We start from the raw sequence: 102,771 nt of genomic DNA on the forward strand, positions 1-102,771 counted from the left end.
GTTCGTTCGTTCGTTCGTCCGTCCGTCCGCCTGCTGGCTGTCCATCGCCGTCGTCGCAACCGCTGCCGCCGCCGCCGCCGCCGCCGCCGCCGCCGCCTGCTGTTCGTCCGTCTGTTCGCCGCCGACGCCGCCGCCGCCGCCGCCTGCTGTTCGTCCGTCTGTTCGCCGCCGACGCCGACGCCGACGCCGCCTGCTGTTCGCCGCTGCCCATCGCCGACGCCGACGCCGACGCCGACGCCGCCTGCTGCACGTCCGTCTGTCCGTCGCCGTTCGTCTGCAATGAGTACTCCCACCTCCACCGTCATCTACACCTCCCCCTCCCCCTCTCCCACAGTCACTTCCTGGAGTGCCGCCTCTGGCCTCCCTCCTTCCACCTCCCCTTCCCTTCCTCCACTTACCCACCCCCCTATCTCCTCCCCTGCTGTATACCCACACCTCTACACCCTTCCTCCAGCCTCCACACCCTCAACAGCTCCCACTACTACCCCCGCCCTCACGTACGCCTCTGTTGCCGCCTCTGCTGCCGCCCCTCAGGTGGTTGGCTTCCCCTCTCTCACCGACCCCGTCGCTTCGTCTTCTGCATCTCCCGCACGCATCACGTTGCGCCGAGCCACCATCGCCACCACTGAACCAGCTGCTTCTCCCGGTGCCTCCACTACGCCACAGGGATCTGCCACCCGCCACCTCCCTCTCCTCCCCGTCCCTCTCCCCTCCTCCCAGCCTCCAGTCTCCAAAAAACCCCAAAAGCGCGTCCTTACCGACTCTGCTCCCGCCACTTCCCACAAAAAATCAACGCCACCTCCCCCTCCCCCTGCCGTCACCATGGACACCACCCCTCCTCCTGCCACCCCTACCTTGGCCCCCACCCTCCACACCTTTGTCCTGTCCACTCCCGATCCTAAGTTCCTCGACGCTCGTACCCTCACCAAGGAAATACGGAAGTACTTACCTGGTGCTCCCATCTCCCAACTCATTCCCCGCAGGGACTCAGTCCTTATCAAGTCCCCGTCCCCATCATTTCACACAGACCTCCTGCGAAAACTCCCACGAGTTATGTTTGGCCCCCACGCTTCTCTGACACCCTTCCTTTCCGCTTCCACTCCTCGTCAGCCCCAGCCTCCCCATCGCCCCCCCACCTACACCGCTGTGATCACCAAGCTCAGCCCGGTGATCACAGAGGATGAAGTGTTGGTAGAACTGAACTCCCACCCAGACTTGGAAATCCGCTCTGCTCGCCGTATCCACAATGCCTCTGGTCCCACCTACCTCATGCGGGTATTCTCAGAGTCCGCCCCGTCCATAGACCATCTCCTCACCCAGGGTGCCCTGATATACCACCGTCGCCACCCTGTTGAATCCTCCAAATCCCCTCCCCAATCCTACCGTTGCCAACGGTGCCTGATGTACAATGACCACCTGACTCCCAACTGCAAAAACCCCCCCACCTGTCCCCATTGCAAGGCCTCCCACTTTCTCAAGAACTGCCCCAACCTCGCTGCTCCTCCTTCCTGTAATACCTGCAATGGCCCCCATCCCACATACTCCCACAAATGTAAAGCTAAACCCCCTCCAGCCACCCCTGAACTTACAGTCCCAGTTCGTCCCGTCGATCCTCCTGTCCATCCTAACAATTCCCTCCGTCCACCCCCCACGGCCGAGGACATCATCCGGTTCACTACCGTTGTACTCCAAAACATTCACCCTTTTCAGCGCCCGCACACCTTCCAACAAATATCCCTTGCTGCTCGCTCTGTTTTCCACCTGAACACCTTCGCCACTTACTCCCACAACCAAGCCCACTTCACCTTCACCCGCCTCGACACCCTAGTTTAAGTCTCTTCCCTTCCCTCTCTTCCCCCCCTCCTTCCCGTCATGGCGTGGCACGAGTCTCGCATCCTCTTCCAGAACATTCGCTCCTTCCGCTCCAACAAATACCTCCTCATGCACACCCTCTCCCACCACCAGGTCGACACCTTCCTCTTGAACGAAACCTTTCTCCAGCCCCACCATTCTATCCGCTCCTCCCCCTATATCCTCCACCGCACTGATGCTCCTGGTCCTCGTGCACAGGGTGGAGTCGCGATTGGCCACCTTAAGCATATCCCCGTCCGGCCACAACCTCTCCTCAATGACCCCACTGAACACCTTATCCTTAGCGTCTTCTTCCCCTCCCTCACCATTACCTGTGCCACCATCTATGTCCGCTCCACTGCTCCTCTTCCTTATGACTTCATCTCACACGTTGACCACACCTTCTCCACCTACGTGATTGCCGCCGACCTCAACGTCCATAGCCGCACTCCTGCTGCCCTTCGGCGGTGGCATCAGTTCCTCTCCACAATCCAGGGTGACCTTGTTCCCATTCCCCAGCACACCCGACCCGAAAGTAACACCACCCCCGATGTTGTCATTGCCTCCGCCAACCTCCTTGGGCGTATCACTGTCGCCGTCCTTGACCCCACAGGTAGCGATCACCTCCCTGTCCTTCTCACCATAACGTCTGCAAACCGCCCCCCTCCAGCTCCGCAACCTGCACCCCCTCCCAAGGTCGTCCATGACTATCGCCGTGCCAACTGGGATGCCTACCGGGACTCCATCTTCACCCAGGTCGAGAGCCACCCTCTTACCTATCGCCATCCTGACGACATCATCCGCGCCTCGTCCTTCCTTCAGACGGTAATTACTGACGCCGTGGAGGCCCATGTTCCTACTAAAACCATCCACCCACACCGTCCCACTCTCCCTCCGCGGGCTGTCCTCCTCCTCCGTGAATCCCGCCGCCTCTATCGCTCCTTCCTCCGCACTCGTGACAGGGATACACTCCAACGCCACCGGCAACTACAGCGACACGTACGGAACCTTATTACAGCAACGAAGCGCCGGGACTGGCGCCAGACCTGCACACGACTCAATGCCACCCTCCCTATCAACTCCTCCAAGTACTGGTCTGCCTTCCATCGTCTTACTGGTTCCCTTTCCGCTCCCCACTACCCCCTTCTCCATAACGATCGCCCCCTTCCAGACAACCTCAGTAAGGCCAACCACTTTGCTTCCCACCTTTCCGAGGTCTTCTCCATCCCCGATGATCCCCACTTTGATTATTCTCTTTTCCCCACCGTCCTGGAACGTGCTGATACCTCAGTCGCTCCACTTGCTCCTAGTCTCCAGTACTTGGGGCAGTTGCCCCCCTCCGACGTCAACACTCCCATCACAGCACAAGACATTAAACTTCTCCTCCAGTCCAAACGCAACACGGCCCCTGGTCACGACTGTGTCACCTACCGTCACCTTCGAGAAAGCCCCTATTCCTTCCTAACTGTCCTCGCCCATCTCTATAATGTCATCCTCTCTACTGGCTTCTACCCTGACCTGTGGAAGACCTCCCGCGTCCTCCTCTTCCTCAAACCCAACAAACCCCCTTCTGCCGCCTCTTCCTATCGTCCCATCTGCCTCACCTCCGTCTTCAGTAAGGTCCTTGAATCCATCCTCTCCCACCGTATCCATCGGCACCTTGCTCAACACCACCTCCTCCCCCTTACCCAGTGTGGCTTCCGACCCTCCTTCTCTGCTGACGACCAACTCCTCAACCTTGTTCACCTTCTGTCCCTCCAGCTCAACTCCCGTCGCTCCGCCATTTTTGTTTCCCTTGACCTCCAAAATGCCTATGACCATGTATGGCATCCCGGTCTCCTCTTTAAACTCCAAACCTACACCCTGCCTATCAATTTTGTCCGTCTGGTCGCTTCCTTCCTCTCGCACCGTCCTTCCTATGTCACCCTCCACAACACCAACTCCCGTCTCTTTTATCCCACGGCTGGCGTCCCCCAGGGTTCTGTCCTCTCCCCTCTCCTTTATCTCTTGTATACAGCTGATATGCCCAAGCCACCCCCACCAGTTCACCTTCTCCAATATGCTGATGACACCGCCTTCCTGGCTCTCTATCCTACCCTTCAACGGTCTCAACGTACCCTCCAAACCCACCTTAACCAGTTCACCACTTGGTGTAACCAGTGGCTCCTCCGTCTGAACCCCTCCAAAACCCAGGCAATCATCATAGGCCGTACCACTCGCTCCTTTCGCCTCCAAGATTTCTACCTCACCCTTTATGGTCGTCCTATCCAACTCACCCCCACCCTGAAATACCTTGGCCTCACCCTTGACCGACACCTCACCTGGACCCCTCATCTCCTGACCATCCAGCAGAAAGCCCATTCCCGCCTCCGCCTGCTGAAACTCCTGTCCGGCCGGACATGGGGATTGCATCCTTCTACCATCCTCCACACCTACAAATCCCTTATCCGTCCTATCCTCTGTTATGCCAGCGTCGCCTGGATCTCCGCCCCCACCCGCTTTTACAAGGCTCTCCAAATCCTTGAACGCCATGCGCTCCGCCTTGCCTTCCGTATCCGCCTTCCTTCCCCCACACGGCTCCTGTATGAACTGATCCCCTTCCCCCACCTCCTCTTGTTCCTCCAACATCTCCGCATCCTTTACATTGTTCGCAGGGTTGATCCCCCCCACCCTCTGGTTTCCTCCTTCCTCTCCACCCCTCGCCCGTTGCCGCGCCTCTATCGCTGTATCCCTCCCTCTCTCCACCTCCACACCCTCCATCTCCTTCATCAGGGCAATTTCCAACGCCTCCCCCTCCCGGATGACGAACTTCGCCGTGACATATACCCTTCCTTCCAACTATAACCCGGCCTTGTTCCCCCCCCCCCTCCCCAGGGCCCCCTTCTCCTCTTTCCTCCTTCTCCCAGAGCGGATTCTCCTCCATCCCCCCCTCCCCTGAGACCCTGCACCCCATACTTGCCTCTCTCCTTCCCACATCCCTCCCTACCTGGCCCTCTTCCGAGCGACCCCCATTCCCCTCCCCCATCTCTTCCCCTCCCTCCCTTCTTCAGGTCTCCCTCATCTCCTTGAACCTGGCAGATCCTCTGTATTGATCATCATCAGTGTGCCACGTCAGTGTTGTGTTTCGTGCTATTTCTCGTGTGCGTCCAGAGGTGTGATTTTAATTGTGTACTGCCTTGAGGTTCGCCGTCAGTGTGCTATGCCATCCGTCAACACCTTCATGCTCCAGTCATACTGTGCCTTGTGTTCTTTTAATCGTCGCAGAGTGTGGCTTTTTGTGTGTGCTACTTTTAAACAGTTTTTTTTTATCTCCATTTTACAGTCACCCCGTTTTTTTGTATATTGCCTTCCATGATGTTCTCCCTTTTGTATATCTATGTTCGCCTTCTTCTCTCCTTTGCTGTTTTTAAATGTCTTCTATTGTTTTGTTCTATGTCTTTCGGCTGAAGAGCAGCGCATATGCTGCTGCCAGCCCGCCCCGATGGGGAATTGAAATACAATAAAGAAAAAAAAAAAAAAAAAAAAATTTACCCATGGCACTTTTGTTGCCTATGCCTACAGTCACTTTCAGAACTCAAGTTAATAATCAAATTAATTGTTTTAATAACATTGAACCTTGAATTGCTGGTGTACTCACGTACCACCACAGTAAAATAAAACCAGTGAATGGTTGAGTGAGTATGAATGAGAACAGTGGCGTATTTAAGTTTACAAAAATAGTGACAAGTTTTATTAATCCTTTTATAGCTACAATAAACTGATAAATCTTACACAAAAAATAATAAACACAAATCAGAAAAGGAATGGTGTTTGATTGGCAAAGCATTCATTGGGGGTGGAAGCTATACAAATTTTCACCTGAATTAATCCCTTTTATAACGCAATCTGACTTTGTTTAGATGAATCCACCGTGAGGCCCAACTCTATTCAAATGGAATCAACTACGTCCAAGTACACCAAAAGCTATGGTTCAGTGGAGAACTGGGAGCTGTGAATCTCATTTAACAAACCTATGCCAGTGTAGTAGTATTTTACTCTTTCACCCTGATTCCTGCGGTGGCAGAAAACGGCGAGCTGTGGGCGAGGAGCGACGCGCTGCGGCAGCTGTATGTTCTGACACGTCCACGAAAATTTGCAAACCACGCGGCCTTATCAGAGCCATGAATTCCCAGCATATTACAATGTGAGGTGCACCTTTTCGCTGGTCTGTCCAAGCCAATATGACTCATAGGCACAATGGAGCGCGCTGAAATTGTCAAACATCAAAAACAGCCGACTCTTGACGAATAAACTCACCCTCGTGACTCACAGTATGCCCCAGATGATATGCATTTCCACTGTCGGTACAGTTGGAAACTGCTACTGGCTCTTAGTCCACCGCAAGATACAGACCACAAGTCTCGCCCACTAATGACCGGGAGACGAAGAAGGCAAAGAATCACAACCACTTTCCACCAAGCCTCGGTATAGCAGTCGAATTAGCAGAAACGAAACAACCTCCACATCGCACAAACCAAACAAACTGTCCTCTATTCATTGGATTTCCTTTATTGACTGTTTTGTTGGCCTGAATTTTAGACTAGGGATGTGTTGTTTTCATGGTAAGCATGGTCGTGTTTTTGGCAAAAAATATATAAACATCTACGTAGACAGTCCCTCATTTCAGTGAGATCTAATCTTTCCGGGCCGACCATTTTCCATTTCTGAAAAAAGGCTGTTAAGCTTCCCAGGCTGTCGTGTGCATGAAATATATATTTTTTTGCTGCTTGTTAAAAAAGACCTGCAGACTTCGTGGCGTCAGGGGAGTTACAGCTTGCCTTCACTAAACACATGGACCAACTGCTCTGTCCATGTTGTCCCAGTTTCAAACATGAGAATGCATGATTTGAATCATCTACCCACTGTTTGCACAAAACCTAAGTTTACAGCCATCTCTCTTAAATGATTTCCTCCACCCATTTTCTGCCAACTGGCCACCTTCATGACTGACTGCCACATGACCCAAGTAAAATGTTTTTATGGTCCGGTGCCCTCCTGCTCCGACCATAAGTGGAAAAAGAGGAGCGCTACAGCCAGAAGTCCCTCCGCAGGTATGATCCACCGAGTGCTGCTTCCCAGAATCACTCGCATAGCCAAATCGCTGCTCTAGGCATTTATGCCCCACAGTCCATCTCTCTCCCTGTTCTCCGTCGCCTCCACTACAGCTCCTCGGGTGCAACGTGCTACACATGCAGTTATATGAATATTTTTCCCACAATTTCCTAAGGCAAAAGTTTCATAAACTACACATACCAAATGTAGTACTGGGGAACACCAAGATGATGACCTAAAATATGAATATTAATCTGACTGCCAGTGTTGTTAAAGTGAGGGAGTGGCGTGTCACCTCTCATTGTCCGCTCCTGTAGACCTTGTCTCCTCTGCAGAAAGTACAGGCTCTGTCATCACCTGTCCACTTGACTCTGAGTGGCGTTTCAGTGGAAGAGCAAGGCGTCCTGTACAGTGTGGATGGCGACTAGGCAGGACTCAGGGTGTTGTACCGATCCCCCTGACCAACAAGTCTGAGGTGCTCTCTTTCACTGAAACTGAAGCTGAGCCACTGGATTCACTTCACCTGTTTAGGGGAAACCTATTTTGTCTGGTATCAAGAGGATCTATTAATTATCAAGTATTTCAAACATATGGCGAATTATGGCTCCACAGGAGAGGAAAGGACGCCAGGTGCACTCGGTGTGTGTGCCTGGGGACCTCATTCAATATCTTGAAGAGTATATTCTGGCAGCCACTGAGGGAAGAATGTGCAACCAAATGCAGATTGTGGCACACATTGGAACGTAAGGTGTCTGTCGTCTGGGCTCTGAGGTCTTACTTGGGTCACTCCAGCGACTGGTAGAGAAGGTTGAAAAGACCAGCATTGCACAGGGAGTTTCAACAATGCTCACAATTTGCAGCATTGTCCCCAGAACTGATTTTGGCTCTTTGGTTCTGAGTCGAGTTGAAAGACTGAACCAGAGACTTTGAAGGTTCTGTGACAACTAGGCTGCAACGTCTTGTATTTGTGGCTTATGATTGAGCACTGTAGGGTCGCCCTAAATAGGTCAGATGTGCACTACACATCAGAGGCTGCTACTCAGGTAGCTGACTGTGTGTAGGGCACACACAAATGCTGTTTAAATCAGGCGACTATCCATACAGTCAGATAATGATGGCTCTAGGAAGCGCAGAAGTATCAGTGTAAGATCGACATAAATGCCTCTCACAGGTGAGAGCATTAAAATCCTAATGGTTAACTACTGAAGCATTCACAAAAAAATGTCAGAGTTTGAACTTCTCCTGAAAAGCAGTGAAACTCACATAATACTAGGTACAAAAACCTCGTTGAAACCAGAAACTGAAAATCTGAGTGTGAATCGAAAGGATGGGCAAATGGGAAATGGAGGTGGCGTATTTGTCGCAGTAGACAAGAAACTCAAATCCAGCAAGATAGAAATTGAAGCTTCATGTGAAACTCTTTGGGCAGGCTCATCCCATGAGGCAACCGAAAACCTTAGAGGAAACCTCAGTACACTTTCTACGTAAGTTCCTCAGTGATACAGCAATCATTGGTGGAGACTCTAATCATCCAATAGTCAATTGGGAAAATTACAATTCCGTTAGTGGTGCAGACGATAAGACATTTTGCATGACATTACCAAATGTTTTCTCTGAAAACTACCTTGAACAGATAGTTCAGAACTGCACTCATGATAGAAATGTACTGGATCTAACGGCAACAAATAGACCTGACCTCTTTACAGATGTCCACATCGAAACTTATATCAGTTACCATGACACAATTGTGACAACAATGATTGCCAAAGCAGGAAGGACAACTAAAACAGGCAGTAAGATATGTATCTTCATTAAACTAAATCAAAACTCAGTAGTTTCATATCTTGGAACTTGAAACTTTTAGCACAGGACAGGAGCATGTAGCGGAACTATGGCTCCAGTTTAAAACAATAGTTGACCATGGACTGGATAGATACATCTGGACACCTGGCTGAAGATGACTTACGAGTTTGTGGCGCCCTCCATCGGTAATGCTGGAATTCAATATGGTGTTGGCCACTCTTAGCCTTGATGACAGCTTCCACTCTCACAGGCATACGTTCAGTCAGGTACTGGAAGGTTTCTTGGGGAATGGTAGCCCATTCTTTACAGAGTGCTGCACTGAGGAGAGGTATCGATGTCGGTCAGTGAGGCCTGGCATGAAGTCGGTGTTCCAAAACATCCCAAAGATGTTCTATAGGATTCTGGTCAGGACTCTGTGCAGGCCAGTCCGTTACAGGGATGTTATTGTCGTGTAACCACTCCACCACAGTCCGTGCATTATGAACAGGCGCAGGATCATGTTGAAAGATGAAGTTGCTATCCCCGAATTGCTCTTCAACAGCGGGAAGCAAGAAGGTGCTTCAAACATCAGTGTAAGCCTGTGCTGTGATACTGCAACACAAAACAACAAGGGGTGCAAGCCCCCTCCGTGAAATCACAACCACATCTTAACACCATCACCTCCGAATTTTACTGTCTACACACACTGGCAAATGATGTTCACCGGGCATTTGCCATACCCACACCCTGCCACAGGATCGCCACATTGTGTACTGTGATATGTCACTCCACACAATGTTTTTCCACTCTTCAATCGTCCAATGTTTACTCTCCTTACACCAAGCGAGGCGTCATTTGGCACTTACCGGCGTGATATGTGGCTTATGAAGAGCCACTCGACCATGATATCCTAGTTATTTCAACTCCTGCCCAATTGTCATAATACTTGCAGTGGGTGCTGAAGCAGTTTGTAATTCCTGTGTGATGGTCTGGATAGATGTCTGCCTATTAGACATTACAGCCCTCTTCAACTGTCTCTGCCAGTCAACATAAGAGGTCGGCCTGAATATCACATCAGAAACAGTGGACCTAGGGATGTTTAGGAGTGTGGAAGTCTCGTGTACAGACATATGACGCAAGTGACATGCGACCATCTGGCCATGTTCGATGTCCGTGAGTTCCACAGAGCGCCCCATTCTGCTCTTTCACGATGTCTAATGACTACTGAGATCACTGATATGGGGTACCTGGCAGTAGGTGGCAGCACAATGCACCTAACATGAAAAACGTATGCTTTGAAAATGAAGTAACCCAATCTGGCCCTGGCATACCATTCTTAAATTTGGGGACACTTCTGCCTGTTTTCAATAAGAAATATTTGGCACAGAATCTTAAGTCTGTTTTAGTCACAGGAAATCCAGATTATGCAACTTTCAAGATATGGTTCTTGAAACCCCTACTTCTCCTCTTGAGTAAACACCCTTGGCCCTCCAATAACAGAGCTTCGTACACCCTTTAATTTATTTATAATGGTACTGCGAGGTGTTCCATATTTCTTTGCACCTGCACGATGTGTGAGGCGCTTGCATTTGATGTCTTCCAGGCATTTTTGTAACGTTTCAGGTGAATAGTCCACATATGAACGAGATCCAAGCTCACGTTTGTGTTTTCTGGGCATTGTGAACTGAAAGGTGAAAAATGTAACACATATAAGACATTTCAGGTTCAGAAAGTCAGTTAGTCAGTTAAATTTTATTTTACTCACTTAAATTTTATTTTACTCATGTCAAATGTCAACTATTTGATATTAATGCAATCAATGGGGTGACATTGTTCCAGGACCAAAGTCACCCCTCTCTAACCTCAAAGTTACCTCTTTGACATACATCTCAATTATTCGAAGAATGTGAGCTCTCAGCATTAAAATGCAAACTGGAACTTTATAAGCACAATATTAAGCACCAAATGCTTGGTTACCAGGTGTTTTGTCCGTTGTTTTGTGGGTTACAGATATGAAAGTTCCCAGACGACTTTTTCGCTACAAAATTATCCATCCAAAACAAATTAGTGCCGCCTGTAGTGGAATTTTCCTGAATTTCAAACTCTGGTCCCTATGCTGACAACATGCATTCTACAACACGTGCCAACTATGAAAATCATAATTTCCCCACTAGTTGTGTCAGGGAAGCAATTTATAACAAACTACCCACATTGGAACAATGTTACCCTGTAGGACCAATCTCACCCCAGTTTACGGTATTTCGAAAAATATTGTACTGATTTTTAGTTAATACAGCATCCAAAGTGACTAATTCCTAACAAAAGTTAGCTGAATGAGAAAACTGTGATCTGTCTGCGGCAGATGTGGCCAGCAGCACAATGGGAAGTGCACCGCTGCTCAGAAGTGAAGATCTGAGTTAAAATTTCAGCTGAGCATCAATTTTCACTTTCACTAGGACGTAAATATTAAACATTTTTAACACCTAAGTACTTATTATTTAAAAACAAACTTAACTGAGGCCAAAAGTTTTATTTTTGGAAGGAAACATTTAAGGTTTTTTTTAACATAGATTACCTCCCAACAACCCCAATAAATTTATTAATTTAATTTTAATGAAAGACTTTTAACTCTGTTGGAAAATTTATAAGTATACTTTTTAGACTTTTTTGACAGATTGAAGATCTCAGTCTTCCTGCAGTCATATTTTTGTACCCTGGAATATTTGTTCTTCTTCTGCTTAGTGCTGTTGGCTGCCCAGGAATGTATTTTACAGTATTTTTCCTTTTCTATTATGCAACAAAAAATGCAGATATCACAAAATATGAGATTATATTCTCCTTACAGAACAGATTCATAAGAAATTATGTATTACCTGCTCCAAAATTTGAACAGTGAGAGGCAAATGCAGTCAGCGCTTTAATTTTTTCGTAGTTTCTCATACATTTTTTCCAGTCCATTGGCCATTTCTTCTGGTGATTTGTCTGCTAAATCTTTGAGTATTCCATGAATTTTTGACACTAATTCCTCTGTCCTTTTGAATGAACAATCTGAAGTGAGAGGTAACTCTTTCACTCTTTCTTCCGTTTCCAGTACTGTTGAAATACATGTTCTGTCATTTTTGAAAGCATTCAGTTCTGTGGAAACGCTAGTTGTTCCACACCAAAGTTCCAGCAGTCCTGCAGGAGGTTCTTCATTTGTGGTTATTAGATGATAGAATCTTCATAGCCTGTTGGGTCAATAGCCTCAATGTGTTTTTCTGAAGGAAAAAGAATACTTGCCCAAACCATGTGCTTACATATTTTTCCTGTGTTTCCTTCTAAACATATGCCAATCAGGACATCTATGTTAACAAAATATTGGTGATTGTTTTGACTCTCACTTGCTACAAGGAAAACATTTTTCTCTATCATCTTAATTTTGTTTAGCACACCCTATGTAGCTGCTTTACTGGCCTGTTGGAAACACTGTGCCTTTGCCTATTTTTGGCTGCATCAAGCGGTCTTCTCACAAAATATAACTTAAATTTTGTTGTTGTGGACTCAAACATCTGGGCAACATTAAAGGATGCACTCTGTCATATACTATGTCTTTTATAATTTTAATTAGTGCCTCAGAAAAATTGCTTGTGTGGTTGCCTTGCATAAGTAGGCCATTGCAATAGGACAACACCCACAGTTTCCGCCTTCTCAATAATTAATTTTTTAAGTACTGCGAGTACTAAGTACTTTTTGACAGCCACCTCCAAACAGTTTGGAGCACGTGGAAGGTGCACAGCAGAACTTCAGATGAAGGAAAGGAACTGAGAATAGCAGATTGTTTTGCTTGTGAATCATCAGTTAAGAAAATGTTTGGACTGTAGATATGTCCACAAAACAGATTTTCACCTATAGTCTTCTTCAGAAGCTGAAAACCAATTTCTACAATACCACAAATTTCAGACAAAGTGATTAGTGTCCCAAGTGGTAGGCCTCCACAATCACTGTGTGTGAGAATCACAAATAGTCTACTGACAGTTTGATCGACAGCACCAGTAGGGTCCATAAATGCTACTTGTGGTATGACTTTTGTATATATTTATGTACACATATTGCCAGGGGCGAGAAAATGCTGAAAAAGAATATTAAATAATCAAAATTTTCTTAATAAACTCTAATCACTATTGAAAAACAACATACGAAAAATGTTTCTTGCCGTACTACATAGTAATTGCCCTCACTGGCGAACATTTTAGCAAACACACTTCCAATTTTAACACTATAATCATATATTTTTTTTGGAAAAATGGTTCTTCTTCTTCACTGTTAAAATCTACTGTGCCTTAGTCTTTCTTAAAAACACTTCGGTACAAATGATAACTATAATTATAGTCTGAGCATCTGCAAGTACTAAAGAATAACTTGGCTCATTCATCTGAATTTCGATTTTGATAGCCTCGAAAGCAGCAGCTGGTGAATAGCCTTTTTTGAATAGACTAATCAACTTATCCGTCACGCCACTTGCTGATTTTCTTAAGAGTAAGAATGTAGCACTTCCTAAACTGTGGTTATGATTTAATGTTAAATTTATTTTACACAGCATTCCAGGCAAGAAATCACCTTTCCATTTACATTTCCTTCTATATCTTTTCTTCATAGCGTGTATAGTAACTGCCAGCTTTGAACGACAGTTTGTATTTTTGGTTACCTTACGTACAGCTGGATCATGTATGTGTTCACAGTTAGTGTTGCGCTGACAACGCAGACGCTGGTCAAAAATTATTTTCTGTTCTGATGCAAGATCAGTTGATCTAATGCTGTACGTACTTTTCGAGAAGGACTGAAACTCAAGTACCCATTGCTTAAAATCATTCTCATTTTCAGCGGCTACCAGGAAATTTACTTCCTCCAGTTTCCTGTCAGTTTCACTTCACATCAGACAATAATGTTTTCTATGGCATCAAAATTTTCTGTTGAAACGCAACACAGAAGTGTAATAACGAAGCAAAACTAACAGAAAACACTTTCAAGAATTCCAGTCTTTTCCTCGTGCGTAAAGTTCTCTTCAAAACTTATCATGTTAGGCTCTCCGCGATCCATCATAACTCACGAACATTCAACCGAAAAAACGCGGTAGACTTCAGTTGAAACTTCGGGGCTGAGAGGCCGTGGTTGATGTATAAAATTTCCTCCTAACGTTTCGTCTCCATCTGCGGGAGACATCTTCTGAGGTCTTCCGGCTACTGCCCTTAAATATATATATAAGCTACCGTGCTGGCACCATTCAGCTACCGGGGGCAGACACTTACTAGATATGTTACAAAGAGTAAAGATAACACATACCTCAAATAAGTCTGAACTTTTACTAAAACAATTATCTGAACCAAAACACATCAAGATATGATCCCTCAGCGTAGCATATTAGGGCTATTACTGTTCGTACGTCATTAACTTTTACTGTAGTGATAGTAATGGAAAGAAATTGTCTTTGCTGACGACAGAAATTTTAAAGTACTGGGAAAACAAACAAGAGAGCTCCTTGCAGGTAAAAATACAAAGTGAAATCCTCAATGAAGTTAACAACTGCTCGGTACACAATACAGTGACACAGCACAAAAAGAAAACTAATGTTATGAATTAAAGTTCGTAGAGTGACAACGCCTGTTAAATTAAATGTAGATGGAACCTCCACAGAATGCCTAACAAACCAAAATTTCTGGGAATAAATATTGATTCTCGGTTGAAACGATATGAACCCACCAAGATACTTGCAGACATAATGTCATCAGCATGTTATAATTTTAGAGTCTTCTAGTCAGTGTGTCACAGCCAGAGTCTTCCCGTTACATACTATTCATCTGTACAGTCAGTTCACAGCTACGGGATTCTTTTGTGGAGAACAAATATACAGAGTGTGAACACAGCTGTAAAATTACAGAAAACAGCCACAAAAATAGAAGATGACTCCTGCAGATGGAGACGAAACGTTAGGTGGAAGTGTTATACATCGACCACGGCCTCTTAGCAAGGAAGTTTCAACTGAAGACAACACCGGCCGTGAAAGCCTACATTGTATGACTAAACGCGGTAGAATTTCAAGGCAAGCGCGCTACTCGCCTCACGCGATTGGCTGCGTCATTCTGGCCTGTCATTGGTTGAGCGTGTGTTCTGGAAATGAGGGATGCTCAACTACCGGACCTACCGATAGATGGCTCTACCAGCTGATTACTATCTTCTGTATTGCCCGCCATATTTGAATTTGCCAAGAAGTTTCTCTCGGTCTGTACGGTGTATAAGGAATTAAGGATTATCGAAATGGTGATTTCTTGTTCCGCTTTCAATTGTGCGAAGCGATGGAGTAAGGAAAGTGACTTACCACTTCACAGGTGATAAGACTGCTGATACAATACGACAACAATACAGACTTAGTGCGTTTGCTAATTCGATGTTTTTGAACAGGTTTCCTCTAAAGCACCCAGAGCTGCTAAAGAAGTGGATTACTTCCGTGAAGCGGAAAGATTTTAAACCTACGTCTTGCAGTTTTCTTTGCGAAAACCTTTTCCCACAAGATGATTACGGAGTGATCCCTGGAACGTGGAAGAAACGTCTCAGATCCGAAGCAGTGCCATCAATTTTTGACTTTCCGACACATTTGATGCCACCAAATAAGCAGCCACGACGACATTTTAGGATTTTGAGTGACAACGATGCTTCTCCATTTGAGGTAGCTAATTAATTTCCTTGCTATGTGTGTGGTTTTGACTTTTGTGAATTTATTTCGTACGGACACAAATGGGCTACATAGGTCTAAGCAATGTTGTAATACAGTTCCATATTTTTGTTTTTAGCGTTCTGTCCTGGAATCCGTGCTTGATTTGCCCTCTGCAGAAGCAACTGATTGCTTGTTGTCAATGAGAATTCTTCCGTGGAAAGCATGTCCCATTTATCCAATGCAGAAGCTACGAATTGTGTCGAAATCGTTAGTATAAGGATGTTTTCACACCCCCAAAGTTTTCTTATAATATTTTTTCATCAAGCCTTGAGTTATTTCAATCATATATAACGAAATTATTTCTTTATTTCAGAGTGCAGTTGGTTCTCAAGTAATTGATTGTGGTATACAGCCGAAAGTAGAAATGGAAGACAAGCGACCGAAACTTGCAATTTTTTCTCAGACATTGTGCACGAATTAAAACGTAAACTGAAGTGTGTCCGTGAAAAACTTCGAAGAAGAGAGAAGAAAGTGTTTTCCATGGATGACATCATAAGTTCATTGAAGGAGAAGGGGCATCTTCCTGAATAGTTGCATAACTTCCTCAATCATCAGAAAGGAACACAAGTGGAACTAGTGTGCAATTTAGTGGACAACTCTCTCTCGTCAAAGGGTAATAGATACACAACAAATGTGAAAATGTTTGCGATGACTGTGTACTTTTATTCACCAGCAGCATATGAATACCTGCAAAAATTAATGCCTCTGACCCATAAATCATTGATTCCCAAAAGGGGGGCAAGTGTCGACTGTGAAACTGGCTTCTTAAAAGATGTTTTTAAGTACATTGATTCGAACCCAATTGTAAGGGACCGGTTCAGCGATTCATGTCTAATTGTAGACAGTGTGGCACTTAGGAAGCAAGTAGTTTGGGACCAAGGAACTAAGCAATACACAGGTTTTTTAGAGTTTGGTGGGGAAGTGCCTCAGTCAAAAGAAGTAATAGAGGCATCTGAGGCTCTGGTTTTCATGCTTGTCTCTATTAAAGGCAAATTTATATGCCCGATTGCATATTTCTTTATCAACGGTGTACAGGCAAATAATCAGGCCACACTGATAAAATCCCCTTTAGAGAGGCTGCATAGTTCTGGCATTAGGGTTTGGTGTGTTACATGTGATGGCTGCAAGGTAAATATAAGCACTTTACGTACACTTGGCTGTACTTTAAATTTTTCCAAGGGTGATTTTAAGAGCTACAATGTTTATTGTATCTTGGGCATGTCATATGATTAAGTTTGCCAGAAATGCTCTAGCAGAAGTATCTGCTATTGAGTCTCCAACTGGCATTATTAGATGGCATTTCGTTGAGCAATTGAACAAGGTACATCATCTCCAACTGGCGCTATTAGATGGCATTTCGTTGAGCAATTGAACAAGGTACAACAAGAAGAAAGTATGACATTTGCCAACAAACTATCAGGACAACATATAAGTTATGTAAATAGAAAAATGAATGTTTCATTAGCTCCACAGACTTTCTAGTGTGGCAGATAGTATAGAGTGTTTGTGGAGGGTTGGTGATCCAAATATTAAAGGAAGTGAAGCAACAGTAGAATTTTTGTATAATATTGATAGGATTATTGATATTCTGAACTCCAGAAATCCATTAGGTAAAGGGTATAAGAGCCCCCTGAGACTTGACAACAAATCTTATTGGCTTGGCATTAAAAAAAAAAAAAAATTAAAAAAAAATGGTTCAAATGGCTCTGAGCACTATGGAACTTAACAATTATGGTCATCAGTCCTCTAGAACTTAGAACTACTTAAACTTAACTAACCTAAGGACATCACACAACACCCAGTCAACACGTTGGTATTTTCAGACACACTGAAAATTATATCAAAAGCTTAAAAATCATTGGTGTTCCATTGCTGCTCCATGCAAGAAATATTTTTGCTTTTGGGATAATTTTCAATGTGCAATCAGTAAGGCACATAGCTCTGACAAGTATGCTTCGTGTTGAATCTCCTTTGAAGTATTTGCTAACATATAAACTGTCACAAGACCACATAGAGCTTTTTTTTCCCTGCATTCGGTCCAGATGTGGTTGGAACAACAATCCAAATGCATACCAGCTCAAATGTGCCATGAGAAAGTTGCTCTTGGCTAACAGTGTCACTGCAATGAATGGGAATTGCTCAAATTTTAAAGTGTGTTGTTTGCCACCTGTTTATGATTTTCATGCAAGAAAGCATGTAGTAGAAAGTGATGAAAGTGCTGCAGAAAATGAAGTAGAGTGGTGTGCACTTCTTGATGATAAGATTAAGTTCTCATTTCACAAGTAAAACATATTCAATTATATTGCAGGGTATGTGTCATTGCGCCTTTCAAGGCAGATCACATGCAAAGGCTGTCTTCACATACTGAAGCCACCAGTAGTTAAATCTGCATTAGAATGTGATTCTCTCTATGCTTTTCCCAATATGGCCAATAAAAATGCATTTGTAAATTTTGTTAAAACGGGGAAAACTGGTTAAAACAAGTGACTGCGTGTACTCTGTTGTAGAATACTCAGAAACTGTTTCAGATGTTTGTGACTGCTGGGGATATGTGACAAACATATACAGGCCAAGATTTTGCATTGCGTTAAAAATAAATTTGTAGATTACCCATTTCCTGCCCTTGGTCATGATTACAGTTATGAAATTAGGATTGAGGACTTATATCAGACTCAACTTGTTTGTAAGATTGCATCCCTATACTCCTGCATACGCTTAAAAACATGTGGAAAAAAAGCCTGCTGAGAAAATTTTAAACAACAAATCAAGTATAAGGCAGAAGTTAAATAAACTCATATTGTTTAATCATGTATAGTGCTCAAATTGGAAAAATTATGTAATGGGACATTCCATGCAGATGGGTGCGACATTTTGACAGATTTTTTTAAAACTATTTTGTCCATAGATTTGTTGTTGTGTAATGATGAACTTCAAAAGATGAATCACATTGAAGTAAAATTAAGTCTTTACATCCTGTGTAGATATTGTAACAAAATTATAATTGTTTATTATACAAGCTTAGTTTAAGGTGTTACAAAATATGCACTTGCATTAAAAATGGGTGATTTTTGTGAAATTAATGAAAAAAATGTGCTGAGACTTATTTGAGAGATGGCTTTCAGTGTGAGAAAATATGTCCCTCAATAACTATGTTAACTTGGATTTTTCACTTTAAGAAAACAGTTTAATCACAGGATGGGTGTGATCTAATGAAGTATGCAGTGGCCCTATGTTTCAAACAGTAATGTTTGTGGATACTCTGCAACATAAGAGCAATAAAATTGTTACTCTGTTAATTCTTGTTTTAATACTTCCTATAATGAACACAATGTTCCAGTTGATCATAAGCATTCTTATTACTTTATAACCATTCTAGAATAAGGGGACCTGAGACAGGCAAAACCTAATTTTCTGAATTTTGTCCTTATTTTGTTAGGATGTCTTTCTATTATATTTTCCTGTGTAAAAGGGGTGGGGGGGGGGGGGGGGGGAAGAGAATGCAAATAATCATATAGAATTATCTTTCTAGCATTACAAAGTACAGAATACAGGGATTACAGGTACACGTGGAAATCTAGGAAATTTCAGTATTCATGTTACATGCCTAATTTTCATCAACATTTACCTTAATTATACGGTTACACTTTTTGCTGATTTGAACTGTGTACTACATGTTAAAAAGATTTTGTTTGGTCATAGTAATAAAAGCATTTCATTTTGTTAGTTCTTATGTCGCATACGGAACTGAAATTATCGAGTTATGATGACAAAGGAAGGAAATAACATTAAGGAATCTTACTTCACAGAAATTATGTAACAAGGGTTACACTTTTTGCTAGTTAACTTTAACATAAACCATTTAGTTTTCCATTAAGAGTGAAAGCAGTTGCACGAGTCACATAAATAACAAAGTTTCCCATAGGGAACTAAAGTATTTTACGTTTGAGTTATTGCAGACCCAAAGTATTGTGATCTTCATATTTCTATTTAAAAAAGTTTGTAACTCAAATTCACAGACATTTTGGAATCTGTACATACATGTGTGTAGCAAGGTACTTTTCATGTGCCATGTGGAACCTTTAATTTTCTGGCTTAAATATAATTTATTTCATGAATTACCTTTAATACCAGCACTGTCTGAATGCATTATTTACCATTTAGAAGAAGAAATATTAGTGTACAGAATAACAAACCTCATGAAAAATGCGAGAGATTGTTCTGTACAGAACTTGGAATGGCTCTTAATCAATAGCAGGTAAAAAAGAAGGCTTCTATTAAATGTTCAAAGAAACCAGTCAGTACCTCTTAATTCGCCATAGAGGTGATACAGTAATAAAACAATTTACTTTTTTCAGAATTTCTGCTAAGTATTAAAAGTGTGAAGACGTATTCAATTAGTATTTGCTTTACCAATAACCTGTAGTACAAGCACACGTATAAGCAGATAATTATGGGAGTCAAGAGTTATGTTAAAATTAAAGATACTGACTATTATTACTTGCTCACAAAGCACTGTAGTTGCTGTACAATTTATGCTGTATGTGGTGTACCCAATGTGATTCCTGGAGGACATAATATTCTGTTATCCTATGGGAGTGCACTGGTACCACACCTACTGAAAGTACGTTTTGTTATGGAATAGTTGTATCAGGTGTCTGTACCAGAAAACAAATCTCCACTGTGACACCCTCATGTTCTTGGTATGCTATTAGCTATTATTACAGGAATACTCTTCACATGGAGGAGGAAGCATAGTGAGATTTTCTTTTTCATCATTTCCAACATTGTACACAACTTTCTTGCACTTTTATGTTATCACATTTTTCCCTTGATAATCAAAAAGAGAGAGGGGGGAAAAAAATTTAAGCGAGCTTTCATAGCTGAGAACTCTAACTTGCGTCATTTGTTATTTTCAAAATGTTACTCTCTTTCCCAATACTGTCCTATTTCTTCAAACCAATTTTGAATTTCTCAGATTATTACATATTATTTACTGTACATTGTCCACCAATACTTCTGTTGTTACCAGATAGTTTGTAATGTGGCACTACCTTTGTGCCACTGGTATTGGCTAGTGTACTTTTGCAGATAAGAAAATCGACTGGACTAGATTGTCCTGTCAGTATAGGACAAATTCAGACAATATGGAACTTTTTACAATAAATTTGCAATATAATGTCACCCTTGTCTCACACAGATGGTAGCAGCCATTGGGGTGCCTGTCTGGCCAGCTTCTGCAGCTTTCACTATCAGGTTTGTTTTTTGCTTGGGCCGTATACTGACAACCACTCATTCCAGTGATTGACACCATGTCAAAGACTGGAACCAAGATTCACAGAAATAGAATTCTGTGGTTGTAAGTCAAAGTGTAATTAATTCTGCTCACTGACATGTTTTGAATTCAATTTTAAAATTGTTTGGGTGTCAGACTGGAAAATTACAGTTTTAAGACACGCCAACCTTAAAATTAACAGCTGTGATCAAGGTTATTTTCAACAACTTCTTTCACTTCCTACATCATCATGGATCAGTCCAATACAAGTCATGCATTTAAGAGGAGCCTTAATGTTGGGCTTTGTTTTTATCTCATTTAAATGTATTTCTTGTCTCGTATCAAAGACTGAAGCACTGTTAAATACTGGTGCTTCTACCATATCACTCAGTTTAAATACACCGTGTCATGTACAGGCGTTAATAAAATCATGGCATTTAAATTACTGATCAAAGGGAGAGCCAAATTCGTAAGTGCATGTTGCAATTACAGTGTCAGCATATATGCAGATCGGCAATGCATCACTTCAGATAAAGAAAAATAACAATTTTTTCTGTTTATACGTGAGTAATACTTTAACAGTTCACTTGTAATTTCCGTTGTCAGTAAAGATACCCCTCAGCAAACGATGTCAACTTTTTTTCAAGAGATGTCTTCACTGTTGTCCACACTTGATTTTCCGAATTATACCAGTAGTTAAAAGTTTCGGCAAGTAAGGTAATTTGTTGACCTCCATTGAATCTTAAACAGTGTTTTAAAACGGGCAAATAAGTAAAGCACTCATAAAATAGTAAACAATTTATAGGTCAGCTTGTCATACTTTCAAAACACACTCGAATTTAGGAATTTCATAGCAGAACTGTCACTGTTTTTTCTCGCTAGATTAGAAATACTTCATTATGTTGATGTGTAGATATCTAGAACATCCAATATAAAATACTTATGAGGGCGCAGAACGAAAAACATTTTCATCCGTGTTTTGACACTTCGTTTGTTTGCCAAATTCAGATATGGCGGACACTCAATTAGTCAATTATATAACGTCTTGCCGGCACGCGCTAGAGCCATCTATCGGTAGGTCCGGTAGTTGAGCATCCCTCATTTCGCTAGCTTTAGACGCCTGTTTACATTCGGCGCGAGGGGCAAATTTTATAAGAAGTGACTAATGAAGTCCAGTGTGAAGTACATACAGACGGTGGCGAGCAAAGATTTTGGAACCTAAGCTTTCCTTAAAAATATATAACAACAGTTCCGTATTTTGTCGCTGTCGATATTTGAAGAACGTAAGAGAAATTTATTTCAAATGAGTAGCCTACCTGATTATTTCTAGACGTGTTTAGAGTCAAGTAAGATCGCGACGTGTGAACAGAAGATACGTACTAATAATGTATTATGGGAACAGTTAAAACTACTTGTGGATAAATACTGGTTTAATTTGAACGAAATTAAATCACTGCGGTAAAAGAATGTATTTTCTGTGACTGGACGAAATGCCAACATATATGGTATTGTCTAAATTTATTGCGCGTGTAGAATAGTCGTTTGCCTTATACTATTGCATCGTATCGTAACTATTTTCTCAGTACGGCAATTTTGAGTTTTGTTCATTTATGTGATTGTAGTGCATACCTATTTTCGTATCTACGTACGTCCAAACTCGACAGAATCAGGCTGTGGCATTACATTCTTGCCTTATTTATATCACAGTCTGTTTGGTTTACAGTGGAATCGGGAAAAACGAAGTTTCCTGAAGAAGTGCTGAGAGATGGCTAGATTCTGAAGGATCATAAATATCAATTGATTCTAGTCGGCTTTGGCGGCTCCAGCTCCAGAGAGCTGTACTCCATTGATTTTCCATACTAGTATGCTTTTGCAGCCAATCACTTCATTTGACTGTTTGATGTTGTATATATGATCCGGACGTTCCCACTTCCGTCATCTTGAGTAACCTGTGAAAATAATTTTCATTACCTTATTCATTGGGATTCTTGACTTTGTTGCTGGCCTGGCCTTGTTTGAGAAAGTTCTTATTGATACCGGTATTAATTTTGGTTTCTTATATTTCATTACTCCTGTGGAGAAATCTTGTGTTGAATAGCGTTCTCACACACATTTGGTGAAAGTCGTCCATAACTATCTTGAAACCATTTATCACTCTTGTAAATCAACTGCTTTGACAGTTTTTCCTTTTCTTTTAGTGCTTCCTTCATCATTCAATTCCAACATTGGTATGGCACTGTGGGACACAGAAGCCATCTGGCAATAAAGCAATTTCAGATGTATTCTCAAACAGTGTCTGAAAAAACTGACCTGTAATGGATTGGTAATCACATTTTCACCCACTGGCTTAATAGAGGGGGGACTAAACTATAGCTAGACTTTTTTGTGTCCATTTTATTCACTTCGGATTGTGATGCAATTTCATGAAAGATCCACATTATATATTATAGTGACGAGAAGTGTGCTTTTGTTAGAAGCAAGCATGTCATAAGAACTGTCTCTACTTTAATTTCTTTTAACAGCATGCAACCTGTAAAAATATCATAATAAATGTATGGCAGGAGTGATTCTGGAAGCTCTCTGAAGAAATCTTTCAGAATATTTGCGACATCTCACATACCGAGTTTCCCGCCACTGTTGAGATGTCTTTATCTGACTTTGTCAGGCATTTGAAACTTGCTTTGTGATGGAGCCTTTCCGTGCCACAATTCTCTTCACTACATTTACATGTCAACAATGAAATAGGAACTTCAGTGCCACGCCCAGAATCCAAAGTTATTTACTGACACTGCAACTGAAGAAAGGCCTTTAGGAGAGCCTGCTGTCATTACTTCTTGTTGACTGAGAGTACAGTGCTTGTTGTCACTGAATTTCTTAAGCCTGTGATATACGCCTATCACCTTCAGTGCTTGCAAGATTACATGCTTCAGTGCCTCCTTGCATTCCTGAGTGGAAATATGCATAATGGGTACAAACTAACTCCATACCTTAAATGAAGGAAGACAGGAAACTTTATTGAGAGTGCATAAACTTTGCTAGATGTAACAGCATGGTAAGAAAATTCCAACACAGTCCTCATGATGAAATATTACTGCTAAACAAAAAGTACACCACAACTAACAAAAATTTTAATTTTTTATGTTGTAGATCATAAAGGTAGCTATTGTAAAGCTCAAAAGTTGTACTGTTCTGTTGATCTATCATGACAATCATATTGGGAAGAGCATGTGTATAATACCATCTATAATTCTTCATATTGATTTTCATGCTGTTAGCCACTTTCTACATAACATATGAGAAGTGGAAGGTGTGATCATAACTGTAACATAAATGAAAAGGAGGGGGCAGGACATACAACCAGGCAAATGCAGAGTCAGTGGATGTCATAAATACTTCGATGGACTCCACAACCTAGGGAAAGCTGGGTAGATGACATTATATGCAGGAACAAATTGTATTAGTATAGCTACAGGCTGTAATGAATGGGGAAATCAAGACCACCTTGTCTGTCAACGGATATGAAAGAGTTGATGGTTTTGTGGAGTGTGTCCATGTTAATAAATGGGCTTGATTGGAAATACTTGATTTAGCTGTAACATTGTGTTGTATGCATGTTATTCTTACTCTTTTAGTTCCAGAGGCAGTCCCAGCATACAAAGAAGTTAATTACAAGCAGTTTAGCTCCTCAGGAATGACAGCACACACATACAAAACTATACAATGTGAATCAAACTTTCGAAGTTTGTTAATGAGTACCACCTTAGTATTTTGGTGTGAGGGATCCATGGTCTCTGGCAGCTTGTTAAAAAGCTATTGCATTTTGTTTGGTTTCTTGTCTCCACTTAGCTTTGTATTTGTTTTGCATTGTAAATAGTGCACAACAATGCAGATGTCAATATGTGCTGCCTCTCTTGTTTCCATTCACTCATGGCATTTACTAATAACAGTAATGTGCATTTTACTCTTCACCTTGAAGCTTGCATTCAGTACTGCTCAGTTCTGTCTTGGGTTTTTTGTTGTTGTTTTTTTTTTACATTATTAATTGCTGTTTAGCTGAAGAAAATAATTTCTGAAAAATTATATTATTTTGCCTCAAGACAGTGTAATTTTCAGCATCTGCAGAAACTAAAGAGGATGAATTCTTTTTGAGCGGGCTTTAAGACGAGGATGCAGTCTCTCACCTCTGCTGTCTTTCCTGTTTGTTGACACAATAAAGGCAGTTTAGGATAGACCCACTAAATCATTAAAGGAAATTCACATGCTGCTTAATATAGTTTAGAGTTAATAGTGAAGAAAATAAAAATAATGAAAACAAGTGCAGTAATCTGCCAAACATTAAAACTGGAGAAACTCATAGTAAGATATCACAGGATAGTTGAATCATGGAAGTTGTAAGCAACAGATTTGCATATATGAAGAAATCTTTCTTCCAAAAATGAATTATATTTGTGCATGAACTGATAAATGAGTTACCAATGCTGTGTGCTTAGAACACCGGGCAGTACTAAAGTTAAAGGATACTGGCTGTAGCCATGTCTAGTATACCTTTATAATTCATGGGAGGTCTTTATTCACAAGTGTTATACTTATCAGCATTCGAAAAGTTATGTTTGCAACTACGAATTACAGATAAAACTGAGCATTTTTAATTGCTGTCCACTTTGCTTATATGGTGAAAATTGAATCTGTGGCACAGGGCTGGAGTCACATTTGTAAGGAGTCTGATGGAGCCACTCTGTTTATGGCTGCATAGTTCTCCGAAGTCTCTTCTGATAAATGAAGGGTTCATGATGCCATCATCCATTTATTTTCAAACTGGGAAAGGAATTTAAAAATATCTGTTGAATATGTTTTAGTGCATAATCATTATTTTGTAACGTTTCATAGCTGTTACATGCAAATATAGAAGCTGTAGAAACTGTTAAATAGATAATACAGGTTCAGTATGTTGTGAATAGTGATTTCCTATCTTTAATGTCACAACATGCCAGTTGTTGCCAAAGAGTAGAAAATATCACATTAAATATCTCTCTGACAGCATGTATGATCAGGTACTCTCTTAAAAATTTATTGCTCATGCCCCTCCTCCCACCAGTAGTTCCCCATTCTGTGTTCTGCAGCTTTTATGATTGTATTGATGTAGCAGTTGTGCAAAACGTATTGAAATAATCTTTACGAGGTTATTTTATATAAGCTATAAATCAGAACATATTAATTTCACAGAAAATATTCTTGGTGTTGCCATTAAGAGTTAAAACCTCACCAGCAAGTGCAACAATTTAAAAAATAGTGGAGTATTCTGTATTATAAGGAATTTTTTGCAAAAAATGGCAAAATTAAATGGGAAAAAACCATAAAGCTACAAGAAAAGAGAAATAAAATTTTGTTAATTACCCATCTGTTATAGAAAGATAGTGATAGTAGATAAGATAAAGCAGATTCATATGAGGAAATTTCTGATTTGTATCCCTTTGTGATAAGAAACCAGAACCCGAATCAAATAATTCTATATTAACAAAAGATTTGCACTACCAGCCATTAAAATTGCTACACCGAGAAGAAATGCAGATGATAAACGGGTCTTCATTGAACAAATATATTATACTAGAACTGACATGTGATTACATTTTCACACGTTTCATAGCTGTTACATGCAAATATAGAAGCTGTAGAAACTGTTAAATAGATAATACAGGTTCAGTATGTTGTGAATAGTGATTTCCTATCTTTAATGTCACAACATGCCAGTTGTTGCCAAAGAGTAGAAAATATCACATTAAATATCTCTCTGACAGCAGGTATGATCAGGTACTCTCTTAAAAATTTATTGCTCATGCCCCTCCTCCCACCAGTAGTTCCCCATTCTGTGTTCTGCAGCTTTTATGATTGTATGTGATGTAGCAGTTGTGCAAAACGTATTGAAATAATCTTTACGAGGTTATTTTATATAAGCTATAAATCAGAACATATTAATTTCACAGAAAATATTCTTGGTGTTGCCATTAAGAGTTAAAACCTCACCAGCAAGTGCAACAATTTAAAAAATAGTGGAGTATTCTGTATTATAAGGAATTTTTTGCAAAAAAATGGCAAAATTAAATGGGAAAAAACCATAAAGCTACAAGAAAAGAGAAATAAAATTTTGTTAATTACCCATCTGTTATAGAAAGATAGTGATAGTAGATAAGATAAAGCAGATTCATATGAGGAAATTTCTGATTTGTATCCCTTTGTGATAAGAAACCAGAACCCGAATCAAATAATTCTATATTAACAAAAGATTTGCACTACCAGCCATTAAAATTGCTACACCGAGAAGAAATGCAGATGATAAACGGGTCTTCATTGAACAAATATATTATACTAGAACTGACATGTGATTACATTTTCACACAATTTAGGTGCAAGGATCCTGAGAAATCGGTACCCAGAACAACCACCTCTGGCCTTGATACGCCTGGGCATTGTATCAGAGCTTGGATGGCGTGTATAGGTACAGCTGCCCAAGCAGCTTCAACACGATACCGCAGTTCATCAAGAGTAGTGACTGGCATATTGTAACGAGCCAGTTGCACATCCACCATTGACCAGACATTTTCAGTTGGTGAGAGATCTGGAGAATGTGCTGGCCAAGGCAGCAGTCGAACATTTTCTGTATCCAGAAAGGCCTGTACAGGACCTGCATCATGCGGTCGTGCATTATCCTGCTGAAATGTAGGGTTTCGCAGGGATCGAATGAAGGGTAGAGCCACGGGTTGTAACACATCTGAAATGTAACGTTCACTGTTCAAAGTGCCGTCATTGCGAACAAGATGTGACAGAGACTTGTAACCAATGGCACCCCATACCATCACGCCGGGTGATTCGCCAGTATGGTGATGACGAATACACGCTTCCAATGTGCATTCACCGCGATGTCGCCAAACACGGATGCAACCATCATGATGCTGTAAACAGAACCTGGATTCATCTGAAAAAATGACGTTTTGCCATTCGTGCACCCAGGCTCGTCGTTGAGTACACAATCGCAGGCACTCCTGTCTGTGATGCAGCTCGAGGGTAACTGCAGCCATGGTCTCTGAGCTGATAGTCCATGCTGCTGCAAGTGTCGACGAACTGTTCGTGCTGATGGTTGTTGTCTTGCAAATGTCCCCATCTGTTGACTCAGGGATCAAGACATGGCTGCACGATCTGTTACAGCCATGCGGATAAGATGCCTGTCATCTAGACTGCTAGTGATAGGAGGCCGTTGGGATCCGGCACGGCATTCCGTGTTACCCTCCTGAACCCACCGGTTCCATATTCTGCTAACAGTCATTGTATCTTGACCAACGTGAGCAGCAATGTCGCGATACGATAAACTGCAAACGCGGTAGACTACAATCCGACCTTTATCGAAGTCGGAAACATGATGGTACGCATTTCTCCTCTTTACACGAGGCATCACAACAACGTTTCACCAGGCAACGCTGGTCAACTGCTGTTTGTGTATGAGAAATCGGTTGGTAACTTTCCTCATGTCAGCACGTTGTAGGTGTCGCCACTGGCGCCAAACTTGTGAATGCTCTGAAAAGCTAATCATTTTCATATCACAGCTTCTTCTTCCTGTCAGTTAAATTTTGTGTCTGTAGCACGTCATCTTCGTAGTGTAGCAATTTTTTATGGCCAGTAGTGTACATCCACCTCTGATGTCATTCATACCTATGAGAAAGTAAATTCAACCTACAAACAGATGGATGTGGCTAAAAACCCTAATGAAATTCTGGATGTTCATCTGTAAGTATCATAGTTATTTATGTATAGAGTAAAAAATTATTTACAGCAAAAAGAGTAATGGTTTTCACTGAAATTGAAAAAGATTGATAGGGCAAGAACAAAAAAACTCAGTTATCAAAACAAAAACAAAATTTCATCCTTCATCAAATAATTGTACTTTGAAAGGGTGATGAAGAACTTACTTTTAAAAAGTTTGTTACAGAATACTTTCTGCTTCCATGTTGGAAGGCTTAAAGTGATGCTGGGTAACGCATTTGGCATCACACAAAACTTCCAGGTTCTTAGGCCAAGGTAGATTATAAAACTTTCTTCTAATGTTTCATCTCTGAGTGCGGGAGACATCTTCCGAAGTAAAATGGCTAATCGCAACCAGAACTTGAGGGAGTGCTATGATTATATAGGCAGTGTAGTGGGCACAGCAGTCAATCATATGACGCCGGCTACGAGATCATCGCTGGTATTGCCAATATTCTCAATTGAAAGAAATCGATCATCATTCTTGTGTTGCAAAGTTGACATCCAAATTCTGTATGATCTAACACCTTCCTCTTGTCTGTTAAAATTATTGTGTGTGTATAGATTTCAATAGCCTCTCTGTACACATGCGCATGATAATGCAGTGTTTTTGAAATGACCTTCATCTCAGTGAATTTTATTTTCGTAATAACCATCTTTGTAAAGATGTTCCTCTACAGCAGATTTGTGCGTATCTCCTAGGCGACAGTGCCTCTTGTGTTCAGCATGATGGGTGTTAACATTTACTTTTGTGGTACCAGTATACACCATTCCACAACTACAGTGAATTTATATACACCCGGTGTAGCCAAAGGATGTCTTCTATGTTTTGCTGATCCTAAATATTCCTCTATATTCCTGGTGCGTCTGGAGTAGTTTCTACACTGTACTTGCTCAACACTTTCCTAATGCAACCTGTAATCATACTGATGAATGGAAGGCTAGCTTTCCCCTTGATTGGCCGCTGTTCCTCGTCAGTCCTGATTCTCTCCCTAGGGCGAAGGGCTGTGTATATCTCCTTGTTGGACTAACCATTCTTCTTGAATGTCGACCGTTGATGTTCAAGCTCATCTTTAATGTAAGTCAGTTCAGAAATTTTGTGCGCCATATCTACCAATGTTTTAATCACTCCTCTTTTCTGTCTGGTGTGGTGGTTAGAATCTTTATGCAGGTACCGGTCAATATGCATGGCTTTTCTGTATACTTTATGGACCAATGTCCTGTCCCCTCACATGATAGCAGACACATCCAAGAAATTCAGCTGGCTGTTATTCTCCATCTCCGTAGTAAATTGTATTTTTGGATTGATACTGTTGAGATGTACCAGGAAGGCATCCAATTCCTCTGTACCATTTGCGCATACTACAAAAGTATCATCAACATAGTGGTATCACCTGGCTGGTCTTTTTCTGGCAGTCTGCACTGCCTCTTGTTCAAAGTTCTCCATAAACAAATTGGCAGCAGCTGAACTGAGAGGGCTGCCCAACGCCGTCAATCTGTTCATAAAAATCATTGTTGTATTGAAAATAGATTGTGGTGAGGCAGTGTCTGAATAATTCCAGAACATCTGTTGGAAAAATATCACTATACATGATATTAAAAACTGCAGTCTCAGGCAACTGAAACCACACTGCGAGCAGCAGCACCAGTGCATGATGGGAGTGGCAACTGAGTTTTTTTACTTCTCTCCTTTTCCACTACTTTCCCCTACCCACCTCTCCTCTGCCTCCATCTAAACTGCCGCACTTCAATGCCTGCCACCCCCACCATACTATCCCTCCCCACCCCAGCCTCCTTACCCCACCCAGTTGTCACTCCCATCATGTACTGGTACTGCTGCTTGCAGTGTGATTTCAGTTGCATGAGACTGCAGTGTGCACATGCATGCGTCTGTTGTTGATGAAGGCCTTAATGGCCGAAAGCTGTAATTGTGAGAGTCTTTTTGCTGTGCCTAACTGCAACTCAGCATCTCCGCTGTAAGGTAACAACTTTCCTTCTCATAATATTGTTACATTCCATGATGCATTTTCCATTGTTTGATTTCAGCTGTACATGAGACAGCTTTGTTCACTGGAATCGTGGTAAATGACAACACATCAAAACTTAAAAGGATATCGCCATGGCTCACATGAATTTCTTTTAATTTGTCAATGAAATGATATGAATTTTTAATGTGACTATCAGTTCCACCACCATAAGGCTGCAGCAGTGGGGCAAGGTGTCCAGCTAATTTGTGGGTGGGAGACCCTACAGGGCTCACAATAGCCTCATAGGAATCTGTGGTTTGTGCATCTTGGGTAGCCCATAGAGCGTGGGCAGGTATGCTTCCGTTTTGCGGAGTAACTTCTTATCAGAGGAGAGTGAAAATGCTTTCATCAGTTGATTAGTGATTCTTAAAATATTTGTAGAGTGAAAATGCTTTCATCAGTTGATTAGTGATTCTTAAAATATTTGTAGTTAGATTGAATTGAAGTCTTTCATAGTTAGCGGGATCCAAAATGTTATCTTTTTGCGATAGTCATCATTCCTCATCAGGATCATGGCATTACCCTTGTCTGCAGTAAGAACAATAATGTTTTTATCTGCATTGATACCTCTCGGTGCCTTCTTTTGTGCCTGCAACACATTACTGTTAGGTGGCTTACTTGTACATAAAATTCGAGCTGTTACCGTCCTAATTATATCAGCCAACTGCTGTGGAATCTGAAAGATCCCCTGCCTCAGTATTTGCTGTAATATCTTCCATGGACACTTTTGAAGGTATCACAGCTAAATTGCTTCCTTTGGTTGAAATTTCAGCTTCAGTCAAAACTTTATCAGACAGGTTGATAATAGTTTGAGAATTATCCTCAATCGAAGCTAGTGGCATGTTCTTCTGTAGACTAGCGAACTACTTTTTGTGTCTGTTAACTGATCTCTCATAGCATTGCTCATTCCGTAGGGCTGTAAATACAGTGAGCCTGTGCCAAACGAACATCCTCTTCACCTTCAGAAATTTCAGAACAGTCGCAGAGTCCCTGCAGCATAACAGGAGGGTGAACATTCTTAGCTGTTGTGCTTTCTTCTTGTGCATTCTCTCAAATTGTCAAACTGATATTGACATGTCCTCCCCGTAGAGGTGTTTGATCATACAGTGTAAGCTTTCGCAGCTTGTACTGACATAACTTAAAACTTCCAGGCCATTAGGCTGTTTGGTCAATGTATAAAACTTTCTCCTAACATTTCCTCTCCGATTGCAGGAGACGTCTTCAGAGGTAAAATGGCTAACTGCTACCAGATTGATTGATTGATTGATTGATTTTAACAGGAGAGCTAAAACAGCTTAGGTCTGACCTGCCACTGCCCGCACTGAAACTAGATTTATTGTGCGGTAATCACTCCCTGTATATCTAGTAAAGCCAACCAATGCCCTTAAATAGTGCAAGGTGTCCCTCTACCAGTTTTTTGTTAGACACAATTTCTTCAGGTCTAGTTGTCCCGAAGATTCTGTATCTTTTACTCTCCACTGTTATGCATTCAAAGATTAGGTGTGATGCAGATTCTTCACCCTCATCACAGATCCTACATTTAGGTTCCTCTTCCATTATATCCATTGTGTGTAGGTGTTTTTTGAAGTTCCCCCGTGGCCAGTCATCAGTCCAGTCATGAGTTTGATCTCTCTCTTTTCTGTTCAATCCCAGGAGTACATTAAAACATGGCTTGGGCATCATTACCTTACCATGTTCTTGTTTATGGACCGTGGTCCAATATCCTGCGTGCTGTTTCCTAATCCAGTTCCGTAGTTCTAATTTGATCGTAGCCTTGGTGATTGTCAAGACAGGTTCAGGTCCAGTAAATGGAGTTGTAGCCCCATCCTAGCCAATCTATCGGCTTGTTCATTGCCACAGATCCCTGAGTGGCCAGGGACCCACACTAGGTACACCCTACTGCTTCCCCCTAGCTCCACCAGAGCCCTGTGGCAATCTGCAACAATCTTAAATCTTGTTGCAGGAGCTGTCTGAATAGATGTAGATGCTACAGTCATTGTAGCACCTACTCATATTCTCCTGATTGCAGTAACTTCGGCTTGGAATACAGAGTCCAGTTTCCCTAGAGAGATGCTGCTCTCCAGTCTTGGCTGAACCCTGTACAACCCTGCCCCAACACCTTGATCTGTTTTCGACCCATCGGTGAACCAAACAATGTCCCCCGTATAGTGTTGAACTGTTTACTCCCACTGCTCTCTACTTCCAATTATTATGTTGTAAGGCTTGTCGAAGCAGTTGGGAGTTATATAGTCGTTGGGCATTTCCCCAGCCATACCTATATTTACCTCACTCACTATGTTAGTGTGTGATTCTGGATATCCGAATGAGACCCAGTTTTTGCCAGTTTTAAGTCTGTATGCCCCAGCTGCTGCCTCCATCTTAATCCAAAGGTGAAGTGGAGGCATATCCAGCATTCTTTCTGTTATATAACTTTCTGTTACAATTATTATGTGTTTATAGATCTCAATAGTCTCTCTATACGTACACACATGATAATGTGGTGTTTTCGATACACCATTCATTTTGGTGAATTTTATATCATGTATCATCTTTATAAAGATCTTCCGCTATGGCAGATTTATCTGTGTGTTCTCAGTGGCAATTCCTGTTGTGTTCAATGAGACAGGTGTTAACACTTCTGTATGTGATATCAGTATAAACCCGTCCACTAGTACAAGGACTTTTATATACACCCGGTGTAGCCAAAGGACGTCGTATATCTACCTTCCTGGTGGGTCTGAAGTAGTTTCCACACTGAACTTGCTCAACACTTCCGCAATGCGATATGTAATTGTACTGATGAATGAAAGGAAAACCTTCCCTTTGGGCAGCTGTTGTTCATCAGTTCTCATTGTCTCCCTAAGGTGAAGTGCTGTGTGTACCTCCTTGTTAGAATAACCATTCTACTTGAATGGTGATCGTAGATTTTCAAGCTCATCTTTTAAGTGAGTCTGTTCACAAATTTGCCTTCGTCACCAGCAAGAGTTTACCTATCAATCACTCACCAGAGTGGCACAGGCAACAGACAGCAGATATGCTACCTTCTACGTCACCTGCTAGAGTTGCCTTCCAATCAGCCACCAGGATAGCACAGGCAATAGTGTACTGTACAGCCACACCACCATAACTCCTTCAAACTGTCCAATGACATCTCAGATATGTGTCATTGCTAGGTGCCAGATAACCAAAAATGACAGTATAGAAAGGAAGATATTCACCAGTATAGAACAGTGAGCCAACCTGAAGAGGACCACAACAAGTCGGTTGAAATGTTGGCAATTTAGCTGTTTTAGTAGTTTACGGTGACACAGTCAATACCCAAAAATTATTTTATCCAAAATGAATCTGGCCATGGAAGTCCATGAACCTATAATACTATGCATTTGTTTTTCCATTTTCATTTTACTTGTGTAAATTCAGCACTATAGCAGCTAACACACATTATGTCATTATAATATATAACTTTTATAGGAGTTATTACTATACTATTGCCTGGTTTGTCTTTTGTACCAGGTCGTCATAATGCGAGGTATAAACTGTAACAGTGCCATCATGTTGCCTGTCTTCATTTATGACTAGTTTATCAGGTTTGTGTGTCAAGGAAATTATGACAAATTCGCTGTACCTATTTCCAAGGTTTCCAACATTCTTATGAAATACTTTTTGGTTAGGTTTTGTCATTGGTTCACAGCAGACTGCAAATTTCTTAACATTCACTATTTATTTAGATTTTGTAGCTTATTTGATTCATGTTACTCCGCACACTGCATATATTAATCCTATTTATCAGGAAGCTGTCTCTTACCAACACCTGTGATTAGTTTTCTGGTGATATTTTTCTCATTTTTGTGGAGGTGCAACTAATGAATTGTATGGAATTCTTTCTATAAACTCTTAATTTGATGAGTCATACATTATGAAATAATTTACATATGATTTTAAATAGGTTTTCCTTTTTAGCCCTTCCATAATTACATTATACTGCAGTATCTATATGTCACACGTAATATTTAGAACATGCCTGGCCAAACAGCATTCTGCAAGCAAGTGTGCTCCAGCTGCACTCTTGTTTAGTGCTCTGGTACAATGGTAAGTGGGATAAGTGGGAAGAGGAAAAGAAGGCTGCAGCTGTTCGCATAGCAGTCGCCTTGTCAGACATCAAGCAGTTTGCTGAGAATACTACTTGTGTTAAATTAGATTTATGCTCTGCTTTAGGAATACTATAGCATCTGTGCACTTGTAAAAAAATATATAATATGCTTAATATGCCATGACACTATTATGAGCTAGAAAAGCACTTATTGGAACCTGATTACAACACCGGCCACAAAGACGATTTGCATTTGTGTTCTGATGAATGACACTAATACTGACTTAACTGAAGGTGGCCATTAAAAAGAAAAAAACTGAGTTAAGGGTGACAAAAGCTTTTATGGTTGACATCACCAATTATTTGAATTCATTATATGTTTTAATTGAAGGGAAGAATCATTTGAGAACGAACGTAGCCGATAAGATTGGTGCCATCAAACAAAAATTAATTGTATGTAAAATTATGTAAGGAAAATTAGAGGAAAAATCTTGTAAATATCTTAGGGAGTGTCATGAACAACATATTAAAAATCTTGAGTGGTGGACTGTGAAGATTGGGGTGGAGGGCATATAAAGGTCAACTTTTACATTTTTTCTTGAATAACTCTAAAACCATGGCTTCTAGTGAAAATGTTTCCCAGTACTAAATTAAACTATATTGCATTTCTAACAAAAATTGACCTGTTATTTTTTCTCCTGGACTAACAGTTTCCATGTTACAGTGGATGAAAATATTGTACATTATCAAAAAATAGTGTTTAATGATATAAAATTAATGTTTACTGTTAAATGAAGTGGTTGAAGAACAAATATTAAATGTGTGTACCATGTCTAAGTGCAGTCTAGCATTATTAAAGAATAAATTATGTTCAGGGGGTGTAACTGGGTGGAGAGTAGAAGCATGAAAGAAGAAGGTAGGTCATATTGTGGCCATGCACTTCTCCTTCATAGGTCTGCAGATGAAAGAGGGGGCTGTGATTCCACACTTTATCTGCCCCACAAAGTGAAAAGAAGCAACTACAGGGTTTTTCACAAAGTTGTGCCAATCATGCGCAGCGCATCTGGCAATCAAATGCACAGACGTGCCTGGGAGTGTTTACTTTCCACAAAGTGCATTGACACCACATGGAATACAGGTATGAGTTATAATATGAGGCATATTCAGAAAGTAAGTGTACAGTGACCATAAGAGGCTGTGTGTGTGTTTTTTTAGTGTTGGCAATACTGAGGGGCAGAGGGAGATCTCCTGACCAGAGCAGGCATAGCAGGAACACAGTAGTATGTAAATTAACTTTGTAGTGTCCGGATGCATGAAAGATGTCAGTAAAAAAGCCCACCAAATGCGAACCATATGCTGTGATTCACTTCCTGCTCACAGATGGGATAACACCAGCCAACATTTTTTTGCATGTCAAAATGGTTTACAATGAAGGTGTTATGAACAGAAAAAGTGTGTTTTAAGTGGTGGAGGGAGTTTAGTGGAGGTAGAACAAATGTTCATGATGAACAGAGAAGTGGAAGATCTTCCATTTTGACTGATAGTTAATGCAAAAAATTGAGGAAACTATTTGTGCAGACTGCAGCTGACAGTGGATAAAATATCTGGAATGTTTCCACAACTTTCAAGAACTCTATTATAGGAGACACTCGCAGTGAACTCGGATACAGGAAACTGTGCACAAGATGACTCCCTAAACAGCTGACAGAATGGTGCAAGAAAGTTCAGGTCATTAGCACCTGCGACTTTCTTGAGGGACTTGAACTGGAAGATGAGGATTTTCAGAGCCCAATTGTGACTAGAGATGAAACATAGGTTGCTCATTACACATTTGAGACAAAAAGACAGCCATCACAATCATGCAACATCAATTACTCATTTGCCAAAGAATTCAAAACCACAATTTCGGGCAAAAAATCATGGCCTCAGGGTCTTGGAGACATAAAGGCATCAATTTGGTCAAATTTTCGCCTCAGTGGGATACCATCAATGCACAACAGTTCTGTGAGAACCTAACGAAACTCAAAAGGAGCATCCAAAGCAAAAGGAGTGTAATGCTAATAAAGAGTGTTCTTGTTGCACGGCGACACCCACCCTCACACAGTCTTGGCCACCAGGGCACTCTGGGACTCGTTTGGTGGGAATATTTTGAATTTCCCTCTCCCCCCTCCCTATTTTCCCCTGATTTGGCATCTTTAGGGTATCATGTTTTCACCTACCTTAAGACACAAATGAGTGAAATTAAATTTTCAACTGATGAACAGACGTAGAAAGTTTTTGAAGTGGGGGAAGGGGCTGGCAGGGGAGTTGGAGGACGGCATAGAGAAGCTTGTGCCATGGCTCACAATATGCATTGATTGGGATGGGGATTATGTGGAAAAATAGCCAATAAATGTGTTAACAAACATCATCTTGTAATTATTTTTATTTTTCCAATACACTTTTTCTAAAATTTCTAAACATGCCTCATAATACTAATGCAAGAAAGGCATATGGACTGAATCTATTTAAATCTCTGCACATTCTTGTACTCAGCTAGAGGGGAAATTGATTTTTAGTTGTCTGCTATGGTAGCTGTAGCATTCTTACAGGAAAGGCAACTTACCCTACAACGAACACTGCTTCCTCTTCGTTTTGCAGACTGACTATTTCTGTAGCATTTCCTGTTCAGTTCTCTTATGTGAATAGACAGAATAACTTAAACGTTTTGTCTTATAGGTGATGGTCCTCTCTCGGGTTTGACCTCCATATTTCCAAATTCTTCCGAAGAGCGAGCCAATTGGGGAAGGGCGCCGTACATGGTGCATTGTGTTCATCGTGCATTGAGGACTTTAGCCAGCTTTCTCGACACGTCGTCGCATTGCCATCTCTTGAGCGAGAATACATTCCCGGGTGTGATTTCCACCGTGTGCTGTACAGTGTTGCTTTTTGCAAAGACGACGACCATGGACTTCCTTGCACCTAATATCCAGCACGGTAGCCAATCTGTCGTGGTGGGGCCTCTATGTACCCTGTTGGTTGTAGCCCCCTGACAATACAGGGATTGCTCTGCTGATGCCTGTGCCGTTAACTCTATGCCAAGGAGTAGATGCTTATCTCCTTGGGGCATCGGGACTCCTGGCAATGGCCGTCCTGCCAGATGGCCCTTGCTGTGGCTAGGTAGTGCCTCTTGGGGAGGGGCCTTGGCTGAAGTGGGTGGCATCAGGGTGGATGACCCGCAATGAAGTGTGGTACATCATCTCTTGCTGGTGGCCAGCCGCCAGCAGTCTCTAAGTGTTCTTGGGCTCAATTCAACGCTCAGAAATATGATCCCAAATCATTCCCCTCCCTGGCCACACCGTGGAAGTAGCATAAGATTCAGGATGGCAGTGACACTTATTTGCCCTGGTTCCTAGTTTGTACGAGAGCTGATGGAGAGTCTTTCATGTCAACAAAACCTCAATTCTTTGTAGAGCATTTAGAGGACAAGTTTGGGGAGGTGGAGGGCTTGTCCAAAATGCGCTGTGGGTCAGTATTGATATAAACGGCATCCTCTGCCCAGTCACGAAGGTTACTTGCTTGGGATAAGTTAGGGGATGTTTCAGTTACTATCACACCCCATAAGAGTTTAAATAAGGTCCAGGATATTATTTTCTATAGGGACCTTCTTTTGCAGTCTGATGACGAGTTGCGCTCTAATTTAGAGCGTTGAGGTGTTCATTTTGCCGGCACGTTCATCGGGGCCCGAAGGATAACCAGATTTCTACTGGTGCCTTCATCTTGGCCTTCAAGGGTGATACATTACCAGAGAAGGTCAAGGTGATGGTATACTGCTATGATGTGAAGCCCTATATCCCTCCCCCAATATGGTGCTTTAAGTTCTGGAAGTTCTTCCATATGTCTTCCTGCTGTACTTCCAGCCTCACATGTCGAGATTGTGGACACCCATCACATCCCAATACTCCATGTACCCTGCCTCCCACCTGTGTCAACTGCGGACAGCATCATTCATCTTGCTCACCAGACTGCAGGATCTTACAGAAAGAGCAGAAAATCATGAAATAAAAGACCCTGGACCGACTGGCCTATACCGAGGCTAAGAGGAAATGTGAATGACTCCATCCTGTGCGAATGACTTCCTCATATGCCGCCGCTACAACAACTGTAATAGCCCCATCAGTTCAGCGAATTCCAGTCGGCTCACCGAGCCATACAACTCCACATGCCCAAGGGGGACCACTACCCACCCTGTTGCTCCTGCACCACCTACCTCAGGAGCAACACGCCCCCCACCCATCGGGGACGTCCGTCCCTGCTTCTAAGCTAGAGAAGCGTCCAACTTCTTTGGCTCCTCTCACTTGCAAGGGGTCCCTTGGGTGCCTCCCTTCCCAAGTTTCCACAAGTAGGAAGGATGATGCCCAGCAGTAGCATAAGTGCCCACAAGCAGAGCTAGTCGTAGGGCTTTGCAATCCTTCTCCGTCCTGAAGACTGAATCGGTGAAGCCCTCCCAGCCAGTGAAACCCAAGGAGCAGCAAGAAAAGTCCAAGACCACCACCTCTAAGATGAAGGAACTAGCGGTGGCACCCACCCCACTGCAACCTACAAGCTCTGCGTCTGAGGGCGAGGTAGAGATTCTGGTATCCGCTGAGGACGTAGATCTCACCAGACTCTCAGACACATTGGATGTCACTCGCACAGGTACTCAATCAGTGGCAGCAGGTGACCCAGCAGCATAATCTGCCTCCTCAGTCCCTTCACGCCTTTCTCGGCCATGGACAATGTCATCCTCCAGTGGAACTGCAGCAGTTTTTTCCACGATATTGCTGAGCTCCAACAACTTCTCAGCCTTCACCCTTCGCCCTGCATTGCTCTTCAGGAAACTTGGTTTCCGGCAATGTGAACCCCCACTCTCTGTAGCTATCGGGGTAATTATAGGAACCGGGCAGCGTATGAGAGGGTATCTGGTCGTGTCTGCATCTACGTCCTTCACTCCATTTACAGCAAGTCTGTCCCTCCAGAAACACTTTTAGAGGCTGTCGCTGTTTGGGTGTGGACGCCTCAGGCTGTTACTGTCTGCAGTCTCTATCTTCCACCAGATGGTGATGTCCCGCAGCATGTTGTGGGTGCACTGATGGCCCAATTGCTGCCACCTTTTCTGTTACTGGGCGACTTCAGCGCCCATAACCCTCTGCGCCTCCTAGACCTTTTCAATCGTATCTGGGTTGAGGGTGAGTTCCCGTCACAATGGCGGGAAAGCGTCATAATCCCCGTGTTGAAACCTGGCAAGATCCCATTGGAGATGGACAGCTGCCACCCCATTAGCCTCACCAACGTTCTTTGCAAGTTGCTCGAACGCATGGTGATTGCCCGCTGTCAGCATCTGGTTGCCGTCTTTTTTGACATGCGGAAGGCATACGATACAACATGGCGACATCACATCCTCTCTGCGCTTCATGGTTGGGGTCTTCAGGGTCTGCTCCAGATTTTCATACAAAATTTTCTGTCGCTTCATTCCTTCCGTGTGCAAGTTGTGGCCTCCCATAGCTCCTCCCGAGTTCAGGAGAAGGGGTACCGCAAGGATCTGTCTTAAGTGTGTACCTCTTTTTGATTGCAATTAATGGGCTCGCTGCAGTGATGGGAATGTCTGTCTCATCCTCCTTGTATGCTGACAACTTCTGTCTTTACTATAACTCCACTAGCATTGCAGCTGCTGAACGGCAATGCAGGGTGCTATCCGAAAGGCGCAGTCTTGGGCTGTAGCACATGGCTTCCAGTTTTCGGCTGCCAAGACCTGCATTATGCATTTCTGCCAGTGACGCACTGTTCACCCTGAGCCACAGCTTTATCATGATGATGAACCTCTTGCTGTGGTGGAGATGCATTGGTTTTCGATACCCAGTTGACTTGGCTACCTCATATTCAGCAGCTTAAACAAACATGCTGGCGGCATCTTAACGCTCTTTGTTGCTTGAGTCACACCAGCTGGGGTGCCGATCGGTCTACCCTTCTCTTAATTCAGTCCCGTCTAGATTATGGCTTACGGTTCAGCATCCCCTTCTGCATTGTGGTTGCTGGACTCCATCCTTCACAGCGGGATCCGGGACCCGACTCGCCACTGGAGCTTTCTGGACAAGCCTTGTCAACAGCATACTTGTGGAAGCTGGTGTCTCTCCATTGTGGTTCCGGCACCAACGATTACTGGCCGTTAATACTACACACATTTGTAGCTTCCCGGGCATCCCAATTATCATCTCCTGTTCCCTCAGTCAGTTGTAAATCTTCTGAAATGGCAGTCCCGGTCAGGGTGTACGATTGCGGTTCGCATCAGAGCTCTTCTCTCAGGGCTTGAGGTGTTCCGTCTTCCACCTCTTTTCCAGGCCCCTCTGCATATACCCTCCTGAGGCCCTCTGCCGCTGCTTTCATTCAATCCTTGCCACATTTCAAAGCTCTGATGTTGTCTGTACTGACAGTTTGATGGCTGCTGGTCGTGTCGGTTATGCTCTTACTCTAGTGGATCATTATGAACAACACTCATTGCCAGGTGGCTGCAGTGTTCTCACTGACGAGCTGGTTGCCATCTCTCACACCCTAGAGTATATCCGCTCCTGCTCAGGTGAGTCCTTTGTTATCTGTAGTGACTCCCTGAGCGGTTTACGAGCTATCGACCAGTGTTTCCCTCGCCCTCGTCTGGTGATGGCTATCCAGTAATCCCTCCATACTCTTGCCCGTTGTGGCCGCTCTGTGGTCTTTGTGTGGACCCCAGGTCATGTCGGCATCCCTGGAAATGAATGTGTTGACATGCTGGTCAAACAGGCTGTCGGTGCACCAGCCTTGGAAAGAGGCCTTTCGGAAAGTGACCTCAGGTCAGTTTTGCAGCAGAAGGTACTTCGCACCTGGGGTGAAGAATGGCACACCCTTCCTTCACCCAACAAACTTTGGGCCTTCAAGGTGGCTACCAGTGCGTGGCTCTCCTCCTTGCAGGTTTCTCGCAAGGACTCTGTTGTCCTCTGCCAGCTACTTGTTGGTCACACCTGGATAATACACAGCTATTTATTGCGCCGTGAGGACCCACCTTTATGTAGCTGCGGGTCAGCTTTGAGAGTGGTCCACATCTGGTTGGACTGCCCACTTTTAACTTCGCTCAGGCAGACGTTTGCACTGCCTGATAGACTTCCTGCACTTTTATCAGATGACGTTGCAATGGCAGATTTAGTGAGTTTTATTCATGCAGGGGGTTTTTATCGCTTGATCAAAGTGTTAGTCCTCTTTTTTTTGTGTTGAGTCTGGCCTTTGGCCTATGATTTTAGACTGGAGTTTTCAGTGTGTTTCTTGGTGGTTGGCTTTTTCTTTTTTGTTTGTATGGTCGGCCAACCACTGTCACACTCGGTGTGATTTTAATTCCTTTTGTCTGGTCTCTGTCTGTGTCTTTCTTGTCCTGTGTTGTCTCTTGTATCTCCATTGTTTGTTGTTTTTATTCCTTGTGGGGGTTTCAAGTTCATGGAAAAAGGGACTGATGGCCCTAGTAGTCTGGTCCCTTCAATCCCACAAACCAACCAACCAATTTGCAGCTGCTAGATGAGATTTTATATAAAATATGTTCCTATAAACAATAGCTGAGAAGTATATAATTTGTCATGTTGACGGTGACCTTCGCAGTGTTAGTGGGGAAGGGATTGTACTCATAAATGTGGCACCTTGCTGCTGTCTGTGGTTGACAGCATATTGTTAAGCCAGATCATTTTGCTATCACTTGGTGATGAATTAATGATCAACCATAAAGATACTGCACTTCCGTCACTATTAATTGTGTTACTGGTAAAATGGATAAATCTCTTCCATTCAGGAATCTCAGCAGCTTGTAGAGTGGGCTGCGCTGAGGGGAGCCACTTTCCACTAAGCTCAGGCAATCACCCCTGCCTGGCCTGTACCGGGGGGTACATGCGAAACCTACCTGTTGACCTAGGGCTTCAAGCTATTGCAGTCAGCATTTTTCTTCTTCACTTCACCTTTTCCCTTTGTACTGTTTACACTCTGTCATTCAGTGTCACCAGGGCATACTTCCCCCAGCTTACTAGTTTCTGCTGCTCGGTGACTTTAATACGCACCACCCCTTTTGGGGCTCACCCATAACCTGTCCAAGAGGTGCTCTCTTGGCTAACTTTCTCAAACAACTTAACTTCTTCTGCCTTAACACAGGAACACCCACATTCCTTTCAGACCCCACGCACACCTATTCCCATCTGGACCTATCCTGCTGCACTGTTCAGCTTGTCCATCGTCTCAAGTAGTCTCTTCTCTCTGACACATACTCGAGCAACCATTTGTGCAAGCAAATGGCAGCTTTCTAAGGCTGACTGGAGGCTTTACTCCTCCCTGGTGACCCTCAATGAACATCATTTCTGCAGTTGTGATGACCAGGTAGAATATTGTACAAACATTATCCTTACCGCCATCGAACGTGTGCTGCCTATGAGCGCACAACAGGGAAGGGTTTGAGACCTGAAGCAGCAGAAAGTCACTTTTGTTCTACTGTACTGCAAGTTCTGCGGTTAGGTTATAGTGTTCGTAGATAGTTACAGTCTGATGGTGGCCGTTTATGTGGCTAGACAGCTGGTTAGTTGTCATCCACAGATAGAACACTGAATAATAATTGCAACACAACTGTTTTATAGAATGGCTACTCTTGCATGTGGCTATGTCTTTTTAGGAGAGCAAATGCTTCTTAGTTGACTGAAGTCAGAGTGATGGACGTGTTTAGCTGGAATAAGCACAAATAAAATTAAGCTGTTATAAACGCAATGTTCAGATTAAGTTTCAAGAAGTAGGTTAACTTTTGTTGATGCAGACCTTGAACTGTTTGAACTCTGAAGGTTATCCTTTATGAAATCTAAGGAGTATAATGAACGTGGAATGTATAAAACAGACATTGTAGTTGGATCATCAATAGGAGACTGACCATTGTGGTATTATTTGTTCTGATATGGACACCATTAAAAAAACAAATCCTATGTCTGGTGAGCGAGGTTTAGCAATTAACATTGTTATTCACATGGAACTAACAGTAATGGAAAAAGGTGTGTTCAAATAATTTTTGTATATTTAGCTTTGGGAGCCTTTGTGTCTGAATGATTATGCAGATTTTGCAAAGAGGTAGACAAGACTTTGCAGACTCACATATTGTAAAATCAGGAATGGAGTTCCAATATGAATTAAGGTAGATTGCTACTCACTGCACAGAGGAGAGACTGAGCAGCAGAAGGGGCACAGTTTTTGTCCCTTTAGCACTTGGCACTATGTTCGTCACTGTTGATGCCACACCCTTCTACACCAACTGCCCGTGTCACACTACTTCAACATCCTTAAAGCTTAGAGCCTGGCTGCCACTAAACGCTGTATTTAGCAATGTCCAAATGACTCCAGACCTGCAACCTGCCTACCTTTTACCCAAAATTCCCCTCCCTTGGTGAAATGTCTGGATCTTTTGGGAATGTGTTCTGCATTTTCAGTAGCCTGACATCAGAATAGTCTCTCCACTGTTTTTTGTATCTTTTCCCTTTCTTTCTTCCCCTTCTCCTATCCTTCCTCCACTTTGGCGTTTGAGGTTCCTTTTTTTCTTCTTCCTTCTTGTGCGTTCTTGAAGGCTGGCCCACTCGTACCCCATGTTACAGGCCAGGACCAGGGAGCGGTGATTGCCTGAGCTGCTGCCTTCCCATACTGCCAGTTGGTCTCTCTGTCAGATGTTCTTTTTTCACATGTTTGATAGTGGTGCTTCTGTTGAAGATCAAAGCAGGCTATGAAGTTATCACAGTCCAAATGTACTTTCCGAACCTGATGAGCTGCTACTAGTGTTGTCATTAGAACCGCACTTGGATGTCTTGTTGATACCTGGCCAGATGTGTCACCCGTCTTAGGGATGCTCACAAGGACGAATGCCCACCTCCTCCTCCCTGCTGTATCAATTGCAATTATGACCATGCAGCCTCCTCCTGAGATTCTAATGTTTCTCGATGTGCAGGTCATCCGGAAGACCCGGGTGAAGGAATAACTGCCTTACTGGGTCACTTGCAAGTTATTGGGTAGTCAGAAACCCTGCATTCTATCATCCGGCACTTACAGTATTATTCTTGCTTCATCTCCCTCCACACACAACATGGCCACGCAGATACGACTTCAATTTCAGCACAGCACGCGGCCAAGGCTGCGGTCCTCCAGCCTCGGACAGCTTCTTGTTGTGTCCCTTCGGCAGATTGTAGCAGGGTCATTTGTCGGCGCATTTTATCGCTGTGGCATGCCGATTGGGCTGCACTTACGGACAACAAGCTTCGGGCCTTGAAACCTCTTCCCGCGGCTTGGACGTCCTCCTCGCGCCCTTCTCGGCGGGAGGAGGTAGTTTTGGCCCGGTTACGAATTGGACACTGCCGGTTCAGCCATCGCCATCTGCTGACGGCTGCGCCGGTGCCGTTCTGCCCATGTGGGCAATTGCTGACGGTCCGCCACATTTTAACGTCCTGTCCGGATTTTAACACACTGCGTCTTGATCTTGGCCTGCCATGTACTCTAGATGCCATTTTAGCGGATGACCCACGAGCAGCTGCTCCCATTCTTCATTTTATCAACTTGACAACCCTCTCTAAGGACATTTGATTATGCTGTTTTTTTTTTTTTTTTTAATCCTATGCCTGTCAGTCTGTCTTTTATCGTGTTTTCCGTTTCGTTGCTGTTTTAAACTTGTGACTCGCGTTGCATTCCTAACATAGTCTGGGCGCTAATGACCGTTGAAGTTGTGCGCCCTAAAACCACAAAAAAAGAAAAAAAAGCAATTTCAGCACCACAGTTGCAAAATCACCGAGTGTCACGGTAGCATCCCCATCTCTTCCTCCAGCTGTGCAACAAGCCACCAAACTTTTGCCTCATGGGGCGAAACCGGCTATATAACAGGTAGGCTGGAAAGGACAGAAGGAATACTCAGACAAAGACTTCTTATGTCCCTCCAGCCAAGAAACATCTGAGTATTCCTCTGCCAACTGGAAAGGCTCCTAGAAATCAAACAAAGCCGAAATATCTTTTCCTTTGCCAACTCAGAGATCCTCTTCAATAGTGGTGCCACATGATACTCTCACCCAGCTGACCTCCATGTTGCTGGTATGCACAACCATTTTTCTGCCCTGGACTCCACAGTGACAGAAGCAGAGTGCTGGCACCTCTATAGACATCAGGGAGCAGAATCCTCCAGCCTCTGCACCCTGTAGCAGTGAGTCTTCGAAGGTTGGCACTTTGCAGCCACCAATGTGACACCTCTCAACTTTTTCCCCCTCCTATTTCCTCGTCATGACTGTCCTCCAATGTAACATTCATGACATTAGATCAAACAAAGAGGACTTATGGCTATTCTTGCAATGTCCACTTGTTCTCTGCCTCCAGGAAACAAAATTGCATCATCCTCATGACTGTTTTGAGTTCTCACATTTCTTTCTGGTCTGCTTTGACCTTGCTCCCGATGATGGCATTCCACCTCATGGGGTAGTCATGCTGCTCATCCAGGATGACATTCATAGTCAAACCGTCTTCCTGACTACCGGCTTCAAGCTATTGCAGTCTGCATTTTTATTCCTCACTTCACATCTTCCCTTTGTACTATTTACATCCCTCCGTCATTCAGTGTCACCAGATCAGACTTCCCCCAGCTTACTGGGCAACTCCCTCACACATTTCTGCTGCTTGGCGACTTTAATATGCACCACCCCTTTTGGGGCTCGCCCAGAACATGTCTGAGAGGTGCTCTCTTGGCTAACTTCCTCAATCAACTTAACTTCCTCTGCCTTAACACAGGAGCGCCCACATTCCTTTGACCCCACGCACACCTATTCCCATTTGGACCTATCCTGCTGCACTGTTCAGCTTGTCCATCGTCTCAAGTGGTCTCTTCTCTCTGACACATATTCGAGCAACCATATCTTGTGCGCTATCCATTTGCGCAAGCAAATGGCAGCTTTCTAAAGCCGACTAGAGGCTTTACTCCTCCCTGGTGATCCTCAATGAACATCATTTCCTTAGTTGTGATGACCAAGTAGAATATTGTACAAACATTATCCTTACTGCCATCGAACGTTCGTTCCTCTCACTTCCTCTTTACCGCGCTGTGTGTCATTCCCTTCGTGGACTGAGGCATGCTGCAATGTGATTCACACCCAGGGACATGCTCCCTGCATTTTTAGCTGTCATATTCTTCAGGACGGCAAAAAAACTAGCTGGATTTCGTTTACTAGTTATTTTAACAGTTCCACTCCCTCTTCAGTCATGTGGGCCAACCTCTGATGTCTCTCTGGTACCAAGGTCCATTCCCTAATTTCTCGCCTGACCGTAGCAGATGATGGCGTAGTAGACCCTACTGCTATCTCCAACATCTTGGGCTGCTATTTTGCATCGATTTCAAGCTCCACCCTCTATCAGGCCTTCCTCCATCTGAAACGAGTGGAGGAGGCTCATACGATACCTTCTCTTTCCAGAATTTTGAATGTTACAATGCCACCTTTACTATGAGGGAGCGAGATGATGCTGTCACTTCATCCCGATCCTCTGCCCCTGGGCTGGATAACGTTCACATTCAGATATTGCAGAACCTATCTGTTGTGGGCAAGTACTTTCTCCTTCATAAGTACAATCACATCTGGGCAGAGGGCACATTTCCCAGATGCTGGTGTGAAGCCACTATCATACACAGACCTAAGCCTGGTAAGGACAAACACATTCCTTCTAGTTATCACCCCGTATATCTCACCAGTTGCGTTTGGAAGGTGATGGAACATATGATTCATGCCCAGATGATATGGTGGCTAGGGTCTCACAATTTACTAACCACTGCATAGTGTTGATTTCGAGCATGCCATTCTGCAGTTGACCACCTCGTCTTTTTGTCAAGTCATGTCATGAATGATTTCCTGTGTAAAACCCAGACTGTGCCCGTGTTTTTTTGATTTGGAGATGTTACAACACCTGCTGGAGGACTGGCATCCTCTGTACTCTATACACGTGGGCCATCTATTGCAGTTATCCACAGGCTTGTCTCATCATCACTCATAGAGCATTGCAATTTCGTATGGATACATAAACAAGTGTGTAAGTGATTTAAAGTTGCAAGTATCTGTGACAGGTAATAAGGCCTCTAGAGAGCATTAGCATTTTTTGTGTTTACAGTCGTTACCAGGGTTTCATGTGATGCCTAGTGTCAGTGGAGAGTGTCATTTTGTTTCTCATTACAAACAAAAAGTTATTTATAAAGTGGAATTTTACATGCCCATTCAGCAGAGCTGTCCCAACTTAATCTGGGGTGATATTTGTTTAATTGACGTGTATTAACAGGGACAGTAAAAGACAAAGAATAACAGTACTCCAGCAGGGACAGCACTACCCTGGCCTGCACTGAGTACTACTACCATGTGGAAATACTGCTCCGTCACTGCTGGAATACTGGTTATTCTTCTTTTACTGTCCCTGTTAGTACATATTGATAAAACTAAAAACACATTAATTTGGGTCCATTCTACCAACTGGAAACGTAAAACTCCAATTCAAAATTCATTATGTCTGTAATGGGAAACAAAGTGACATTTTGTCAGTGCTGGGTGCCATATGAAGGAAATGTTGAGCAGGACTTGTTTGAGCCAACTCCAGCTACACATTGCAAAAATAAGATTGCTAATTTCTTCCAAAACACTGGAGAAAATGTACCTGATGATCCATGGGGGAGAGACGCAGTGTAAGTGGTGTGAACAGCGTCAGACATTGAGTGAGCGCAGAGGACACAGACATAACGAATATTTGTGTACGACTATATCAGCAGCATCTTACAGTGACTGAAAGGGGACTCTTTGTGGGTCTCTATTTGGCCGGCTGTTCAAATCTTGCAGTATTCACATTTGTGGAACATTTAAATGTCACACTCGCCCGATGTTGGGCTGCATCAGAATGTGAAGGAAGGCATGCTTGTTGTCAAGGTTCTGGTTGACCATGTTTGACTTTCACAAGGGAGGATCCCTGTATTGTGCGCTAAGCACATTGTAACATCTTCATGTCTGCAGCTGCAGCTCAAGAACAAGGAATGATGTTGCTGTCCCATGCATAGGCTGCTATTAATACAACACAAATGGTTGTGTTTGGAGTGGTGCCATGACCAGTTAGCATGGACTGCTGATGAATGGTGTTGCATCGTGTTCGGCAATGAACCAGTTTTACACCACCTTGGATGACCGTCGTCAGTGAGTATGATGATGACGTGAGGAGAGGTCCTGTTCTTCCGTTGTTTTGCAGAGGCACAGCAGTGCTACTTCTGGTGTTCTTGTGTGGAAAGCCATCGGTTATGACCTCAGCTCGAGGCTGGTAGTGCTTGAAAGAACTCTGACTGCAAATTGGTGTCAGACATCATGTGTCCTTATGTGTTACCTCTCGTTTGACAGTATTATGAGGCCATTTTTAACATAACAATGCTTGGCCACACATGGCACATGTCTCTATGAATTCTTGATGTGATTGTGAGATATTCCTGTGGCCTGCAAGATCCCCTAAGCTGTCCCTGATAGAACATGTGTGGAACGAGGTCAGGTGTCAACCCGATCCCAGTGCCGGTATCCTGAATATCGTGGGCCATTTACAACAGCTATGGGACAGCTTGTCTTAGGAGAGGTTACAATGGCTTTGACACCCTTCCCACTTGCGTCAGTGGTTGCACCTAGGCCAGATGGGGTGGAACATCTTACTGATAAATGGGATGATACTGCCAATTTCCTTGTTAGTTTGACTCGATATTGTAATCACTGAAAACGCATCCTGTACCTTCTCAACTTGTGAAACTTCATTTAGTTTCCTCCCCCCCCTCATCCTCCGCCCCCTCATCCTCCCCCCCTCATCCTCCCCCCCCTCATGCCCCCCCCCCCCTCATCCTCCCCCCCCCTCACCTCTTCATCCTGTTCTGGCTGCTTCACTTTTTTGTTAGACAGTATAATTTACGAGTAAAGGTAATAATTTACTGAATAGTAGAATCATTGTGTTACTGACAGGCATATAAATAAGCTTGCTGAATAATTCCATGAGCTGTACTGTGTGTGTGTGTGTGTGTGTGTGTGTGTGTGTGTGTGTGTGTGTGTGTGTTCATTCCTCTGATACTGCATGCAAAAAATTAATTTTTATAAAATAATGATATTCTATTTATTGTGATGCATTTATCTCTTGTTGAATAGTTTCTCAAAGAAGTACAGCATATTTTTTAATCCAAGCAAAATTTACAAAATATGTTTCCAGCTGATGCAGAATGATAGGTGCCAGTATGAATGTATCCACTGTGGAAACCAAATACAGGACCTTTTCAAGAAGTACAGTGCTACTGTACTGAAGCTGACAGAATGTGTGAGTAACTAATTGATTAATGACATAATAATACTAATTAATTATTATATATATAATGTAAATATAATTATAATAATAAATGGTAATAATATTAATAATTATAACAATGATAACTATTTTCCTACATGAACATAAACAAGAAAAATTACTCACACCTTCATCTCACTATTGATAGAGACACAAAACATTTAGTGAAGGGGATTGACAAATGTATGAGGTTGAGTGAATGACACAGCGGAAGAAAATTTTAGAAGAGGAATGTATGTTTCCAGGACAGAATTATTGTAAAGCTCTTCACACTGGGTGGTATTGTAAGAGAAGAGTGTAAGAAATATTTGTCATGATCCCACTTATTGTATAGTTTCCTTGACTGCTTATGTATCAGGTTTTCAAACAGATCTTTTGTAAACAGACTTAGATACTTAAAAGGAATGGTCCGATAAGACATGTCAAAACCTGTGCTGAATTTTTTTACGCATGAAGAAGACAATGAAAGAAATAGTCAAAATTTTAGCTGCTAAGATGCATTGCAAGTGTTAAAAAAAAGATGACGTGCCAAATTCGTAGCGCACTAGGCAGCGGTAGAAATGTTACACCTCTACTGGCACTGTAACAACTGCACATGCACAACTAGGTGCGCGCGCGCGCACACGCGCGCACACACACGCGCGCCCACACACGCGCGCCCACACACGCGCGCCCTCACACGCGCGCCCTCATACACGCGCGCCCACACACACGCGCGCCCACACACGCGCGCCCACACACACGCACGCACGCACACACACACACACACACACACACACACACACAGAGAGAGAGAGAGAGAGAGAGAGAGAGAGAGAGAGAGAGAGAGAGAGAGAGAGAGAGAGAGGGGGGGGGGGGGGGGGGATGCGAGATCAGCGGTACATTTGTAAACAGGAAACACGACACAACCAGATCGTAATTTGTAAAGGACGTTTCAGGTTACCGTTTGTTGATATTTTCTCTGACACTACAGTACACGGTTATTACTCTCTTGAATTTACCACTCAAGTAACATCTATTACAAATTATTGGTTGCTTTACATGATGTAAGAAATATGCGCCAAATGGAAACCCAAAACCATCTAAATGACAAACTGTCCGAAAGATTTAGAACTGTTCGTGAGAGGCTACGCACCATTACCCATGGAGATCTATGAGACATGGCCCTCCGAATTGCGTCTGACATGAACATTGTTAATTTCCAGGCTTCGTCGACCTGGCTATGCAGGTTCAAGAAATCATACAGAATAGGAAGTTGCAAAATTACCAGGTTTACATCATGTAAACGTGTAGAGCAGCTGCCAGTGATGGACAGTGCTATAGAGAAATTCATAGCTGATGTAAAGATGAAACTTGCTGTTACCCCGCAACAGCTGTTTATAAAGCTGATCAGTCCGCTTCCAGGAAAGAACTGCATGCACACCACGCTTTATCATTTTGCGGTAAAAGAAAGATGGAGTCAGTTGCCCAATAAATGAATGCGATGACACATTCATATATGATAATACCAGTGATAAGTGTGAGTGGTTTACTGCTTCACACTACTAGGACCAAAAATAAAAAATGGACTGTTTAGTTGCAAAAATCTTGTAATTGACATAGCAAAATCTGGAAAAATGGGAAAGAATAATTTTCAACATTTCATTTGAAATGTATTCCTACCAGCTGCAGAAATTAATTTATTGCTTTTGTTGGATTCATGGTCTCTCTTTTAGCATAGGATGACGAAAAATCTGTAGACGTAATGTGGATTCTGTCTGGAACTGCTAGTGCGATTCAACCTCTCGATAAATAATTTTTTCGACAGTGGAAAGCATTTTTCAGGAAATTATCAGACAACATAATTACCAATACCTCACTCTCATTTCAGGTTTATCAGCGGAACAGTATTCTTAAGTTCCAGTCAGTGTGCATTACCAGATTTCTTCGCCACCATTTATGAATTTGATCAAGTATGCCTGGTATCCTGTGCAATATGCAGAACAATGGGCAGGACTATTCCTGACTCAATCCAGTTTTGGCTAAATAAAGCTAGTGGTTACTGCGAAGTGCCTGGCTGCATCGATTTTTCCTTTGACCGGTTTGCCTGGTGCAAGAAAATTGTTTGTTTTTGTCATTCAATAGACACTTCACATTTTTGTGATGACTGCGGGGAAAGAGCTGTTTCACTGATAGCCAAATGCACAACATTCAAACATTATTATAAGGAATGGCCTACAGGAATTGATATAAAATGTAGTACTGCAAGACATATTTCATTTCAACAAATTACAAATTCTCATTGATGGAAGTCATTTGTGACATCAGACACTGCCATGATTTTATTTTCTCTGCTAGCCATTTTTATCAGAATTTCTTGTGTAAGAATTTAACTGTCAATATGAAGTTATTCATAAAAAATGTTTGTGTAGTTTAAGCCAAGTTTTCACTGGAGCAGACAAACTAACAAACACGAACATAAGAGAATTCTGTCTGGTGTACGCGGCAGGCCTCTTGCAGGTCTTTCAACTGGATGCCACTGCAGCTAATTACATGTCCCCAACCTTCTCCAGTTACCTAATTGGAAAATGAAGACCAGTAGTTTAATTAGTTAATTTATTTATTTATTTATTTATTGTTCCGTGGGACCAAATTAAGGAGAAGTCTCCATGGTCATGGAACGAGTCAATACATGAAATTATAACATGATATTAGAAACAGATAAAATGAAATATAAAAAAAACATATTCAGGTGACAAGTTGTAAGTTTAAATAAAGAAAACCAACAATGTAACACTGGAATTTGCTTAATTTTTTAGCTCTTCCAGGAGCTCCTCGACAGAATAGGAGTGAGCCATGAGGAAACTCTTCAGTTTGGACTTAAAAGAGTTTGGGCTACTGCTAAGATTTTTGAGTTCTTGTGGTAGCTTATTGAAAATGAATGCAGCAGAATACTGCACTCCTTTCTGCACAAGTGTCAAGGAAGTGCATTCCACATGCAGATTGGATTTCTGCCTAGTATTAACTGAGCAAAAGCTGCTAACTCTTGGGAATAGGCTAATATTGCTAACAACAAACGACATTAAAGAAAATATATACTGTGAGGGCAATGTCAGAATTCCCAGACTATTGAATAGGGGTCGACAAGACGTTCTCGAACTTACACCACATATAGCTCGAACAGCCCGTTTCTGAGCCAAAAATACCCTTTTTGAATCAGAAGAATTACTCCAAAAAATAATACCATACGGCATAAACGTATGAAAATATGCGAAGTAGACTACTTTCGTGTTGAAGTGTCACTTATTTCAGATACTGTTCTAATGGTAAATAAAGCAGCATTTAGTTTTTGAACAAGATCCTGGACATGGGTTTTCCACAACAGCTTACTATCTATTCGAACGTCTAGGAACTTGAACTGTTCCGTCTTGCTTATAATATGCCCATTCTGTCTGATCAAAATATCGGTTCTTGTTGAATTGTGAGTTAGAAACTGTAAAAACTGAGTCTTACTGTGATTTAGCATCAAATTATTTTCTGCACGCCACGAACTTATTTCATGAACTACATTATTTGATACTGTTTCAATATTATACACAAGATCCTTCACTACCAAGCTGGTGTCATCAGCAAACAGAAATATTTTTGAATCACCTGTAATACTAGAAGGCATATCATTTATATAAATAAGAAACAGCAGTGGCCCCAGCACCGACCCTTGGGGAACGCCCCACTTAACAGTGCCCCATTGGGACTGAACATCACTACCACTCTCAATATTGTAGAGAATTACCTTCTGCTTTCTGTTCTTAAAGTAAGAGGCGAACCAATTGTAAGCTACTCCCCTTACTCCATAATGGTCCAACTTCTGCAGTAATATTTTGTGGTCAACACAGCCAAAAGCCTTCGTTAAATCAAAGTAAACACCTAGCGTTCGCAACCTTTTATTTAATCCGTCCAAAACCTCACAGAGAAAAGAGAATATAGCATTTTCAGTTGTTAAACCATTTGTAAAACCAAACTGAACATTTGACAGCAAATTATGTGATTTTAAATGCTCCAGTAACCTTGTATATACAACCTTCTCGATAACTTTAGCAAACACCGATGGCACAGAAATAGGTCTAAAATTGTCAACATTATCAATATCTCCCTTTTTATAAAGTGGCTTCACTACCGAGTACTTTAATCAGTCAGGAAACCGACCACTCCTAAAGGAAAAATTACAGATATGGCTAAGTACTGGGCTAACATACATAGAACAATACTTCAGTATTCTGCTAAATACCCCGTCATATCCATGAGAGTTCTTGGTCTTTAGTTATTTAATTATTAACTCAATCTCCCTCTTGTCAGTATCATGGAGAAGCATTTCAGGCTCGGAACACTTTTTTCTAAGAGCGCTATATGCTTCCCTGTTGGGACTAGGTTTCTACACTCCTGGAAATTGAAATAAGAACACCGTGAATTCATTGTCCCAGGAAGGGGAAACTTTATTGACACATTCCTGGGGTCAGATACATCACATGATCACACTGACAGAACCACAGGCACATAGACACAGGCAACAGAGCATGCACAATGTCGGCACTAGTACAGTGTATATCCACCTTTCGCAGCAATGCAGGCTGCTATTCTCCCATGGAGACGATCGTAGAGATGCTGGATGTAGTCCTGTGGAACGGCTTGCCATGCCATTTCCACCTGGCGCCTCAGTTGGACCAGCGTTCGTGCTGGACGTGCAGACCGCGTGAGACGACGCTTCATCCAGTCCCAAACATGCTCAATGGGGGACAGATCCGGAGATCTTGCTGGCCAGGGTAGTTGACTTACACCTTCTAGAGCACGTTGGGTGGCACGGGATACATGCGGACGTGCATTGTCCTGTTGGAACAGCAAGTTCCCTTGCCGGTCTAGGAATGGTAGAACGATGGGTTCGATGACGGTTTGGATGTACCGTGCACTATTCGGTGTCCCCTCGACGATCACCAGTGGTGTACGGCCAGTGTAGGAGATCGCTCCCCACACCATGATGCCGGGTGTTGGCCCTGTGTGCCTCGGTCGTATGCAGTCCTGATTGTGGCGCTCACCTGCACGGCGCCAAACACGCATACGACCATCATTGGCACCAAGGCAGAAGCGACTCTCATCGCTGAAGACGACACGTCTCCATTCGTCCCTCCATTCACGCCCGTTGCGACACCACTGGAGGCGGGCTGCACGATGTTGGGGCGTGAGCGGAAGACGGCCTAACGGTGTGCGGGACCGTAGCCCAGCTTCATGGAGACGGTTGCGAATGGTCCTCGCCGATACCCCAAGGGCAACAGTGTCCCTAATTTGCTGGGAAGTGGCGGTGCGGTCCCCTACGGCACTGCGTAGGATCCTACGGTCTTGGCGTGCATCCGTGCGTCGCTGCGGTCCGGTCCCAGGTCGACGGGCACGTGCACCTTCCGCCGACCACTGGCGACAACATCGATGTACTGTGGAGACCTCACGCCCCACGTGTTGAGCAACTCGGCGGTACGTCCACCCGGCCTCCCGCATGCCCACTATACGCCCTCGCTCAAAGTCCGTCAACTGCACATACGGTTCACGTCCACGCTGTCGCGGCATGCTACCAATGTTAAAGACTGCGATGGAGCTCCGTATGCCATGGCAAACTGGCTGACACTGACGGCGGCGGTGCACAAATGCTGCGCAGCTAGCGCCATTCGACGGCCAACACCGCGGTTCCTGGTGTGTCCACTGTGCCGTGCGTGTGATCATTGCTTGTACAGCCCTCTCGCAGTGTCCGGAGCAAGTATGGTGGGTCTGACACACCGGTGTCAATGTGTTCTTTTTTCCATTTCCAGGAGTGTATTTAGTTCACCTGCTAAATTCAGAAAGTGATTATTAAATACTGTACATATATGCGACTTATCAGAACACGGACCTTCTCACTACGCACTGATTCTATATCCTCGACCTGTCTCTGGAGACCAGCCACTTCCTTTACGACTGACCATATGGTTTTAATTTTATCCTGAGACTTAGCTATTCTGTCTGCATACACACATACTTTTTGCCTTCCTAATAAAATTTTTACGCACCTTTTTGTAATGTGCTGCTGCATTTAGATTTTGACTGTTTCTAACGTTTTGATATAATTGCCACTTCGTTCTACAAGATATTCTTATCCCTCTAGTCAGCCACCCAGGCTGCCTGTTTGTGCTAGTACCCTGTTTTGAACCTTCAAAGAGCACGAAGAAAGTCTTGAGAAAATCGTTATATTTATCGTCTACTGTATCAGCGCTATAAACATCTTGCCACTCCTGTTCCTTGATAAGGTTTACAAAGGTCTCTACAGCAACTGGATCAGCTTTCCTAAACAGCTGATGACTATATTTAACACGTGTTGCAGCACAAAAATCTTTTAGAGTTAAAATTTGTGCATCATGATCTGAAAGGCCATTCACCTTTGTGCTAACAGAATGCCCTTCTAGTAATGAGGAATGAACAAAAATGTTGTCTATGGTTGTTCTACTGTTCCCTTGCACTCTCGTTGGAAAGAATACGGTTTGCATAAGATTATATGAAGTAAGGTGGTCTACCAGCATCCTCTTCCTTGCACAATCACCTATACAATTAATATTGAAGTCACCACATATAACTAACTTTTTGTATTTCCTATAAAGTGAACCAAGAACCTCCTCTAGCTTTAGCAAAAATGTTGTGAAATCGAAGTCTGGGGTTCTATAAATAACAACTGTTAGAAGTTTAGCTCCATTAAATTTAACCACACCTGCACAACATTCAAACACTTTTTCGGTGCAGTACTTTGAAACATCAATTGACTCAAATGGGATGCCGTTTTTCACATACATGGCTACTCCCCCACACCGCAAAGAGCTCCTTGAAAAGCTGCCAGCCAACCTGTATCCTGTAAAGGAAGCCTCTGAATTATCTCCTTATTTAAGAAGTGTTCAGATATACCAATAATTTCTGAGTCAACATCTATGAGCAGTTCACTAACTTTATCTCTAATACCTTGTATATTTTGATGAAATATACTAATTCCCTCATTACTCGGATACCTTTGTCAAAAGTGGTTCCTTTATTAGAGAGATTTCCCTTAAGCAGGAATACCTATCAGCTGACTTCAATCTAAAAAAGGTGCAGCTCTAACACCCACTACTGCAGGAATTTTCCCATGAGTGATCCCACCAACCCCACCTATGATGTCACCTATAAGCTTTGCTAACCTCCCCTTCCCATACCTGTTGAGGTGCAGGCCATGTCTAGTGAAACCCGTCCTGCTGATAGACTCCACTGACACCAGTGAAATGTGACCCATGCTTTCTGTCATCAGCGCACTCCCAAGTCTCATGTTATTACGCCTGACGGCTGTATTAAGATGAGGCCGATCTTGGTGCTGAAACAGCATGCATATTCGTGTTGCCAGTCTGAGTGGCTATCTTTTCCAGGTCACCATCTATGTCATACTCCCCATCCCTATCAATACTATTACCAGCCCCACCCACAATCACTACCTGATCCTCTTTAGTAAAATCCCTACATAACCCCCCTATGTTAAGTCACCTGAGCCAATCCTGCATTAGGCTTCACAATGCTGGTGACCTGGTACTCACTCCCCAGCACTTCCTGCAACTGCTGGCCTACACCTCTGCCATGAGAACTACCTAACAGCAAAACCTTCTTCTTCCTCTTCGACTTTGCAACTGTTCTAGCCACCGTAACTACAGCTACTAGAGATTCCTCTCCACTAGACTCTAACAGTTGGTCATATCTATTGTAAACACCAATAGTAAAACTATCTGAAAATCTTCTTCTCCTAGCAGATCTCTTGCCAACAGCCAGCTCCCGTTCCCCAACCCCCTTCTCCCTCCTTATCCTATCTAGCTCTTCCTGTGCATTTTTCAACTGCACCTGAAGGGCACAGATCTTACACTCCTGCTCCTGTATCAACTTACTCTTGCTACATAACCTGCAGTTCCAGGAGAGGATCTCACCAGAACGCCCACTGGCTTCCCCACTGCATTCCCTCCAGTGAAAATACTTCAAACAAGTCTCACACTGCAATGCACTACTCACGAACCTACGGCAAAGCCCACACTTCTCACTCATGGTAAAATTTTACTTTTTCTAAGTTCCGCTACTACAATAAGATGATGATAAAAACCTGACTACAATAATCACAAACTTACTCTACAAGGGAAGTAACTACTATTATTAACAGAATTAATCAACAACAAATGTGAATATAACAAAATACTAATACAGAAAGAGAATCAAACGTCTAATGACACAGTAACGAAGCTGAAAACAGTTCCCAAAATGTTCTTCTAAAATTATTTCACCAGAAAACACAAAAAACACCGGTTGAAGACTACTAAAGTTCCTAAATAAACCGCTATACACAAACCATTAGTTAGTACTTAGCTTTCGACGCGCCGCGACAGCTGCAACTGGTCAGCACGGAATGTAAACACAGGTAAGAGGTTACGTTGCTCAATATGAAACACTCATAAATATCAGGTCACAACACAAGAAAGGCAGAGGTGAATGAAGAAACCACTAATAAGTCACTTATATAGTAAATATTATCACAAAAACTGTTAAAATATGTATCTGAAACCTAAAAAAATATATAAAAACTTAGAGAGCGATCTCACACCAGTCACTCGCTTATGACGTCACACCAAAGAAGTGTGGAAGAACCACATGTCTTTCGTGGCCTCTCCAACATCTGTGAGAAGTGATTGGTGGAAAAGTTGTGGTCTGAACAGGATTTGATCCCACGGTCTCTGGATCGTGAAGCTACCATTTTGCCACTACACATTACACACATAGTGGAAACGCTAGCTATGTCACCTTTTGAGATGATGCTCCACGTCGGTAGTTAGTGTTCTGTTCATAAATTTACCCTCAATGGTAATGAGAAGCTGAGGAAAAATGGCAGCCAGCATACAAGGAAAATTTTGGGCCAGTGAGAGATAGAGATGCAGTTCCATGTAAAGTATACAATCTCCACGCATGTCATGCTTCCGTACAAATTGAGACACTTAAATTCTTTCTTCCCTGTCCCATTTTGCATACTCCATCGAGAACAGTGCACTCACCATGTGAAATAATCCTCACTCAATAGCAAAGTTTCACATTGTGGCTCTAACAAGATATAGTTGTATCCTGTATGCCGAATATTAGCTCCAAAAACTAACAACATGGTGTTCATAGGTAATGTTCGCTACCACATGTCCTCTCCCATTCCTCTGGTATAAATGGTTCTACCCATACACAAGTTAATGGTAGTGAATTTTCTGCAGATGCTCATTCGCATGTGTTTGCTTCCATTCGCTCCATTGTATACCAGGCTTTAGGTGCTTAAAATTGTTGTCTTTGAACTCCGGATAATTCCACTACACAACACTGCGCGAGTGATTCGCTGAGTCACACACTAGGTGTTTGGGGGTGTACATCCCGCTGTTATAAGCTGTTCTTTGTGAGGCAAAAATGTGTAACTTCCACATTTCTTACAAAATACTTGCAGTGCCTCTTAGCAGCTAAAATTTTGGTCGTGTATTTCTTTCGTTGTCTTCTTCCTGTGTAAAAAATTTCAGGGTAGGCATCGATGTGTCTTATTGGACCATTCCCTTGTTGGTGCGAATCTACACAAACAGGGGAAACAAATTAAGTAGACAGCTGCAGACTAATATCATTGTTAAATGTATTTTTGACAATTTTTTTAAAGATAATTTGCAACATAGTGGCATTTCGGCCGTTAACCATTTGACATCCACAGATTTCTCCATGTTACTGTGGGGTTCAGCTGCATGCATTGTCATTTACACAGTTTTCATTAGGACATCAGCTTCATATTTTCTTAAGGCTAGAAATTCAATAAGTAACTTCCTTGTCCTGCCCATCTTCATTTCATTGTCATTACAGTAACAATTACACCTTCCACATGAAGTCTGTACCAAGAGGCCTCCATGATATCACATGGCAAGTTATTTGTGTGAACACCAGTACCATAACTTACACTGCCGCTGGATGATAAGCCATTTACCTGCACAGTGCTGTTTGTATCAAACTTCTCAGCCTTGCAACTGATCTTGAAAGTATTACTTCTTTGTTGTTTAAATTTGGTGGGTACCATCCAAGATCCTGAATGTGATGTGTGTTGAGGCTTATTGACATAATCTACATGCACTTACTACATTCTCTAAGATGCTTAAAGCAGAAGGCACACAGCTCATTCAGTAGGGAGACCAGATACTTTTGTGCACATGCTGTAGATTAATTATGGATTCAAAACTGTCTATGGAAATACAATTTTCATTCTCCTTCTTCCACTACCACATGCCATTTGTTGGAACCCCATTACAAGAATTAATCTCAGCTTCACACTCACAACAATCACTTTCTACAATTAATGTTACATTCAAGTTTAGAACCACTACTAAGCTCTGTACTTGTTTCTGTAGATGCATTGTTCTTTTCCAAAGTATGCATTCAGGCAGTTCATTCTCATTGGTGCCAGAATTTGAAGTAAACACAAAATACAAGTAAAATGACAACCTGTGCTATCGCGGAAAGTTTGGTCACAGAGCACTGAAGAGGTATCACTCATTCCTTTACCAATTTTGAGTGAGGATTTTATTTTAAAGGTAAAAACTTCAGCCTGTTCTATTGATATTAACGTGTCTGCTGACATTTTTTCTTCTTAATGTAAAAGATTCCCCTCATGGTTGTATCCATCTAACTCAGTTTTAGCAATTTTGGAAAGAATAGATTGCTACTCACCTTGAAGATGATCTGTTGAGTGGCAGATAAGCACAACACAAAGACTAGTACACATTGAGCTTTTGGCCAAAGCTCTCCTCAGGAAAGAAAAAAAGCAAGCAAGCACACCTCTTACACACCCAGGACTGCTATCTCTGACTACTCAGGCCAGATTTGGTGAGTAGCAATCTCTCCTTTCCATAATTTTTAATATTCCAACTCAGACTTTCCATTGTTTGAATCAATTTTGTCGTCTCTGATGACACTGACCCATATTTTTTGGTACTTTCATGGACATCTCATTGGCATAATTCTTCTTCTTCTTCTTCTTCTTCTTCTTCTTCTGTGGCTGTTACTCCCACAAAAATTTCCTCATATAGGTATTTTTTTTTGTCACTCAGTGATTCTTCAGAGTTACTTCTAAGTAAGATTGTAAGAAACATTGGTAATTTAATCAGCTTTTGGCTGTTTCTTTTCCTTATTCCAGAATCTTGGGAATGCATTTCTGAACTGCTTGAAAAAATGTTATCAGAAACACATTGCCAAATGACTTGAACAATTAATACTAACATATATGAAAATAAGTATCTACCAGAATCATGTTTCACAATGTGTTAAGTTGCTTCTTTCTTATTCAAATAATGTATTTTCCATAACAGTTATTTGTCAATGACCTCTACTGAGGCATTCTGTGTACACTGTTCAACCAACTCAACAATTTCAGAAATTCATATTTACAGCTCTGTCTATCCTGTACTTCTTGATTCTTACCATGTAGTTTCGTTATTTCTCTTTTTCTTGCTGTGACAATTTTCTCACAAATTGTTTGTCGCAGAATTGTGCGTATGCAACATTCTTCACACTTTTACAACTTTACATTCTTCCTCCATCTCATCCTCAAATTATTGGATTTTATATAGTGTTTCCATATCTCACTTGGTAATAACATTTGAATCATAAATAATATTATGGAATTTTTGTGTCTGGTCCTGTATCTTCCATTTCAGTTCATAAAAGTCCTCTAGCCTCATCTAAACTTTGTTCATATGCTAAATTGTATATCACTGTGATTTGTATAGTTTGTCTTTAAATTCTTGCACACATGGCATCGAGAATTGGAATATATATATATGTGTGTGTGTGTGTGTGTGTGTGTGTTTGTGTGTGTTTGGCTTCATGTCTGTTGCGAGTCAGATAACACATTCAGTATGTTGCATTATTCCTATATGGTTTTCTACCGCTAACCCTGTATTTACCTGGCCATAAGTCCTGTTATTCCTGCCACGAGAGTTCACAAATCCCCAAAATATTTGCCTTGAGTTTATCTATTTTCCTTTTTAACCCCTTAACATAAAATCCTAAATTATTTTGTTTTTACTATTTTGACAGAAACTTAAAATCCTGAATATACATAGACAAATTAAGAGCAGACTTTTGGGGAAAAAAATCTCGCTTATATCAATTTCATCATCAATATTTATGTGTTCTGCAACTACCTAGAGTGTGTACAGTCCTGCATTTGTGGCCTGGCTGTCATGTTTTGTTTGATGTGGTTTCTACTAGTCTTCTTTACTGGTGCAGATTTAGATAGTTGGCAACAAATTGTGTGCTTTCAGTGTGTTCTGTATTGTTGTTTAGGCAGTGCTTTCCAAAAAGGATGGCTATAGTGATCCTGAGTTTGGCATTGAATTTAGCATCTCAGAAACTGAAGAACAACAGTAAGGACTGAAAGTTATGGCAGTTTGTCAATTGACTGACAAGTGCTTGCCAGAGATAATTTTGTCCACTGTGCTTCATCCAGCTTTTCCAAGATTTCTGTTGCAGGAAACCATTGAGAAATACATGGTTCAACTTCATAGAACCCAGAAACTTAAGAGGCTTCAAGCTTCGGGATATTTCTCTCAAAGTCTAGTTTACGAGTATACTTAGGAATTTATTAATGGTGATCTTTAAAAATTTATAGGTCATTACTTCAAGATTCAAAAGCTACAAAAGCTATATTTCTATGTCTGTATGTAATGTCATTCAGTACAGGTTGTTTTTCATTAATAAAAAATATTTTTCAAACTTAATTTGGAAATAAAAATGCAGTGTGTTAAGATGTTAAATTTTCTAGCCTACCTACCCGATTAATGGGAATAAATTTCCACACTCAGATCCAGACCCGTACAATGCCATTTTTGTTTCTTCTGAAAATATCCTCCTGAGTAGTCACCACCTAGACTCCCAAAAGGGAGGCCATTTCACCTCCGCAATATTTTACTCAAGAGGATACCATCGTCATCCATATTAAGCAGTTGCATGCCCTTGGGAAAAATAACAGCTATAGTTTCCTGTTGCTTTCAGCTGATCGCAGTACCAGCATAGCAAGGCTTTGTTGTCTTATGTTACAAGATCAAATCTCTATCACCCAGAATATTGTCCCTGCAACTACTGACAAGGCCACTTTTCTTCAGGAACCAAAAGTTAGTCTGGCCCCTCCACAGGCTGCAGTCACAGTGGCATCCGTATCGGTGGAATCTGACGATGACCAAATCAGTACACCGATATGTGTGCAGTCACACTATAGCCGATCTCAACATCTGAATAAACAGACAACAATCAGTGAAATACAAATTGGTTTGTTTTCTTTGGTCAAATTGACAGACATTCTCACACACAAAATGTTGAATGTGAGAAGCTGATAAATTTAGTCCAAGAAAGAGTTATTTCATGGCATTCTGATGATGAAAATATCATCAGGATATATGAGGGTTGGAACTTAAGTAGTGCAACTATTTATTGACAACCGATACAAAAGAGTTACATGTTTGCACCTGTTACTTTCTTTCAAAATTAGTCACCAGCATTGTTTAGAACCCGTTGCCAGTGATGTGGAAGACGTAGTATACCGTTAATAGAACTTGTTCTGTTGATGTTGCAAATGAAACGGTCTAAAGTTATGGTGATTCTCGTGTAGCACTGTGATGGTGTTATCGTAACACATTACGTTCCTTCACAGCATACTGTCAGTCCACAGTATTACTGTTTTTTTGGAACATCACCTGCGACCACCTTTTCGAAAGAAGTGGAGACACTTTCTGCGCAACCCACCCATCATTTTGCATGACAATGTGCAGGTGCATATGGCGCAAGCTGTGGCTGCTCTCTCCGATCAGTAGGACTGGGAAGTACTGCACCACCCAGCATATTCTCCAGACGTGAGTCCTAGTTTACTCTATGGACTAAAAGCACAGGTTTATTGGAAATTACAAGTAGGCAAAATCTTATTGGAAACTTTATGTGGGGATTATAACCTCAAAAAAATTTGTTAGAGTGAGAGGAGTGGCATATCTTAGGCTTATAGTTTCTGTAGTGGGTCTTTTTTGAGTTGTATGTTGGCATTAGGTGTCTACAAATAATTATTACTGCTTACTGGGATTTTTGTGCCAGTAGTGTGATGATTCTGTTATATGAAGTGTTTTGCAAATGTGGTGTATAGTATGTATTTGCACTTTTCATTGCCTTAGGTGTTCAGAGTGTCTTATGCTAAATTTTATGATTATCTTTCACAAGTATGCTGAATGACAGTAATTGAAGGTTAATTGACATACGCCTGCACAGCTTTAAATAAATACAGTGAAACAGTGGGTTTTTGTAATCTTGCTTTTAAGGGTCACCACGAATCATGCCAAGTATGTAACAAAATGTTTCTCCCGTCTTCTTATATATTCCTTGAACTTGTATGATTATTTCAATAGCTGAAGGAGATTTGCTACATAGATAAAACAGATTCTAACTGAACCTAGCCTCCTTCACCCTGCAAAAAACTGATGAGGGGGATCGGACACACTGTGACCAAGCTGTCAGCTGACGGTACCAGGCAACCTATGGTGATGGCGTCTAACAACTTGTCGGTGCATCTGTGAATGCAGCCTTACAGTACAGTTATCTGTATCATTGTGGCGTGGAACCAACCCCACCATGGAATGATCCATGGTTCATGGGTAGCCATGAAAAACAGGAGAAATGAGTTAAACTTAGTTTCAAGATATGTGGTTTATTTATTATTTTAACATAGTCTATCTTTATTCCAGCAAAATTGCAAGAACGTTGCTGACAAGTATATTGAATATGACCCTGTAATTGTTATGATTGACCTGGTTCTGCTGAATGAGCAAGCTTACCGACACATCTTGTGGAATACTGGCTTTGAGGTACTTATATTTATACTATTTCACATATTCTTTTTGACTGTAACTTGTCACTGTATTTAATATAACAAATATAATTGCAGACTATTGATAGCCAAGACAGTGAAGTAGTATGATGAAGATAGAGAAAAATGTTTATAATAGTATGGCAGAAGTGAAATTGAGATTTATGTATTAATATATTTAAAGAGAATTAATGTCACGTTATTCACAAACCTTCGCATTGCATACTGCATTACCACACACATCTCTTAATGTTTAAACGTTTCCAACCGATCTAAAACAAAAATATTAATAAAACTCTGCCAGGGCACTCTCTCTCTCTCTCTCTCTCTCTCTCTCTCTCTCTCTCTCTCTCTCTCTCTCTCTCGCACACACACACTAGGGTAAAACTTGAACATGTGCAGTTTTATTTTTAACAGTGAAACAGATTCAGTGGCGTGATGTTAACTATAACCCATATTTATCCAGATTTTCTTCATATGCTGTTTGAAGATTGAGAGTATGGAGACAAACTCAAATCTGAACTTTGTTTCATGAAATCTAGGAAATGACTGAAGTTGTGATGTGGTTTTATTATACTCTCACCTGGTTCACACTGATACAACAATTATTGTATATCTGAAGCTCGGAGAGAGGAGAAGTAACAGTTTTGTTGCAAAGACCTCACCATAAATCAGTTTTTCTTTACATAATTACATAGATTGAAAGGAATGGGAAGAAACCCTAACAAAGGGTACAAAGGGATGTACCCTATGGCATACACTTCATGACGGGTTGCAAAGTATAAATATTGATGTAGATATAAGTCAGGGTCTTCATTCATCCAGTATTTAATCAAAATTTTTCTGGTGTTTTAAAAATGTTTATCCTCTATATCTTGTTCTTAGATGTTTCTCCTGCATTGTAAACAGCATCCAAATAATACAGTTTTTCCCAATAATAATACAATTTTAATTTATGCAGTAAAAAAATCTAATGCTGATGTCCCCCTTGTTTAAATTACCATTTCATTCCACATGAATTCTTCTACCAAATAGCCCCATTCCTCCCACAGAATAGGCTGCAGATTTATTTTTAGAATCTGTGGGTTGACATTAAATAAGTTAATTTTTGCCCATTAATTTATTATGTATTTTCATATCCATACACTGTCTTGTGTTGTATGTAGGGCTAAAATGATTCTCCTCGAATAATTTTTGTGCACTATGTAGGAACATTATAATTTCATTAATGTATGTGAGAAAACCACGAGGATTTATATTTTTTGAAGTAATGGCCCACAACATTCTTTTTTCTGTGCAATACACATTTATCTGACATTTCTTCTGCAGTTTCAGTAATCAAGATGTGCCATTTGAACTTCCCCAGAAAATAATACCATTCCTAATGCCAGATTCAGACTAACTGTGGTATGCTACTTTTTGTGTTCTCATATCAGTAGAATTTTCTAGTATTTGCATTGCAAATGCAGATAGTCCAAAGAATTTGATCATGTCAACTTCTCTCATAAGTTGATTGTTACATTGTATTTCAAGCTCCACACTTCTGGAATATTTGATTTTCATAATATTTAATTTCAAACAGTTTCAGTGGAACCTATTTCCTAGTGTATCACGTGTAATCACACTAGAGTTTGAAATTTGTTTCTTTATCATCTTCGATCAAAACAGGAGTACCCTCCGCAGGCACTACTAGTGGAGAATTTATATTTGAGTAAATTATTTACACAGAGCAGGAAAACAATTGATCCTAAAATGGAGCCGTGGGACATTTTCATTGATACTGTGACAAAGGCTTCTGTAAGACAGCAGAGACATACAACTTTTCCCCAGAAAATAATACCATTCCTAATGCCAGATTCAGACTAACTGTGGTATGCTACTTTTTGTGTTCTCATATCAGTAGAATTTTCTAGTATTTGCATTGCAAATGCAGATAGTCCAAAGAATTTGATCATGTCAACTTCTCTCATAAGTTGATTGTTACATTGTATTTCAAGCTCCACACTTTTGGAATATTTGATTTTCATAATATTTAATTTCAAACAGTTTCAGTGGAACCTATTTCCTAGTGTATCACGTGCAATCACACTAGAGTTTGAAATTTGTTTCTTTATTATCTTCGATCAAAACAGGAGTACCCTCTGCAGGCACTACTAGTGGAGAATTTATATTTGAGTAAGTTATTTACACAGAGCAGGAACACAATTGATCCTAAAATGGAGCCGTGGGACATTTTCATTGATACTGTGACAAAGGCTTCTGTAAGACAGCAGAGACATACAACTTTACACTCCTCTGATCTAATATTTTGCTTATCTTTTCACCCCTAAAACTATTCACTGCATCTAGAGTCTTTTCTCCTTGTTGGTATCTAAATTGGTTACTTGCAATCCTGTAATATAATTTTTTTTACAATAAAATTTAGAGTGTGAATTGTTGCAACATTCTCTGACACTTGTGACACAACTGGAAGAATAGAAATAGAGTGATAGATTTTGAAGTCTTCCCTGAACTCATTCTTGAAACAAGATCTGACCACCTTGGTGTACTTAAACACTTCAGGAAAGCATCCCTGTTCAGAATGTTGGTTGATTGAGTTAGTGGAGTTGCCATTATGTGATACACTGCTTTAATTACTTTAGTGGATATCCCTTCCCACCAAACAGAGTTTTTGTTTTGTTGTGATAATATAACATTTTCCACATTTTTTATATCCATCCTCAGTTTTTTGGTGAAGTCCAAAGGGATTTACTTTAACATCTGTCATAGCCACATTTATAAAGAGTTCATTTAAACTTTTTGATGTTTGAGCTGGGTTAACAATAAGGCTATCATCGCCTTTCATGACTAATCACTCTAATTTGACAATGGACTACATTGCCTTTGTCTTACTTTTGTGTTGTAAAATGCAATTTTTTATCATTTGTTTAGCTCCTGCCACAGATTATTATTATTATTATTATTATTATTATTATTTTATTATTATTATTATTATTGAGATATAGCTTGATAATGTCAAACATACTCAGTACAATGCCTATTTTTATTGTACTTCTTCCTGTCACTAGAAATTTTTGTACTTTGCGTTATACATTTAAGTTTACCACTAATTTTGTTATACATGGCTCTAAATGAAAAGGTTTCATTGAAGATTTTGAAGTACCTACTTAAAAATTTGTCGAAGTTACTATTTGAAATACAGCTGTCAAAAGGCCATTCACACTCATGTAATTTATCAACCAAACAGGGTTGTATTTCTTTTATTGAAGTGTCTTTTGGCACAGTTTTGTTACATGAAATTTCTCTGTCAATTGTTGGTAGTTCAATGAATAATGCAGAGTGGTCCGAGATTCCTAAATTTAAGAAAAGCTTGTAAAAATCTTCAAACACATAATTTGTAAAAATTTTGTCAATACAGGTCACATTTGCTCTAGTGGTTTGTGTAAAGTTTACTTTGAAGCCAAAGTTTTTATAGTCGATGAATCTGTATGAATCATTGCTTCCAACTGTAATATTAATATTGAAGTCAGCAGTTGATCTTTTCCTGTTTTCTTTATAAAAAATTTCAGGCACGCCGTGAAATTTGACCAGAAAAGCTTCAATTATAAGCTTCTCTGGTAATCTGTAAATAGAGATTTCTAACACTATATGTAGGTCCCTTAACACAGCATCTCTGTTACACACTCTTCATTCAAAGAATGAAAATTGTTTCTTAGTTTATATTTATATCAGAGTGAATAAGTATGCATGCAACTTCTTTGAGAATTTTAATAATATCATCTGTAAGCCATTGCTCATTGAGACAAGTAACTTTGATATTTTTACATTCAGAAAGAATAATTTGTAATAAATCAATTTGACTTTTGTATGTAAAGACATCAGTTAGACCATTAATATTTCAGCCTATAATATATGAACATTCTTTCTTTTCTATAGTTTCCAGTGTTCTACATCTACATCGATACTCTGCAAATCACACTTAAGTGCCTAGCTTCACAATAATTCTCTATTATTCCACTCTCAAACGGTGCATGGAAAAAACGAACACTTATATCTTTTTGTGCAAGCTCTGATTTCCCTTATTTTATTATGATAATTGTTTCTCCCTATGTATGTTGGCATCAACAAAATATTTTCGAATTTGTAGGAGAAGGCTGCTGATTGAAATTTTGGGAGAAGGTCCCGCCACAGCAAGAAACACCTTTGTTTTAATGATTTTCATCCCAAATCCTGTTTCATGTCCCTGACACGCTCTCTCTCCCTTGTTTCTCAATAATACAAAATGTACTACTCTTCTTTGAATTAAGCGATGTACTCTGTTGATCCTATATGGTAAGGATCCCACACCGCACAGCAGTATCCCTAAAAGAGGGTGGACAAGTGTAGTGCGGGCAGTCTCTTTAGATCTGTTGCATCTGTTAAGTGTTCTGCCAATAAAACAGTCTTTGGTTTGTTTTCCACACGTCTTCTATGGGTTCTTTCCAAATTAAGTTGTTCTTAATTGTAATTCCTAGACATATAGTTGAATTTACGACCTTTAGATTAGACTGATTTATCATGTAACCAAAGTTTAATGGATTCCTTTTAGCACCCATATGGATGACCTTACACTTTCCATCATTTAGGGTCAATTGCCAATTTTCTCACCATTCAGATATCTTACGTAAATCGTTTTGCAATTTGTTTTAACCTTCTGATGGGTTTACTAGATGATAAATGACAGCATCATCTGTAAACAACCTAAGACAGCTGCTCAGATTGTCTCCTAAATCATTTGTATAAATAAGGAACAGCAGAGGGCCTATAACACTACGTTTGAGAATGCCAGAAATCACTTTTTGTTTACTCGATGACTTTCCATCAGTTACTATGAACTGTGACCCCTCTGATGGGAAATCATGAATCCAGTTACATAATTGAGCTGATATTCCATAAGCACGCAGTTTCACTACAAACCACTTGTGTGGTACAGTGTCAGAAGCCTTTTGGAAATCTAGAAATACAGGATCAATTTGAGATCCCTTGTCAATAGCACTCAACACTTTGTGTGTAAAGAGCTACTTGTGTTTCTTAAGAATGATATTTACTAAATACATGTTGACTGTGTCTCAATAGACCATTGTCTTTGAGGTAATTCATAATGTTCGAACACAATATATGTTCCAAAATCCTACTGTGTATCAGCATTAATTATATGGGCTTGTAATTTAGTGAATTACTCCTACTACCTTTCTTGAATATTGGTGTGACTTGTGCAACTTTCCAGTCTGTGGGTACGGATATTTCGTCGAGCAAGCAGTTGTATATGATTGATAAGTATGGAGCTATTGCATCAGCATCCTCTGAAAGGAACCTAACTGGTATACAGTCTGAACCAGGAGACTTACTTTTGTTAAGGGATTTAAGTTGTTAAATTACTCCGAGGATATCTACTTGTAAGTTACTCATGTTAGCAGCTGTTCTAGATTCAGTTTCGTTTTCTTTGGTGAAGGAATTTTGAAAGGCTGTGTTTAGTAACTCTGCTTTCGCAGCTCTATTATCGATAGTATTTCCATTGCTATCACGCAGAGAAGGCATTGACTTTGTCTTGCCGCTAACACACTTTACATACAACCAAAATGTCTTTGGATTTTCTGCCAGGTTCATTGTGGAAACTATTATAAGCATCTCACATTGATGTAAGTGCTAAATTTCAAGCTTCTGTAAAAGATCGCCAATCTTGGAGATTCTGCATTCGTTTAAATTTGGCATGCTTTTTTCATTGTTTCTGCAACATTGTTCTGACCTGTTTTGTGTACCAAGGGGCATAAGCTCCATCATTTGTTATTTTATTTGGTATAAATCTCTCAGTTGGTATCAATAGCACTTCTTTGAATTCAAGCCAAGGGTTGTCTACACGTACATTGTTAATTTGGAAGGAGTGGAGATTGCCTCTTAGGAAGGCATCAAGTGAGTTTTTTTGAATATGTATATTTTTTCGTTTTTTATTTGATTTGAGGGTTACAAAATTCAGTCTTGCTATGACAACCCCGTGTTCACGAATCTCTGTATCCATTTTGATGCTTGTTACTAGCTCGGATTATTTGCTGCTATGGGGTCAAGTGTGTTTTCACAACCATTTGCTATTCGTGTGGGCTCATGACCTAATTGCTCGAAATAATTTTCAGAGAATGCATTTAGCACGATTTCAGACGATGGTTTGTGTGTACCTCCAGATTTAAATGTGTATTTTTGCCAACATATGGAGGATAAATTAGTCATCACCAACTAGAATTGTATGAGTCAGGTAGATGTTTGAAATTAAACTCAAGTTTTCTTTGGACCTTTCAGCAATTGTATCATCTGTGTTGGGAGGTTGGTAAAAGGATCCAATTATTTTTTTATTCCAATTGCCAAGCATGACTTCTGCTCATACTTACTCAAAGGAGCTAAAAGTTGTACCGCAAAACTGCCCAAATCTCACTTTGTGACCAAGATGCCATAGCAAGCACAGAACACAGCAACAATCAGCCTCCTGCAATTTATTGTTGTGTTGTATTGCAAAACTTTCCTAGTACCCTTGTATCTGCTTCAATTTCGCTACAAGATAACTACTTACAACAGCAACAAACATGACACCACCAACTGTGTTTATCCTATCCTTTAGGAACACCATTAGGTTCTTCGCAAAAACTTTGTCTGAACTTATATTCAGCTTTAGTCAGCTTTCAGCATTTATAATGATTTGAGCATCAGTGCTTTCTATTAGCCCTTGGAGCTCTGGTACTTTGCCAACACAGCTACAATAATTTACAACTGTTATACCAATTGTTCCTCTATCTATATTCTTCCTATGTTCAACCTCCTCCCTGTGAGACTGAAGCCCTTCTTGTATTTTCCGAAGACACTCTAACTGAAAAAAAACTGCCCACAACCCCTGCTATCCATGTAGCCATCTCCTGCGTGTAGTGGGCTCCTGACCTATTCAGCAGAACCCGAAACCCCACCACCCTATGGTGCAAGTTGAGGAATCTGCAGCCTACAAAGTCGCAGAACTATCTGAGCTCTGATTCAGACCCTCCACTCAGCTCTGTACCAAAGGTCTGCAGTCGCTCCTGTTGACTACGCTGCAGATAGTGAGCTCTGCTTTCGTATGCAAGAAAGACTGGTAGCCCTTACCACTTCTGATAGCCGCTTGAAACTAGAGATAATCTCTTCTGATCCAAAGTGACACATATCATTGGTACCGACATGAGCCAGCACCCACAGGTGACTGCACACGGTGCTCTTCATCGCATCTGGAATGACTCTGCCAGGTATGCATCGAAGTGCACATTTGCTTTCTTCCTCTCCTTGGCAGCCAAGTTCCTAAGGGGCCCCAACTACCAATAATCCTACCCTCTGTGATTGCCCATATCTTGCAGGCTGAGAGGTTCCCTCTGAAAAAGAACAAACGACTGCCTCTGGCTGAGGGCTACAGACTGCACCTGGAACCTGTATGTCAGACTAACCAGGGTGGCCTTACATGCAGCCCGCTGGGCAGTCTTTTGCTGCTCACCACATGCCCCTAGGCTACCTCCCACTCGACCACAGGTTGGTTAGTGGTCAACCTCAGTGTGAGCTGTAACTGGGCTGGTCACCAGTGCGGGCCGATCGGTGAAGTCAGACTTGTTGTGGATGTCCATTGCATCTGCACAGCCGGCACACAACAGTGATGCCCATCCACTGCAGCTTCAAGCTGTGTAACCAAAGCCATCACAGCCTGGAGCTAAGAGCAAAGTGTCACCAACTCAGCTCACATCTGCACGTGCAGCCATCACAGTCCTTATCCATACTAAAGACTGTGGAAACTACACTACGTGGACAAATGACAGTCGACGTGCACTATGGAACTTTACCGGAGACACACAGGACAATGCAGGAACTGTGTCTAATAAATTAGATTAACACACAGAGATTCAGAAACTGAACTACCAAAGCACACGGATGAAACTATACAATTCACTCCTGGTTATGAACCCATAAAATGTTACAAAAGACGCGCATGGTAGCTGCGTTGTTTGCTGCGTGTTGCCATGGTTCGTGCGGCTTCCCCCGTCAGAGGTTCAAGTCCTCCCTTGGGCATGGGTGTGTGTGTGTTCTTCACATAAGTTAGTTTAAGTTAGATTAAGTAGTGTGTAAGCCTAGGAACCGATGATCTCAGCAGTTTGGTCCCATAGGAACTTACCACCAAATGTCAGGTTACTTCCCTGTTTCTCAGCCAGCAGCTGCTGACTCACTCTGTATATTAATCACTGAGGGATCTTCTGTACACACTGCTAGTCACTACAATTCCAAGTGTTTTGTAGAGGATACTGGCAGATCAAATTAAATTTTTTGTTTTGCTAATAGTTTCCTCTTCACTGTCGTTTCTAAGAGAATTTGTATCTACATTGATGAAAACTTGTTTGTAATTCTTCAGAGATGCATCTGCTGAACCATCCTGTAAGCTTAATATGTCATTGAAGTGTTACTTCAACTGGCAGCTTCTAGTTCCTGGGCAAACATCAGAATAATTTGGCACTACCACATTCTTCGGCAGGGAATCACCTGTGACAAAGAATTATGATTATTTTTTTAAAATTCAGTTTTCATCTCTGAGACACTGAGTTTACTTTTCACTGTGTGTTGCAATTTTACACAGATATTCATTTTCAGCGTTTGAGACTTCCATGGGAGTTCCTTGTGTAGGAATTCCATCAGGTTTTTATGTTATTTTTGTCTACCTCCTCAGCTTTTCCTAAACTGTGTTTCAGTACTCAGTTTTATTATTTCTTCTTTTAAAGTGTCAATGTTGGTATGTAGCATTTTAATAATTCCTTCCTGTGAACTAGTGGTGTTTTTGTCCTGCAAACAGTTATGGTACTTGATGTTAATTGGTACTGGTGTTGAATTTAAAGTTACGATACCCTTTAAATGTCAAAGTGATATCTCTTTGATTTTCTCTTTCCACTAAACCATATATTCTTCTGGCAGTCGACAGAGGACTTAAAGAAAAAGGCAAGCCAATTTCTTCTGTCCTGCACACACTCACAGATTTTCAGGTTGGAATCTATGCCATTGGTCTAGCTCTTCACCTTGTGCCTTTGATCTTCCCAGACATTAACTTCTTTTCCAGCGAATCATGTTATCTCATAATATGCACAAAGTAGGTCAGTATCAGACCTTCCCAAGGAACAATCTGGTTTTATTTGCTCTAACTGACCTATTTGTTCTCTCTGTAGTTCATGGAACACTAAGGAATTTCCTCCTCCATCATCATAATTTAAAGGCATCCATTCTACGTCATTCAGTCTCTCTTACAGTCGAAGTCTCATATTTGTTCATCATAACTGGAAAGATCATAGTTCTTACTATACAAATCTTCATTGTTAATGTTATGTCTCTTCTCATTAAAACATTGTCAAGATTTGGCATTCAGCATTAGATCAGCCCTTGGACTCCCTTCTTCCAACTTCTATAAGCAAATCTTTAACTCTTCTTCGCCTTATGCCATCAGTATGGTGTCATCCACAAATCTAAGATTATTTATCCCAGCTGTTTTAATTCCAGTTTCTTCTTTAGCTAGCTCGGCTTTCCTCATAATGTGCTCTGCATAGAATTGAATAAATAAGGTGATGATGTGCACCTCTGAATGTGGAGCCATTTAGTTGTGCCTTATATGGTCCTCACCATGGCTTCTTGGTCAGAGTATAAATTCTGTATGAGGTGATGTGGTAATCCCCTGTTTTTGAGTAGTTCCCATAATTTATTGTAGCAGATACAGTCAAAGGCATTAGCATAATCAATAAATCAGAGGTATACATCTTTCTGAAATTCTTGCCTTCTCCATAATCCATCAGATGTTAGCAATTTGACCTCTGGTCCTTCTTCCTTTACAAAATCTAGGTTGTTCTTCATGTAGCTCTTGGTCCATATACTGGCGAAGTCTATTTAGTGAGATTTTGAGCATGACTTTTCTAGCAAGCGAGATAAGTGAGATTGTATGGTGATTTGAACACACTCTAGAATTTTCCTTGTTTGGGATGAATACTGAACTCTTCCCATCTTTGGCCACTGTTGGTTATCCATTTTTCTTGACATACTGAGTGAAAACTTTCACTGCATTATTTCCAATGACTCTGAACAATTCTGCTGGAATTCCATCATATCCACTGGCCTCGTTTTCACCAACATTTTATAGGGCCCATTTGATTTCTCTCCAAAATATCTGGCTCTGATTCTAAAATAATGTTACCTTCCTCATCATGAGTCTCCAGTTCTTTCCTATATAGATCTTGTATGTATTCTGCCTATCTTTCCTTAATGTCCTCTGCTCCTGTTAAATCTTTACCATTTCTATCTTTCATAATTCCAGTTTTCACACGGAATTTTCCGTTGATGTCTCTAATCTTCTTGTAAAGCTTCCTTCTGCTCCTCACTCTGCTAGTCTCTTCAGCTTCTTTGCACTGTTTATTTAAGAAGATATTCTTGGCTCTTCTAGCTGATTTTCAAAACTTATCATTTAATTTAAATGTTGCTAATCTATCCTGTTTCAATTTTGCTTTACTTCATTCTTGTGCAACGTGCAATGCCTCAGCCGATAACCATCAGGCCTTCTCCTTATTCTATTTCTTGGGAGTCAGTTCTGCTGCTTCATAGACATGTTCACAAATCTTGTGTGTTTTTGTCTTCTAACTCTAGTGCATTAAATGTATTCCTGATGTCTCTTGTATAATCACAAGGTATGTTCTTAAGATCGTATCTGTAAAATGGTATGGCTTTGGCCACTTTCCTCAGTTTCAGCTGGAACTTTGCAATTAAGTGATCATGGTCAGATCTGCAATCAGCTCCAGGTCTTGTTGTAGTTGACTGGCTGGCACTCTTCCACCTCTGATTGTGAAGTACTTAATCAATTTGATTCTGGTATTGTCTGCTTGGTGAAATCCAATTGTATAGGCATTGTTTGGGTAGCTGGAGCATTGTGTTAGTAATAACCAACGAATGCCATTACTTGATGAAGTTGTGCCAAACCAGTAAACTGTCTTCGCAGAATTCTAGGAATCTCTATCATGTTCCATTTGTTGTATCAAGACCAAAATTTCTCCTTACACTTTCTACAATTTGATTTCCCACTTTTGTGTTCCTGCAAATTTACATAGAATTGGTCAATAACATCCTCTTCAACATCAGTGGTTGGGATGTAAACTTGAATGATTGTGATATTAAGGGGTTGACCTTGGAATCTGATAGTCATCGTTCTATCATTTTTATAGTTGCACCCCATTACAACTTTTCTTACTCTGTTACTAACTGAGAAGGCCACTACATTGCTCCTGTTCTCTTGTCTCAAATAGTAAACCATATAGCCATCTGAAGCAAATTGTCCCATGCCAGCCCACCTAATTTTTATTATTCTCAGTACGTTGTTGCCAGTTATCTCCATTTCTCTTTGGGCCATGTCCAGTTTTCCTTTATACAAGGGTCTTACATTTCATGTTCCCACACAGTACTTCTGCTTGCAGCATCTTACTCTTCATGAAGCTTCTCTGTGTGGTTCCCCCACAGATCTGAATGGGGAACTTAAAACTCAGGAGCATTTTGAAGCAAGTAATTTCGATGGTGGTTTCCCATTGCCTTTCACTGGCCTCCAAATCCTGTCCCCTCACTGACTGTTTCCCACTAGTGTTGGTTACCCAACCATTCACTGAGTTGCTCAGCTCAACAGAGGCACCTCATGTAGGTAGGAAGTTGGAAAATTGAGGTGACAGAGGCTGAGAGAATGCACTTCCTGAGTTTCTTGTAATTTCATCTCATCCCCATTTTTTGCAACATTCTCAAGGTGTTTGCAGCTAGCTGCTGAATAATAAGAAGAATATAGAAATATATTGTTCCATCAGCTGCAGTTCATAACACCTCATATACACACAAAATATGATTGTAAGTCACAATTATAACCATTTGTTTAACAGTCCTTTTCCAAGCATAGTAGAGATATGTTATCGAATGTAATAACAGCTTCAACTTTTGTTACCGTGACAATATTGCTGACAACATGAACTTCTCTCCCATGGCCCTCAGCACTCTTTCTAGGCAGGATGCCATAGCCCTCAGCACACTTTCTAGGTAGGGTGGTGATGACATGGAGTAATCAGCTGAACAGCAAGTGCCACATCATGTGGAAAGATTAACCTCAGTGTCCCGACCAGTAAATACGCTGCATCCATCTCAGATCGTGAACATGCACATAAGAAAGTCAGAAACTTTCCTATAGTATGCTATTTGAAATGTTAACACTTAACAAACATGAAACCATGTTCACAAAGGCCACAGTCGTCATTCATCACTTAGAAAGATATGAGAATAACACATCAGCATGCCCAGTGAGTACCATCACTAATGAAGATTAAGCACACTTTTCATGTAGCTAGAAGTTGTTCTTCACACACAGAATTCCTTTTACATTCTGTTTCTGACACTTTATATACGATACACTGTTAAACTTTTGCGTTTTTACAACTGTTGTCACAGCACTTTTCAATAAGAACCTGTTTGAAACATTGTTTACTGAAGTAAACTACTTCTGAAAACAGAATGCACTATTTTACTTGTACACTCCAGGACTACACTCAGCACAGCGGGTGACAAAGTGATAGAATCGATAAAAGTTGCAGTACTGTATTTCTTTGGACTGATATTCTCCTGTTTCAAGTTTGTCTCTATTTTGATCCAGCTTACAATGCAGTGCACATGGGTATTTTATCAGCATTGTGTGTGGTCTTTGACGTGCTGAGTTTCCTTTTTTTATTTAGCTCTAGTTTAGCTACGTAACTAGCAATGTTTCATGTCTACTTTCAAATAAAAAAAGCAGACAATGTTTTAAACTTGGTTTTGTCTGCTAAGTCAGACTAGATTGGCAGTGAGGAAAAGCTATCCGTGTCTGTCAAATGCGTTTGATCCATGTCAATTTGACTAGCCCCAATAAGCTACAGCACCCGTGTGAGATTTTACTCAATATATGTACTGCACAAATATAAAATGACAGTATTATGAAAAGGACAGATTGCCACTCACCATATAGGGGACATTTTGAGTTGCAGACAGGCGCAACAGACACTGTTAAATGTGAGCTTTCAGCCAGAAGGTCTTCTGAAGTAGATAACACACATGCTCAGTCATGCAAGCACAACCCACACACGTGTGGCCAAAAGTTCACATGTTCAGCAGTCTTTTTGTTGTGTCTGTCACTCAGTATCTCCTCTATATGGCGAGTAGCGATCTATCCTTTTCATAATATTGTCATTATTCCATCCCGGATTTTACAAGTGTAAAAAATACTTAAAATGACTGGATTTCTTTTATAATTCAAGGCCTTTGAAGGACAGTCATAGTCAAGCCCAGCCAAAATAATATATATTCTTCTGTGGATTTAACATGACTTCAATACTGTTATAGTCAGTGTAACTATGAAGTGTGCTGGGTTAACTATTTCTTTTGTATTTATCATTTACACATGTCCAAATCACATGTTTATATTTTTTCTTTATTTTTTTTCTATTTAAGGGCCATTGGAAGCTTGCAGCTGTGTTGCTTTTGGCTGAAACATATTGCGAATGGGTGTCCATGAAGAAACAATATTCTTCATTAAGCAATGGAGGCTATAAAAGTACAGAACTTATGTTTGAAGGAGAGAAATACTTTTACATCACTTGCTTGCAAGTCCTTTTTGGTTAGTAAAATATAAATAAATAAATAAATATATTTCTGTCAATCACATCCATTCAGAATTTGGCAGGTTAATATGGGAAAACAGGCATTCACAAGTGTACAGTATTGATGCATCATCCCTCACTTATTCACATCTTGCACAGTATGGTCTGCATCTGAATTGCATTTGGACCCGTGGCCATTGGTGTGTGCATTTGGGTGGCTGTGTGCGTAAACGTGTATACTTAAAGACAAAGAGCAAGAGCTCGAAAGCTAGTACAAATACTATGCTACACAGAGTCAGCTATAGGTGAGTGGTTGCCTTTCCTTTATTTTTACATATTATCCCCACAGGATTTTCATTGTTGTTAAACAATGTGGAAAGATTACAATTTTTGAGAACATTTCTCATGGAGAAATGGCAATCTGGCTAAAAGTACTTTAAAAATGGATTACAAACAGTCTCAACTGCAAAAACATTTACTTTGATGGTAACCAGTTTGTCACTATTTGACAATTCTCAGAACCTCATACCATGATAGCAAATAGTGATGGTGGATGGGGTGGGTGTTGGGATTACATGAACATTTGTGGAGTCACAACACACCATTCACTGCAACTGTGAAGTTGTGCTAGTGGAATGGGGGGGGGGGGGGGGGGGGGAAGAGAAGAGAAAGTTTGAGGCCAGTGGGGTTATTGGGAATGAAAGATATGTTGTAGGGAGAGTTTGCACGTACTCATCTCACAAAAGCTGTTGGTGGTAAGAACACTCCAGATGGCACAGGCTGTGAAGTAGTCATTGAAGTTCGTGTTGGGCAGGATGTTCAGAAACTGGGCGGTCCAGCTGTCTTTTGTTACAGTCTATCAGTGGTCATTCATGTGGACATACAGCTCATCAGTTGTCAAGCCCATATAGAATGTGGTACTGTGTTTATAGCTAAGTTTGTAGATTACATGGCTGCTTTTACAAGTGGCCCTGCCTTTTATAGGTTGGGAGATGTTAGTGACAGAACTGGAGTATGTCGTAGTGGGAAGGTGTATGGGCAGGTATTGCATCTGGATATATTGCAGGAATATGAGCCATGAGGCAAGGGGTTGGGAGCAGGGGTGAAGTAGTGGTATTCTGCCACTGTGGGAGAGATGGAGAGAATGTTTCTCATATCAAGAGACAGTTAGAGATGTGTCTATTGGCAGTGCTACACAGGTCATCTCCTGAAGGTAAGCTCTGTCCAGAAATCCTGTCACATAATTTATTAGAATACTCATACGGTCTTTTTATTGCATTGCATTCTGCCAACTGCAGAATTGTTTCTGCTGCATCTATATTAGTTCTGATTATACATTGAGAACAAATGACTGGGAACTATACCAGTGTCTTCAAAATGGTTAGATCCGTGATCAAGTGCTCTTGAATTTAATATTCAGTACCTAGGAAATTTGCACAAGCAGCAAGAGTATTTCTATTTCAGAACCAACAGCAGCACATGTAGAGAAGTATACAATTATTTTAAGTGCTTACATTTGCATAGTGATTTGCTTTATTACTTCATTACTACTAACTTTATTCACAACAAATTTTTCAGACAGGATCCATGAATGTATATACAAAATTATATCATTGTATGACACATGACATTCCATAAAAATTGAGATTCTTGAAAAATTAGTTCTTCTTAACAAGGAGTGCAAACTGACAAACTTTACTCAGTCAGAAAGGTTTCACATGCTTGACATGTGAAGTTAAGCACGTTTACTCGTTGGTAAAGAAACCAGATGCTTTAAGCTGTTTTACACACAAGAACTGTATTCTTAAAGAACTGGTGTGGAGGGATTGCCGATTTTCATATAAGAGGGCTCACAATGTAACACTAGTGTTTTTAATGTTGTTGCTGCCGCTGCTGTTGTGAGATTGGGAAATGCCCATCATGTTTTAATGTGTTGTAATGTGTTAAGAGGATATCTTTTTTACTAATTAGAGAGAGAGAGAGAGAGAGAGAGAGAGAGAGAGAGAGAGAGAGAGAGAGAGAGAGAATGACTTCTCATAATGTTGTACTTGCTTTGCAGGTCACATGCTGCTTCTTGCTACAGTGTTAGCAGTAACAAAGCTGTATTGGATTGTGTTTCCAAAAAAATATCAAGACAATTTTACACTTTTGATCTTTTGGAAGGCATTTGTTCTGTCAAATTTTGGAAAATTTCTTACAGTTGCAGAGTTAATATGGGATGGCAATGGAAATGGAATAACAAGTTCGTTTGTCACAATCTACGTATATCTCTCACAGTTACACTCTTACTCAGGTAATTTTTGTTTTATTTATCATGTTCTTTTGAATTAAAACATTTGGGTTATACATCCATAATTGATTTTCATTGTATATTGAGAAACAACGCAAAATACTTTCTTGTTTTCTGAAGGAAAAATTAAACAGGATGTCACCTGGTGAATCTTTTGGAAGTCAAAAGATGATGATGATGATCTGTTTTTACTGAATGAATAGTGACTAGGAACTCATAAAATAACGAGTTTCAGTGATCCTGAAATGCTACTCAAAAGTCCTGGGTGGTATACATGTAATGTTAGGAGAAAATGTACCATACACCATAAAGTTGAGCACTCAACAGGCATATTAATAATACTGAAAATATTTCTGCACTTTTGGTCAGTACACAGGTGTGTTTCTCTAGCCAAATACAGTGTCCATTATTCATCAATGAGGTTAAACAAGAACTTCTGTTTTTCCAAATCAATCTATTCTGATCTCGGCCCTTAAGATTGTTCTCAGTACACTCAGATGATCTTGCAATGTGTGTCCTTACACTCTGTAATGTAGAATAATGAAATCCTTTTATTTATTTTTCAGCCTTTGATCAGACAAATGCTTTCAACTTCTTAGCAAGTTGTCATCAGGTGCCAGATCTGGAGAGGCACTCTACATTGTCAGGGCCTCACACCCTGTTCAGTTGTGTTTTGACAAGTTACATAGTAACACGTTCAGATCAATCATCTCATCTGATGATGGCTTACTAAGAAGTCGAAACCAGTTATGATGCAGTGTAGATTCACACAGCCTGTATCACTGATGTTGTTTTTGTTCTGTACCCCTGGCAGTCTTTGTAGGTAGCTCAGTTACGTTCTAACTGCTGTACGTGGAACACCAGGAGAATACATTGTTTGTTCATTATATTATGAGCTTCTGAGCAGAGTTACTGACTTGGCTTCATCTGTGTGCTTTTGTAGTTTAATCAAAAATTTCTTGTGTTTGTGTAGGGAAGATTGTCATCTTTAGCATGAAAAAGGGCTGTGTTCAGATGTGAGCTGAGGTGATCCTTCACTCACAGCTCCAAGCTGTGCTGGCTTCGGTCGTACAGCAATGATTTGGCCGCTCACATGAGCTGACATGAATCTCATTGAACATTTACGGGGCATAATTAAAAGATCAGTATGTGCACAAAATGCTGCACTGGCAACACTTTAACAATTAAGGATGGTTACAGAGGCGGCACGGCTCAATATTTCTGCAGGGGACTACCAGTGACTTGTTGACTGCATGCCATGCCAGGTTGCTGCACTTGGTCAGGCAAAAGGAGGTCCGACATGATGTTAGGTGGTGTCCCATGACTTTTGTCACCTCAGTGTAAAACAGAAATGTTTTTCATTATAGAAGACCTTTTCATGAAATTTCAATTACCAACTTTGAACAATGGAAATTCCAGGATGGGATAAGAACAATATTATGTTATCACCACCACCACCACCACCACCTTAATCAACAACTGTTTCCAGACCCAGGCTGGGGATGTATGGAACATAAGCCTCATCACCTAGCCCTGTCTTCCCACCAACTTTGTGTTCACTCTGAGCCAGTCCTTGCCTCTTTTTTTCAACACAAATTTCCTTCACATCTCCATTTTGTGTATCTTCTTGGGAATCCTCTTGTTTTCCATTCTCTTTAAGTGGCCATTCCATCTTAGCCTTGATGTTTGTATCCTGCTCTGTAAAGCTTCCTCTTTCCCTTGCCCTATCATTCCTCATCCTCTTTCTCTCTCTTTGTTACTTTTATCCTACTTCTGAGGAAATTCATGTAATCTGCTTACATATTTTTTCTTGATTACCCTTGTTTCAGACGCATAGGTCAACAATACTGGGACATAGTAAATTTTGAATAACAATTCTTTGCTTTTTTGTGGAACATTTTCATTGTAAAACAGGCACCTAACACTTCATAGAAATATTTCTGCCTTTCTGCCACATTCACTGATCTCTTTCTCATTTCTTCCATTTTCCTCCATCGTACTTACCAAGTACTCAGCACCCTCCACCGTCTTCAGTTGTTAATCTCCAGTCTTCATTCTACTAGTTAGTCTAGCTTTCTTTCTAGTTGTAACCAAGATCTCACACCTGTTTACATTAAATTTCATCCCATGCTGTCTCTTAGTTCCTTCCCAAGCATCCAGCTGTTTGTGAATCTCCTCCTCCCTGTTTCCCAGGTCATCTATGAACACGATTGCTTTCATCTTGCCTCCTCCAATTTTTTGTGCCATCTTGGATGAGATAATAACTAAGACCAAACTGAAGAGGACAGGTGACTCTGGACTGCCCTGTTTCATACCACTTGTTTGCTGGAACCAATCCGTCCTTTCATTTCCCATTTTCTCACAACTCAACCTTCAACATTACATCTCGTCCACTCTGCTTGTTCTCTCTCTTTCCACTCCCTTCTTTTTTAGTGCTTCCCAGACATTTCTTCTACATACATCTGCTTATACCCTTTCTATATTGAGAAGTGCCACCACAAGCTCTTCCCCAAATTCGTAGTGATGCTCGTGGAGCTGCTTCATTGCAAATATAAGGTCAACAGTTGATGTCTCAGGTCTGAAGCCATGCCAATCCTATTTCAATTTGGTCTTGACCCTTGTTCAGATTCTGCACTCCATGATCTTTTCATATGGTGTGACACAGTGTAGTATCAGTGTGACTCCCCTGTAGTTCCTACAGTCCTTCTTATTCCCTTTCTTGAATATAGGGACAATTAGTGCCCTCTTCCAATCTTGTGGAGTCTTCTTTTTACTCCACACATCCCTCATCACATGAAACAGCCACTGTTTCTCAACCTCCCCTGCCGCCTTCACCATTTTGACACCGACTTCATCCATACCTGATGCCTTTCCTCCTTTCATCTTATCCAGTGCCATTTCCATTTGGATTTAACAAATGCTCGAGGTACTCCTTCTGCACTATCTTCAGTGTCTTTGTTATTAAGCTCATTCCCATTTCTGTCTGTCTTTGTTGCATTTTCTCTCAAACCACTTCTTACTTTTGACCATTCCATATAGTACTTTGTTTACTCCATTGTCATCCATTATAATATTACATCATATACGATATTAATATTTCATAATATTGTTGCAGTCAGCAACTTTCTCTCCCATTTACATAGGGTGAAATGATCATCATAATCAAATAACACAAATCAGAGGCACAGAAAGCTTTAAATGTTCATTTTTCCGACACACTATTCAAGAGCAAACATTAGAGAAATAGTCTGAAACTGATTTTATGAACTTTCTGCCAAGCTCATAAGTGTTAACTGTGCAGTAGTCCTGTAGATGATACAATTTGAGAGAGCTGTGGCTGAAAAACAGGAAAGAACATTTTCGTTACAGTATAGTCACTGTTTTTCTCCCAAGGCAGTATGTGTAGTCTGTTTAATCATGAATAAATTGAGTGCAATAAGAATAAGGGGACTATAAAACAATTTGTCATATTTAATATTGTCTGTTTCTGCAATGGGTTGTCCGAAATGAAGCCAGGAAGTTTACCCTTGCAGTAAAATGCTTCGCCTAAGTAGGAAATTTTTCACCTTACAAAACTGGGCATTATCACGTGTTTTGGTGCATACATACTAACCCATATTTACTTACACTAAAATCATACTTTAATTTCAAGTAAAGTGTTAGTAAATATAATTTTAAAGGCAGTTTCTCTGGCAATATTTTAGCTTATACAACTTGTCTAATACAATCTAATAACCTAATATTTTCTACAACTATATCGTAATCACCTCTGTCTAAATATGTTGGTACAGCAGTGTCTCACTAATCCAAACTGCAGTAATCCAAATGTTCAGTTAATCCAAATATGAAAAATGTTAGTCTAACCAGGAAAGTACTTGGGCTTGAACAAACACAAATACACCAAAATCGTGTGAGAAATAATGTAAAGGTCTCTTATTGCACTAGTGATACTGCCGCATCTGCAAAACTCTGCAGTCGTCTGTTAGAGGCCTATGCGTATGCCATGCCGCATTGCACACTGACCTGCCGGTACGCCAGTCGGGACCAGTAGGGATGGTGCAGTGTGCCTCTGAAGTTGCGTTTTGTGACATTATTTGTGTATTGAAGCATCAGATGGCTCGGCGATTGGTAATCAATCCTGCTAATGTATTGCGATTGGTTGAGATAAAGTTACAAAGAACCCTTCTTTGTGAAGATGGTATTGGTGTAGAAGACGAATCATTCGCATGTTTTCTGGTATCTGTTATAGTGCAGAAATATGAGCATAAGTTAGAAACAGATACTGTTGTAACACTAACACACAATGATGATGATAGAGATGAACAACTCATTACAAACAGTAGTGCTACGGCAAGTGCGGGAAGAGGCGACGGAAGCAGTGACAGTGAATACCAACCGTCTCCCAAGAAGGAGGTTAAAGTTGCAAGTATCATCACGGCGTTTGATGACAACACACTGGAGAACATGTACGATTATTATTACGTTAGAGGTTTTGACACATACGACAAGTTTCTGAAAAGATACCCTAAACTGAAGTCTAAAAGCAATATTAAAAGAGAAGGAAATACAGTTTTCAAGGGAAATCGTACACTGCTGTTAAAGACCATCAAGGAGCGTGTAATGGCGAAATTCAATGAAGCGCAAGAATGCGGTTCCGCCATTCATTATTGGCATTTACAACATTGGGCATTGGACGTAGCCAGAAATCTCGGGTGTACAAACTTTACAGCTTCACTAGGATTTATTACTGATTTGAAAAAGGAGTTTAAGATAACATCACGCCGTATCACTATGCTCCAAGCACGAAAAGATAGGATGACGAAGAAGAGCTGATTGAAAGAGCTCAAACGTTTGTTGCTGATGTCAATGAGCATATCACAAGAGAAAACATCGATATTAGCTCTGTATGGAACTGTGATCACTTAACTGTGCAACACATAGTTAAACAATCAATGTTGCTATATAAATGAATATAATAGAGGGAAACATTCCACGTGGGAAAAATATATCTAAAAACACAGATGATGTGACTTACCCCCTACCCTCTACGGCAAGTCTTTCCGCTCCCGGGATTGGAATGACTCCTTACCCTCTCCCTTAAAACCCACATCCTTTCGTCTTTCCCTCTCCTTCCCTCTTTCCTAATGAGGCAACAGTTTGTTGCGAAAGCTTGAATTTCATGTGTTTGTTTGTGTGTCTATTGACCTGCCAGCACTTTCGTTCGGTAAGTCACATCATCTGTGTTTTTTGCTATATAAATGGATGGACGGTTGGCAGACAAACACTATATTTGCTTTCAAGAATCCAGTGGAAAGTTTGAACCCCACGTGTCAAGGGAAATAGAAATGCGGTGCCCTCCAAATGTCGTCGTCGATGCAAGTGTGAGTGGGAAGATGACGAAACAACATCTGAAGACGTTTTTTCTGTCAGTTTTGAATCCACATTTGTTGAGAAAGTCATTAGTACTTTGTGACTCCTGGTCTGGATGTAAGGGTGAATGAGTACTACTGGAAGCATCTGGTGGAAAACATGTAGATTTAAAAATCATTCTGCCTAAAACTACAAAATATGCACAACCTCTGGATGTGCATTTCTTCAGGCAATATAAAATATATGCCAAGAAAATAACAGACTTCATTAAACTACGTGCCAGTAATATGCAGCCGAAATTGCACGACAGATTCTTTATCATGAATATGCATTCTGTCATTTACAGTCAGTTATCTGCAAGAGTATACAGACCAATGCTTCATTAAACGTGGCAGAATGCTGACTACGATATTGGTCAACCAGTGAACAACTTCAAAAGTGTCATTGACGTGGCATTCAACACTGATATTATAGAATGTTCAAATATGCCATGCGATCAACTTGCGTTTCTTCACTGTGTGTTTTGCAGTCATTCGTATTGCTCGGAGCATTTTATTGACATCCTGCATTTACATTTATAGTTAAGATTGCTACATTGCGTATGGCATCTACAATTACATCTACAGTGATATCTAGAGCATGACTGCAGAGTTTTGCAGAAAAACGACACCCACCAGCTCATTCAGAGGTACATAATGGTCCTGTAACCAAATGTCATACAGATCTGTTTGTTTGAGCCCAAGTACTTTCCTGGTAAGTACGGAAATCTGTGCCATAAACTGCTGTACATACACACAATTTTAATTTACACAGTACAGTAAATGTATTAGAGAAATTGGCAAGAAAACATTAGGTTTAAACAATGCACAACAATGAAATAAAAGCTATCAAACTTGCTAAAATACAGCGGACATTTGATCCCTACTTTTTAGATGACAAAAACTCATTGTTTTTTGGCGTAATGAAGACAGTCTGTTATACGACATGTAGTTGCGCCATAGTCTCATAAACATCATATCAGCAGGTGTAGCAGTGGGCTGTTGCTCCAAATAACATGGTGCGAGGTCAAGGGCTTCTGCTGCGTCACTGTGTGGCAACAGCTCTCCTTTGTCGCTTTCAGCTCTCCTTTGGCGCTTTCAGGCTCATTGTCACTTCCGTCACAGCAGCAACTAAATCAGAGTCAATAAGGTTCTCCACACATGCCCCATCTGCTGCCTTCCACGCATCTATGTCTCCTTCACTAGCTTCTTCGCATCAGGGATTGCATCATTTGTAGTAGAGTTTCCTCTTCATTTTCGACTAGGTTGTCCTGAAATTCAAGAGATGTCCTCAGTTTTCTCCACGTTTTTCTCAGAGTATTTTCTGAAATATTCTGCCATACCTCAGCGGCCCAATAAACAACACCCTTCACAAAATTGTTGAGGCTTTCGTGGCCACTTGTTGACATACTGCCTATTTACTTCTGTCTCGGGTTCTTCGGCCGACGTTCGTCTGATGATTTTACTGATGTTTCGCCAGCACGAGTGGCTGGCATTGTCAAAGCTTCACCCTCCATTGCCAGTGGTTAACTGGAGCCAAGCTCACAGCCGCAGACTATATGTACCTGGCACGTCAACGTCTGAGGGCTTCTCCGAGGTCATTTCCCGTGCGGTTCTCCTCTTGCTACTTGCGACGGTCGTTCGCTGCAGTACGGGAAACCAGGATCCGTTTACCTTAAGGCTTTCCTCTTTCTCACTGAAGCTGTTCATGTGTTTTTGTATTTCTACAGCTTCTCTGAACAAGCGCGTGTGATATTGCTTCTCTGCAGCCAGAACTTCCGTGTCGGTGAAATTTATTACACGGTTGGTCTCACTCAGTGCGTGCTCTGCCACGCCCAATTTCTCCACCTGCCCCAACCTGCAATGTCACTTATGTTATTTGATCCTGGTGTTGATTGATCATCCAGTCATTCCGACATAAACTTTTCCGCATGTGCATGGTAAGCAGTATATTCCCGACATTGCAAGTGGGCCCCTTTTATCCTTTGCCAATCTAAGACATTCTTTGATCTTCCTTGTTGGTTTGAATTTTGTCCTTACGCCGTGTTTGTGCAATATACGACCGATTCTGTCAGTCACTCTGGGAATGTATGGCAGAATGGTCGTACCCGACATTTCTTTTCCTGATTTCTAACTTTGTCAAGTGTTTGGTTCTGTTACATTTCTAATATAATTTGTGGAGTACCTATTGCTCCTCAGAACACTTTCCAGATATTGCATTTCATGTCTGAGGCGCTGCGGCTCACATATTCGTCCTGCTCGCATTACGAACATGTGAATCGTACCTCTTTTCTGGCTCAGGTGGTGGTTTGATAGTTTGTGCAGGTATCGGTCCACGTGTGTCTGTTTTCGGTACACGCTATGTCCCAGGTTTTCGCCATCCCTTGTGACTAGCACATCTATAAATGGTAGTTTTTTGTCCTTTTCTACTTCCATGGTAAATTTTATGTTGGTGTGGAGGCTGTTCAAGTATCTTAGGAAGTCACCGAGCTGCTCTTCAACGTGGCTCCACACAACGAAAGTATCATCGACATATCTGTACCACACCTCAGGTTTACAAGTCGCCAATTCCAGTGCCTGTGCTTCGAAATGCTCCATGAAGAAGTTGGCCACCATTGGACATAGGGGACTACCCATGGCAACACCTTCCAGCTGTTGTAGAAATTGCCATTCCATGTGAAATAGCTTGTGGTGAGACATGCATGGAAGAGCTTTGTGATGTCTTGCGGGGAAAATGGAATCGATGTGCTCCAGAGCGTCACTTAGTGGCACTTTCGCAAACAGAGAAACAATATCAAAGCTGACTAGGATGTCGTTTGGTGTAAGTTTTAGTTCCTTCAGCTTCTCGGTGAAATGTCCTAAGTCCTTTATTTATGTGTTGGTCTTCCCTACGTGTGGCTGGAGCAGAGTGTCCAAGTGTTTAGCCAGTTTATACGTCGGTGAGCCAGGAGCACTAACAATTGGTCTTAGTGGAACGTTGTTCTTATGGATCTTAGGTAATCCATACAGTAGAGGTGGTAGGGCTTCCGTGTTGCACAGGATTCCCTGTATGTCCACTGGCAGAGAAGAAGCCTTGATTAACCAATTCGTATTCCGTGTGATACGCTGCGTCGGATCTGCGCTTAGTTTTTGGTATGTCGTCGGATCTTTTGCTCATAATCTCTGTTCTTCATTACAACGGTCGCATTCCCTTTATCAGCAGGCAGTACCAATATACTCTTTGTCATCGTTAAGATTCTTAATAGCTTGTACCTCTTCTTTCTTCAGATTACAAGCTGGTGGTTTAGCTCGGCGCTGTATCCTGGCTGTTTCAGTGTGTATTTCCTCTGTCCTTTCATAAGGAAGGGTCCGAATGGCCGATTCGGTGTTAGCAGTGATGTCCTCAATAGGTATAGTTCTTGGGATGATAGCGAAATTCCCTCCTTTTTGAAGAACAGACACTTCCTCTTCGGTCAATTGTCGTTCAGTGAAGTTGACCACTGTATGTGACATGTCGGGAATCGCCATGTCAGTCTGCTTCCGGCACCTTTCAAACTTTTTCTTCTGTCACTCAGTACAGCATTCGTGTTTGTCCTGCATGCTCCTGTGAGTGATGCTGTCGATCTTTTCCCAGTCGTCTTTATGCCTTCTGCTACTTAGGTGATAGAATATGTCCAAACGTTCCTGATCCGTTCTTGACAAGTCTCTCCATGTTTCATGAATTCGCTCATAAAGGAAAGCTTGTTCCATTCTGTCGTAGATACGATGTGCTTGGGCGATGGTGAATATGCGCTTACATTTCAAGAACTTCGGTGTAGCATCTTCATCTCTGCACCGCGAAAGGAAGGCAAGAGAGGACATCAATCACTCTTCCTTCTTCTGTCGTTGGTCAAGGTGTCGGTACAATCTGCAAATCTCCTCCCCATAGAGGTGTAATACAAAATTGTTGAGGCTTTCGTGGCCACTTGTTGAGAAACTGCCTATTTGCTTCTGTCTCGGATTCTTCGGCCAATGCTCGTCTGATGATTTTACTGACGTTTCGCCAGCACGAGTGGCTGGTATTGTCAAAGCTTCACTCTCCATTGCCGGTGGTGAACGACCGTCACAGGTAGCAAGAGGTGAACCGCACCGGAAATGACCTCAGAGAAGCCCTCGGATGTTGGCACGCCAGGTACATATAGCTCGGCTCCATTTCAGCACTGGCAGTGGAGGGTGAAGCTTTGATAATGCCAGCCACTCGTGCTGGTGAAATATCAGTAAAATCATCAGATGAATATCGGCTGAAGAACCTGAGACAGAAGCAAATAGGCAGTTTGTCAACATCCTTCACAGGTTCACTAAAGGAATGCTATCAAGTTTTAATGTATGCAGTACGCCCTGATCCAACATTCAGGGGCAAAAGCTTCGCCACAATTTCTCCATCACATAATTCCCAAGTGCTGGGGTGAGATAGCGCGTTATCAATCAAAAGGATTACACAGGGAGACAAATTATTTTCCTTAGAAAACTGTCGAACAGAGGGAACAAACTGGCCTTGAAACCATTCTTTGAACAGCTTACCATCCATCCATGTTTTTTTTCTGGTTGCGATAATATACGGGCAGGGACTTCATGTTGCAGTTTTAAAAGCTCTGGGCCTAGCAAATTTGCCAATCAGCATTAAAGGCAGCCTGTGATTACCAGCAGCACTGCTGCATGCTGATAAAGTTACACGATCTTTGCACATTTTAAAACCAGAAGCATGGTCTTCTGCTTTTGATGGCAGACTTTTGATGGCAGGCTTTTTGTTGGCAATGCCCTAAAATTAAGGCCAGTCTTGTCAGTGTTATAAATTTGTTGGGGAGAATACTTTCCCCCTCTCATCATTCTTTCAAACTTACCCAAGTATTCCTTCGCTGCATCACAGTCAGAAGAAAGCTTCTCTCCATTAATTGTTAGCTGACGGATTCCATGACGTTTTTTTTTAATCTGTCCAACCAACCCGTACTTGCACTAAAAGACTCATCACCATTCATTAACTTGTTCAGGTAAACAGCCTTCTCCTGAACCGGTGCTCCACTCAAAGGAATTCCCCTTTCTCTTTCCTGCGTAAACCAAAGGAAAAGAGCTTCATCCACTTTATCATACTGGGACTGTTTCATAGTCTGCCAAATTTAGAGTGTTTTTCCCAAAGACGTTGCACAGAACCATTCAAGCTTCACTCAGTTCTTCTGATCACAAATGGTTGCTTTACCAACACACAGTTCCTTTGTCAGTTTAGATACATTCTCACCATTGTCTCTCTGCTTCAAAGCATTCAGTTTTTCTTTGAGAATTAACGTATGTTTGTTTACTCATGACGAAAATACGTACACCACTACACCTGAACAAATACAATACAACTGTTACGCATGCCAGCGATCGATAACTAACATAATCGAGTGTTTTGCGAGCCAACTGGCAGTGCACTGACCTCACACTACAAAAGTCTCAATAGTGCACAGCAACAAGGGCAGGGAGTGAGAGTGAGCCATTGTTCCCACACTTGTTCCCATTTGTTAACTTGGTGTACTTACTTATCTGCTTGGTATACTTCATTCTAGAATCCTGTCACCGTAATTCCGGCTAATCCAAACAAGGTCCGGTCCTAATTAGTTCGGAATAATGGGACTCTACTGTATTTGCTAATTAACTACTTTTGATTGATTATTTTTATGGTGTACTTATTAAGTGATGAAGTATTAAAAATATGCCAGATATTGAGAAACATGTTAGCAATTTCATGTATACTGTATTCCTGTTGATACCTTCACAACTAAAAAAGTTTAAGTTTGAATTAGATATTAGAGACGTAGCTTATGTGTATGAAGGAGATTTCTTCAGTTAAATAGCATCATTTTTAGCTTTAGACGTTTTAATTAGTAGTCAGTTAAAGGTTGTACATTACTCTTAGTTCTAGCATTTCATCGTTCTTTGATGCAGATGTATTTATCTGTAGTCTGCGACACCACCTCTAATTGCAAATATGTATTCCTTATATATAGTATGTGTTGTATAAATAAATGCAAAATTATGCTCTAAAAGATTAAGAGGTGAATAATAATAGAAGGCAAATGATTTGAGCTTGTTCTAAGAAACTGAGAGAGAGGGCAGAGGACAAGTGTGTTTATACATACATGGACTGCATTGGGAGAAATTCTAATTTTAAGTGCATAGGAAACATAGCTGACAGTTTTGTTTTTCACTGAATGTTAAGATTCTTTCTCACTCACTGGCAAGTGATTTCATACCTACAAAAAGTGCAAAATATTGTAACTTTATTTTTATAAAATGTGTTATATTTCATTATCTCTGAGTCTCCTACAAGTTGATTTGAGATTCATTGTATATGAAATTTATGTATGGTAGAAATCAACATTTTTATTCATTGTATTCAGGACATGATTTTATTTCTTTACAGTCATTTCCAAGACCTCAAAAACAGTGGCTGGTTTTGTGGTACTACTTGGATTTTTTACAAAAACAATCATAACAGAATCAGAAACACTGCATGTACAGCTTTACAAATATGCAATGTAAATCTGGGAAGGATGTGATTTCAAGGAGTTAAGAGAAATAAAGGATAGATTGATGGTGTTGAATAAACTTGTAGGTCCGTTTTGTGTTGGCCCCTTCCATTCCCCTCTCCCCTTCCTACATTCGTATGTAACAGCTTTCATTTCATTTTCTGTAAATATTACTATAATAATAAAAATCAAACAATGGTGGTATCAAGAGAGTTCACAAATTGCAAATTAAAGTATCTTGGGGGACGATACAGGCAAGTGGGATAGAGACAGGAACCCACAACAGAGAATTGAATGACTAGAACATTCTGGAAGACTGAAACATTCACAATAAACAGTTCCAGTCAGGTAATGTAAAAGTGAGACATTACAAGACTTTCATCTGTCCAGAAACAATGGTCATGGATCAGGCAGGTGCATGAGAAAAAAAATCAAGAAATTGGATAGAAGAATCATCAGAAACATCCTAAGGCCTAATAAGACAGAGATAGTTTACAGTGTGTGGAACAGACAAGAGACAGAACAGATATCTAACATAGTACATAATACGAAGAAAAATCAATTGAAATATGGGCATATTGAGAGATTGCCAGACACCAGACAAACTAGACACATCTCGGAGTACGTAGAAAGCATTAAGAACATGAAAAGGATTACCCGAAGCTCGCTGATTTGACAAACAGATACACAAAGCAGACAAACCCACATGTATAATGAAATAATAGTAATCCTGTGTACACTAATGCTTACCGTGCTAACATTTATGTTTCCATCAATAATGGAGACATGGGGAGGGTTTAGAAGACAGTTATCATATACTTGTTGCAAAAATAGTGTAAAATACTGTCAACTTTTGAAGATATTACTGGTTGAATGGATATAAACCACCTGTTAACTTTTTTAATCACTCTTGCACAATAAATAATTTTTATTGTGACTGCTCAGACAATTCAGACTCATTAATATACTCACTAATCTTCAGATGTAGTTCAATGTTCTCCCGGTCTTCCTGTAAGAGTGATATTAGGATGCACTAAATTTGTTCAGTTTAATTTGGGTCTAGATTCAAAATCTGTCTTTTCCTAGCATCATTACACCCCAGTGTTGTTTTCCAGTATTTACTCTGCTTAAATGGACATTAGATGCTCCATTGTTGGTTCTTGGGACAGTTGCCAACTGAGGTAGAGAAGTACTTTAGCTGGGAATCAGGTGTTACTTTTACAGTTTCATTGAAATTTGAGTGTTCAAATTATATCTGGATGTTGGTTACCCTGCAAGTACTAACACTTCTTTTTTCTGTACATAGTAACAGCAATTTGTAAATTCAATGATAAATGCTCATTCACTTCATCTGTTTGTTAATCATCAATAATACTTTTAGTTAAAGACATCTTGCTATACACTAAGAGCTACATGTAACCTTTAATAGTTTTTACTTTTTTTTATTTTTGAAATTTGTTAGTTTGTCAGCTGTTAGTGTCTGGTTCGGGTCACAATTGCAAATGGGCCACTCGTAAATTTTTAGCACATACCACTTTTTTTTTTTTTTTTAAAAAAAAGGGGGGGCATGCTGCATATGTCTCACTAATCATTTCTTGGACCAATTTTCCTCAGAATACAATCGGAAGTTAGTATAACACGTACAAGCAAGCCATACTTGCACCAGTATTTAACATTATTCAGTGGGGGAAATAATTTGTCATTTTCGCCAGTACACAGACATGTGGAATCCATTATGACTCCTGTAATGTGGTATATTTACTGGAGCTCAAAAAACGTTGCTTGACAATATTTATTAACAGTTTCCAATATACATAGCTACTCACACAATATCACTTGCTTCACTCCTTCCTCCAAACATATGTTGTTGTTTTGTTGGTCTTGCCAACTTCATAACATTTAAATGTTCTCATTTGATTTCTATCACTGTGATCTCTACACTTACTGCCCCGCCAGTAATGATTAATAATTAATACCTGCATGTACATCTACATACATACTCTGCAAGCCACCGTACAGTGCGTGGTGGAGAGTATCCTGTACCACTACTTAGTCATCTCCTTCCCTGCTCAGCTCTCAAATAGACAAAGGGAAAAATGACGATCTATATGCCTCTGTATGGGTCTTAACTTCTCGTAGCGTATCTCCTTGGTCCTTATGCAAAATGTATGTTGGCAGCAGTAGAATCGTTCTGTTTCAAATCACGGTTCTCTAAATTTCCTCAATGATGTTTCTCAAAAAGAATATCACCTTGCCTCCAGGGATTCCTGTTTGAGTTCACAAAGTATCCCTGTAATACTTGTGTGTTGTTCCAACTTACCAGTAACAAATCTTGCAGCCAGCCTTTGAATTACTTTTGTTTTCCTTTAATCTGATCTGGTGCAGATTCCAAACACCCGGGCAGTACTAGAGAATATGTTGCACTAGTCCTATACACAGTCTCCTTTAAAAGTGAACTACACTTTCCCAAAATACTCCCAATAAACCAAAGTTGACCATTCACTTCCCTACCACAACCCTCACATGCTCATTCCATTTCATATCATGTTGCAATGCTATACACAGATATTTAATTGTCATGACTGCATCAAGCAGGACATTGCTAATGCTGTACCTCAACATTATGGGTTTGATTTTCCTACTCATCCACATTAACTTACATTTTTCTACATTTAGAGCTAGCTGCCATTCATCACACCAAGTAGAAATATAAGAATTCAAAACAGTCTTGGTTGTGAAGCTACTGTTGTTTCACTCTTTCAGAGCATCATCAGATTGTCCGTAAAAACAATAAACCAATCAATTAGAAACAAGTAGATGAAGGGGCATGGTCCTATATTGTATGACTACACAGGTAAAATGAACTAAAAGTAAAAGAAACTTATGCAAAAGTAACTGGATATGTAATCCATCCACTGTAAAAACCTATAAAATGTAAAGTGGACCTAGCTAAAAGACAAGAAAACCACCAATATATCATAAAGAAGGTACAAGAAGGTGGTGGAAAAATTTCAATCACCATCACGTTACCTTGAGTGCATCAGCTGCCTGTTCCATAGCAGTTCGAAATAGGGCCACACTTACAAAAGAAATGTTTTATGAGCCCCACACAGCACAGTGTCAGCTTGGCGTGCACACAAATCTTACTGTTACAGATAGAGATGCAAGCACCACATATAGTGCAGCAAGAGGTCCCAGGTGGCGTGCATGACCAGCGTAAGGCATATTTACGAAATACAAAAACTACATAAAACTAATAAATTAAGATGCATATATGCAAACCATTGCATTCATGTGACAAAAAAAGTACATTAAGGTACTCCTATATGAAGAAAGAAAAATGATAAAATGAAAAATAGTGTTCAAATATGTCATTACAACTCTGTCATACAGAGTAAAATAGCTAAACTTTAAAGTGCATGCACAGCATATGCATACAGCATCAACAAACCCAAACATCAAGGTATCAGGATCAGGGGCAGTCGTAAGCGTTGCACACTAGAGACAAAGACCTATTTTTAGTCATTAAAATAAAAAGGTAATGTCACCTACAATGTGATACATTACTCCTGTAACTTCCCTCACAACAAAATGAACAAGTTAGGAATAATGCTGTTGACATAAAATAAAAGGTACGATTGCAGCAACATTCTAAACAATGATAGCATTCTTGATTTCTGCAAGTCAGCTGATCATTCAGCAACTTGTCTTTATCAATATAGAAATGTTTAACAATTTCCGTCTCTGAGTAGATTCACCTCTTTAGTGTTCTGAGCAAGATGTAGTATTTTCAAGTTTTCTGGTATGGAAGACTGGTGCCCACTTGAGTTAAGATTCTCAGCGAATGTGGAATTGTGGTTAACTTGGCCTTTCTTAGTTAGTATGTGCTCGCTGAACCCGGTCTTATACATTGTCAGCCTGTCCAATATGACATCACTACACTCTAATTCATATAAACATGACCCTGCATACTTATATTTATGGGGATGTTCATTGTGAATGCAATTATGCTGAAGGTTATGACAAGTAGCGAAAATAACACACAAATCCTGGTTTGTAAATAGCTGAGTGAAATCGTAAGAGCTTTCCTATGAACTGTACCTTCACAAATCTAGACCTCAAAAACAGTGAGATGGGGAGACCTCTGTGCTCAGCAGCTACGTATTTACTCGAATCTAAGCCGCACTTTTTTCCGGTTTTTGTAATCCAAAAAACCGCCTGCGGCTTAGAATCGAGTGCAAAGTAAGCGGAAGTTCTGAAAAATGTTGGTAGGTGCCGCCACAACTATATGTAGCGCTGCACGGGCATGCTTTGCAGGCACAAAGATATACTGGCGCCAAAACCTCCGCGTCAGTAAATAAATTAAAAAAAAAAACCGTGGAAGACGACCTTTCTTCTCCGCCCCGAGTTTCGACCACTGCATTTTATACATTATCCAACGAAGTAAATACAAATTCCGTATTGTTCATCTTCGAATGTAGCAGCATTTCAATGTACTACGAAAATCCAACTGGCAAGACTGTTTGGGATGTTTGTCAAAAGGCCAACTCTACGTTCTGAATTTTTTCCTACCTGTGAGAAGAGATGGTTGTTAATAGGAACTTTTATGAATTGTGAATCACATGCAGTATTCTCTTCGCCATAAGAATAATACGAATATAAACATTTTGCCATGTATTGTTTCGTGTTTGCTGCTATCTCATTTAAATCCTGTCTGCCTAATAAGCTACGAAACTAGGGTGAGACAGCAGCAAATGCGGAAGAATATACATATCATGTCATGTTTATATTCGTATTATTCTTATGCCTAATAGTGATACAGTTAGAAATGAAGCACTAGATTTTTAAATCTAAGATGACCCTAATTTCTGTGCAGAATGTAATGTACTAAAGAGGCGCCTGCAAAGATTTTCAAACCGAGAAAAATTTTCGCTAAACTCTCGTTCAGAACGTCTTCTATCACAAGCAGTCTATTATTTGGTTCTTGTTGGTCATTATCAAAGAAAGCAGCAGTGTAAGTAACAACAAATAGTTTCTTGCCATTGTTTTGCTAATGAGACGATTCCTCTCTTTTTTTTTTATTGTAAGCGGCGGTAGCGCGCTCAAAAGCATGCCATGCCGCGAGCGGGGACAGGCCGTAAACACTCATTATCAGAATACGACAAACAATTCATGACACAGTACAGTGATGCATTTTCAGCCTATAGTGACGTAAACACCTATAACAAAGAGATCGGCATTTACCAGATCAAAGCAAAATAAACAATCAATTCAAACCAGACGAAGCACGTGAAAAGGGAAAGGTAACTGTATAAATACGGACGGAGCGCGTGGCGCATAGCAATGGCTACCTGGTAAAGCTTAATTGCTAAGCTTATGACTTGAACCTTCTGTAGCTGTATCGTCATTCATTCCACCTAAATTGTGTCTCATATTACAATGGACCAACTTTGTTTCGATTTGGTGGTGCGGCCTAAAACTTTTCTCTCCCCTTGAATTTCGAGTCTCAAATTGCAGGTACAGCTTAGATTTGGGAAATTTTTTTTTCCTTGATTTCGAGTCTCATTTTTCAGGTGCGGCTTAGATTCGAGTAAATACGGTAGGTTATCAACAGGACTGTGTGCATTGTTTAGGGCACTGCATCTCAAATTCACTAATTACTTTTCTATGGAGGATTGTGTGAATGGTATCTCCAGGGTTTCCACAGGTTCTGGAGATCAGGGAATATCGGGATTTCAGACACATCAGGGAAATGAGTGAAATATCAGGGAAATTTGAAAAAACACTGGAAAAATGTCATTTTTGTCTCAGTAGATGAAATGGGTTGTTTGCTGGCTGGATGCAACTAAGTTCGTCTGTCGTTTCCCTACTCCCTCATTCTTACTGCTTCTGCCCTTCTTACCACTCCCCTCACTTTGCAGTCAGCACTGCCACCACTTCTTGCCACTAGCCTAGCAGCTGCCAATGTGTTTGTTTGGATCTGATTCTCATGTGTGCATAAGTTGTCTCTCAGTGAATGTGTATATGCTCTCATTTTCTGACGAAAGCTATGGTGGAAAATTTAATTGCGAGTGAGATTGTCTTCCTGTCTGCAGCTCAGCAGTCATCTTTATGGTGTTGGTGAGTTGCTACCTGTCCTCATTAGTGTTTGAACAAGTAATCTGTTGCATGGATTGATCACAATGGTATCAGTTTATCAACATGCTATCTGTTGCTCATGAATAGCTGGCCAGGTGAGTGGATTTCCATGAGAGGCCAAAACCAAAGGTCATTTCTGCGGATATCTGTAATGGATCGAGCCTGCCAATCTGAAGCCGTTCAGTTCCCACTAATGTGCAGGCCCTGCTCGTCGGATCTAGTCTCACCAATCTGCCTGTGGGCCAGGTCTGTTTGTGTGTGGTGTAATGCAGTGTATTTTCATGGTTTATCCATGGACCCAGGACTGCAGTGCTCCTCAGCAGGCCAGAGACCATGGGTGATTGAGTTCAGGAATTGCGACTATCTCACTGCAAGCACATTGTGCAGTGCGGTGTTTTGTAGACTTTTATTTGTTCTAGTGCATTTTGGCACTCAAAAGTAGTTATATGTTAGAAAGTATTGACGATAAGAAGAAGAAAATTGTGGCAGTCACTGGTGGTTTGTATGCTATGTACTTGTATATTTCTCAAAAGTAAAGTCACAGAATAGCTGCAGAATAAGACATAATGCAGAGGGTAATAACCATCAATAACAAACACAGTAGAACCAACATTTTATTGGTGGTCACCTATGATGTTGGTTTAAACAATTGTTCCCCACCTTATACACTTCTCTCAAGGCGCCTACTTTTTTCTGAGATTATTTGTCTGTGAAGGTATTTTAAATCCATCTTGTGACTCCAAGGAAATGCATATTTTTGTTGCCAAATGTGTTTCATTTTATTAAAATAAAATAACGTCAGTGGTCTTAATGAAACACACATACTATTTGTCTTGCTTTCTCCAGTTCATTACAAAAGATGTATGTTAATACTTAAGATTTTTGCTCACATCAAGAAATGCCATCTGCTTGCAGGGTTTTTTTTTCCCCCCCCCTCATTTGCACTATTTCTTCTTGTAGTGCAGCTGCAAAGGCAGATTGTCAGCTTACATCTTAGTTTACCCCTGATATCTCAAAATTTGTCGGGGAAAAGTGCTAAAACTTGTCTGGAAATCGGGGAATTTCACTTGTGGAAACTTACAGCAACTCTGATCTTGTTAATATGGTGTAGCATAGATTTGAAAAAACTTAACTTGTACTGATGATGGTGGCAGGAGGAAACGTGGATTATTGAATTACCAGTTGTGGGTTTACTGTAGATGTGAAACTGATCAGTACCACCAACAAGCTGAAGTTGCTAGACTAAATATTTAAGCATCTTATTATGGTCTTTCGCTTCACGAGTGAATACCATCTTTATGTGTAAGGGATTAAAATGTGTCAGCTAGCAATGTGCACTAATAGAGCTGTTGAAGAGAGTAATATCACCTACATATCTGCAATAAAATAGCACCCGTTGAGACATAAGGTTTTTATCAGCATAGTGTATTCAGTTTCGGAATGTAGCCATAAATTAACAAACGAGTTAGATTCACTAATTAAAACAGAAATTAATTTTAACCAAAAATTGGGATACCTAATTCATTTGCATTAATAAAAACTGAAAAACTTACCCATTCCACCTAGTGCAAAACCAGTCTCATTTAGTGTTAACAGAAATGACACAATGGTAAACCCAGGATGGAATGTAACAATAATATGAAAAGGATAGTTGCTACTCACCATATACTGGAGATGCTGGGTCACAGATAGACACAACAAAAAGATTGTCAGAAAGTGAGCTTTCGGCCAACGTGGCCTTTGTAGGAAGCACACACATGCACACAGTCTCTGGCCGCTGAGGCCACACTGCGAGCAGTTGTGCATGATAGGGGAGGGGGAGGGGACAGTAAAGTGCTGCTTGTGGCAGCATACAGGGACGAGGTAGAGAGAGGTTAGTGCAGTCAGGTCAGAGGGAGGGCAGGGAGGGGGGGGGGGGGGTGGAAAAGGAGAGAAGTAAAAAAATTGTTGGTGCATCGGTGGAATAGAGGGCTGTGTAGTGCTGGAAAGGGAAAATGGAAGGGGCTAGATGGGGGACAATGAATAATGAAGGTTGAGGCCAGGAGAGTTACGGAAATGTAGGATATATTGCAGGGAGATTTTCCACCTTCACAGTTCAGAACAGCTGGTGTTGGGAAGGATCCAGACGGCACTGGCTGTTAAGCAGTCACTGACAAGAACATCTTGTTGGGTGGTGTGCTCAGTAACGGGGTGGTCCAGCTGCTTCTTGGCCACAGTTCATTGGTGGCCATTCAGCAGACAGACAGCTTTTTGGTTGTCCTGCCCATGTAGAATGCAGAACAGTGGTTGCAGCTCAGCTTGTAGATCAAATGACTGGTTTCACAGGTAGCCCTGCCTTTGATGGGCTAGGTGATGCTTGTGACTGGACTAGAGTAGGTGGTAGTGGGAGGATGTATAGGACAGATCTTGCATCTAGTTCTGTTATAGGAATATAAGCCATGAGGCCAAAGGTTGGGAGCAGAAGTTTTGTAGGGATGGATGAGGATACTGTGTAGGTTCAGAGGGTGATGGAATACCACTGTGGGAGGGGTTGGAAGGGTAGTGGGTAGGACATTGTTTATTTCAGGGCACAGCGAGAAGTAGTTGAAACCCTGACTGAGAGAGTCCTAGGTTGTACTGAGTCACGGGGGGAATGCTCCTCTGTGCCTGGATGGTTGGACTTTGGGAATTGGTGGGTGACTGAGAGATAAGGCATAGATGATCCGATTTTGTACAATGTTGGGAGGGTAAATACTATCTGTGAAGGCCTCAGTGAGATACTTGGTATATTTCAGGAGGGACCACTCATCACCGCAGATGTGACAGCCATGGGTGGCTAGGCTGTATGGAAGGGTGTTCTCGGTGTGGTGTGGGTGGCGGCTGTTGAAGTGGAGGTATTGCTGGTGTTTTTTGTGTTTGATATGGGCAGAGGTAGTCATGTAGCCATCTTTGAGGTGGAGATCAACTTCGAGAAAGCTAGCTTGTTGAGTTGAGTATGGCCGAGGTTCTGGAGGAGTGTGGATAAGGTGGCCTTTTCGATCCAGATCAGGAAGATGTCATCAGTGAATGTGAACTGGGTGAGGGGTTTGGGATTATGGGTGTTTAGGAAGGATGCCTCTAGATGACCCATGAATAGGTTGGCATAGGATTGTGCCATGAGGGTGCCCATAGTCGTATGCTGGATTTGATTGTAGGTAATGCCTTCAAAGAAGAAGTAATTGTGGATGAGGATATAGTAGGTCATGGTGACTAGGAAGGAGGTTGTAGTTTTGGAAGCCATCAGGCATTGGGGAAGGTAGCGTTCAATGGTAGTAAGGCTGTGGGCATTATGGATGTTAGTGTAAAGGACATCAATAGTGATGAGCAGAGCATTATATGGTAAAGGAACAGGAACTGTGGAGGAAATGGTTGGTATCTTTTATATAAGATGGTAAGTTGTGGGTGAAGGTGTTCATCCACAACAGCAGAGATTGTCTCTGGGGCATAGTGCCCAGCCACAATGTCCTGTGTGGTTGGGTTTATGGACTTTAGGAAGTATGTGGAAGGTAGGGGTGCAGGAAGTGGTGGGAGTGAGGAGAGAGATGAACTCCAGGGAGAGGTCCTGGGATCTGCCTAAGGATTTGAGGAGAGACTGGAGATCCCACTGGGTTCCTCGAATGGGGTCACTTTGGCAGAGTTTCTAGGTGGATGATTCTGGCAGTCAGCAG

The 102,771-nt window shown here is 41.2% G+C and overlaps 1 protein-coding gene across 3 annotated transcripts; it reads left to right on the plus strand.

Moving 5' to 3' along the window:
* The first annotated feature begins 21,835 nt into the window (after positions 1 to 21,835).
* On the plus strand, positions 21,836 to 93,025 carry LOC124711601 (protein ARV1). Of its 3 annotated transcripts, none has more exons than XM_047241771.1 (6): positions 21,836 to 22,027; positions 49,926 to 50,030; positions 64,895 to 65,014; positions 78,577 to 78,742; positions 80,785 to 81,018; positions 92,842 to 93,025. In XM_047241771.1, the coding sequence occupies exons 2-6, from the start codon at positions 49,929 to 49,931 to the stop codon at positions 92,958 to 92,960; spliced, it is 741 nt and encodes a 246-aa protein (XP_047097727.1). In that variant the 5' UTR covers positions 21,836 to 22,027; positions 49,926 to 49,928; the 3' UTR covers positions 92,961 to 93,025. The 3 variants fall into 3 exon arrangements, with proteins under 3 accessions (XP_047097727.1, XP_047097718.1, XP_047097735.1); XM_047241762.1 differs by lacking the exon at positions 21,836 to 22,027 and adding an exon at positions 22,079 to 22,249; XM_047241779.1 differs by lacking the exon at positions 21,836 to 22,027 and adding an exon at positions 35,532 to 35,790.
* The last annotated feature ends 9,746 nt before the right edge of the window (positions 93,026 to 102,771 follow it).

Source organism: Schistocerca piceifrons, chromosome 1 (assembly GCF_021461385.2).
Source record: "Schistocerca piceifrons isolate TAMUIC-IGC-003096 chromosome 1, iqSchPice1.1, whole genome shotgun sequence".
NCBI classification, from domain to species: domain Eukaryota; kingdom Metazoa; phylum Arthropoda; class Insecta; order Orthoptera; family Acrididae; genus Schistocerca; species Schistocerca piceifrons.

Bases quoted from the DNA above. Each gene is read 5' to 3' on its own strand.
- LOC124711601 (XM_047241762.1), top strand. The intron at 50,031-64,894 runs GTGAGTAACTAA...TCTTTATTCCAG, and splicing joins TACTGAAGCTGACAGAATGT to CAAAATTGCAAGAACGTTGC. The intron at 65,015-78,576 runs GTACTTATATTT...TTTCTATTTAAG, and splicing joins TGTGGAATACTGGCTTTGAG to GGCCATTGGAAGCTTGCAGC.